We start from the raw sequence: 116,490 nt of genomic DNA, 5'->3' as shown, positions 1-116,490 counted from the left end.
TTTAATTATGTAAAATTTTTAATTATTTAATTTTAAATTTAATATTTATTTATAATCGGATAGTAAATATATTTAAAAATGCATCAAGAACATCACTGGCGCCATCTTTCGTACACAACTTTCTACACTGCGTCTAGAAATGTTACATGCCGTTAAGTATGAAAATAAGTTGCCAGGTAGTTAATATCTTAACATTTTCAATACCAACAAATACAGAGTGTTAACATAAGTCATAAATGTTACTCGATTGCCTAAATATCAAAGTATGTAAATGCGTATTCGTAATTAAGATTTCGCTTATCATGCATTTCAAAAGTATTTCATTTTGTTTTTTAAATTAATTAATGCTATTTGACATGCTGTTAGTGTTAAGCTTAAATCAAAATTCCAATTGAACTGTAATGAATTTTATCAAAGAGAATAATTAAGACAAATAATCCTGCGGGCACTAGAAACTTAAAGCTCCAACGTGGAATGGCCAGTGAAACAAATTAAAACTCAATTCAGGCAAAATGCCAACACACAAAGCAGTGAGCAGTTGAAAATTCATTTAAGGACTGAGTAAAATCAGCGGCATGCCGCTAAAGTGATGAAAGATGAGGTGGATAAATTTGGCTCTCCTTTATATTTTGCAGGTCTCTTCGCAGCAGTAGAAGGAGCATATTTGAACAACAACAACAGCAGCTACGACAACAATAGCTATTCGCTAAGGAAAGCGGAAGACTCCAGTGCTGTTGATGTGACGGCATTGTCATCGTCTGTGGCTGCCACATTGCCACAAACGGATGCCACGAATCACACTTTTAAGAGTTTAGCCTTCGTGGCCTCCTCGGACGGCTTTGCGGTGGCCCCGACGGCAACGGAAACGGAGTTTTCACATTCCTTGCCAATTTTTGACTTTGGCATGCCACGCAACATCACAGGACGCACCGGCCACACGGAGGCCATAATTAAATGCCGCGTAGACAGTCTGCATGATAAATCGGTAGGTCGCCAAATAAAATTATTCACTTCGCTTTACAGTTGCGTCCTCGGAGCTTCGGTGTCAATCGAATTTGCAATTGCGTTGCATCTTCTCGGTATTATAATAATTATATTTGCATGTGCAACTCTGCTCCTCAGGTATCCTGGATACGTAAGCGTGATCTGCACATATTGACTGTCGGCACAGCCACCTACACCACCGATAAGCGATTCAAGGCATGTAGCTTACATATATTTTAATTCACCTGTATATACCAAAAATTTGAATGAGCAGAAATATATAAATAAATATATAAAATACTATGAACATTGATGCATATACAGTAGCTCTCTGTTTTTTTGACCCGCTTTTCTTACATACTGCATTTAAATTAAAACATAAAAATTTAATAAATAAATTAAATTCTTATTGTGTAATATAAATGTAAATATAAGTATTCTAGGGGTATCTAAAATGAAAAGGAAAGCGGTTGGTCCAACAAATGTTGTATGGATTGGGGAAAATACAGAAAAACCCAATCAGACTAAGATAAAATTAGAGATTAGTTAGTTATATATATATATATATATATATATATATACATATATATATATATATATATATATATATATATATATATATATATATATATATATATATATATATATATATATATTAACTAATCTATTAAAACTAAACTTTGTTGAAAATGTTGTGGGTCGAAATAGCTAAGAACCACTGTATAAACACTTGCTGCAACTCTATTAAAATTATATTTAATTCAACTTTAAGACTTTTGCTTGACCTGTATGCAAAATATAACAGCTTAGCGATAATGAGAAAAGAGAGAGAGAGGCTCTAAATGCAAAAATGCACTGCTTGCAGTGTTACACAACAGGGTTACAACTACAGCAAGCAGTTTAAAGCGCTGCTGCATTTCAGTTTTAATAATATTTTTTTCTAAAACTACTTGTTTTTTTTTATAATATTGATTAAATTATAAAAATCATAAATATAAATTAAACTACTCGTTTTTTAATATACCATTGATTAAATTATAAAAATCAAAATTATAAAATATAAATTACTTATCAAATTAAAAATTGTTTTCAATTTTTTTCTGTTTCCAAAATCTACAAAAATGAAAGTTATTTTAAAATTTTATTTATAAATATCAGCATATAGTTGTTGATGTATAGTTTTTCACATTAAAAATTATATTTCACTAAATAGAAGATACTTATGCTTGCAGGTGTCTGAGTCAAAGGATGCACGTGAGTGGACGTTGCATGTGAAGTCGCCACAGGCCAAGGACAGCGGCATTTACGAATGCCAGGTGAACACCGAGCCCAAAATGTCGATGGCCTTTCAGCTGAATATCATTGGTGAGTGCACGAATATTCAACAGAAAAAACAAAAAACAAAACAACAAAAACGAAAGCAAAGGCATAAAAAACAAATTAAATGTGAAATTGTTAGTTTTGCTGCTGACGATTTATGTTTGCACATCTGGCTGACAGCGTCCGTGGAATTGCTTATTAAAAATTGTAATTTAGTTTGTCTTGCCAACACTCAACAGCAACAAAAATCAGCTAACAGCAACAGCTAACAGGGAGCAACAATTATGATTATTTCATTTGCTTGCCCTCCCTGACAAATGCATAATTTTGGCCAAATGTCTGCAGGCATACATTTTTAATTTCCCATTTTTCGTCATAAATAAATGAAAGCGGGCTTTATCCTTGGAGAGTTCACGGATCGAGTGCTGGGTCCTAGGGCATCAGCTCAGAGGATGTCCACAGGTGAGATAGAGAGAGAGAGAGAGAGAGTGATAGTGTTGGGAGTGTGAGAGGAAAGGGGAGTTAATTAACTCATCAACTCGCGGGACTTAGCCAAGTTAAGCTGCCTGATTGGAAATGTTGTAAAGGATTTAGTGATGCATTATGATTTGCATATAATTAGTAGGCACTGTGCCCAGGCTTTGCTCTCAGCTCTCTGTTCGGCTGAACCATAGATAATTTATGCGCCTACCTGTATTATATCTGCTTGTGTGAAATACTCTAAGTAATTTATGTTATATTTTTAGAAACTGATTAGCTTAGTTACCATCAAGACATCATTTTTAGTAACATTGTCATAATTTTTAGAAATCCCAAATGGTTAAAATTTAAATTTCTAATAGAGCTGCAATGAGTTTCAACTATTATTATTATTTATTTTAATATTTATTTTGTCTTAAATTAATTTTATTTATAATATATTTTAATTATTATATTTGAATCATCTTTCCAAATTTACATTTGTAATTCAATTAATATTTTTTCGATTGCTCCTAGTCGATGTTATATAAATAAATAAATGAACTAAACAAAGATCCAAATATTGAAGTTAATCTATAGCATATCATGTAATTTCGTGCGTCAAATTCCCCCTGTCAATCAATCAATCAGTCAATCTAAATTGATTATCAGCTTGTTAATTTTATAATAATAAAAGTCGGATAAAATAATTTAATAAATTTAAAAGATATCTTAATAAAATGTACAGCAATTGAGTCCCTTAATCATTCAATCAGTCAGTCAATCAGCACAAACAATTCTTTACCCTTAACACAACTTTATAACTCAATTAAATCTTAACAATCTAGTGCCATTAAAATGTCATTTAAAGTTAATATAAATTTAATGTTAGTTTGAAGAATTACTTAAAAAAAATGTATTTTCAAAGTTGCAACTCTGAGAGCATAATGAGGAGATGAGGTGGACATCTTTGGCAGTTTCCTGTTGCCTGTCAACAGCTGCTTTTTGCCGCTTATGCAAATCAGTTTGCAATCTGTTTTTAAGTTTTCGATTATGCTGTTGTGTGTAGTGCAGTGTATGTATATAGTACCATAAACTCTTCTTTTCCGCTCTTCACAAATGAATTTCCGATTACATTTTCTTTGCCATCGTATGCATTTTAATTTACGTTAATGAAACAATTGCAGAATCGCCTTAAACCCTTCAACAGCTATTTTCCACTGTCCAGTGTCCACTGTCTCGACTGACACTGTTTTTCTCATTTTAATGAAATTATCGGCATATGCGTCGTATGAGTGACTCAACACTGGCTTCTGTATGTCTCTTTACTTGTTTTATCACATTTTCTTCACAACTTCTGCTGCAGTCTGCGTTGCATTTAATTAATGTCATTATGCAAATTTATGTGACCGACCACCGATTTTTCCATAAGATTTATACTTCATATAAATTCAGCTCAGGGCGTGGTCGGACTATAAATACGTCCGTGCTTGCCCTGAAATGCACATTGCCTTTATATACTTAGGGATAATTTTAAAATAAAAAAACAAAATAAAGAAAACACCATTGAAGACAATTAAATGGCCAACACATTAAATGGTATAATCTCTTAATATTTAATTTTAATTAGCGCTATGTACTTTAAGAATTATTCAAGACTTACACATAAATGTAAATATGTAGAACGAAAGGACTGACGCCATCTAGCGTTTGTAGCTAGCAACATATTTGATAATTGACTTTTTCGATTGCGTCTATATGGCAAGCAGTTTAAGCAGTAAATGCAGTGATCGATGTAATATGCACCCAATCGATAATGTTACATACTGTAAACTATATGTAAACATGCTGTTAAGTAAGCTTATGAGTTGCCAGATAGTTGACACTTTAACGCCTCAATCAATGTGGTATTTCTTAGTAGAGTTTTCGCGCCTGCAGCAATACTAATTGTTAAAGCATATTTGTTTAGAGGTTTTGATCAATATCTAAATTATTTTGAGTCCAACAGTAGATACCCATTATTAATTATTATAGGGAAACCAGCAGAATAATAACAAAAGTTCTTAAAAATGCATGTTGAATATAAAAGTTGAGTCACTGTATAGTGTTTCTTAAACTTACCTGCCTAAATTGTAATTGTTGCATTTCTGAGGATAAATATAAGTTGGGATTTTTTCAGCATAGTTTAGCCTTGACCTCTTCATACATTGCGTTTACAGGGTATTAACAATGCAAGCATTTCATGCATGACCACGCCAAATGCAACCAATTTCGGCGAATTCCAACAAAAAAACTAGTAGGCCGGTGCTACAGTCGAGCATACTCGACTGTCGGAGACCCAGTACTTACTTACTATGGAAAAACTAAGAATGGAAAAAATTAAAAAATATTTAGTTAACTTAATTGATATCTCAAAAAACAAAAAAGTTTTTCGTACTAAGACTTGATTTTCGGCCGATCGGTTCTATGACAGCTATATGATATAGGGGTCCGATTTGAACCTACTTTAGTCAGGATATATAAAACTTAAGTGCATATTCTTTAAGTTTGATTATGATATCTCATAAAACTAAAAAGTTTTTCATACAAAGACTTGATTTTCGCCCAATTGTTCCTATTGGCGCTATATGATATAGTGGTCCGATCGAAAAAAGAAACAACCTTGCTCTGTCTGCAATATAGGGGAATCTACATACAGGGTTTGGGGTCACTAGCTTTTAAGTTGTTCTTATATTTTGGACATGAAGTTTTCTATGTCGATTTTTAGGCGGTAAAGTAGGCGTGGGCAAATTCTGAAACAAACTTGATCTGCTTGCAATATAGAGGGACCTACCAAGTTTACCAAGTTATAACTCTTATAGTCTGAGGTCTAGGCGCTCATACAGACGGACAGACAGACGGACAGACGGACATTGCTATATCGACTCGGCTATTGATGCTGATCAAGAACATATATAATTTATAGGGTCTGCCACCCTCCTTCTGCCTGTTACGCACATATTTTTTAAATCAAACCCAATAGACCCCTGTACTTCTTTTAAGTACGGGGTCTAAAAACACATTTTTTAAATTTTTGTCATTGTGTGTGTATTTGTGTGTATGTGTTTGTGTGCAAAGAGTGTGCCAGTTCGGGGTGTTAATTGCCTTTAACACAGTGACACTCAGGCATACATACAGACATACATACAACGATGTGGAGGAAGGGAGAGACAAATACACACGCACATAATAACACCATGGGAGATTCATGCACTCAGCGATTCCCCATCTCCCTCCCACACACTCAACATATGCCGCAATCCCAACAAACGAACCAAACAAACAAACAGACGGAGAGCGAGACAGTCAGACAACCTGGCGTCGAAATTGCGACAGACATACATACATATATGTATTTATATATATATATATATATATATATATATATGTACTCATGTAATACTCATATGCGGCTGCTCTCTTGTTTTTTCTCTCAATCTGTCTCTTTTCCATTCGCACTGGTTTCTGCTTGCCTTATTTTTCGGGTATATTTTTTAATTATTATTATTTGCACAGTCCGATGCATAATAAATATTATTATTAACCCAGTTATACGCACAGACACACATATGTGCGACAGGAACACACACACACACATACACACAGCCGTGCATATGGGAAATGTCTGCAGCTTTTTTACAACACTGCATTTTATTATTCCTGCTTTTCCGCTGCCAATTGGCGGAATTTAAAACTTATGTCATAAAGTTTTATGATGGAAACTTTGCGGAATCAATTGCACAAATTGTTATACGCAGCATTTGATATCACACATAGTTTAAAACAAGATTTTAAATTAAATTATAGGACCTTTGACAAAAGGGCTTTAAACAAATTTTTATTGATGACATAGTGGAACAAATACTTTACTTTTGTCTAGTATTTTTGTGCTTTTTGATTAAAGAAATATTTACAATTTTTGAATTTTTGTATTTTACAGAGATTTCTCCAGATGCGAAGGCGATCATCAGTGGACCGCACGATCTGCACTTTAAGTCGGGCAGCGCCATTATCCTGAACTGTGTGGTCAAACAGCCCTCGGTTAAGGATATTGGCCCTATTTATTGGTATCGCGGTGAGCACATGATCACACCCTTTGATTCGGATGTCGAGGATGCCGATAATCTCATCACTCAAGGACAAGGACAGGGACAGGAACAGGAAAAGGGACGAGGCAAGGAGCAAACGTCTGATCAACTGGATGCGTCACTGAATGAAGTTCTGAACTTAGAAGTGGCCAAGGACTTTACCACACGCATTGCCATGGAATCACAGCTGGGCGATACCTTAAAGTCAAGGTACAGGTCAAGGACAAGGGTCTGAAAAGGTAGTTAATTTACTCCCTTTACCTATTTATCTTTTCGTTTACAGGCTGCGCATCTCAAATGCCCAGACGACGGACACTGGCAACTACACGTGTCAGCCAACAACTGCGAGCAGCGCCAGTGTTATGGTCCATGTGATTAATGGTAAGTTCCTCGTAAGGGATGCGGAATTTACAATTTAGTAAGAGGTTAAATTCAACTCGATACCATAGAAATATATACTTTGTTATTTAAGACACAATTAAACATACAGTATCAATTATAATTTAGCTTGCACCTCAATATATAAATTGTGCGAGAGTAAATCAGAGAATTGGTCGGCTCGATATTTAGGGAAATATATTTAAGGTTGTCTAAAAAGTTTAAGTTCAAAATATAATTAATTTTCTTATTTGATCTATTAATTTTATGTGCGCTTTAAGGAATTTATTTACAACTTTGGGTCAATTAAATATTTGGGGAATTATAATTATTTAAATCGAAAATTTCAACTTATTTTCCATAGAATATTAATTATTTGTTTAACTTTAACTTCTGATTTTCCAACTATTTTTAGCGTGAATATTCAAATGCCATAAAATTCCATAAGCAAATCTATCCCCACGCAATTTATTTCTTTAAAAAACATTATAATGAAATTTATCCTAGCGGGGATTTAAATTTATTGTTTGAACAAGAAAATAAAGGCACGGCATACTCGACTTTATTCAGATTTACTTTCAAAAATGCTTTCTGCGATATGTTTTGTTCGTCCAGACAACGTGGCGTATGAGTAATGTGCCTAAAACATTCAGGCCAAGTTGGCCTACAAACTCAGCAGCGCTAACGCATAAATTAAAGAGAATTAAGACATTTTAATCTGGCAAAACTACATACTAAAACAGCCTTAGTCAGTGCTCTTTGTTGTTTTTGTTTTTGCTGTTGTCTTTCTGTCATTTTTATGACAAGTACTCGAAAACAAATTGAAATACGTTAAGTTTTGATGTGAGAATGTCAAGTGTTAAATGAAATGGTCGAAATGGCCGAAAAAGCTGTAAACTTGAATGAAATTGTTGTAGGCGAAAAACAATTTAAAGAATTTGCATTTTAAAGCGTTAGGAAAAAACTCAATCAAAGCAGCCCAAAATGATAATAAATATGAAAAAATGTCAAAAGTAACTTGCGAAAGGCAGTTAATCATACGCGTATGTGCCACATGTGGCATGCCCCAGAGATGGAGAGAAACAGAGACTGAGCTCCACATAGAAATGAGTATGACACTGCCAAATGCCAAATGCCTATGCATAAATACAGATAATAAATCAACTGCAATAAAAACTTAACGAAGACGAAAAATGAAAGTGACACTGCTGATAACCGAATGCTGTATGCTCTTATGCTGACTATGATTGCTTCATGACAAAATAGCCATAAACGCTAGAGCAAACTTTTTAGAAATATTAATTTAATTTACTAAGTAATTTTATTAAACGCAAATAAAAAGCAACAAAACTGGGAGAACTTTTAAACGCTATAATTAAACTCTTTACAAATAAATTTTGTTAAAATCTCATGCAAAAAAATTAAAGAACTCATATTTGAGTATTTTTTATTAAATTTAATTGAAAGTCTTGTTCTTTCCGGCTTCCAAGTCACTGCAATAGTCAGCATCGTCATTAGCAGTAGAGTAATCATCAGCTTTTAAGTCTGTAGACTTGGGTCGTCTTACTCTTTTGGGGGGAAAGGGAAGTGAAGTCGGGACTAACAAATGATGCAAACACTGGCAAAGAATACGCCACAAAATATTGCGTATACGCGCCGAGATCCCATTTCAAGCCAACGTCGACACATATGTCATTTATCTAGCCTGGCTAAGACGCGTGACTCTCCTGTCCTGGCCTGGCCTAAACTGAGTCTGCTCTCTCAATAAACAATCTAACAATTAAATTATGTTAATGGGCCAAGTTGTGGTTAATTTTAAGGAATTTACATCATTTTCTAGACTCACATGCTCATCAGTTTTCCTATGTTTTTCACTCTTTGCAGATGAAAATCCCGCTGCGATGCAGAAGAGCGCGACTTTGGCCTTAATTGGCCAACACACACAGCAGCGTCTTGGCCTAATGTGTTGCGCCATGTTGTTGTTGTTGCTGTTGGCAGTACAATGAGCTAAGTATTAGCTGTCAGAGCCAAAACTGGAAATCGCACTCATCATTAGTATTATCTGGGAAAGAGCTGGAAAATTAGGCTAAGGATGAGGATGAAGGAAGAGCAACCAAATTATGAGCAGTTTGGTTGCTTTTTCTTTCTTCCTCTTCTTTCACAGCTGCTCGGAATGTACTTAAAAATTGCTAAAGGACACCAAAGGACAAACAAGCAACCATTAACATTGTCTGCTTTCCCTTTTCCCCCTTTTCCCCTTTATCCCATTTCTTTTTTCAGTCATTCGCTGTATTTACATTTCATTGTGTGAAATGACGAGAGTAAAAGTAAAAGCAAAAGTGAAAGCTTATAAAAAAATGCAGAATCTTCTTTGGCAGCTGTAGAGGACATTTCACATCCTCACCGCAAACTTGTGGCACCTTCTCTCCTCCTACTCCTCCTCCTCCTCCTTCTCCTCCTTTCAGCATCCTATCCACATTTCATTATTGTGTCCACTTTACAGTAAAACAAAAGCCAACAGAAACAGACACTTACAAGGCTTACAAGCATTTCACGAGCTGTCAGTCACTACAGTACGTCACATAAGTTAATGCACACCCAAACATATGTAAAGTACACAAAAGAAAATAAAAAAGGGTATGTAAATGAAAGCAAATTTGGAATGTGAAACTAAATTTGATAATGCATATAAATAAATTATAGTTAATTATATACATATATACTATAAATGTAGACAAGAATTTACTATGCTTAAGAAAGTAAGCAGATTTTAGATATTATATGTGATGATAAGAACAACACAAAAATATAAAAAGGGATTATTTCAAAAATAAATGTAATTATTATAAAATTAAATGGAACTTTTATTGAAAAAGTTGGGTAAGACTTTCAGTTTGCACTGTGAGAAATTGGAAATATATGCAGTTATCTGCATATATATATGTATGTATATCTGGCTGTAATTAAAGGTATCATCTGCAAGTTTACGCAATGAAATCTCCAACTTTTCGCACTGTTAAACTTGCCTGTCTTGGCCATGTGCTGACTGCTCGCTGCCTGGCTTAAATGCCGGCAATTATAATTGATATTTGCTGGCAAAGTACGCGGTAACAACGTGATGCCATAAAAACACCATCAGCATAGAAATTCCGCAACCTTCCCGAGAATTCGAAGCTGAAGTTGATGTTGATGCTGACCCAATTAATGCGGCTATGGCCGCAAGTGTTTTTCATTAGTTTGTGGCTTAAATGACAGGTCGTTAAAGTCGTTATATATTTTAAACAAATCAAAGGAAAAGTTAACTGGACAACTTGTTGCATTTTATTTTATAAATAAAGTGATTTGCTGAACAATTTGTTAGATCTTTTAAATATATTTCAAAAAACAATGACAGCAGCTAGAAGAAGCATATGGCTTAGACGATGGCCAATGCTCGCTTCGCATATCAATCATACGCCGCGTAGGCTTACAGAAATGTCTTCAGCAATGTGATATACGAGCCCGTAGTGCTGAGTATCTGCAAGTGATTCACAAAAAGAGAGAGAGAGAAAAGTGTAAAACAAGAAACATAAACATTTATTCTCATAATCAAGAGACATACCGAACTGAAGGCCGGCAGGGAGGGTGTAAAAAACGGCACCGCAATTGTTTTTGCCCGTTGCGAGCGTCGTAATATCATTAAAATTATTTTTCTAGTCCTCGCATCGCATTTGTACCATTCCATCTCATACAGAGTGTCAGCCACAGCAGCGCTCTAAGCCCACAGATTGACAAAAAAAAAAAAAAACAATGATAATAATAAGGGAAAACGAAAAGATAAAGAAACACTTTGTTTTGCAATTAAAATTTCATCGCAAGTGCAATTTGTGCGTTTGGCATATAATTTTTAATGCCTTTTAATGTTTAGCGCAAAATGGAATTTGAAATGCAAATGGAAATGGAAATAGAATCGAGAATGAAAATGAGGGGAAAATGTAAACTACTAACACTTTCGCTGACATGATTGCCGCCGTAGCAGTACAGAAATAGCTGAGTCATCGCTGCCACACTGTAGCAGATGTAGGTTAAGCAGCTCAGCGACGATGTGTTCTAGCCGAAGATGAAGAAATCAAGTCCGTTTAGCGTCGCGAGCAAAGAGAGTGTGATAAGAGCTATCATTAATTGGAAAGAAAATGCTCGCAGAATGACTACGTATATGTTACATACTATACTTAATATATTCGTACATATAATTGCATTTTTAAATAACTTAACTTATAATAACTGCTTAAATTTACACTAAAGATTCCGCAAATTATAAATATATAAATTATATATTTTTTTAAACTAATATAAATATTTATAACCAAGAAACAAAGCTGAAACAAATATCGATTCCGGTGCGTCCCTAAACAACTATCTCGGTAAAAAGCTCCATATCGGGTTTACCCTTTCGGAACCCAAAAAAATGTTACTAACGAAATTAATTAAATTTGAATGCAGAAAGAATTTCAACGCCAAACCATGATTAAAATGACATTCTTTTTGAAAATCGGCTAATTTTTGACAAAGTTGTAAAAGCTTGAAGTGGGTTCGACCTTTGACCTAGCAACTTTACAAGTCCAAATTTTTGTTCATTTTGACTTGATTATTTACAAAAAAAAGGAAAAGTCGCACAATCAAGTTCAAAGTGTTGTATTATACTTATTACCATACAAGGAGTTGATTAAAAGTAAAACTTGAGATTTAAAATGATTAATTTTCAAATTTTTAAAGTGGGGACTCTTAGCATTAAAATCAAAATCTGGATCTAGAGGAAAACAATTCTTTAACGAAATAAAAAAAATTAAGTTAGAATAAATTTAGATCAAAATTCATAATCCAAATTAATAATAATTTGTTAGCTATTTCTTAATATTCATGATAAATTTAAGAGCTTAAGACATTTATCTATTATAAAAAATAATAACATTACTTCCAGAGCAAACTTCTCATTTAATTTCTTTTAATATCAATTTACAGAAAAAACACTAAAAAACTTAAGCTTATATAATCCATTCAGTAGTTTGAATAAATGTGCACGACTTTAGTCATTTGTTACAGGGTATAAAACACACTTCACCCTGGAGTATGCCAAACAGCCAAAGGCAGTTCAGTTCCTTTTAAGAGAAGCTCTAGGTGTGGAACCGGAGAAACGTGTGAATGGCGCATTAAAAACTTTTGGCACTGTAACAATTCATGTGCTTATAAATGGCCAACCGAAAGCAAACAAGCAAACAGACAGAGAAAACCAAAAAGAAGACAAAAACGCCGAAAAACTTTTGTTTCAGAGTGAAGAGTAGAGTGAGAGAGAGAGAGAAAGGAGGCTTACCAGCATGATATCCAAAATGGTTGAGCAAAGAACGAAGGCTGCGGACAGGAAATGCATTAAAACGATAACCGTGAACTGTCCCGTTAGGTCTGTGCACAAATCGATAATTGCATTGTGCCGCTCGATGATATGGCCAAGTTGCAATCGTATTTCAGCATTCATCAATGGTGTAAAGACCTCAACTTTGAATGGGCAAACTTGAATAGGTAAAATAGTCATCGAAAGCAGGAATCTTACCTTCACGGAGTTCGGCAAAAACATTGCGAATATCCTGTTGCACCACACGAAAGACCCCGCTTATGTAGAGACAACTGCAGAGGAAGAAACCATCCACAATGCTGAAGGTGAACACGGTACAGGCGCCGGAACAGGTCAACAGAAGATATGTGAGTGGAAAGAGCTGAGAATCTGTGGCAAATTTGGGCAAACTAAAAAAGTAAATTCGTTATTTAGAGTATACAGAACATATAGACAAAGATAACTATTCAAATATTTAAAACTAAGCTTTTGTCAAATTGTATTAAAAAAAAAAAAAAGAAAACAGAAAGAGCTCATTTCATCAAGTTAGCCCTGTTTTAAAGTATAATAAATACTATACACATGAAAAATAGATGATTTCTTCTTGATTTCAGCATGTATTTTCCTATTAATTTAAGGAGGTATTCAGATTATTATTTTTAAATGAAGACAATATGCGGATAAACTGGCAACGAGTCAACATTAAAAAAGTCAAAAATGACTAAAATTGTAATCTAACTGAACAAAATCTTACAAATGTCCCGAAAACAAAAACATTGCTGAGAAAAATTATGCTTATATCAAGTGTTGAGTATTAACGTGTTCCTAATATTAAATCTTAAATTAAAAAAAAACAGGCAAGTGTTTTTAAATAAACTTTTTAAAGTTTCTGTCACACCTGTAAAACTCACATTATATTAAAGGGTAGCTTCATGCGACCAGGCAACTCGAACCACCAGCGATAAAAACCCATTATCAGTGGCTGAATATTAAAAGCGGCATTTGTGGCAGAGCCAGAGCAGAGCAAGAGCAGATTGAGGCGATTGGCCAAGGTGGAAATGCCAACCAGCATATTCTGAGCCTCCTCACTTCGACTGGCCCACAACATGCCACGTAAACGTTGCACGATCTCGAACCATTGACGATGATGCAAGAAGAAGATGCTTAGCTTCAGAACGCAGACAGCTTTAGTGCTGCCGGGACAAAAAGCCTCCAGTGCGGACACCAAATTGCTGAGATTCAGAAACCCATAGAGATTCTCGCCCAATGCTCCAATGAGAATGACAATCAAGCTGAAGGCACAGAGTAGATTCATATCCCAACTGCGTTGAAGTTGTGGCCAAATGCCCACAATCAGTCCAGAGAAACGGGCAATACTGTAGAAACTCCTCGCAATTGGCGGTTCCACACTATCCATCATTATTAATAGTATTTATTTATTTAGAAAATGCGATTCTGAAATAAACTGTGTCTTCGCTCCAGGCGAGTGTTAAATGTCTGATTGATTCACATTTTATACTTAGAAGAGTCCTGATTTTATTAAATGGAACTGAGGAAAGTTTCACTTTGACTTTTGGTAAAAGTTTTAATTGTTTTTGTGCTTATGTTTGTATTTTCACTTGTTAGTGAAATTTCTCATCTTATCCAACCAAACACACTACTTTGTTCGAGTCTTATGGCTCCACTTTCATTAATATTTATCATTACTCGAATATCAGGGGATTTTTATTCTCAATTTTATATAAACACATACAAAAATTACTGCAGTTAAAGAGTAAAAATTGTTTGTATAACTACATTTATTCATTTATTGATAATTCCCATAATTTGCCATTTTTTTAAATCAATATTTGGTATAAGTGTTTTCTTCAAGTATTTAATAAAATAAGTTTGTTAGAGTATTAAAACTTCTGTTTGTTATTTCTACAATAGCTTTCATTTTGTTGCTCAACATTGCACAAATATTTGTAGTTGTTTAATAAACGCTTACTCTGCAAAGTTTCATCAACTTTAATATTAGTTTTTAATTGTAGTGCCAACAGTGCTTATTATAAGTAGTTGCTAATGGCTAGTTTTGGAAAGCATAACAGTAATTAAATTTGAATATGCCCAATTATATCGAAATTAGCAGGTGAATTATTGTATAAGTGGTCTCAATTTATTAACAATTAGACTAATTGTTGTTAAGTTTTACTTTATCATCGCTTAAACGGACATGCGTAAAGTGTGGAAAGACTTCACTTCATGAATTGACGTTTATTATTTATTTGATAGAGTGAAAGTTCTAATGCAAATCATTTATATACAGAAATTCCAAGGTGTTAATTTTTAGTAAAATCGATATGATATACTGGATTGATCGTCAAAAAAAATAGCTTAAGCTAGCTCGCTTCCGTGTAAATCGAGTAACCTATTCTTCCATGTATTTTTACGATACTAAGTAGTTATTATTAAAAATAATTGTTATGAATCTCTCGAAATTAAAGCACAATATCTAAGTTGGGTAAGATAAAAAAACGATGCGTTTCTGTATACTTATACTTTCATTTAAATTTTTTAGACTTTGTCCTTTTGTTAGACAAACAAAATTTCTATTTATGAGAAGTTGCATTTCCCATCAACCTGAAACAACTTCATTTCAACACACACACCACTGAAATGAAGACGCCTCTAAATTTCCGGCTGTCGAAGTGAGCTTTTCATAGCAATATGCATATGGAGTTATACTCGCATTTGCTCTTATATTCAACATAATGTGGGGCATTATAATAAAGCTAACGCTCGATAATAGTTTCGAAGCAATCCATCTATCAGAGCATGTTGGGTTGGGGTAAACACTGACTAAGCCAACAGTCCAAGTTGCTTCTTAGCCTCCAATCCTGTTAGAAATGTCACTACCTTCAACATGGCATCCGAAATCAGACCCGAACCCTTGGATAATCCCACCCAGACTCTGCTGCAATGTGACAGGAGAAGTTAAGGGATGAGGGTAAAGGGGGATGAGGGTAAATGGAATTGCACCCGCATATTGGCATCAGCATTTTCAATAAGTAGTGCATCTACCTAAGGAGACACATGTACATTGTACATGTGTGTGTGTGTGTGAATATGTGTGTACAACGGGGCGTATGCGCAACTTGTGCCTTTCAAGCGCACGTCAAGTGTTTGCTGGCATGTCGACCATATTTTTCCTCTCCCTCGCCCTTCTTCTCCCAGTCCCTCACCCTCTCTATCCCACTCTCACTCTCACTGCATTAATTTAATCCCACACACTGCAAATATAAAGTGACCATAAAGCATTGCCATGTGATGATCATGTGGCAGCCCTTAGAGTTGCCATCCTCTGCGTCATTCAGCTGGCCACTCAACCAATTATGTAATATGCAAATGCAGCAGAGCTTTAATCTAACTACAGTCTCTAGTAACAGACTAAAATCTCGCTACCCTTTCCACATATTAGCACTAACTAAATAAGGTTTTAGTGTTCTCTTTTTTTCTGCTTTTACTTCTTAATCTTTAAGCTTATTTTAATTTATTTATTTTTTGCTATTTACATTGGTATTTTTTCTGTTCTTACTTCTCCTCATTTTAATATTACTTTCATTTTTTTTCCTTAACTTTTAATTACTTCTAAGCTTGTTGTTATACATTTCTTGTTGCTGCTTCCATTTTTCTCCTAATTCATATAACTTTCTTTTGTTTGTTAGGCTTTAATTTCTTCTTAGCCTTTATATCTGGGTTCGGACGGAATAAGTTTTTAAATACATTTAAGTAAATCATTTATATATATATATTATATAACTGAAAAATAAAATTTCTGAAATTGAGGTATTAGAATTTAACAATGGAAGGAAATTTGGAGAAAATAGGATGATAAGATATCGTTCAGTTAATTTTACAGATTTGTTGAAAAGATATAAAAATATTTGCCAATCAATTTCATACAATAGAATATATTGAAAATAAAAATATTTTAGTCAAAAAATTTTATAGAATACTACAATTTAGTCAATGTCTTTAATTTGATAACCTTTAATAAGTAAAAACTTTCTTGACAATAATCGTATTTTCTTTCTCCACGAAAAATATAATATTTATTTAGATTTTCTAGCTATAGGGGAAGGTGTTCAAAAAGCAGATATACCTATTGACCTCATTAAGAGTCCTCACTTTATTTTGAAATTGATCAAATTGTCTGAATTTAGAAATTCAAATGGGTTTTAATATATTAAAGTAAAATAATCTTAGCTTTTCTCTCTACATATATATTAGTAAATCAGCTTTATATTTGGGTTTACTAGATTTAGAACTGTGTTCAAAGGAGACTGAATATTTATTGACCATATTAAGATATGGCAAGTGACTGGATTTTGCTACCTTGAGCCTTGAGAATGGGGCAATGGGTCCCTGCGCTTGTCAGTTGGCTGACGTCAAGAGTGGAGGATGCCACTCAAACCCACTGTATGACCGGCCTATTCAGTGTTGCTTCCTTGTCCCTCTTCCCGCCTGGTCACCCTGTGACCCCTTTCGAGGCTACCCCTTTATTAGCTAGGCTCATAGGCTGAAAATGTTACTGTAACTGAAACTGTAACTGTATCTGTGTGCGTGACAATTGCATTTGGGTATTTCCGCTTCCGTTTTATGTTAACGTTGTCGTTGTCCTTATTTCTTTTGGGCTGCTTTTGGCAGTGAGAAGGCCTTGAACCTCCCCCACTCTCCCCGCGGGTCTGTTGCAGTCCTCAGGCTTGCCATAAATTGCAACTTGCATCCATTCATATCTTCGTATTTTCGGTTCAGGGCCGTGGCGCCTCCCATGCATCATCGTCAGCGCCAACATCCCATTGAGTTATGCGCCAATAAATTTGTTGTTTTCACTTGCATTAACATCAATTCTCGTCATGCTCTCGCTCCAAAGATCTAATTTATTTAACTGTTTAACAAAATGTTAGATAACTCAGCGATAACGATAACTGCATCATTGCATTATGCATTGTGTTGGACCATTTAAAACATGGCCAACACTAGTGTATGCAATAGGATACAAGTTTATGCAACAGTGCGTATAATTAACAACAAATGCGTTGGCTGTCTAGAGTCATCATTATAACAACTTGGCCATTTGGGGCTCATTTAGTTTATGGCCCAAATGGCACTCGCTGTATTTATGCACATTTTCGAAATTAGCTGGAAAATTAATGCAACACATGGCAGATCGCTGATCACAGCGTTACCGAGAGGAAATCGACAACTTTTCAACTATGTGTTCCAGATATTATTGACTTATAGGTTTAAGAAGTAATAATTTAAATAAAAATATGCATCTCCAATTCATCACTGTGTGAAAAATAGGCAGTAGCTGAGAAAAGCAAGCAGAAAATATATGAAAATATATTTTTGAAAAGTTCATTACTATGATTTATTAATATTTTTTATTAATCAAAGTTAACTATACTCTTATATGGTAAAAATAATATATGTTTCTTGAGTCGTAATGCCAGCACATCATAACTGAGATAAAAAAGCGTTTATTTAATGTTGACCCCTTTTACCCTTTTTTGACACTTATTGCATATATTATAGGCAAGGATGCTTTGTGCATTTGTTTTTATGGCTCGTGTGATTCAAATGCTGAGCTGAGATGAGCTGAACTGAACTGAGCGTTGGGGCAAGTAAAGCTAGTGGAACTAGTAAAGCAACCCACGCGAAAGTTATCACTTGACAGTAAATGCGTAAAACCAAGCGTGGATCCATGAATCCGCACAGGAACACGCCCACATTTACACATGCACGCACACAGCAACACATCAGTGCGGCCAGAATTTTATGGAATAATGACAAAATACCTTTTTAAATCCAAAAAAAAAGAAGCTAGCATTAGCTCAAAATTATTAAAACTGCATAAGAAAATTATAATTGTTTAAAACAAATTTTGAAAAATTAGGATTATTAAACTTATTTTTCTAGCACTAGAATTCTAGAATTATGAAACTAAATTGTAATATTCTATGCAATTTTTTGACAACAATTTTTTTTTTTAATATTTCTTTTGTATGAAAGTGATAGGCAAAAAAATTTGTATATCTTTTAAAAATCTCTGTTAAATTAACTGTTCGATATTTTAGCATCTTACTTCCTCCAAATTCCCTTCCATTATTATATTCTTATACCTCATTTTCACGAATATTATTTTTCATTTGTATATATTTTTTTCGATATAGAATAAATGATTTGCTCAATTATATATAAAACATCTGGCAATGTAGTCAACATTTTTTTTTAAATTGTTAGATTTCTAGCTAAAAGATTTTCTTGTCGAGCATTTTCATGGCAACACTGACACTCGCACGTACAGCGATAATAAAATGCAGTTGGCAACTCGTGCGAAGAAGCTGCAGACAAATGTCCCGCATTCTGTCCACTGTCCCTCCTTGCCTATCAACCCACGGACAACAACGAAACAAACGCAGTCGCTGGGCATAAACTAACAACGCAAGAACACGAACAACAATAAGTGTGGCAATGTGTTGCACATTTGAAAGCAAAGTTGCGCAAATGTGTGAAAATTGTATGGAGCACATTTGCACAAACAAGGAGCGAAGTGAACGCGGTGAGAGCAGCGCCAATGTCGTCAGCTCCTGCCGAGCGAAGGAAAATGCAATTGAAAAATGCCACAGTTTTGCATAAATCAGCAGGAAAAGCGCCAAAAGTGGCGCACAAACAAAACCAACAAACATGTGAAGAGAAACAGCTGCAACAACAACAACAGAGGGAACAAGAACTGCGTGTCCGCACGGACAAACATGGCCACAAACGTGCCGTAAACATGGCCAACATACGCGGACTGTGTGGCAAACAGACGCGTTAACCTAAGATATAATTTACTGATAAGCCTTTGTTGTTGTTGTTGTTGTTCTTATTGCGGTTCAACAACTTGCTGGTTCACTAAATCTAACCAAATCCTAAAACGAACAAATTTTCAGTGGTAAAAATGCAAGCGGAAAAGATCACAACTATAAAAATACCCGTTACATACTTTTAGAAGCTTTTATTGCTTATAAAAATTAACAGTCATTACTGCCGTTCTATTTCTCCAATATTGTCGCAATTAGTAAAATGATAGACAATCTTAAAAATATATACTATATCTTCAAATAAGACCGGATAAAAAATAAACTTCATCTGCTCCACAGTCATTGAAGTTTATGTGCAAAATTGGGTTTCTCTAAATCTTGTAGTTTCCAGGGTTGCAGATGACCCCTTCTCCCTGTTACATACATTTCAACACTTACAATATACCCTGTTGTATACCCTGTAAAAAAAATTATTTACAATTCATGCACAGCATTAGATCTGAAATTCTGAGAACGACAGTTCCTTAATTAAGGCTATTCGTAGGTCTATTTTTAACATATTATTTAACTAGCTGAAAGATAGAAATTATAAGCAAAATTTAAGAGAACGGTTTTTATTTTACTGGACTATGAAACAAAGGGGCTGAATCTGAATTTCAATTCATAATCTTTTTTCTTCAAGCTGAGTTACTTGCCAGAATTAAATTGGTAAATGTTAGATTTGACTTTGAGCTTATTAGGTTGAATGCCAAGAGCTTTTTGCAGGATTTTGATGTTGATGTAGTTCATTAGCTTCACGAGCCCAAGAAACTTAATGATACTCGTATGCTTATTTCACTTGAGTGCCTTGGCAGAAGCATTGCGAAAGTACTACCTGGGTGACAGTTTGTTTTATGACTCGAAATAATTTACATACGCAGCTCTTGTTATGGCCATAGTTGTTGCCACCTTCCCTGCTGCCTTGATGCCTGCAACATGTGTTCTCCTGCCTTAAGCAAAATATCTTTCAGCCATGCTCAATTAGTTTGCTTAACTTTTGCACGGCACAAGTTCAAAACGTGAACTTGGCAGCTCTATTCGGATGTAAAAACCACACAATGGGAACGTGGAAAACAGACAGTGACTGCTATATGGCAGCTCAATAGAATAATCTTAATAGAATGGTCTTTCCAAATAGATTGAAGTTCCTCACGAAACATTTTCTAATTTAGCATTTCCATTGATTGAGTACGTTGCAAAGGTTTAATTTATTTATTTATTTATTTTCGGGCTATTTAAAATTAAAATAAAAATGATTTTTGGATTATCGCCGGCGAATGTTCCTCAAATTCAGTTAGCAGCTCCCTTAGTCTGTCTTCTTCCTCTCTATTCCATTGGCAGAAGATCTGTCAAAAAGTTGAGCATCTCCAGAACATGTTGCAAGGATGCACAGGGCATCAATAGCCATGATTTTCGTACTTTATGTGGATAATTAAGCTGCTCCATCGCATTAATCGTTTGCACTATATAATTGGATTTATCCAGCGGTTTCGAAAGAGTCCCGGTGTTGGCCAGTAGATGACCAATTATGTTTATAAAGTCTTGCACACCCATTTGCTGTATTTTTCGTTGTGAGATTTCTTGAAAGGCAGTTATTTGTTGGAAATAATTTGCAATGCGTTCCAAAACTGTATTCATAGATTGCTCCCTGAATTGCAGCTTGTGTCCTACTGGACGAACATCTTTATGGCATTTGGAATGCTGCAATTCTGACTTCGAGTTGACACACTGCGATGATTTTTTAAGCAGCCCATCTCTGGGCATTGGAGACAGTAGCAATTCTCTTATTCGTCGTGGCTGTGAATATGTGTTCTTCGATTCACCAGATGGTTTTGAAGAGTCTATGTGTATTAATGACTGCTGCAAATCTTTCTCATGATGTGACTTGGATTTCTCTTGAAGCATTATGGAAGTTGAGCTGCTGGCACTGTGCAAAGGCGACTTAAACAGCTTCTTAACGAGATGCGGCTTTGAGTGGCGATTTATGGATTCTTCTACGGGGTTGAGTCTGTGCAGTGGTGACTTCATCATTTCTTTAGTGCGACGCGGCTCCGAATATATATTGTTCGATACATTTTCGAGACTTATGAAAGATGATCGCATATCGCTATGCATTGGTGACTTTAGCAATTCCTTAATTCGCCGTGGCTCAGAGTAAATGTTCTTGGATTCTTCGAGCCGCATATAAGCTGATCGCATATCTCTATGCAATGGTGACTCTAACAATTCTATAATTCGCCGTGGCTTCGAATAGATGTTTTTGGGTTCTATTCTTTTGGGTAACAGTTCTCTATTCTCCGAATCTTCAGACGGCAAAGAAGGTGATTGCAGATCCCTATGCAATGGCGACTTTTGCAATTCCCTATTTCGACGCGGCTCCGAATAGATGTTCTTGGATTCTTTGAACCGCATAGGAGCTGATCGCATATTTCTGTGCAATGGCGACTGCAACATTTGTTCAGTCCGCCGCGGCATTGAATAGATATTGTTCGACATTGACTCTATTGAATCTTCACAAGTGCAAATCCTTATTTCCGGAACATGATTTGGAGTTCTTATATTTTGTTTTCCGTCTTCAGAAATCAACTGCAGTTCCTTAAGGTGCCGCTCAGGCTCACAGCTGTTGATATTTGCTTATAGATTAACCACAAATCCCAGTTGTAATTTATACATACCACAAACTGCTTGAATCTTTTTTCACCTTTATCATGTTGTTAGGCACTCTTATGTATTATCAATTAAGTCAGCAGATTTTAAATATTTGGTCTTTGATAATCCTTTAAAGATGTTGCCAGCTTGGCAGAAGCAATGCTAGCATTAATTTGAACGGTGGCAGCCTTAAAAAAGGATCTAGATCATTTTTCATTTTAGCCCCTTTTTCCAAAAAAGATCTTTTTTGATCTCATATAAAATTTTTTACAGAATTTTTGTTAGTTTTGTAGAATTTTGAATTTATTTTTAGAATTCAATTTGCCGATTCACCTTTATTTAATCTAATTTGGACTTTGAATGGTTTTGTCATAATTTATCTCATTGCTATTTTAAACAAATCTTTGTAGCTTAAATTTGTGAATTTAAGAGCGCGTGCTGTTCTAAAATGAATCTCAATCAACACAATCGATTTAAATTCGATAGATAGATTCTAAATGATATTGAAACATGTGACAGCCTTTTTTCCCGGAAAAGCTCCATTACCAATTTTAGATCACAGAGTGCATATCGATCGTTGCATCACGATGAATGTATTATCGAAACGTTAACTGCGATTAATTTAAGTCAATATTCATTTGGCATCAAATTAAGAAGCAGTATTATTATTTCTTGCAAAAAAATCAATACTTCCCTTAGTTTTAAATCATATATGAAAATAAAATAAAGCTTTAAACTATGTAAGCGCACGCAGTGATAGCCTCGCCCACTATAGCAAACATCGCACTTAATTGCAAAAAATGCACACGTCAAGCCTTTTCCCGGGAGCCCAGAAACATAAGTTGGGTGTTGGGCGCCCAGCGGTGACGACAGTGTAATGGTGTTAAATGGCTTGGTTTCCTTATTAATGTTGTTATTACCCTTTCTTTTTTGTTGTTTTATTTTTTTCAACTGCTGCGTTTTGTAATTTTGCGGCAATAAATAATAAAGCAGCTTGTTAAATTCGAGCAGCACCTGTAAAATAAAGGTGTATCAGCAATAAATGATTTTTTAACTTAACCACCGCTTTATTGCAAAATAAAATCACCTAGTTACAGTTTATGTTTTAATTGCCATAAATGAAATGTAGCATTGTTCTTCGTCGGCAAATGCTTAAAATGAGTAAATCATAAGCAAATATTTCAATAACTAATCCACATTAGATTAAGAGGGATCCCGATTGGTTTTAATAATATAGTTAGTTAGTTGGAAAATTGTGCGGTAGCCAATTTCGCATATCACTAAATAATTTTGCATTTATTTTATATAATACAGTACACGTTGCATTAAACTAATTAAATATTTATAATGTATATATGTATAATAATAGAATTTAGCAACTTTTGCGCCTTCTTTACACAACGTTCATACCTACATACTCGTATTAATGTACATTTCTATGTAGAACATGAAAATATACTTAGTTCTCAAATTGCCTTTACTCAAATTTACGACTCGTGTTTTTGCTCTACATTTTGTTAACAACAATTATTGCTATTTGATTTATATAGTTATTGTTTTAAGTGTGTTTTTGCAATTGTTTTTTTTTTATTTCCGTTTTTTTATAATATAGTTTTTTTACTTTTTTTTCGCGGTGTTTAAAGTTCTCATGTTATTTGTATATTTTATATATTTCGCTTTTTTGCATTTTGTGTATTGATATTTAAAATTTTTTGATGTGCTAAACAATTGTAAAACAGTTAAAAACTTGTTCCTATGTATCGCATTTAAAGTTGCACTTTACAATGATGGCCAAATAAATGATTATTTGATTGTTAACATAGCATTATGAATTATTTACAAACTACATATATAGTAGAACTCTATAAAGTGAACATAAAATTTGACATAATTTGTTTATTGCTCAGGTTGTTGCGTGTCTTACATGTCTATTATGCTTTTATTTTGTTTTGTATTGTTTGTGGACCGTTTGAGTGACGTAACAAGTTAACATTTTGATAGTTTAAAAACACAACACAAGCCATATAAATGTGGGAATTTCTATGTATTTAATGTATAGAGCATATGGCCGAAACTTAACTTAGAGTGCAAAGATTGAGCCAAAAGACGCCTAGAAATAAGAATAATCGTGTGTGTTTACAGAGCTAGGAGGTGTTAATGCGAACTTAGGAATTGGAATCCCATCGAGGGACACCACGATAAAAATGTACGTGTACATAATAGTGCTACATACGTGTATGTATGTACATAGAGGCATGTAATAATAACAGTAACTATCAACGTAACGGACGACAACGGGACGCTCAATTGGAATTAAACATTAATCAACAAACTGACCACAAATCGACTACCACTCATTCCTGGCAGAAGCCCTCAGTCTCCTCAATGGCAAAGGTCAATTTCTCCACCAGCTGATCGTAGCTCTTGTAAGGCGGCAAATCGAGCCGATTGAAACACGTATGGGATCTCGGCAGCCACGTTTCCTTGCCCACCTTTTCGATGCAGAAACGTTGCGGTCCATTGGAGCCCATTAGCTCGGCAAATCCGCCGACGGGAACACGACATGTGCCAGTCACAAACTGCAGCAGACGCGCACGCTTCTCATTGTCCGTTTCCCGCACAAACTGGAAATGAATTCGGTTAGAGGGATGTTAAAGAAATGATTTAGCTTGAGCTCACCTGCCAGAACCAGACGACTTGCTTGGAATTGCGATTGTAGTGCCTGTAGATGGTGTTTCTTTGCCAATCTTCGACATCCACGTCCTGCATGCCACACAGTATCAGCTCCAGTTCGCGTTCATCAAAGTATTTCAGCCATTCCAAAGGCACAACTTCGTTGAATCCCTCTAGGAACGTCTTGGTCTGCTGCTCAATGCCGCTGAAATAAAAAAAAAAACCTGTTAAAGATGCCCTTCAGCACAAGATTAAGTCAAGTAATTACCGAGTCATGCGCCACTCGGTCATGAGTGTGATATACTCCTCCTTATTCTCCTCGGTAACGCGCTCCTTTTCACCATTCTCTTTCAGCTCGTGATGAATGATCTGTCCAAGGACTTCAAAGTCCACGCTGAACCAGAGTTCGAGCCCACACTCGTCAATGTTATTGTCCTTTACCCAGATGAGGGAATTGTAGAACTCGGGATCAATCGTCTCAATGTCCTTGATGGTCAGCTTCTTGTTCAGCATGCGCTTGTAGAAGGGCATGGTGAAGCCACTGTAGATGAACCTACCATGATACAGGGCCATGGCAATGAATCGTCCAATGAACTTGAAATACTGCAAATGATCCGGATTGACATAGGAAGCGGGATTGATTTGCAGGCTGTAGTTGTTCTTGTTCGCGTACTCGAACAGACAGTACATGGGATTAAGCACCTCGTGCGACAGCAGGAAGAACCACTCCCGCGACACGCCGCCGTAATCGAGACCTTCCTCGCCACGGAAGATGATGTACAGGCGACGGCGTAGCTCGTAGGCGGGCAATCGCATGATTTGATGATACGAGTCCTCGAAGAGCGTCTGCCGGGTGACGGTGATCTTGATATGCGAGGGCAGCGCATTGCTCTGGCACAGGTAACGGAACTGGGACAACTTCCAACGGAAGCTGCGCTCGTAGGCGCGTGGCACACCATAAACTCCCTTGGCGCCCTTTGGCGCGCCCGGACGTGGATCCTCAAAGGTGGTACGTCGCGTATTGTGATCCACAAAGAATCGCTCGCCGGCCGCCGTGTAGCGTATCTCCCAGCCAGGTGGAAGTGGTCCCTCATTAATGAGGCTCACCTCCTGGCCCTGCGTACGTGGATCCTCCCATTGCGTGGTGCGATTCTTGTGATTCACAAAGTACACACGATTGTCGGATTGCACTTTCTTCTCCCAGCCATCGGGCAGCGGGCCAAGCGCATCCTCATCATCCTGTGTCACCGGCGCTGTGACAGCCGTTGGCTGTTGTTGCTGCTGCGAGTAAAGGAACCGTTGATTACCCTGTGCCACCACATGGGCACGTTGGCCCTGCCAGTGCTGGAAGTGCATCAGGCGTTCGCTGTTGGGTCGCTGCCAGGTTGTCTTCCTTGTGTTGTGATCCACGTAGTAAACACGACCTCGGACATCCTTGCGTATCTCCCAGCCCGGTGGCAACGGCGTTGGCTTCTCCCAGTATGTGGAGCGTGTATTGTGATCCACGTAGTACCTTCGCCCATACTGATCCAGCCGTATCTCCCAGCCAGCTGGCAACAGCTCATCCTCTGCCGGCTGCGTTGGCAGCTGGGTATCGGTGCCGTTGCTCACAGGCAGCACATTGGTACAGGAGGCCGGATGCACCAGACCATTGGACATGTACAGTCCATTTACCACGGTGCCATTGCCGAACACCTCTGGACTCTGTTGTTGCACCTGTGCAGGGGCCGGCGGTTGCTGTGGATATGGAGCTGTCTGCGGCACAGCCGCAGCGCTGCCATTTACTAAGCGTGTTGGTGGTGGTGGCTGTGATGCCAACTGCTGCTGTTGTTGTTGTTCCCACACTGGCGGCGCCGTTGAGCGCCTTTGTTCCGCTGGTGGTGCTCCATTGGGCAGCGGGGAACGGGTTGCCGCCTGTGGCTCGGCATTGCTGGAGCGCAAACGCATCCTCGCCCGAACTCCGCCATAGATCATACAACTGCGTCCGGCGGTGGCAGCATCAGTGACCACGGGATTCACCACAGGCTGGACGGCAGCTCCATTCTGTGGCAACTGAATCACTTTGCTCATGTCCAGCTTGAGACCATTGAGAATAGCCACCAATTCGCCGCTCTTCGTCTGTCGATTGTCCGACTTGGAGGTGACAAACAGATCGATGGTCAGTTCAAGGAACTCGCAGCGTCCATTATAATGCTGCAGTATGTGGGCCAGATGAATGACACGCTCTCCAAGCATGGCATCCTTGCGAAAACTCGAATGGTCCAACACTTTGAAGTGCAGCGTCGAATTGGGTGTGATCTATGGATAAATAGACTATCTTTAGTTGGTAATTCTACATATTATTAAGAAATTCACTTGCCAGCACTGTAAACTCCTCGTTCCATTTGGGCAGATAGCTGTTTTTCACCAGATCCGTCTTGCGTTTGCTCTTGCTGTCTATCAGCAGTTCCACGTAGGGATTCGGCTTGAGGAATCCATTGTTTCGCAACGATGCCTCCTCAACTGTGAGTTACAAATTCCAAAATTCCAATCAATTTCAAGTGACAAATAACAGTTCTATCGATACTCACTTGTCACACTTAATTGATAATACCCTTGATTGCCACTTCCACTTCCACTTGCATTCCCATTTCCACTCCCACTCCCGCTTCTACTTACACCACTTGCTCCTTCACTGGCACCGCCCACTTGGGTGGCAGTACTAGATGTTCCCGGTTGATTCGTTATCCCAGCGCCGGTGTTTACTGTCTGCATTGAGGCATCTTGGACACCGTTGTTGGCAGCACGGGAAGCTCCAGCTGCTGCCTGGCCATTACCATCAGCCATTTAATCGCTGCTTCTAACTGCTAGTTTATCTTCACGCCTAGAGTTCCTGCTCAGCTCCTGAGAGAGCTACAAGCAGTAAAAGAGAGAAGCAGCCAAAATAGATTGTTGATTATTTGTTGCCAAATTGAAATCTGATTCAGGTTATCAACACTTAGACTGTGACTACAACTTTGATAAGATTGCCGGCTATGTGTAGAGGAAGTTAATGCATATGACGAAAATCAAGAGTCAGAAGCAAGTTCACAACAACAGCTGTCTCTCTCGGAGAGTCTCCAGAGAAAGGATAAGTCAGACAACAATGTCCCATAACATTTTTTACTCAATTACATATTTTATTTTGTAAAAATTTCTGATTTTTGTTCTCAATTTAATAAGTGAAATATTAAATGTTAAATTTTATAGAAATAAAAAGTTATTAAAGTATGCCATGTAAATAATTTCAAAAGAAAATAATTGCCGATACATTTGGGGAAAAAAATTATTAGTTCCACTATGATACAGTGTCTTATATAATAAAACACATATAATTGGTAATGCGATGTTTTCAATAAATTTTATTTTATATATAGTATTAAATGTATAACGTTTCCTATAGAATGGTTGTCAATATTTTATTTTTAAGTTTTTATAAAGAGCGTTAAGATATTGCGAAAACAAGAACATAATTTTTTTTTTTTAAATAAAATAGGTGAATTGTTTTCTATGTTAAAACCATTACTTGACATAGTGTGTTCAAATTATTTAGTTCCTTAAATAATTACTGGGCATACTTTGTTTATCAAAAGCTATTAGAAATAAAGTGCAAAATACAAAACTGATAAAAGTGAAATCTTAGAATTTAAAAATAAACTGGGGACCAATAACAATTCCCAAAAGTCACATAAATACAAAAGAAAATTAAAAAATCTTAAGCATTTGTTTGCAATAAATTGCGATTGAAGTAAGATAAAAAAAGTACAGTTAGTCAAGTAATTGTTTTGACTAAGTAAAATATTTATAAGTACAACAAACCACATGGACCTACTTTTTTTAAACTTGTTCTAGGAACTACATTTTAAATTTTGTTTTTATCAAATTCAAAAGTGTGAATTTTTAATTTTATCAAAACAATTACTGTACTAACTGTACATGTATAATGTGAGTTATTGTGTATTTCCCAACAATCCCTAAGTACACACACATATCCCACATGTATGCGTGTATTGTTAACTGTAATTTTGATATCACGCACACACACAATAAATTGTATAATCACCAGAATGAGTCACTATCAACAAAAAATACACGTTCAAATACAATTTCTATACAATTTCCATATGCACATACATTTTCACTTGTCTTGAAATTAAAGCTGCACTTTGCCTGCAATTTTAATTGTTTATCTTCAATCGTTTGTTGATTTTGCATATATTTTAATTCATTGTCAAAGTCGCTTGCAAATTATATTTACTTAGATATTTGTTAGTACATTGGCAGGTCCTGCTATTTATATTTGATTAGAATCTTGTGAGAATTTAAACCAAATTATTTGTTGAATTTGGAATGTGAGTAATGACTTAATTAGCTGGCAGGTGTAAGAGATTTCACTTTTACTTGAATTTCGTAAGTAAACGCACTTGCGAATTGCCTGCAAATATTAATAATCGAAGGTGTTGAATGAGAAAATACCCTGTGAATAGCTAAAGCAAAATACAGGGGAATGCCTACTTTATTATCCGTTTTGGTCAACGGATAAACTGGATAAGCTCAGCTGTTGATCAAGCTGCTTCTTCTTCTTCTGTTATTAGCAATTAATGCAGAAACTTTACGCAACATTTCATGACGTACAGGGTATGACAACAACAACAATCGAAGATTTATTAATACTCGGTAAACAAAGAGCGGATGACGAGACTGGAGCAAAATGTTGCTGCTGTTATCATGTACATACAAATGTATATATATACACACACACACACATGCTTACATATCTACATATATAAGTATATATATATGCATGAATGAAGAGGGCAAGCTACGATTATAGGCAAAAGGAAACTAAAATATGTGTGTATGTGTGTATATAATCAGCGAAGCGAGACAACAGCTGCGGCATTACATGCATGTAAGCAAGTATATATGTATGTATGTATGTTTTTGTGTTTTTCTTGATGTCAATAACTGAAGCGAAATAAATGCTTAAGAATACATTGATACACCAATACAGAAACACACGCACATACATTTACCAATGCAGTTGTGGGGTGGGGATCGATTGGGGGCGCGGACATTGGAACACCTGAAGAGTAGAAGAAACAAACATATGTGTATATGTCATTCTGGCTGTCTGTCTGACCGTCTTACTATGTCTGTCTATATATTTAACACCCGCACGCAACACAACACATAAAGTCAGTTAAATTCATAGTCATGTAACGCACACCACCGCTATGCAAAGTGTATATGTGTGTACATATGTACATTTGTAAGTATGTATGTATGTCACTTGCGTTTGTTTGTAATTGAGGCAAAGGTCGCGGCAACGCTGACACAGCCTTCTTGTCACTTGGTAAACTAACAAAAAACTGCGACGCACATTCCAATGCACAAAGGCGTTTTTTTCTTTTTCATTTTTTCGTATGGGAGTTATCTACCTTCTTTACCTGTGTGCTCTGGTAGGTTCTGCTTACCGAGCGATTTGCTTACCTTCTGCACTTGCTACCCTACAATTAGTATACAGTTCACTATGTGTGTGTGTGTGTGTGTCTGTAAGTTAACGAAAAAACAGTAATCACGTTGCTTGTTAATTGGTTTGTGTATTACGCGCACGATGCACTTGACAGTTATTGCTTTGCATTTTGTATTTTAGTTGGCATTGTTTTAATAGGCACAATCAATGCATTGGCAAAAAATAGCAGCTATTGTTCCCTCTAAAAACTTGACAGCACTGGTGTGGGCACACTGATTTGGTTGCCACCCTGCAAATATTTCCGATCTGGCAACATGTATCATTTTAATTAAATTCCAAAAACAGTTGCAACTTACAAAATTTAACGCTTTTTTTTTTAAGTTTTTCTTTATATTAAAGGTAGAATCGTTTCAACATTTTTTTTAGAATTTGGTCGATTATTTAATATTTTTTTTAGAATTATAGTTAATACTGATTTAGTATTTATTAATTACCAGATGTTCTGGTATATTTTAGGTATAAGATTGTACGTTACTCCTCATAAGCAATTTTCTCCTTACCTACACGCGCGCAGCTTAAATATTTTATTCTTTTAGAAATATTTTTGTCGAGAGGCCGGTGATAAGCTGCCCAGCACTTAAACTACTTTGCTTTGCAATTTTTGATATTTTTCACATGCAGCCAGCTATTTATTCCTTTAGTGCAATGTATTGAATTTAATCAAATTTTTTAATTTAGTTAAACAACTTAAAAACTCCAATATGGTTAATCTAACTCCAAATTAAGTAATTATTAAATTGATAATTTTTACTGCAAATTACTGCTTAGAAACTAAAAAATAAATACCAAAAAGTATGCACGATAGTACGATAGTATATCGCTTAGATTATTTTGTATCGATATATTGTTCTGCTCACGATTCATTCGATCACTGAAGAGAATAAATCGTTATGTTTGAATAAATAATAATTTTTATAAAAAGAAAATATATATATTCTTTAATATATATGAAATAAAAATAAAAAGTATATGTAAATTACTGTTAATGTCCATATAAAAGTGAAATTGCTTCTGCTTCTATTCGCGTCGTATGCGAAACAAGTGGTTATTTGTCTAAACAATTAATACCTTTCCTTCCGTCTGTTGAGCGTATGAGAGTAAGTTGAGAGTCCAGTATATTTCACACTTTGCTCGATATTCGAGCGCTGCTTGTTGGCCATGTTTACATTTCTCCGAGCCGCGTTTTTTTTTATACCGAGAACGAACGTGACGCAAAGAGAAAATTATTAAAATTTAATGTTGGTCAAACCTCGGATGTGCATTCATTCGTAACGCGCGCTTTGTCCAGAGCGGAAGTTAAAACTTAGAGTCGGATATTTTGCCAAATTAGTGTAAGAGCGAAAAGGATATATAAATAAAACTCGACATATATTAACGAAATGCGTGGTCTTGTCATATATGCGTGTCTTTTAACGGGACTCTTTTACTTTTCGGAAGGTAAAAACAAATGTGATTGCTGTGAATAAAAAAAAAAATTAAGAAATTGTAATATATATAAATGTGTACATGAATTGTTATTGTGAAAAATTAAATGAATAAATAACTAAAACGAAACTTTCATATTAAAAAAGCAAAAAATATAGAAAATCTAAACCAATGTTTTTATAACTTTCAAGGCACATCAGGATTTTGTCATTTGTCATGTATCCTAAAGATCATTGCTTACAAATTACTTTTATAACTCGGATATTCAGAAACCTACATACATACCCAGCGATATTTTATTTTTATTTTTTCTTTTTGAGAAAAATATTAATTTGAAGACCTTACGCCAAAAAAGAGAAAACATAGTGATCGTACAGTTGTATTCCTTGAGTTTATTTGTTCTCGATTTTAGAAATGTGTTTTTATTTTATCAGTGTAATCTCTAATATCTACGTGTTCAAGAACAAACCTACAAAAGACAAAAACTTTTAGTTAAAAAAAAAAAGTATTTGCTTAAAGACCTTTTGTCAAATAAGAGAAAACATGGTACAATTGTATTTGAGATTTCTTCTTAAAGTTATCTTGTTAAAAAATGATAACAATAGTTTTGGTTTTCGAAAAGGATTATTTTATCAGTGTTATATATTAGATTAGAAATATTAATATCTTACAAATACAGGTTCTTAATAACTGAAATAATAACAAAAAATTAAATCTACAAATCAGTCTTCTTCTCTTTCTTTCTACCTCTTCTTCATGTATGAACTGTGCATGCCCAGGTAAACCATGCCCTGAAAAGTCACGCCCCCATAAGACGCGCTGTGACGCTTACTACAAGTGTCGAGAGCTGCCCTCCAAATCTCATGTCTGGTTGCCCATCAAGTGCAAGGAAGGACTCGTCTATGAGCATAATGTGGGCAGCTGTGTGTTGCCAGGCGAGGATTGGGAGTGCATCACGCCGAGTGAACTGTCGAGCACATCCACAACATCCCCAAATCAAGCGGATATATTGATTGTGAACAACAAGAAGGAGGCACAACTTCTGTTCAGGGATAATGACAACGACAACGATGACAATGTGCAGATCGTGCTGGACGCCACGTTGAGCAGCGAGGAGCAGGAGGAACAGGAGGATGGGGAAACGAACTCTTCTTTAGCTGCACCCGATCTCAGCGAGGATGAAAACTCATCCGTCAGTCAATTCGATTCCAGCGGCGATGGTGAATTGGTCGATCTGGATGGTCAAGTGCCGCTCGAGAATCGTGAAGGTGTCAACAATCTGGGCACAAAATCCACAGCCATCTCGGTGGCGAGTTCCACGTTGCACAGTGTGGAGCAACATGCTGCTGGGAGTTCCCCCATTGATCCTAATCTGACGGCGCATCTACAGCGTCTCTCGCAGCTCATCGATGGATTGCAGCAGACTTATCAGAAGACGGATAAGCCACAGCTGGAGATGCGTCCGGATCAGCTGAATGCGTTCCTCGCTCACTTTGATCTAAAGAATCGCTATGACATGTTGAATCCCTCGGGGAATGACAGGGATTCAACAAGCACAGAGGTGCCTTCAACCACAACAACTCAGGCTATTAGTTCCTCCACGGACTCACCTAATCCCTTGCCGGAACCTTCTCCGAATAAGACGCGTCTGCAGGAGCATCTGACCAGGCAGCGTCTGCAGCCGGAGACCAAGTTGATGCTATCGAATACTCAACCCTTCTCCTCCTATGGACCTGGCTATGCCAACTCACAAATTGTGGTGAATCGTCCCGAGGGTTCCGTAATGTTTACGTTACCCCAATATGGATTAAGCTCGGAGCAGCAGCAACAACAGAGTCCCAGTCCGATTTCGAGTTCTATTCCGAGTCAGAGTCATGAGTATAGCGAGCATGAGCCCAAGATATCGGAGGAGACCTTGAAGACGGTGCTAGAGCTATCGAAGCAAATGATTGCGGCACAGAATCTGCCCAAGGTGTTGCCCAATCCGGCCTACAATAGCGCCTATTATGCACCTCCGATACTGCAACCTGTCATACTCTCCCCGCACAACAATCCCTTCCAGCAATCCTACTATCCCATGCAGAGCTACGACGCCCCATCGCCTCCAAGGAGCACACACTATGTGCATCACAAGAACAAGAAGCAGCAGCAACCGACGACGACAATAATCCACAACAATGTCATTCCCGTGCATTTGTCGAGCACCAGTTCCGGGGAGAAGGAAGTGCTCGACACCTACGGCAACAGCTTAGGACTTTATCCTCAATTGGACAGGAATCACAGGAATCCTAACAAGAATCACAACAATGATAATAATGATAATAATAATAATGATGGCAATAATTATTATAATAAATTTATAGCCACCATGACGACTGCGAGACCGAGTCCCAGCATCTCAGTGACCAAATGAGCAATCAATATACGGGACAATATGCAGCTCCATATGCCAATGAGTTTGTCCAGACAACGCCGAGTCCCTTTGCCGTGCATCCCTCGCCGGCAACAGTTGCCACCTATTATACGCCCAGTCCGCATCTCAATGAGAACAATGTAAACAGCATTTTCCAGGCGGAGAGTTATCCCATTAATAGACTGGGCATGTTTCCAACACAACTTGAGCCAGGTCAGGTGAAAATACGACCCAATTCACAGAAAATCGAAAGCATGGAAGTGGAAGCTGATGCTGAAGCCGAAGCTAATGAATCAATTAACGCCGGGAATCGTCTCGCTCCACAACATGTACTGACCTACAGCAGCGGAGGTTCCATGAGCCATCAATTAGCACCTGGCTCGTATGTAGAGCAGACCTACACCATGTCCCAGAATGCGGCTAACGAGCAACACTCTCAACACTCTCAACAGTCTCAACACTCTCAGCAATCTCCACAATCCCAACACTCTTATCATCAGTTTAAGTCTCCCTATTTGCCTAGTCCCACTCCGAGCATGAGCAGCAGCATTTATAGCGATACGGCGGGTAATGTGGGACTGAGCATGTTCAGCACGGGATTGGGTATGGGCATGGGCATGGGCACAGCACCTGGTAATAGCCTACAAGTGATGCCCGCCAAGACAAAGTATCCATCTACAGTGGGACAACTGGTCAACTTTAATGGCAACTTCATCAGTTTGGATGTCTTCCAAAAGTCCATACTCCCCTTGATGACCCAATCGCCTGGTGCCATGTCGGAGCTGGGCAATGTGGAGGTCATCACCTGCCAGGCGGGAGTGCGCCAGCCCAATCAGACGGACTGCACCCGCTATTTCGTGTGCAGCAAAAAGGATGGCAAAGTCCTCTCCTATTCCTGTCCCCCCTACACGGGTTTCAACAAACAGACGCGGATTTGTGATGCTCAAACATATGCACAGTGTGGAAATATGCCGCAATTCAATGGTTACTCCATCGAGGAGAATAGGCGACAGCAGATGGAGACACTCAAGATGCTGGCGGATGCGAAGCGACGTCAGGAGGCGGCATTGAAGGCTCAGAGCATTGCCAATCTTCTACAGCAATATGGAAGCGCCCAAGAATCGGCTGCATCCGGACCATCTTCCAGCATTGAGCAGAACTTGTTGGATTCCTATATGGTGAGTTATTCCGAGACCAGCACCACGCCACGCCCCTTGCCTCCCGCCCCCACCATGGCGCCCATCATCAGTAACAACAACAACAACAACATCAGTGGGTCGGTGAAGAAGCGCAAATATTACTGCAAGGAGGGAGATAAGATACCAGATCAGACCTCCATTAGCAGCTACTTTGTGTGCTACAAGAATGCCCAAGGTCAGATGAGAGGTCACAAAATGACCTGCTCCAAGACGCTCGTCTTCTGCCCCAGAACTCTCATGTGCACCTTGGCCAGCAAGTGCACGGGTTAAACTCTTTGCCGATTACTATCGGATATATATATGCGATTAGTGTGCTAAGCTATTTATTCTAATTTTAGGTAACGAATTAAATGAAATTTAATTAAATTGAATTGAATAATTACAATATTTGTATTTTTATTTCATCTGTTATGGATTACTTTCATTCAAGTGTGGAAAAGTCATTGAGAAAGTTGTGCTGAATTCTACATGTCTAGAAAAAGTTAAATTATAATAAATAAAATTAAATGAAGTAATGAAATTAAATTAAATAATGACAATATTTGTATTCTTATTTCATTTTTTAATACTTTCCAGTTTATATTTTTATGTGTGGTAAAGTCATCGAGAAAGTTGTGCTGTATTCTACCTGATCGAAGTGTGCTAAACATCTAATATTTATTCGAATTAAAGTGTGACGAAGATTAATTAAAATAAACTAAATATAGACAATATTTATATTTTTATTCAACTGTAATTACTTCCCAGTTAGATTCTTTTTATTCAAGTGTGAAAAGGTCACCGAGAAAGTTGTGCTGCGTTCTACCTGCGTGGAGTATGTTTAAGACCTTGTGCCGCAGTTTCTCTGTCTTAATTACCAGCTCTAAACTGGCGCGAGCAACCTTTAAAGCCTGTTACAGATACATATAGTCGACAAGTACATACCTACATAAATATGTTATTATTATTTAAATGTATGCCAGGGCAGTCCATAAAGAACACAGCACACTCCAGGTACCTGCTATGGCCATAGAGAGTTTCACTTTTTTAATAAGCTCATAAGCTTTTCCATGCTGGTTTTTGTAGGTTGTTTTTACAAACATGTGTATTATTAATTTATGACTGAATTCAAGCAGATTTCCTTTGAAATAGAGCAAATGTACGCGAAAGTGTTATAAGGGAAAACAACGCTTTGAATTTATTTTTATTTAACTTAATAAAAAAATCATACACTTTATATGGCAATATGAGATATGTACCTTCTCTTGGTTCTATTTTTAATTTATTACTTTATTATTTTTATTTTTTACTTATTTTTTACAAAAATTAATAAGAAGATAATATAAGATTAACTAATTTAAACATATATGTGAACATATCATTTTGTCACAGCAATTACTTGACTTATTGTATTTATGTTTATTGCAGTCTAACTTTTAGCAGTCTAACTTATAGCAAACCAAAACACTTTTACTCGTTTTATATAATGTGGTTTTTCTTGCACCAGCCAAAATCCACTTTCTCCTTTAAATTGAACATGGCAATATAATAAGAAGCGGCTTCTTTCGCATTTTTTTGAATTTTTTCATGATTCCCTTACTCTAATTAATAACTAATAATTGTTTAAATTAATATACCACAAAATGTTGGCACACGTATCGTCGACACATCGTCACCTAACATTTTTTATTGACATTTGGATTTGTATTTGTGGACACCGTTAAATGTCTACTATCTAATATGCCACTCACGAATCTGCAAGAGAAATGGAAATACTGTAGATTTACTTTTGACAGTGTCTGAAATGGATGACATTTGATATATATACTTAGTTAAGTATCTACTTAGCCAGTTACCTTTATGTAAGCCAATAAGAAACTGCTTTTCACACACGACCTTTCGCAATAAAGTGCAGTAGCTTAAAAAGGTATTTTTTTATAGTCAACACGTTACCCTATAGCATGACCGAAGAAAGTTGTTTGACACTTATTGCACGGGTTTCGGATGCGTTAATTGTGGGCCGTAAGTTTTAATTTAAGAGTCTGCAACCGGTTACGGTCCCATGCCGGCTTTTAACTTAATTTATGATAGAAAATTTAAAAATGATGTATAGATTATTGTCAAAAAAAATATAGCAAATAAAAAACAAGTATTATTTGAGTTTTGCTCTACTCGTAGTAAAGAATATGTTTTATTTGAGATCATGACCTTAAATTTGATATTCTCAATGCAAAAAGAGATACATTTCAGTTACTATTACTTATTATTTATAATTTATTGATTTTAGCAATGTGCCTTCAACAACAGTTTAATACTACCATTTAATATTTTACTCACATCGCTGTCTTCTAAATAACAATATTGCTCACACAGGTTTAGCTATCAATTCATTCAATTTGCGAAATTTGTAGTTGAAATGCATATTAACATTGTTTTCTTTTCTATTGGGAGTTTATAATAAACTGTAATTATTACAATATATACTATATAGTTTTATGTATATATGTATATAATAGGGGCTTTGGGACTTTGACCCTCTGCCTGGGGAATTCTTTGGGGCAAAATTTGTACACAGCACTGCAAGCATTTAAGTATATCTTGTTTTCATTGTTTAGTTTATTTAGTTGCTACATTTTAGTAAGTTTAAAAGAGTTTCTGTTTTTACTTTTAACTTGCATTACAATATAATACAATTATCACATTCTTTTTGATGATGATATATATTCTTTTTTTTTCATTTTGACTCGTTTAAAAACTACGTTTTTGCTTTGAGAGCTTTTATTAATTTTTTTTTTAATTATTGCTTTTGTTTGTTTGTTTTTTATATATTTGTTATCCTTTCTTTTTTCTTGCAATCAATTTCAACATAGAAAGCAACGAAAGAAACGCAGTTTAGCTTTACAAATTTGATCATCACGCATACTTATTGAATATTTAGGTATGTGGTATTCTTAACAATATGACATAGAAAGCGTAGGAACACAATTGCAGCGGCTACTCAAAATATAACTATATATATTTATAAATATTCAATTAAATTCCATCGAAATGTTGGCTTAAACCATGCCAAAACCTTCGCTACCCTCGCTAATGGCCAGCAGCAGCGATTTCTCGAATTGCTCGTAGCTCTCGTAATCGGGCAGGCAGAGTTGATTGAAACTATAAATTAAAAGAAGAAGAATAATGAATAGGAAATCAGGGAATCGTTATCACTACTAACCAGGTATGCGCTGTGGGCAAATTCCCGAACGTTGGCGCAGCTGTTATTTGAAATTGTGGATTAAGCTCCTGGAATCCACCAGGCGGCAGTTGGGAACATCCTGTGGTGAACTGCAGCAGTCGTGCCATTTCCGTCTGACTGAAGTTACTCACGCCTGCCCAGAACCAGGCGAGGACTCGTCGAAACTCCGCGGAATTCCCATTGGCAATGTGATGGGACTTGAAGTCACTTATCGAGTACTCCCCAGTGCCGCACATGAGCAACTACAAAAAGAATGAGATAATATTAAATAATTATATAGTTCATGGAACCTTACAAATTTAATTTGTAATCTACATTATTTTTAAATAACAAGTATTTACTGAAATTTATCAATAAATAAGTAAAAAAGCATAATTTTATCCATCACCGTCAATTTTTTTCTTTTCTTTACTGCATAATTTTGTTACTGTCTTTAGATTAAATTCTTGTAAGCTCATAACTCTAATTTGCGATCATAAAGTTATTGATACTCACCTCTAATTCGTTCTCATCAAAAATGCTAAGTAAATTGTCCGGAATGATGGCATTGAGTCCTTTTAGAAAACTATCCACCTCATCCTTGACACTATTACAGAGACGCTGCTGGGCTAAGGCATCCAGGTACTGATTTTTACTGGCATTCGTCACACGCGTCTTGGCACCATTGGGAATAAGCTCTATGGTCTTGCTCAGCTGACCGCTGGCGTCGTAGACCTCCTCAACAAAGTACAGCTCCAAAGTGTCTGTGCCATCCAAATCCGTGTCGAGTATGTACTTGATCTTGGAGAGATACAGATCTGGATCATCTTGCTCAAAGTACTGTGTAGAGAGAAAGGAACTTTAATCAATTAATGAGATCGTTAAAAAAACGTTTACATTGCATAATAATGATTATATGATGATTATCAAGATCTATCATCAATGATAATGATTATTTTCAAGGCTGCAAGCCGGTTCTGAACCGAACCTCGTAGAACCGGTTTGTCTGTATGAACACCTAGATCTCAGAGACTATAAGAGCTAGAGACACCAAACTTGGTATGTAGGTTCCTCTTTATTGCAAGCAAATCAAGTTTATTTCAAAATTTGGCCACGCCCCCTTTATCGCCCACAAATCGAAAAAAAAAATTGTTAATACCCAAATTATAAGAACAATTTAAATTTTATCATATAGCGCTCATAGGAACAATCGGTCGAAAATCAAGTTTTAGTATGAAAAACTTTAATGTTTAATGAGATATCGTACTCAAACTGATAAAATAAGCATATAACTTGGTTTTATATATCCTATCCAAAGTTGATTCAAATCGGACCACTATATCATATAGCTGTCATAGGACCGATCGGGCGTAAATCAAGTCTTAGTATGAAAAACTTTTTAGTTTTATGAGATATCGTAACTAAACTAAAAGAATATGCATTAAACTTGGTATTATATATCCTTTCCAAAGTTGATTCAAATCGGACCTCTATACCATATAGCTGTCATAGGACCGATCGGGCGAAAATCAAGTCTTAGTATGAAAAACTTTTTAGTCTTATGAGATTTCATACCCAAATTTATAAAATATGCATTTAAATTAGTCTTACACATCCTTGCCGAAGTTAGCTCAAATTGGTCAACTATATCATATAGCTGTCATAGGACCGATCGGACGAAAATCAAGTCTTAGTAAGAAAAACTTTTTTCCATTATTAGTTTTTGCCATAGTAAGTACGGGGTCTCCGAGTATGCTCGACTGTAGCACCGGCCGACTAGTTTTGTATGAAATTGAACCAAGGTTCGAACCCACACCTTGGATTCAGGGGGTATATAAACCAAGTCGCGAGCCGAACCGATGTCTTGCTCTATGGTTCGAACCGCCGAGCCGAACCTTTAACAAAATTTTGGAGGTTTGCAGCCTTGATTATTTTTAATTGTTTTTTGTCCTGGGTGGTTTTTTTTTATTAGTAATTGTAACAATATTGTATATATTGTACAACAATGTATTACATTTTTTAATGTACTTACCTTGTAATGCACTCTTAGCCCTATGAGCTGGGCCAAAAAGGAGCGACTAAATCTAGCTCGCACCAACTGTCGATAGCTTCCGCCGAGCGCACTTTCAAAGAGACACTTTCCCACCATTTTGCCAGCGAATTCAAAGTACTTGAGCTTGAGATGCGCTGGCCGTGTCGGATTGGGATGCACTAGTGCCTGATGCTTGTCATGGAATGTGCAGAAGAGTCCACTTCGGGAATCGAATAAGGCGCTGCAGACCAACTCGAACCATTCCCGACGCAGACCACCCCAATCGATGCCCTGTTCGCCCTGGAACGTCACCTCAAAGTTGCCGCACCAGTCGGAGACGGAGAATCCCTTGGTGGCCTTCATGCTGCTCTCCAAGATCTTATCCCGATGCACTTTTAGTGCCATCTTCTCATGGTAATAGCTGGCATGAAATTTGCGCACTTCGTGATAGAAAAAGTCCTGTTTGTCCTTAAATGTCTCCGATCCTCCAATGTTCTTTAGCAGAAAGTGTGTAAACGTCGCCGCAATTATGTTGCGATCCTTTGAAGCCAATTCTATTCTTGGCTGAGCTCCATCGTCTATAACAAATACTGGTCCATGCAGCTGGGACACCAGTTGAGGGAGAAAATGGAACTTTGTGGACGGACAGAGACGAAAGGTCGCAATGCGTTTGGGAATAAATTTCAATATCATTTCCTTGATCGTCACCTGAAAGATCAACGAGTTCTGAGCCTCATCATTTCGCACAATTGAATTCTCTACCCTCTCTGATACTCACCTGCTTTGGTCCCACATAGCACATCACCTTGCGGGGCTTCCCCTTTGTCGCTCCATACACACTCAGCAATTTGGCCTCGTAGCAAATATTGTGCTTCCGAGAGGCAATATTCTTGTGCACCAACGTTGTGTCGCTATCTGAAAGCCGAGAAGCAAGAGCATGGATTAGAAATACTTGTAAAGAACAGATTAAATAGAAAGAAACGACAAACACAAATATATTCCTGTGTAGTATAGAAAGTAACAAGTCTGGCTAATAGTAATCTGGAGGAATGGCTGAATTTTTTGCTAGAATAAACAGGGTATTTCAGAGGGTCGACTACTCGTAACTTCACAGCCGTAAAAACTATTCCTTAAATACTCTTTCAAACTTTTTTTTGTAAAATTATATTTATTTGATATTTTGCGAAAATATCAATGATCAAGTAATACCAGCGAATCAAACCAAAACAAATATAGGTTACGGTTTCGGTTCCGGTTCGTCCCGAAATAACTATTTCGGTTAAAGGTTTTATTTCAGTTTTTTCTTTCGGTTCCGGTATTTGTACCGGTATTTAACGGTACAACAAATCAAATTTTGACACATTTTAAAATGTTAAGATGTCGTTTTATAATAAATATGACATCGAATAAATAGCTAGACCCAGAGCAAAAAAAAATTTTTTGAACGTATGGAAAATTGGATAATAAATGGCTTAGAATCGAAAAAATATCAAATTTTCTAGATGACAAAAATTTAAGCGCAGAATAAATTTGGGGTCCAAATCATGATCAAAATGATATTCCGCTTAAAAACCGGTCAAGTTTTGATAAATTTATGAGAGATCAAAGAAAAAATGTCAAGGGGTATGTATGGAAAATTGGATGATAGGTGGCTTAGAATCGAAAAAATATCAAAAAAAAAATATGATAAAAATTTGAATGCAGAATAAATTAAGAGACCAAACAATGATCAAAATGACATTCCGCTTGAAAATCGGTTCTGTTTTTATTAAGTTATGAAAGTTTGAAGTTGGTCAGACTGCGGACTTATTCATTTTACAAGTCAAAATTTTTGTTCAATTTGGCATGATTTTTTACAAAAAAATGAAAGGTCTCAGAATCAAGTTTAAAGTGTTGTTTTATACTAATTGCGATATAAGGAGTTGATTAAAAGTGAAAACTTGAGATTTAAAATTTTGAATTTTCGAAATTTCAAAGGGGGGACCCTTAGCATCGAAATCAATATCTAGCAGAATATAGGGTAAAATATTTTTTTTATAAAAAATTTAATAAAATTTGAATGCGGAACGGAGAAAAATGCCAAATAATTATTGAAATGACATTCCGCTTAAAAATCTGTTCAGTTTTGATCAAGTTATGACAGTTGGAAGTTGGACAACTCTTAGAGCTAGCAACTTTACCACAACCGTACCGGTACAAACGGTATTCGGTTCTTGACAGAGAATTTATTTCGGTTTCGGTTTTAGATCCGGTACTAAAAATGAAACGGTTAGTTTCGGTTAACGGTTCCGGTACTAAAAATAAAACGGTTAGTTTCGTTTAACGGTTCCGGTATCGGTTCCGATGTTATTCCCTGAGTAATACTGATAACTCATTGAACTCATTAAATTGACTGTTTCTTCGATTAAATGTTGGTAATATGTACTTACTGCTCAGTACGATAATATCGAAGTCACCATTGGGCAGTTGCTGATCCCGATAACTGATGACGGCGCGCAGACAGGTCGGTTCCGGAAGAGAGCTGTGACCGAGACGCGAGAGTTGACACGATCGTAGCTGAAGGCGATGGCATGTTGAAGCTTCTCAACGGTTACACCGTGCAGATCATAGATGGCAACGTGATAGCCCTAGAATAATAGATGGGAGACGGAAGAGAAAAGAAGTTAGTAAGATATAAGAAAAAATGAGATCAAAAATACAAATTAAATTTTTTTTTAATAAATATAATTATAATAATAGTATTATAATAAGAAATTATTAGATCTAAAAATACACTTATAAAAATGTAGTAATGCAGTAATGCAGTAATGAAATGAATAAGTTCGAAAATAAATAGTAAAGTTAATAAATAATTACATAAATACTAAAAAAAAAATAATTCAAATTTAAATAAATAATTCAAATCAATAAATAAAACCACCTTCAGGGCATCATCGGACTGCTCAAAGAGACAGGCATTGCCGAATTCATCCCTGGGCTCGATGTGCATCAAAGTGGGAGCACTGGCACAACAGATGACCGTGCTGGCCGGACGAATGAATCTCGATCTTCGAGCATCGATGGCACCGGGAAGAAAGTTGCGGAGAAAGGGAGACCCGGCAATGTGACTGGCCCCGATGAGAACGGAGATTTTATATTGTCCGGCGGTGCGTACGGTGAACTTGACCTTGGCAATGTTGGCATTATTGGGATCCGTGGAGGAGCCCAGTTCGCTGATGGTGACCACTTTGCGAGTGCCCTCGGTGACCTCGACAAAGAACTGGTCCGTATCACAGATGGGATAAGGCTGCCCGTTGCGCTGAAAGAAGCGCACCACAAAGCACATGGTATCGCCGACACGAACCGGATCCTTCCAGTCCCATTGCACCTTGCAGTTGGCCGGAAGTAGATACTTTCCGGTCACGTACTGAAGCAACGAGTGTCGTGCCTCGGGTGCCAACGATGGTTGCGTCATGGCGGCAAGTGTAACGAGTCCGGCAACGGAAACGGATACCACGAGCATGCCACCCCATGTCCAGGCGTCCTGATGCTGACTCGACTTGACCACCGTGGACCACAGCTGTGCCTTCAGTGCGTCCAGCTGTGCCTTCGATGTGGGCAATCCCTGACGCGCCGTCGACCACAATTGCCAATCCTTGCCAAGTATCTTGCTCGCCCGCGAGTCCTCCAGCCAATAGACGTCCTCCAAGGAGGCCACCTCAACCGCTAGCAATCGCTGATAATGATGTTGCATGCGATATTCCCTCAGCCATTCACGCAAAATGAGTTTCTGTTGCAAGTGCAGTGCGGCACGTTGCAAACGCTGCTCGTCCCCCGGCGGCAGCTCCGGCAGACGCTCCGGATCGCCGGAGCTGGACAACGATGATATGCCTGTAACCGGACAAATACAAATTCAAATAAAATTAAGCACAATATAAAAACTGGAATGAAATTAAAAGGTAACTTTTCGCGTTGTGCTAATTGAGTTAAATGATCAAAGTTTTGTGACGAAAATATTAAAAACTTTTACCATGACATCCTCGTTGTCAAGGTGCCCCTTACTCCCTCTCTCTCTCTGAATATAAATAAACTCGACTTTATGGTGTCTAAAATTACAGTACTACGTCAATGCCTCTCTTTTCTCTTCCCTCTCGTCATATTCAGCAAACAACAAACGACAACGCCAATCAATTATATTTCAATTTTTATGACTTTACTGAGTACTTCCCGCTGCCTTTGTCCTTTCCAGGATATGTCGTATACGCTTATCGTTCGCTGCCATCAAAACTAAATATATATTTCCCTTCTTGCCTTTCGCACTGTTTTCTATAACTGCCAGTTTACTATTAGCCTGCAGTAGTTGGTTGGCTCAAACTCTTGGGAGCCTTCTGGGTTGAGTTTTCCGTGAGGTCTACGTAACTACATATTTTCGAGTATTCTTGCGGCTGTTCGCTTTTCATTTTCGTTTTGTTTTGCTTACAGTGCCATCAGCCAAAGGGGCGACTATTCATAAAATAACTACTAAATATAGATGAAGAGTAGCAAGTATGAGAAATGTAAGTTGAAGTATTTACTTATCGTAGTAGAAAATGTATTTATACTAATTAAGTATAAGATATTTAAATTAAGAAACTTGACAAATATAGCTTCACGGTCCTCATTGGTATGATTTTTTTTGCCGTAAACAAAATTTGTTAAGGACAAAAAATGATGATAATCACTTGATGCTAGATTCGAACTATATTATACAGGGGATGCATTAAAACTTCCTCCCTAAGATAAATTTCATTAATTTTAAGAAAGGATTCGGAGATGGAAATTTGATCTATTATGCTTTTTCTAGACAATTCGTGAGGCACCCTTTCAAATCCAGCTTCTTGTAGATGGCTTAAATCTGTTTTGTGGTCAATGCTATAACTAGTGAGATGCCGGTCTGCTTCAGGTGTCTCCACGATCTTATCGGAATTATCTACCGGTGCGAGGTCCATCCTTAACGTAAAAATTTCCAGAATGGAGACCTAGAAACCAAAGACGAATATCAGTCGCCTTGCTTGCATTTTCGCCTTTATCAAAAAAAAATAGTAAAATGTACCGAATTTTTTTTTTTTTGTTGTCTCCATGTTTAACAATATAAATCTCTCAACGAAATCGACCTATTAAAATACGGACTACGGTGTGCTTTAAAGGTGAATACCACCTTTCCATAAAAACCCAATTAGTGTGATAAATAGTTTTTAAACTTAAGCATACCAAAGTCGACACACAAAAAAATAATGGATTACTTTTTCCCCAACCTAATATATGTATTTAATAATTTTTTTTCAATTGACTCGACTTTTTACAATTTCCAAAATATAAATAGCATAAAAGTAGTTGAAGTAGCAAAAGTATTCCCTTTAATTTGGACAACACTGTTTAACAATAAGCTCAACAGTCTAGCTTTTATCCTTATCCTCCCATTTTCTCTCTTCCCACTCCTTCTCTGTCCCCCTTCTCTTCCTCTCTTGGCATCTGCAGTAATGGCAACCAGCTGTGGCAGCCACATGCCATCCTAAAGCCACAAACGAGTAAAATGGATCCATTTCCCTTCCTCCCAATGCACATGGGAAAGAGTCCTTGCCCTAAGCATGTATAAGCAAATACCATATAGTGAGTGTAGACTGTACAATCGTTTTTTAGCGCCGACACAGAAGCAATGCCAGGTTTGCGTGTCCGACATTCGAAAACGAATTCATTTCGTTACCAATTTCTTTCATGTCTAACGCGCTTAGCAGCAACTCCCCCACCCCCCATTTACACTACTCTATCCCTCTCTCGCTTTGCTCTCTCGTTTCCCCATTCTCTCTCTCTCTGTCTTTGCCTTCTGGCGAAACTAACAACTTCCGTTTCGATTTCGTTGATTCTGAAACCGATTTGAAAATGGACTGAAAAATGGAAAGTGAAAACAATGAAAAGGCAACTTTCAATGTCGATTAGAAAATTAAAGGAATACATACATTTGTATGTATGTGTGCTTAGGTGTATATGTAATAGTCTGTGTGTGTGTGTAATTAAAGCATTTTCATTGCATATTTAATGGAGTTGCGAGCGCCCTTTTTGCCAATTGCTTAACGAGAATTGCTAATCGTCTTTAATTAAACAAACAAAAGTCAAAAGCTACAATTTCTAGTGAACAGGAAGAGAAAGAGAAAGGGAATGAACGAAGAGAAAGTGGGGGAGCTGAAGGAAAATGCCAGTTTGCTTAATGAAAATGCCTTTTGAAGGTCAACACGCGGTCTCGCATAACGATGACGTGGAGGAGGAAATGTCAAGAAAGAGACAGACAGATTGCGAGATAGAGAGAGAGGAAAGAACCTCTCTTCGAGTGGAAAAGGAGTCAACGTTAACCCTTCGTGACAATGGAGCGAATTTCACATTAAAAAATGTTTAATCTTTACTTTAAATCAACGAACGAAATCCAAATTAAACATTTTTGGTTGAAATTTTTTGAAAAATGGCATTTAAGTGCGCAAAGGGAGCCTAAAACTTGGCATAATAGGCTGGCCTTATTGCAGCGCCTCTTTGTCATCATGTTAATATTAATTTTTAAAGCGTTTCGTAGTGATGTTTGCCAAAGCTAAGCAGAAAACAGGCAAGGCGAAACGACAAAGAGATACCCTATACCCTATTAAAAATGGCGTCCAAAGGGTAACTGAAAGAGAGAAAGTTAAGCTCAGATTGTATGGGGATTTCATTAAGTTAAATTGAGTACTATCAATGAATTATGCATAGAAAATTCCTTTCTGTACCAACTCCTATCGTTTCCATAAAATTATGCATTTCTATCTTAATCTATATTTGCTTAGTTATATATATTTCCTATTTCGTTTATATTCCTATTCTATTCCTATTCTATTTCTATTCTAATTCTATTCTATTTTTATTCTATTTCTATTCTTCTTCTACTCTATTTCTATTCTATTTTTATTTTTATTCTATTTCTATTCTAATCCTACCCTATTCCTATCCTATTCCTATCATATTCCTATCCTATTCCTATCCTATTCCTATCCTTTTCCTATCTGTTCTTCCTGTTCTATCCTGTTCTGTCCTGTTCTACTGTCATGTTCTGTCTGTTCTGTCCTGTTCTTTGTCCTGTTTTATCTTATTCTGTCTGTTCTGTCTGTTTCTGTCTGTTTAATCCTGTTCTGTCTGTTTTGTCTGTTTCTATCCATGTTTCTGTCCTTTTCCTTGTCATGTTTATTCCTATTTTATCACATTCTATTTCTGATTCTGCCTGTTTACTGTCCTGTTTCTTCATGTTTTGCGTCTGTTCTTATGCTGTTTTCTGTCTATTTTCTGTTTATTTTACTCATTCGTTTTCTGTCATGTTTGTCCTGTTCTGTCATGTTTACTGTTTCTGTCATGTTTATCATGTTTACTTGTCATGTCTGTTTTGCTGTCTGTTTTGTCATGTTTATGTCATGTTTTGCTTGTCATTTTATCTGTCTGTTCTTGTCTGTCTGTCTTCTTATTCTGTTTTGTCAGTTTTACTTGTCTGTTTTATTGTCCTGTTTCTGTTGTTTCTTAGTCTGTTCTTGTCTGTTCTGTCCTTGTTTCTGTTTCTGTTCATATCCTGTTCTATCTGTTCTATCCTGTTCCTGTCTGTTCTGTCTTATTTTGTTCTATCCTGTTCTGTCTATTCCTGTTCTATTATTCTGTCTGTTCTATCTGTTCTATCCTGTTTCTCTGTTATCCTGTTCTATTCCTGTTTCTGTCCTGTTCTGTCTCTATCCTGTTCTGTCTATTCTATCCTGTTCTCCTGTTCTCCTGTTCTGTCTGTTCTATCCTGTTCTATCCTGTTCTATCCTATTCTATCTATTCTTCTTCATTTCTTTTTCATCTTTTTTTTTCCTTTTTTTGCTGTAGTGTTTGTTGTTCGCATTATCCTTTTATCGATTGTTTCGAGTAAATCTCGCTTTTGAATGACTTTCGATCGCCAATTGAAAAGCATGCTGGCAAGGGGGGAGGTGCCGACTAAAGGGGGACACCCTGCGATTAACTCTTGCATAACAAAGCCCGAACGTTGCCTGTCTTTGTCCCCGCTTGCCACCTTGCCACATCCATCATGCCTCTTGGCAACCCTGAGTTTGTTTCGCTTTTGTGTTTGTTTGTCAAAGTGAAAAATGATAAAATTGCCAGCTGCCAAGGTCATTGGGTGGTCTACTCTCTCCCTCTTTCCATCTCGCTCTCGTTACATCTCCCCTTCTTTCTGGGAAGCTGCATGAATTCTCCTTGCAAATATTTTAAAAATTGTTTGCTCCTTTAAACGTTGCACATTCTTTATTGTTCATAATAATTTCATGTTGGCCTCCTGCAACAATCTGCGACAGTTGCAACACAACACAATATATTTGAATGTTTAATTTTGAATAAGTGTGTGTGTGTGTGCTCTTTAACCAGCAGCCAGGCTACCTTGCCACACTTGCTACAAGTGGCGGCATAAATTCAAATGCCACTTTGACAATCGCGTCAACAGCCTTTCACAAATTACGTATACGCAACGTGGGCGCCACACAAGCATTAAGTGCTGTTGGGGCTCTCGAGCGTATTCTCCCAGCAATTCAGCTGCTTCAACTGCCTCGCATCCCCCTCAGCCGCAATTTAGAATAAATCTGTGTCTGAAATACGAGTGTCGACGGATGCATAAGCAGAGGCTGACTGGTTAACTCTTTGATGGAGCTTAGCTTAAGCCAAAGAGGCTACTGAATGCCGCAAAAGAGAAGAAAAAGAAGAACATATGAACAGAACATTCGAATATAATCTAAATAAATTAAACAACAAAGTTCTAAGATTTAAAATGATTTGGAATTAATATCACATTACCCTTTTTTATACTTCGAATTACATAAAACTATTTTAAAATTTTTTTAGACCCCGTACTTTTTATAATAGAAGTTTTCTTTAAAAAAATTTAAAAAAGAAATGTTATAGCTTTGAGCATGCATTTTTAGACCCCGTACTTAAAAAAAGTACAGGGGTCTATTGGGTTTGTTTTACCGAATATGTGCGTAACAGGCAGAAGGAGGCGTGGCAGACCCCATAAAGTATATATATTCTTGATCAGCATCAATAGCCGAGTCGATATAGCAATGTCCGTCTGTCTGTCTGTCTGTCTGTATGAGCACCTAGATCTCGGAGACTATAAGAGCTAGAGACCCCAAACTTGGTATGTGGGTTCCTCTATATTGCAAGCAGATCAAGTTTATTTCAAAATTTGGCCTCGCCCCCTTTATCGCCCACAAATTGAAAAAAAAAATTTCATATCCAAATTATAAGAACAATTTAAAAGTCAGCGACACCAAATTTGGTATGAAGATTCCTCTATCTTGCAGGCAGGTCAAGTTTGTTTATTTTTTGAATCGGACCACTATATCATATAGCGCCCATAGGAACAATTGGTCGAAAATCAAGTTTTAGTATGAAAAACTTTTTTGTTTAATGAGATATTGTAACCAAACTGATACAATAAGCATATGACTTGGTTTTATATATCCTGTCCAAAGTTGGTTCAAATCGGATCACTATATCATATAGCTGTCATAGGACCGATCGAGTGAAAATCAAGTCTTAGTATGAACAACTTTTTTGTTTTTTGAGATATCGTAACCAAACTGATAGAATATATATAAAACTTGGTTTTATATATCCTGTTTAAAGTTCGTTGAAATCGGACCACTATACCATATAGCTGTCATCGGACCGATCGGACGAAAATCAAGTCTTAGTATGATAAACTTTTTAGTTTTATGAGATATCATAACCAAACTTATAGAATATTCATTTAAGTTAGTCTTATACATCCTTACCGAAGTTGGCTTAAATCGGTCCACTATATCATATAGCTGTTATAGGACCGATCGGGCGAAAATTAAGTCTTAGTATGAAAAACTTTTTTGTTTAATGAGTTATCGTAACCAAACTGATTAAATATGCATAACAATTGGTTTTATATATCCTGTCCAAAGTTGGTTCAAATCGGACCACAATATCATATAGCTGTCATTGGACCGATCGGGCGAAAATCACGTCTTAGTATAAAAATCTTTTATGTTTTATGAGACATTTTTACTAATATGATAGAATATGCATTTAAGTTTACTAAATATTTTTTAATTTTTTCCATTATTAGTTTTTGCCATAGTAAGTACGGCGTCTCCGACAGGCGAGTATGCTCGTCTGTAGCACCGGCCGACTAGTTTATTATAACTCTAGAGTCTCACAATTATTATTAATTCTTGACCCAAATGTTTAAGTCCATAAAATCTACTACAGTACGTTTTTATTAATTTACTCATACTAGCGCTAGAAGCATATGCTTAACAATTCATACTTATTTATTTATTTAATGTTAACTAAATATATAAATTTAGCATTTTAACTAAAAAGGCTAAAAAAAAGTATAAAAAAAATATTTAAATGTTCTTTAAGTTTAATTCCTATTTTACTATATCTTATTTATTACATACATTTTTTTGTTCTAATAGTTTAGTTAGCTTAAATAGAATACTATTTCTTTTCCATTTTCCCCAAAGAAAATTTAGTTATCCAATATACTCCACTTAAACATCCACTATTGTAAAGAATTCTAAATGTAGATTGCCAATCAATCAGTCAATCAAGCTGCTCAATCTAAATTTATGCAAAATGGCATGCGATAAAATTTGTAAGCATTTTCACTTGGGATAAATGTTTTAGAGCAGCTGCAACTTAAGATTTGTTCAAATTGTGTCCTGCAATTGCCTGCAAATGATGCTGAGTATTAGACAGATGAGATGCAGATAACGAAGAGGAAGAGAATGATGATGATGTTGTAGTTGGCATTTGCAAAGCATGCAAAGAATTCCCGGCAAGACAAGACGAGCAGCTAGACATGTTGGTGTCATGCCACTTCCTCATTCTTATCCTGTGCAACCTGCAACGTCTTTTTAGCCTATTTGAGCCGTTTAAACGAGCGCAACCAACGACAGCAGCTGTTGCATTTTAGGCAGACTCGTTGCAGGTTTTTTTCTTTTTTGATGGTTTACCTTTTTGCCTTCTCTGCCTTTTACTTTCGCTGCTCACTTTTACGTTTTTGTGGTTGCCCCTGTCCCAATGTGCTGTTAGCCAATGTTTGACTAGTATATATGTACATATGTGTGTGTGGTATGTTTGGCATGTGGGCATTCTTGCCACATCACGTAATTTTTAAAGGCAAACCTCTGCCTGGAATTCGATGTCCCAATCACCGTGCAACGTGCAACTTGGACCCATTAATGTCAACGAGCTTGTCGCCAATTCCCAGTCACATAATAATCCATAATAAGCCAACTTTTCTCTTTTGATGTTAAATAGAAAGGTCAACACAGAAGCTTCCAGTTTGAAGCCTGTTAGTGCATAAATGTATTTAATTTATACAAAGCTTTCTTTAGTTTTGCAACTCTTTAGTTCCTTACTATTATTAACTTGAAAACTCAAGGAATATTTGAAGGAAGATAATTGCCATACATTTTACTAACATGATATTAATGTCTGTCGGTGTACAATAAATTTAATGCACTGCTTTGTGCATTTTCGCACACTTATTTTAATCAGGGAATAACACCGGAATTGGTACCGGAACCGTTAACCGAAACTAACCGTTTCATTTTTAGTACCGGAACTGGAACCGAACACCGAAACGTTTATACAGGTACGGTTGTGGTAAAGTTGCCCAACTTCCAACTGTCATAACTGTCATAGATTTTCAAACGGAATGCCATGTTGATCATGATTTGGCCTCTAAATTCATTCTGTATTCAATTTTTGTTCATTTCGAAAATTTAATTATTTTCGACCTAGATTTGATTTCGATGGTAAGGGTCCCTTCGAAATTTGAAAATTCAAAATTATAAATCTCAAGTTTTCAACTTCTTATATCGTAATTAGTATAAAACAACACTTTAAACTTAATTCTGAGACCTTTCATTTTTTTGTAAAAAATCATGAAGAATTTTATAAACATTTTGACTTGACTTGACGATGCTAAGTAACATATCCCTTTGAAGCTTCGAAAATTCAATATTTTAAATCTCAAGTTTTCACTTTTAATCAACTCCTTATATCGTAATTAGAATAAAAAACACTTTAAACTTGGTTCTGAGACCTTTCATTTTTTTGTAAAAAAATCATGTGAATTTGAACAAAAGTTTGGACTTGTAAAGTGGCAGTCTGACCAACTTCAAACTGTCATAACTTGATCAAAACTGAACCGATTTTTAAGCGGAATGTCATTTTAATCACTATTTGGCATTTTAATTCATTCTGCATTCAAATTTTATTAATAATAAATAAAATTTTATTTATAAAAAAATATTTTACCCTATATTCTGCTAGATATTGATTTCGATGCTAAGGGTCCCCCCTTTTGAAATTTCGAAAATTCAAAATTTTAAATCTCAAGTTTTCATAAACTTTTAATAAACTCCTTAAATCGTAATTAGTATAAAACAACACTTAAAACTTGATTCTGAGACCTATTATTTTTTTGTAAAAGATCATGTCAAATTGGATAAAAATATTGACTTGTAAAGTGGTTAAATCCGAAGACTGATCAACTTCAAACTGTCATAACTTGATCAAAACTGAACCGTTTTTCAAGCGGTAAGTCATTTTTTTTTTAAATTCGTCCAAAAAAATTGATTGCCTTAGGTATGTTTATTTCGATGTCATATTTATTATAAAACAACATCTTAAAATTTTAAAATGTTTCAAAATTGAGTTGCTGTACCGTTACGTCCCGGTAATGATACCGGAACCGAAAGAAAAAAACTGAAATAGAACCTTTTGATCATTTATTTTACATTAATTAATAGCTATAATTTATTTATTAAAATTAACACAAGTTTTATGTTTTCAAAACGGAGTAATCTTATCAAACAACTTAAAATAACAGTAGCTTATACTTACTTACTCTGTTAACAATGTAAACACGAACCAAAGGATTGTAAGACACTCGACGCAATAAATTCTTGTACAAACTCGATTTGTTTAGTGATTTAAATCGATTTTTATAGTCTATTTTTTAAGCTCCTGAAGTTTGAATCTGTGCTACTTATGGCAAAAAAAAAAAAAAACAAAAATAACTTTGTTTAAAAATGTTTATTTGTAATTATTTTCAGAGGTGAGCTTGCATTTTTCTTTATTACTCGAGAATGCCGGAGCCGATGTTAACAAACATTACTTATTCGGAAAGGTTATGAATAAGCTTCCCAGCCTTAAATTAAAAAATTTTATGTATTATTTTTAAAAACAAGTTTAAATTTGTGTGATTGACGAGCGTTAAAGTTGCATATCATAAATTCCAGTTAAATTTCTGCCTTCTGGGCCTTCTGGGCGTTATTGAGCAAAATCTCAATTCTCACTTCATCCTTAACGATTATATAGTTGTTTATGTATTCGTAGGCCACATTTAACATTTTCTTATATGCAGGAAAAAGCATTGCAGCTAAAATGAATATGCATTTCAGAATGCGGTGTTTTAAATTTACGAGTAATGCGACTGCAGCTAGGGTCGGTTATTGGTTCTAGATAGTACTCACTTTTCTCTTTCTCCTTCCCCTTCTCATTCTCGGTTTTCCCCTCCTCTATGTGCTTGTTTTGCCACCCGTTTAGTGGGTAAATGGCAAAGAGAGTAGAAGAATGGGGAGAGAATGAGGGTGAGGCTTAACCTACATCCCGTGGGATGTTTGGGCAACACACACAGAATGCATAAATTCCATTATATATTCATTAATTTAAAGCCTGGTGATGCATGAACATAATCACAGTGCCTGCAATTGTTGTGTGCATGGAATATAATTTGCATTTAACGAGGATTATTTGATTTCTGGCTCGCTATTTAATTGAGCAGATGTTCGTTGAGCCCAAAATCCAATTTGCAACTTAAATGGCGCCCACATAATGCCACACAAAGCACTCGTAACCGTATACGATAAATATAAGAGAAAGAGAGAGACAGAGACAGAGAGAGACAGAAACAGACTGACAGTGAGAGCGAGAGAGAGTAGAAAGTAAGGGAACCGCACATAGATGTAACTTAATTTGGGTTAAAACCATAATGCCAAGGTATTAATGTTGCACTTTTGGCATGGCCAGCAAACATGGCGCTTTTCCTGTTAACTTAAACTGCACACAGATGTGTGTATGCATGTGTTGCAGTGGCAACAACACGTGCAACATACGCTGGTGCCTGCAACATGGTTGTGGTAGCCTGGCCAGGCAATTAATGGCCACAAAATAAACGTGGGCCTTGTCGTTAAATGGCATACATTTGCCCAAACATGCACACACAAACACAATCACACACTTACACACACACAAACACACTCACACACTCGTATGACAAAATGTGAATTCACATAAACAAATTTGCACGAACGAAGCTGCAACATTTTGGCATTTGAAATTGAAGTTGCGTGCACATTTCTGTGTGTGTGTGTGTGTGTGTGTGTTTATACACACACCGATACATTGTACACGTGCAAATACACATACATATACATATCTTTATATGAGCATACGTATATGTATATCGACTGTGCTAACGAATGCGGTGTGAATTGAAGGACATACAGCCACGGGCATTTCAATAGGTATGCAAATTTCAATACCCTGTAAAATATTACCAATGGGAAATAAGCAGATCAGGTTAGTGACAATGTTTGCTGATAACCATATAAATTATATATGTATGAAACCACAATAAATATTATACAAGTAAGTTGTAAATTGCTAGGTCAAAGGTTCGACAATCTTCAAGCATTTGTAACTTTGTCAAAACTGAACCGATTTTCAAGCAAAATCTCATTTTACTCATGCTTTTTACTCTAAATTCAGTATCTATTAGTTATAAATTTGCGAGTTTTTGATTTAATCATGATTTTTTGAATCATGAGATACTTGTAAATTCCACATTTTGAAAGGGAGACAAATCTATCGAAGCATAAGTGTATCTATTTAAATGCCAAGTGCTGTCTCAGTACAAAATTCTTATATGTAGTCGGCATTTTAGAGATTACGTGCATAACGGCACTTTGCTGCCCATCAGCATTCGCAATTTGATCACGTGGTGTATAATGTCACTGGCATTCAGAGTACTCGCACTCAGACTATGTACGAGTATGAATGAGTATTCATTTTTGAGCAGCACTTGACCTAAAGTTGAATTAAAAGTGAACTCGAATACGAGTGCTCGAATTCAGTCTAGGCTTTTTCCGTTGCTCTAATCGTGCGCGAAAAGTTCAAGGCAAAATCGAATCAGCAGCGGAAGCGGAATCACTTGGCAAAGCAAACGAGCAAGAGATGAAATGAGATAAAGAGAGAAAGCGGAAATGCAATATTGCGCATACGTTCCGTGTGCCAGGTTTATTCGCAAGAAGTTTAAAGCGCATCCATAGGAAAATTGTAAATTTACGTTTGAGTTTTGGCATTTGATTGGACAAAGAAATGGCAAGTATTCCTTTAGGTTTTGGCCAACTTAACTCACCTGAGGACGAAGACTGCGAGTGTCGCATTGTAGTTGCCATGGCAATGGAATTTATCTCCGATTCGGGGGACCACATTCTATATATATATTCGTTGTTGAACTAACGCGACTTTTCAATTATTGATTTATTATTTTATTTATACAATTATTCTGCTGCTAAATCATTGCGAATTCGGCACGTGTTTCGTTTAGTTTTGTTTTCAAATTTATTAAAAAAGTTACCGTCGAAAGTTTTGGCATATTTTATGCATATCTATGGCTGCTGTAGATTGGTAACTGTGCGGCCCAAATAAGTGTAGGTTATACAAAAGTTGTGCATTAATAAAAAGAAAATTTGAAAAATGTGAACAAACTGAAAACTAAGTTGAAAATATTATTTTTCAGGCCGTAGACGATGCTTTGCCAAAGGCCTTCGAGAGAGTCTTGTGGGAATTGGTATAAAGCGTGGGAGTATGGCTTGGATTAAAGCTTGTTGCCAACATTTCTAATACTCATCCAATGGAATCGAGCCAAGAAATTGTAATGAAAAGCTATGAGCCAAGAAAATAGCACACAAGTCCAAGTGTCATATACAAGAGACGTTCTTTTCTCTTTTCTCTGTTTTCTGTTTTGTGTTTTCTGTCCTCAGGACATAACAACTTTCTCATTGTTACCGCCACTTTCAATACGCTTACAAAGGCTAAATGACTTTTGTAAGGTCAACTAAGAGCAGCAACAACAATATCATATGGTGATGGAACTAGTAGAGATTTTATAGAAAGAATACATATTGCATATGAACATTTAGTTGACTTATAAAGTAGCTAAATCAAGTCAGAAAACACATTTCTATATTTATTTCTTAAAACAGATGTTATGATGTTTTAAAGTCCAGAACTTATCAAACTAAATAGACACTTATTCATTAATGTATTACATTATTAATAAATAATGTAAAAGAAATTTTGTTATCATTTAAATTCGATTGATTTGTAAAACAAAAAAAAACTTTTCAAAACTAACAGTACTGAATTGAACAAACATTTTTAATGACTTCATCAGAGATATTTTGACGCAAAATGTAAAGAAATGAATGTCAAATTTGAAAATATCGTTTTGATAAATTTTATTGAGACATTTAAAGCCGACTATAATTTTCAAAATTTTTCCAGCTTTATATTTGATTTTAATTTTTCACACTGATTGTCAACATTTACCAGAATTATTCACATATTCCCTCAAGAGAGTCTACGTTCTTCTAGTGTCAACAATTATTTATAGATAAACCTCACACAGAGAGAAGTGTGAGTCAATAATTTCACAATGACAGCGCTTTCTCAATCTGCTTCTTCTTCCTATTCTTCTTCCTCTTCTATGTATATGTATGTATGCATGTCCTGCCCATCTTCTCCACATCCTGCTGCACATCATCATCACCATTGATGGCGCCATTTTTGTTTTTGCCATATTTTTGTTTGCATAGCCAGCCAATCTGTCTGTGTGTAAGTGTGTGTAATACTGTGTCCTCTTACCGACCGTTGTTTCTACGCGTAATGCGAGCTGAGAAACTTTGTCTGCAGTTATAAGCACTAACTTTCTCTCTGTCTGTGTGAAAGTTTATCTGTGTGAGTGTGTGTGTGTGTAAGAGTCTCCCTCTCTCTATGTGTGTGTGTGTGTGTGTGTTTGTGTGTATGTTTGCTGTCGGAATTTGTAATGAAAGTGAGCTGTTCATTTGCTTTAGGGTCGCCAAGTGGCCGATGTCTATTTGGGTTTTCCTTCCTCAATACAAACACAATTGCAAGTACAAATGTGCGTGTGTGCATGTACACTCAAAAAAATATGCCATCCAAAAATCGGGCACGACTGTACTAGAATTTATACCGTTTCGTTCTTAAAATTTTAAGATTGCTGTGTACGAAAAATCTTAAATTAAGTATGAATCGATCTTAATTTATCCAAACTTAGTCAGAATATATAAGACCATAGAAAATATATAATTCGTGAGTCTCGAAAAGATACCTTTAGAAAAAACTGAGTTACTTGTACTAAACTAGTTTAAGATTTTTTTGTGCTTAAAATAGTTTTTTTCAAGATTGAAAAAAAGTTAAAAATAAGATTGTTTCGTACTAAAAACAAGTACGTTTTGGGATATTTCTTTTTCATTGTCGAGCCTTTGAATTCTCAACTGGTTCTAGCGACGCTGGTAAAATCAGCACCTATTCCGAAAGAACCAAGAAAATACTCTATTATTAAATGGTTTATAATATTGGTAATTAGAATAATTTTAGTACACATACTAGTGTATGTTTTAAGATTAAAGTAAACTACTTATGACAATGTTTTGTACTAGAAACAAGTTCATTTTGGGTTTAGTTCAAGATTTTTGTGTACTTGAAGTAGTATGTTTTCGATTTTTTCAGACTTGAATTAAGACCAAAACGTACTTAAAGAATCCCCAAAAAATCGAATTTTCAGATTTTCGTACTTACGAAAACCGAACTTGAAATAAGATATTTGTTCTCAACTTTAGAAATTCCGAACTTTGATAGCTTTTGAGATCGTTTGTACTTGAAAATGGTCTGTTTAAGTACGGAAATCTTGATTTTTTTTTCTGAGTGTATGTGTGTGCTGTGTATAAAAAAAAGTTAAGTAAATGCTAGCCTCTGCCATTTTTTTACGAGCCAAACATACACACAATGGAGAGCTTAGCCATAACTTGCCATAATGCGGGTCTGCAGTTCTCTTTGGCTCTTTAAGGAGTTAAGGCCCATTGGAGCATGGGACATAAACGCTGACACTTTTATGGCTACAGAATTTCCAAATGTTTTCTTTATGTGTAAAAATCCCAAGCAAACTGAAATCCTTTTCTTTTTAATCATAGTTTTAGATAGACCATGTTTTATTTACTAGATGTGATGTTGAGCATAGATAAATTCTAAAAGTCTGTGAAATCAAAACTAAAAAGCTAATTTTATAAGTATTTTTAATCTTTCAAATACATAGTGAGCTTCTAAATTTGTTTATAATTTGTTTTAAAAAATACCTATTTACATTTTTGATTCATTTAAAATCTGCTAAAAATAAATTTATTTTCTTAAATACATTTTTAATGAAACACTCTCTGAATTAAGATGTTGTCCGTAATGTCGTGAATGTCCTCTAATATCTGTAATATCGCTGGTATTATTCTAAAAAAAAATTTTAAATAAAATTTAATAATTTTCTTATCGAGCATTTAAATAACGCCATCGGAATATTTGAAATTTACAGTTTACAGGCTATGTGACAGTCTGGCATACTTGCTGCTTTTCTAACTTTAAACAATGGGGATATTATCATTGCGTTGAAATGCGCAAATGTTTTTCATGTTTTTCAAGGACACCGCAAAAGGCACAATATGATAATTTGCTAGAAAGCAAAGAAATGAATGAGGAGAAGAGGAAAACTGAATGACTGCTGCTGTTTTATAATAATTGCGGGCTGACAAATGTGACAACAACAGCAACAATATAAACAAAATGCTCACAAGGGCCAGGGCAATAATCATACATAACTAACCGCAAAGAGCGACGTCACGTACAGCAACAGCAACAAAAACAACATCAGTGACAGTAATAGCAGAAACATCAGCAACAATGGTGTACACTGTACAATATGACATACATAAGTCTGAGCGAGACATCAACAATAGCAGCGGCAGCGGCAGCGCAGCTTCCGTTTGGCGTCTGACAGCTTGGCCTACATAACAAACAACAGTCAAAAAAAAAAAAACACACAGTTGCAGCTCAGCTGTACATACGACGGTAAATTGCTTGCATGCAGGAGACGGCGCGGCGCTAAGACAAAAGAGAAAACGGCAGGATTAAGAGGCTCTTGCTCAGTGTTGCCCACTTAGCGTTTTTCACGTCAGCTCTGCAGTTTTTTGAATGCTCACACGAGAACGCTAACAAGTGAAAAATTCTAGATACTTTTAAAGCTAAAAAAGCTACTGGCAATATTCCAAATTATTATTATTAGATTACAATGGTTATATTTATTATTATTTTTTTTTATAATATGAAAGGATAATTTAAAAAATGTTGAATTTTTTCTTATTTCTTGTTATTGAGATCTTGCTATTCATACAAACGGGCTGTCAGTGCTAAATCGACTCGATTTTTAATACTTTTCTAGATTACAATATACTTTATAGGTAGCTGCCTTCTTTTGTCTATTCCAAAGATTTGAATATTTTCAATCAATGCATGCTATAAAATCAACTTAAATACCATAAAGCTTTTTATCTGGCTTTCTTGCTAGGTATTTTGTAATGTTGATATAGCTATTTTCGGCCTTTAAGAGTTGCTAACACTGCTCTTGTTATGTAAAAATGTATTTGTATGCTCATGTACATGTTGTTGTTGTTGTTCTCGATGCTGTTGTCGTTTGGCTTTCAGCACTTGAGTCATTTTTAACGGCTTGTCAGAAGCCCCCGCAAACAATTTTAATTTGCTTAACCGCAGATCCCCTTCCCCCCAAGTGCCCTTTTCTTCTGTCTCTGTTGCGGGCGAGATAAAAAAATACAAGCGCAATTTCCTTTTAATTTCCTTGCAAGCAAAAACAAAAACAACAGCAAACAAATTGGAATACATTCTGCGCCTTCGTCGACTATTGGTCAATGTTTACCAAACAATTATTTCCTCTTTTTGTCGCACAAACTAAGTAAATGCTTCCAACCGGACAAGGGCATTAATTCAACCTTTCACAACTCGTTTTGCCGGATCTCCCCCTTATTACCCCCCGCCTACCTTATTGATTGTAAAAGAAATTGCTTGGTTCTAAAAATAAACAAGTCGTTTCTTCCAAATGTTATGTAAATTGTGTTGTCTAAGCAAATTCTTAACCATAAATACAAATTCCCAAATAGATAGAGATTGAAGTCAAAATTTCAGTTTATTGAACGTGGATCATCGCGGTTCCATGGTGTAATGGTTAGCACTCAGGACTCTGAATCCTGCGATCCGAGTTCAAATCTCGGTGGAACCTGAGTTTATATTAAATTTTTAAAATTTTTTATTTTTTCTTAAACTCATGTAAATGTTAAACTAATTTAAACACAATGGTAATTCATTAATTTTAAACCTGCTTTGCATTGTATTCTTTAAAACTATTCAAGAAATCTTTTAGCACGTTCACAATAAAAATTAGGATTCCACTTTCGCATGATTATTAATTTGACAACTGTTTATATTATAGCTTTATAAGATATTTTTATACTCTCCGTTGCTCGATCAAATTAATAATTTAAATTATTTTGGTAAGCTTCAACAGTAATATTCATAAATGATCTAAGAACACATTTGAATCGGTCCCCATATGCTGCTTTGTGCATAATTAACTTTTTGCAGGCTCATAAATGTCCAACCAAGTCAAAGTTAATTGCAAACGTGAGAAAAACGGAAACCGGAAAGGAGCGAAAACAGCGTCAACAACAGGGAAAAAGGGCTTCTGGTAGTCAAAATGAATTGCCAATTAATTCTTTAGGAACGAAGGACATCGCATAATATGTAAGGAATAGAAGTGAAAACACTAATAGTAATACACTATAATGTTAATAACACTCATTTCGATACAGCCACAAAAACAATGTCATACACAATTTTATCCGACCGATAAAACGTGAACGCAACGGAATAATGTGAAAATGCGTGGAAAAACAGAAGACAATTAATGAATAATAGATTTTTTCGGGTAGTTTGGTTTCCTCGCGATTTAGTTTTATTGAATGTTAGCTTGACAATAATGACCCTTTTGCCACGCGCCTGACAAACTGAGTTAAGTCTAAAAGTCTTAGACCCTTTTTATTCGCCACGTTTTACAGAAACAAAAAGAATGTGAAAGTAAACAAAACTCAAATATTTAGCTTAGAACTCGATTCTTTTTGCGTTTCCCGTTTTCACTATTGTATATATTAATATTTAGTTTGTTGTTGTTGCTATTGCTTATGTCCATAATTTCACAATTTTTTCTGCTTTTTTTACTACCAAAAAACGAAATCGCGGCGAGTTGAGGAGTAATCAACCAGCGGGCTCGAAAGTAAAACCAAAACTGAGCATTTAAGGACATTTACGATTGATTTTATACCGAATCCACGACGGCCCACACGCTCCTTGTCGTCTGTTTGCTGTGTTGGCCAATACTGTTGCCACTTTTGACACAGAAAACTTCGTTTTGTGAATGAACCGAACGCAATGCGAGTGCCCGACGTACGATTCGGAGTAAAAGCTTACTCGACCTGGTCGCATTGTAGTGCTTTTAAGGATATTCCAGCAGGTTGTTTTTTGTTTCGCGCCTATTATAATGACATTGTGTTTTTCATTATTTACGTTTACCTGCACAAACACTCAGTCAAACACAACAATTCCTCTTATATTCGACAAATATAGAGAATAATTTTACTAACAATTCATTGAATTTTTTCATGGTAATTTAATCAATGTCAGAAGATCGGCAAAATAATTTTGTTCAACTTTTGCCCCTGTAGTATATGCTACATTTTATAGTTTTTACTTTTTGTAATGATCATCTCATAGCTGCTTTATACAAAATGTCTTTTAAGCGTGACAACTGACAAGAGGTTCCATGGTGTAATGGTTAGCACTCAGGACTCTGAATCCTGCGATCCGAGTTCAAATCTCGGTGGAACCTGAGCTTCAAATTAAATTTTTTAATTTTAATTATTATTTTTAAAAATTAAATTTAAACCTTATTATTACTTGGCTGTTTAATGTATCACCTAAGCTGATTTATTCAATTTTAAGCATATTTATAAACTCAACGAATTTAACTAGACAAATTTTACGACCAAGATCACAGCGGTTCCATGGTGTAATGGTTAGCACTCAGGACTCTGAATCCTGCGATCCGAGTTCAAATCTCGGTGGAACCTGAGCTAAAAAGATTTTTTATTTACATTTTTAAATTTTGTACAGCCCAATTTCAACTGAAATGCAAGAAAATCTCACTAATTACTGATTATAAGCACGTGTTACTGATGCAAGAGCTTTAAAAGCACATGTACACACGAACACTTGCAGAGTGCAACAAAGCGCCAAATACATACAAATTGAACATGCTTGTATGCACAAATTGGTATATAGACATGTAGGCGTATTGCATTGCATACACACAAAAATAAACAATATTATGTGCTGGAATTTCTGACTTACCTTTATCACGGACTAAATGCTGGTATGCAAGCCATTCGTCTGCAGTGAAGCTGGAGGGAGGCTCGTGAGTCGATTGGGGATGCAACCAGTCCGGATATGATGACCAAATCAATAAAACAATCTTTACCAATGAGACGGTAAACATTAAACTCAACACTATTGCAATTAACACTTTCAGCAAGCGTTTCAACATAATCCTCAAATGCACATATACACAGTAGTTTTAAAGAAATGCAGTTTAAAAGCGTCAGTTGTTCTCTCTCAACAAGATTAATATGTAGATTATTATTGGCCTGCTAAAAGCACGCATTGAATTTCAATAAATATTTAATGCGCGCACTTTGACTGCAGCAGCGATAGCGAGACGAGCAGCACAGCGCGAACATTTTGCGTTTTTGTATAATAATTATAATACGAATTCGAATAATATTATCAATGTGTATGCATTTGTTTACCAAAACTTAAATAAAAACTGCAATAAGCAAATAGTAATGTGATGTGCGAATGTGTTTTTTCTCTTTGTTTTTGGCAAACAGCTGGAGGCAGAGTTGCCACATCAGCATTGCCAACAGTCTGGCAGCACAGTGTCATTCTATACACAAACCATCAGCGTACTTAGCAGGTGTACAAACCATGCAAAACTATTGCATTTTGTATTAAAAAGAAAACATTATTATTAATAAATGTTGACTGAATTGACTAAATAACTCTAACATGCATCAACTTAATAGTTATTTACTTCTATGTAATCTGTAAATATTTTTAAAATGTGAAAAAAGTAACTTCAGTTCAGGTTCCACCGAGATTTGAACTCGGATCGCAGGATTCAGAGTCCTGAGTGCTAACCATTACACCATGGAACCGCTTGTAAGTTCGATGGCAAAATTCATTTAGTTAATACGCTCAGCATTTAAACGCTAAATAATAACTTGAAAATTCAATTTCAAGGTGACTTTAAATTACAATTTTATAATAATTTCTTCTCAGTTCTATACTATAAGCGTCAATTGTGTTTGGAGAAAAAAAGATAAATAAAATACATGCAATGACCTTAAAATTTACAACTATTCAAGCTTCGATTGCAGGTTTAACAATTAAAAATTAAGTTTAAAATTAGTGGTTAAAACTTAAATTCTTTTATATATAAAAAAAAAAAACAAAACAACTGACATACCAATAAAAATAATCATCAGGTTCCACCGAGATTTGAACTCGGATCGCAGGATTCAGAGTCCTGAGTGCTAACCATTACACCATGGAACCACATGAATGTCTATCATCCAAAAATGCACAAAATATAACTTGGCCTTGGAACATGATGGCAGCATAGAATATGTTTATATTTGATAAGTATGTTCAAATAAATAAATGTAAAGACATGTTTAATTACTTTTCCAATAATTTCACGATACTGACATTTAAAAACAATTCTAGTTGCTTTTAGATATATTTTATTGTTTTATTTTTTGCATTTTTATAAGCATTTATTATTAAAGACCTAATTAGAATTGCCAGCGCGTGTTTATTTCATGTCCATTATCACGAATCCATTTGCGGGTTACAGTCGCCGTCAGTTATCATTGTTGCCGTAAGCTCTTTGCACTTAGCCATAGTACGAGTAGGGGGAGTAACCGGAGTATGCGCTGTAAGCATAAGGACTGGCACCATAATAGAATTGTGGGGATGGCTCTGGACTGGCAATTGGCACAGGGGCGGGGGCAGCACGGGGAGCAGGAGCTGGCACGGCAAGGGCAACAGCGAAAAGGGCGGCGAAGAAGACAACCAGCTAAACAAGAGAGTTAGTAAGAGGTATCCTAGGGGTTCCTTATCGCATGCTTTCGACTTACCAGCTTGAACATTTTGATAGAATTGTTTGTTGTTTGCTTTGATGTTATTGAGACAATTGCACTTTATGTTTTGATGCTGTTCGATCAAATTCAGTGGCTATTTATACTCGAAACTGATGCTCATGACTTATTTATGATGACCAACAAAAGTAGAATTTGCTCAGATTTATAATACATCTAATTGGTTGTCCCAAAAAGTATACACTTGAGCAGGGTATTAACATTTTGTCATTAAATGTGTAATTGAAACCATAAAGTGTTTTTGAGAGTGTATATAGAAATGATATCTGTTCTTGTTTTGATAGTTTTGTCTCGCATTCTAATGGCTTCTTATCGCCTACTCATGATTCGGGAACTATTAGCATTCACTTCTCCACATTCCCAGTACAGGTGTATTGTGCAAAAACTGACCTTCAAAGTGATTACTGTTTTGTTTGGTTCTTGGGCCAGTCAGCCAGAATTTTCGTTATGCGGATTGCATGTTAATTGGCAAAAGGCTTATTTCACTGTTTTGAAGACATTAAAGTGATAAATGATCGAAATGTACGAATTTTAAATTGCGAATCAGCACAGAAACTAAATATATTCCAATCGGAATATTGTTATTAAAAGTGTACAATAGAAAAATAAATCTTTATATCGAAAATTGATGATATACATATTTATAAATATTACGCTTTTCAGCTTGCATATTTATGTAATTAAATTTTTTATTTACTACAAATGCTGAACATTATAATTTAATGCATCAGTCATAATAATCAGACAAGAAGACAAAAATCTTTGAAGAACTGCAAAGATTTTACATTACTTATTTGATTATGCGCAATAAAAATTTAACATACACATTTAAATTTAAATTAATTTATTCTGAAGTTCTCAATGATTTTTACCGGCATCAGTTGAATATTTACACATCCGGTTTTCCAAGGAATTTTAATTTTAATTTTTTTTTAAACTAATTAATATAAATGACTTAAAGGAACTTTGTAAAATATGTTGGAACTACGAAAAATTTTCGAGCATGATATACTTTTATCATGGAGCTAGTTCGTTAAATAAGTCTTGCGATGAAATCCGTAAAATATTGCCTGGGATACAAGCAGACTCTGAAGACGCTGCGTCAAGGAAAAGCCAAACTTGTGCTCATTGCCAACAACACGCCATCTTTGCGAAAGTCCGAGATTGAATACTACGCCATGTTTGCCAAATCGGAGGTCGAACATAACAGTGGGAGCAACATTGAATTGGGCACCGCCTGCGGAAAATACTTTCGTGTCTGCATTTTGTCCATTACTGATCCTGGAGACTCGGATATCATTCGTTCTTTGACCGACAATTAAATGAGTTAACTTATTTTTTTTTTTTTTAAAAGGATGCAATTTTTAAAAAATATAAAAAGTTACTTTTAACTGTAAAATAACATGCAGTTACTCAAGTAATTGTTTTGTTAAAATAATAAAAAAAAACCTTTTTAAGACCATTTGTGTATAAATTCATAAAGTGCCTAGATTCTTAAAACCTTGATTAACCCTTTCGACCCCAACTTTTCACCTGTGGTGTTAAACATTTTTTTTACTTTGAATCGTTTTATATTAATTAAAGGAGTATTAAGCCAAAATTTGAAGTCGCCACGCCCACTGGTTTGGGCGCTACCACAGAAAAAATTACTTAATTTAAAATGTCTTCGAAAATTGTACAGTATGTTCCACAATATTTTGTTAGAGGCAGGTGCAGACATTTGAAAATAACTTTGTTTAAAAACTTCCAAATGTGAGTTTATTTACTCACCCTTTGAGTAAACATATATACTTTACGATATTATAAAGAATCATATAACGAAAACATAAGGATCGCTCACAGTTAACTGTCAAACAGCCAAGTTTCCCACAGGCAACGTTGGGGTCGAAAGGGTTAAAAGATTGTGTTCTCTGTACGTAATTTTTAAGAAAGAATAAGTGATTGATTAAGTATTCTTCTAGAAAACGACATCTTTTAGCTAGGGACATATGATTTATTTTATAACGCAGCTGTTAAAGTTGTAGGTTCAAATGCGGCTAAAAACAGATCATTTAGTATGCGTTTAGTACGCAAATCTTTTGCTCATTTCGTCATTTATTAAAACAACAAAAACTTTGATTAAAATAAAGCAAAGCACAGTCGAAAAAAGAAATATGAGTACTCGAAGCTAAGTGAGTTGACAAAAAACTGATTGGAAATGACGACGTCGCTCCATATCAATTGTGCAATGCAGCCGGATTAAGAAACAATATACTTTTTTGTACAAAGAACCCGCGGGGCATTATTTTGATTTTATTTTATTTCTTTGTTGCTGTTGTTTTTTGTATATTTAGCTAACGATTCTCATATGGAGATACATGCTGACATTCTGATAGCTATTAGACTGTCGTTAGAGCAAAAATTGAAGCTATAACTCGCCTAACGAATGCAGATTGAATATTAAAAGGCAACAACGCGACACTGCAACGATGATGACAACACACAATGGGCATTTGCCGAGTGGCAGGAAGAGTTTGAAGAGGAGGAGGCTAAGCAGCTTATCGGTTTCACCCGCTACCGTGTGCTAATGACGCCCAATGATGATGTCAAAATATCATTGAATTGGCAATGGGAATGTTGCCATTCTCTTATATAAGCCCGAATTCAATCGAACATCAACTGCAGTTTAGTTCTGTGCGCATTTCAAGTCGATAGCTGAGAAACTTTCCCATCATGTTGAAGCTGGTAAGAGTCTGTTTGAACATTTGATAATTTTAATCATTAACTTCAAATAATTCTATGCTTTTTTTTTTTAGGTATTCCTTTTGCTCGCCGCCCTCCTCGCTCTGGCTATGGCTGTGCCGGCTCCTGTTCCCGGTCCGAATCCCGCTCCCAATCCACAATTCTTTTACTCAGCAGGCTATCCAGCTGTGGGATATGCTTCGCCCTATGTTTACTATGGTTAAACGATCCCATTGATGATAATAAACACTTTTAAATGCAATTGAAAAACTAAAAATATTCTCTTTAATTTTTTTGATTTATATTTATAAGCTAATATAAACAATATTTAAAGTGTAGTCTAAAATGAATATGAACAAGATTTGGTAAAATTCAACCTTGTAGGTAAGAAATGTAGGAAATTAAATTGTACAATATCATATTAATTTATGAGTGCATTTATAGAAATACCACATTTATTTGCGAAATATAAATATAGAGCAAGCTGTATTATTCTATTATTTTAAATATTTTTCAATGTTGTTAGAAAAGTCGGAAAATTAAACCCACTACTCTATTGATAATACAATGTTTAGGTAAGCATCAAAATCAATATTTATTTAATTCAATTCAGTTTAAATATACATTTTTGTTTTATTTGTGTGGTTTTCCAACTGAAACTCAGTCACAAAAAGTCCTCGCAACACAATGGCCAAACATACGACATCTGCAAGATCCTTCGAATACAATCTCAATTTGCTGAGATTCCTTATCGTTAAATTGATACCCTGTAGCCAGAGCCGCACAAGATATCGATATCAATAAAGTCAGCCAAAACAATGCTCCCGTCCACTTAATAAACATTGTGAATAATGATTTAACGTTGTTAACAGCGCGAATCTTTGTATAACTCTGAACAATTGTTTGGCAAATGTTGATGCGACGTGCTCTCAGATGAAATGAAATTGCGATAATGTGATAATGCAATATACGTCGCTATCAGCATTGCTCTCACTGTCACTTTCTGAGTATACAATTAAAAGTGAATTCAATTCGCGCTCTCTTAGCTATCGAAGGTCAAATCTATCGTGCTATCGTGCTAAGGATAAATACATAGAGGGAGTACTATGCAGCCTATTATTTGATTTTGAGCATTTAAGTTTTTAAGACAAGCTTTGTCGGCGCTAGAATTGAGCTAAGTAGCTATAAGTTATCGCACAGGAATTTATCAGGAGGCATATCGACAGACCGCCACAAAATGCTAACGCCATCTAGTGAAATTAGAACGTTACTCTAGTAATCGAACAAAGGATTCGCCTCAACTGTTCTACACTTGTTTTTTATGGAAACTTTAAACTTGGTGTTATACGGCACAGTGTTGAATTGCGTTTATGTTATACTTGCATGAGCGATGGTTTACTATTCTTACTGTAGTACAGCAGAAAAGCTTTGAGCTTCCCCAACTTCCTGTTGCCGAAAGCTCAGTTGGGCAACAATTGAGGTTACCCCTGTCAACATTTCGAAGGAAGCGGAATGTTGTGCAACATTGCCAAAAAAAAGTGTCTCAATGTTTTCATAGGAGCAACGAAGTTGTTGGCTTCTTTTTTAGATGAAATCGTGTGGCCTACGAAGTGTCCGACTGATATAAAGGATGCCATAAGAGGCATAAGTTGTAATGTCCTTCAGTACAATTTCTGATTTCGCTGTGATTTGAACTGAGCGCGCCAAAATAAAAACACACAAGTTAAAATCCAATGTAAATTGGAATGCGAAGTGCGTGTTGCTTCGTCAGGCCGAGAAGGAGCGTATCCTGAACGACAGGACATTGCAGTTTCAGTTCATTTTCGGCACTCGCCTACAATGGATCACGAATCGCGAAACACGCATTGGACATCATTAGAATTAGTATCGCGACCGTTATACGTATTCGTGAATATGAATGTGAAAGTGAGAGCGCTGTGAAGGACGCGAAAGAAGGCACAAAAAAAAAACAGTTGAGTGTGTAAAGGATATGTTGCCGGAAATGTTATCTTTCTAGTTTCTGAGTACGCGTTCTTAGTGTTAGTGTAACAACAAAATCAAAAAAAAAAAAAATAAATAGAAAGAGCATAAAAGGAAGGAACTACCACAAAGTGCCCAAAGGAGCAAAGAAATGATTATGATGATGGTGCCGCTGAGGCAGCCACTGTCTCTGCCCCTTAGCCGCCCCCAGCCCCTGTCACTGTCTCTGTCTCTGTCTCAGTCACAACTTCAATGGTTGCCCGTGGCAATGATGTCATGTTTTTGTGCCCATCAGAGTGAAAGTGTTGTTGCTGCTGCTCCCGCTAGAGTTCCAGCTCTTGGCAACACATGAGCCATAATTTTGGCCAACTGTCAACTCGTTTTTGTGCCATTATCCTGCCAGTGAAAACAGAAGTGTTTGCAAACATAAAACTAGTTAACCAAAAGTCAAGATATACAACTTTATACAAACACAAGCCAGGATTACATCGATTAAGAATAAAATAAATGAATTCAACTCCATTGAAGGATTATAAACAAATAAATAGCTTACACACAATGGATAATTTATGGTTATTATTATGCTGTCTCTTGCAGTTGACCAGAAATGGTAAGAATTAACCTTTAATAAATTGTTTACATTTAACTCAATTATTAACAAAATAATATTTATAATAACATTTCAAAAATATATGCAAATGACATTTTTAATTTAAAATTTAATATCACTTTCAACGTATTTATTAGTTAATGGCAGCTATTTTCTACATAAAAAAGTGTAGTGCATACTCTTAGGCTGCAAAATAAATACTTGGGATTTGCATATTAAAATGATTTATTTGCTCTAGTTTAAATTCAGTTAAAATTGATAAAGAGAACATGATTTTAAGGGAAAACTATTTAATTTATATTGAAATGTAATCTGCAGAGATAATTGTTTTCGTAAGCAGATACAAATGTATGGGTTTATCTTTAAAGTGGATGCTAATTAAATTATCAGAATTATTATAATTTTTTTGATTGTGTTTTAAAAATTTAATAAAAATAGAATAGGTTGAAGAATTAGGATATTTAATTTTCAAAACAATAACTGTAGGTTATTCTTATACAAATAACGTTGTGGTTTGTTATTTGTGTAGTTACTAAAGGTTCTTAAAACAAATAAAAAATATATTGATGTTTGTTGCGATTTTCTATTTATTCAAAGTATTTATTTATTAACGAGCTGTAGGTATTCAGCTGTGTATGTAAACTATATTGTCTATTATGTTTATTTATATACTTGCAATACATTTGTCTAATTTTGTATACATAATGGAATGATTGGTATATTAATAGAGCTCAGAATCGTTGGATATTTATAAGATGAAAATAAAATTTTTGTATTATGTTCCCATGTAATTATGATAAATAATGCAAGGTTTATATACAATTTTAAGAGTTCTATTTATTTTGAAGAAATATAGTATAGACAAAAATTCAAAACTGTGATAAACTGATCAGCAATATATATACTTTATAAATTCTCTGACCCCTTCATTTATAGTACAATTATATTAAAAATTCGCTGTGCAAGGCTATAAAAGTGTTTGTGCTCTAGAGCAGTACACACTTTTATATATTCCCCAAGAAATAAACGACACACACGAGACTTATAAAAACTCTTTTCTACTTGATTAATTTAATGGCCTTGTAGTCGATTAAATGATAAAAGCTACATTGATAACAGAGGGAGACTTTAAATTTAAATTATATAAATTAAACTGTTTAGTTTCTTAAATATGCATAGTAAGATTTATACCAAATGTTCTGAAAATATCTCATCCACTTTTCAGTAAACAACAAAGATTCTTATATTTATTTTTAATTTTGAACTCACCAGCACAAATTTGGTCGAAACAAAACAAATGTGTGTGTTGTGTTGCGGCTTTTGGGAATACCGTTACATGCTGGGAATTCACTATTAATATAAAGGAGATGACCTACAAATTGACAATAAACATTTTACAGCAATAATATAACTATTACTTAAATGAGGCATTGCGTAATGCTCAAATTAATTTAAGTGAATTGAATAAATTTGCAAACTGAAAGCAATGTGGGTTAAAAAAATTGGAATTTCCATTCCAACAATTCTACAACTTGTTTTCCACCATTAACAAAAGACAGCAATATTTATAATAAAAGTGCCAGTTGAAATGTATATGACAAGCGGGAAATTTGCGTTGGATTGGTCAGGTGTGTTGAGAAGACTTCTCCGAGAAATCCTTTATGACATAGATATGCTTGTATACCAGTTGTATGCATTTTATTTTCATACTCAGTTGGGTAAGGGAAGGGAGGGATGGGGAATTGAAGCCAAAGCAGTGAGCTAATTAAATCAAAGGAAATGCAGATGCTTTTCCGTTTTTATGGGTCAGTTAATTTTGTTCCTTTACTTACTCATGTTTTCAACTCTTGTAATTAATTTAATGCACATTTTTACAGCAGCTGCAGCTATCGGAGTCGGAGTCGGAATTGTGCAATTTGAGAATCCCTCTGGAGGGGTTGAACTGAGGGAGGGAATGTCTTCGCCTTTGGCATTGCCATCGGCACTCATCCTGACGCCATCGACGCCATCAATAACGCATTTTGTAAATGACTCCTTTATCATCTTTTGCAAAACAGTACAAAAGGATATCGATACCAAGTGGCGTGATCCCAGGGGCCAAACCCGCGAGAACACCAAAGGACGTGTCCACATCGAAAAGAAGACGGGTAAGCAATGCAAGAGAGAAGGGCAGCAAGACAGCAAGACAGACTGACTGACAGACAGCTCTCATAAATGCTGTAAGTTATGCTAAAATAGCCAGTTCACTGTGCACAAGTCCTGCCACATTTACAGGCTCTTCTTCTTCTCCTCTTTCCCTTCTCCTCACACTCCATCCCTAGGTCTGTTGGCCCTCGTCTTTGAGCATATTTCACTGGACGATAAGGGTAACTGGACCTGTGAAATGGACTCAGCTGCTGCACGGGAAGCAACAAAATCATTTGAGCTTCTCGTAAATCGTAAGTTCAACTATTTATGCAACTGAAATTATGCTCGTAAAATAACGAAAGATTCATTAGAATCAAGACTGCAAGCAACCCAAAATGTTGAAGAATGTTCGGTTCGATTACTCGATCCAACGGGCAAGATTTCATTTGAATTTGAGGAGCTATTTCAAATTTAATCTATCTAAAGGATAATACCTTAATAATTTTTCAATTCAAATGTAAAATCTTAGTTTACTAATGAACATTATAAATTATGCTTTCGAGTCTGATAAACAGTTACAGTATTATGTTAACAAAATTAATAATATTTATTTGGTGGATATACAATGGTTAAACTAAAGATGTAAAGGAGGAATGAATAGACTGATGATTATACCCTATATTATAGTCCAAAAAATTGTAGAAGATGAAATGTACTTTCAGGCCGTAAGACTTCTTACACTTCATCATAAACCATGTTACTATTATTACAATTACTTACTATTATTCACTCTTTAAGACAGGGATAGTTGGAATGTCTACACTTTCTTATGGTGGAACTTTGACTCCGTTTCGAATTCAAATATCTATTTGACTTGCAACAATCCCGATTGTTTGCCCGGGTATAATCGTTTTAATTCCAAGCGTAGTTCTTGAAGAGCTTGAAATAAGAAGTATAAGAAAACCAGTGAATTTTATTTCTAGATTTATTTCGAAGACCTCCTGGTTGAATTGTTTTACATATAAAATGCTGAACTCAAACTGCATTTTGAATGCAAGTATCTTACGAATGTTGGAACTACTCTGATTTTGTTTGCATCGGAAATTCTTGATAAAGTCAACATATTTCTTACTAATATGTTTAGTCAGCTGCTCGAATATTTATTGACAATTGAGCGCTAACAGTTTTGAACAATTTTAAACAATTTCTCCTTTCGCTCAATTGCGCAAGCAGAAAAGATTTCATTCGATAAGACGGAACAAGTGCAATCAGTGCGCGAAGGACGCGATGCGATGGTCAATTGCTTTGTGAAGGGTCAACCCGCACCGGAAGTCTCTTGGATGCACAATGGCGAATATATAAACAGTTAGTAAAACATAGTTGAGAAAACTGCTTGTTAAATCAACTAAAACTCTTACATTCTTCCACATTTTTTTTTTGCTCTGCAGCTGTGAACTCAACGAAACATAAACGATTGTCTGATGGACTGTTCATCAGGAATGTGAGTCAATCGGATGCCGGGGAATATACTTGTCGTGCCATGAGAATCACACCAACATTTTCCGACTCCGATCAAATAACGATACTGCTAAGGATACAACGTAAGTGTGAGAATAATGATAAATTAACTACAACTCGATATAAGTCTTCCCCATTACTCCATACTCCTTCTTATTCCCACTATTTCTATTCAAGTTTTAATTGCAATGATTTCACTCAATAATTTGTTAAATGCATCAAGCTTCAGTTGCGAACAGTGTTACAGTAGACCCTCACAAATTAGAGCAATTACAAATTTTTAACGTTCAGGAATTGGATGTTTCAAATTTAAAGCCATTAACTCAACAATTTGAAATGAGAATTCTTTTATCTAATTTTCCGAAAATTACCTATGCTTATAATATACAACAGCCAAATATGAGGAAAAGTTAAAATAATGGATTTACAAATTTTAAAGGAAAATTTATTTTATTGCCATTTGATTAAAAGTGAATATTTAAGAATATACATCTCAAACGTACATTCTGTATATAATAATTTTTTTTTTGGCAATTCTTATTATGATAATATTTAAAAATTATATTGCATTAAAAAAAAAAACAACCAACTTTGGCAATTTCAAAATATGAAATATATAAGAAATAGCAAATATTTAGTATTTAAAATTTTAGTTTGAGAGTGTACTGAGATGTAATGAAAAACTAACTTGTCCAACGCCTGCTTTATAAGCCAACTAACACCCAGTCAGTCTCTGGCATATGCCAAAATTCATTACACTCTTTACAGGATTTCAAAATCCCCTCTCCCCGCTTCCCCTTCTTCCCTTTTTCCCCTTTTCCCCTTTTCCCCCCCGAACATTTGAGTTGTCGTTGCCGCTCAAAATTTTACTAATGACTGGCGACTATTGACCGTATCGTGCTGAAAGTAAACCAACCCGCAGTGCAATCTGGACTCTGGACAGTCCGTTTGGCTCAAGAGCAAACAGCAGCCAATGGCAAGAGAACCGAAACTAATTTGTAGCTCTGTTGAAATGCTGCAATATATATGTTTGCATTTCCTGAGCAATAAACCTCAATGAGCCCCAGCGACAGCGACAGCGACAACGACGAGGACAACCATGAATTGCTAAAATGTGCCATCAGTTTACGCTTCAATGGAACTCGGTTGGAACCCAGCACAAATAAAAAGATACGAAACGAAAAAGTGTAACTGATGTGCCGTGCGCGGCTTCAGCTGGGGATTTGCCTAAGACAAAGTGCAGTTGGCACAGTGGGCGAAATGATCGATTAACCGATCACTTAATTTAAAAAATATAAAAAAAATAATCATTTTTAATGCATTTAAATTTTTTTTTATTAAATTTTATTGAGCTTAGAGGAGTTATTAACTTTGTTATATATTCTGTATTTAAAGAGCTGTGAGCTTTGCAACATATTAATATTTGGTTCCTTTCGCTCTAAAAACTAATATGTGAAATTACATAGCAAAATTATAGCTTAGATATATTCTTAATTTATTACAATGAAATTTAGAATAATAAAAATTTGTTAATAAATATTTGAGTTTCAGCAAAATCATTATAAATTGGTTCTTAAAATTTGTTGTGGCATTTCATTAAATATTAAAAATTATTTGTAACTTTTAATAACAATTTTATATCAAATTGTATGGAGTAATTGTAGTACTTTTGTAATTAAAATTTTAGAGAATTTGTTATATACCAGTAATATATTGTGACGGATGATAACTTTTGATATGCAGATTAAGTTGCAAAATTCATTCCATTTCATCAATTTCACGCAGATACAAATTTTCTGCCACAAATAAAAACACCATTATAAATTTGGTTTCTATATACAATTTTGTTGTAGAACGCATTTCGATTTAATAATATTAAAATATTATAGTAACTTTTCAGATTTTACGCACAAGTTTGTTTATTTTTAAATGTCTATAGACTTTGAAGATATTTTTAATTATCAAGTCAAAAGAACAAGTATTAAGTGCTCTTAAATTATAAAATTAGTAAATAACAAACTGATCAATATTTTCCTGCATATTCGGCGAATAGACTAAAAAATGGTACCGATGAATCTTTATGATGATGGAACTGGCATCTATCAAATCGTATTGAGCATACTCCTTGCATTTATGCAAGTGTAGTATGTTGTTGAGCGTGTCATTTTACAGCCTTTTTAAAATATAATTAAAATTTAATTTTTTTTAAACAAGCCGACTATATTCGTTCACTATACTTCCTTTGCTCTTCTCTGCGTCCTGCTGCTGTCACGAGCTGCGGCTCAGATCAAACACAGGCAGCTGGACGAGCATGCGGGTCACTCTCGCCATCTCTTACCCATCTTACCCATCATACCCATCTCTCTGTCTATCGTTGCATCGTTGCAGATAAGCCCCACTGGTTCTATAACGAAACGCTCCCGATGCAGTACGCCTATGTGGGCGGGGCCGTTAACCTCAGCTGCGATGCGATGGGAGAACCGCCACCATCGTTCACCTGGCTGCACAACGGCAAGGGCATCGTTGGATTCAATCATCGCATCTTCATGGCCGACTATGGTGCGACTCTCCAGCTGCAGATACGCAATGCCAGCCAATTTGGCGACTACAAATGCAAAGTTGCCAATCCTCTCGGGATGCTGGAACGTGTTATCAAACTGCGTATGGGCGCTAAGCCCATTGGGCCAACACGCTTCCAGCTGAAGCGCCTCTATCCAGATGCCTTCGAACTGGACCTGCGCACACCTCGCATGACCAACGTGTCCGATGAGATGCAAATCTTTGGATATCGTGTGGCCTACATGAGTGAGAACGATTTCAAATACAGCGCCGGCAATTGGAGTCATGCCAAGCAACGCGATTTCTCCTTCCATCGTGGTAAGTTATCTCTAACAATTTATCATTAAGTTGCCATTACTCTTCCAATATCGATGTACCTCGAATCGGGTTACTTTTAATGTAGATTTGTAAATTTGAAATCGTTTGCATATAAACTAAATTTGACCCCTGAAAACTTAAATTCTCCAATTCCCACACAGTTAGCTATTCTGAAATATTTTCATGTTTTGGAATACAAATGAAATAATAATGTGTAAAATTAGATTCGTTGAATAAAGAATAGGTGGAAGACTTAAATCCATTTTCCACTTTATATTTAATTTGATTTGATCAATTTAAACAGAATCTTAGACAACTCTTTCAATCCATTTGTCCCCGTGGTAACTGGAGTTTTTTTTTGGTAAAACAATTAAAAAAGGAAAAAAAAAGTTTTAGTTTTCAAATTACTTCCTCTTTAAAATGAATCATTTGTTTTATTTTATGTAGATATCATTTTGAAAACATGATGTTTGACATTGATTTAAAAAATAAGCTTTAGAGATGTCTATAAAGGGAAAAGTTTAAGGCAATCAGTTTTGAACACAAAAAACAAATTTTAAATATTCAACTTGAAGGTGTTATTTCTCTAAAAGAAACATTTATCACTTTGCTTAATAAAAATAATTTTTGAAGTTGATTAAATAAAAATCAAAAGAAAACTAAACATTTTCCTACTTGGAATATTATTATTATTTAAATTTAATTTTGATCTTGACGCATCTTCTAAACTATTTGTAATTGAAAATTCTTTAACAGGGCATCGTTTCATCATACCCCACCTAGAGGGCAACACGACATATTTGATGCGTGCTGCATCCAGAAATCTGGCTGGACTAAGCGATTGGAGTAACGTGAAAATATTTGCAACTGCAACGGCTGCAAGCTGGAAATGGCAACTGGGAAGCTGCCACATGCTGATTATTGGACTCGCTTTGATTTGGCATTAAAACAATTATCATTGTTTATTTGTGATTGATAGCCTTGGTTAATGTTGCTGTTGTTATTGTTGCTGATTTTGGCACCTTGTGTTTATGTGTATCTTCTGTGATAGAGTTTTGTGTGCAATTCACTTCCAAGTTTCCTCGAATGAAGAGAAACTGCTTTGCTATGTTCATTCATTGCCAATTCTCTTGCCAACATTCTCTAATTTCATTCATCTACGTTTTGGCTTTAGATTTGTATACAAAGGAGAATCAATAGATATATTATTATACACAAAAATCATATGCATTGTCAACTCTACCTTATACGAGTACTAGTTAAATCTAAATTTAGCCTAACTCTACATCAATGTTGTTCATGCGAAACTAAATAAATATTTCTAGCGTTTAAGATTTTCCCACAACAACAAAAACCTAAAGACACTTTGATGAAATTTACAAAAAGTCCAAATTATTGATACAAAATGAAAATGAAATAAAACAAAAGCAAACAAAAGTACTTATATAATGAATATTGTGTAATAAATCAAAAAACTGCAAATCTAATCAATAATAGATGTGGGTTCATATTAGCTTAATTGAAAAAAAAAATAAAATAAAAGCAAATCGAAAACAAAACAAAGAAAATGATAATGAAAATAAACAATTTAGCTATTAAGCTGACGGTGCGTATGAGTAATTTGAGAATAAATTCAATTGAATGTGTAAAATTGTGTGTTTCTGTTCAATTAATTGTTTCTTTTTGTATAATCCAAAAAACATCGAAATTGCTTTTGAACTTACTTAGTCATATTTACACATGATTTAAAAGAAACTCATTCTCTGCTCCACTAGAATAGATGCAGTTATAGTAACATCTAACCATGTTTTAAGGGTTTCACTTATATAGTAACATCTAACCATGTCTTAAGGGTTTTACCTATATTTGCTAATGAAGAGCATTCTCGTCGTATACTTAATAAGTCGCCAGCTTAGATATCACCTGATTGTCAACTAAATTTATGCAACGCTATTAAATCCTTAACAAGCATAATAAACTAGCTCATAAAAGTCAATAAACCAGTCAAATTGCAAAGCATTTACACCAGTTCAGCATAAATCTCAGTTTCGGCAAAGCACATTACGTATACGCCATGTGAAAGCATAAGTTAAGGGAAAGACTTGCTGCCATTTTGGGAGGATAAAGTTAAGTGGCATCCAATGCTATTTGCGTAAGCCCAAAGACATTGTCAGCTATAAATGAACATTAACGCTATCGGCTGTAATAACTTACTGTCTGTGTTTTATTTTATATTACGAGTATATTTTTTAAAGTCCGCAAATATTACAGGTCAATGCAATTCCGTCCGCAAACGTGACAACGAAAAAAACGAACAATATAAAAAAAAAGCAGGAAAAGTAAAATATAAATGTTGGCATTCAATAAATACAAGGTGGGCGTTACTGCCACGCCCAGTTGAGTAAATACAAGCAAAGAGAAACAGAGAGATTTACAAATGAATCGTTGCATATATACTCGTAATGCGCTGATTATTGAAGCACAATTTATTGAAAGTTTCCTGCGTCCTTAACTGACAGATTTCGACTTCACTTTGACTTTTAAATCGGTTTTTTCCATTTTCCGGGCAAATGGACAATCTGAAACGACAAAGAAGGAGTTAAATCAGGTCCTGTACCTGAAATTTCAATATTATTCATATATATAACGTAGAGAATACTGAATATTGGATACCCTGGCAGCTAAAGAAGAGAATGTATAAGATGCTGTCTCTATAATTTAATTTTTAAATAAATTATCAATTATAAGCTATAATACTATGGAACTTTTGTAGTTAAAGTAGATATTTTTTAGATTCATAATTGAAAAGTTATAAAAATTTGGAGGAGGTAGGGAATACTTAAAGTAGTCGATAACATTTTAAGGATTTAATTTAATTGGCTAACCTAAATATATCCTAATATTCAATTTTCCCAATTCAAAATCTAATGATAGCCTGGCAAATTGAGGCAAATAATTGATATTTAAATGGATTTTGTAATTAACCAAAGTAATTGATTTGATTTTGTTGGCAGTGACTGTAACAGTTCGGAGCGGTCCGGATAGGAGCAGTCCGTAATAGCCCGAAGTCAGACATTGCATTTGCATGAAGGATCCATCCCTCATTATTTACGATTATCGTACTTCCTCATGTGCGCAGTTTGTTTGGCAATTAATGGCTTTTTTTTTATTGATAATACATGGGAGTATTTGTGAATACTTGAGGCTACGCTTGTATGGGGAAAATGGGAAAATCAGTAAACCTTATTACCTGCCCATCAGCGACAGATGATAGTCGCCGGGAGTGCATGGTAAGGATGACACGTCGACTGGTTTCATGCCGCAATCGTTACGGTTTCTTTTAATTAAAATTTACAATTAATATTTAATGAGTCGGGTGAGTGACACCCGGAGAAGCAACATCCGGAGCATCCAGCATCCAGGAGCTGCAAACCGCCGCAACCAACACGTTCATATTGATGCACATCAAATTGAATCTTATTGAGAAGGAACAAGGATGGATGCTAAAGATCTCTGCGTCATGGTAATTTTTTGAAAAGTAATTTGTGCCACAACCACAGCAAATTGAATATACTCGTTATTTGTCGCATCATCTGATTGTGAGTGATTTCCAGTTACAGTTCATTTTATTGGTTAGTTTTATGCATGCTTTATATATGCTTGCACTTAATATTGAAAATAAAAATGATAAATAATTCCGTCAGCACATAATTGATCAAAATGATTGGCAAATTGATATTACTGCATTCTGACAAGATATTTAATAATGTTGAATAACTCCCAAAAGCTGATATAACTTGTGGTTAGCTCTGAGATAGCCATGCTTTCTGGGTTTCCCCTTATTTCCTGTAAATGTATCGAAGCTAAGCGGGAAAAAGCTTGCTTCTGCTTTATTTACATTTTAACCATTCAATCTGTAATTAATATGTACTTAAACACCTCCAACAAGACTTCAACGTTAATTAAGCCGCAAGTCATCAACAAATCATTAAGCTGTCAATTTGGCAACTTTGCCGATAGATCAAATAAATGCTTAGTTACTTATTTATGAGCAAAAAACAAATAGATATATTTCTAATGGATTGCGGCCATTTTGCCTTAGCTTGAGATAGTATCTATGTGAAAATAAACGCACACTGTAATAAAATCTGTGCTTCACGAATTGACAATAAAATGCATTGTAAAAGCTAGATTTAATGTACTTTAAAAGGAGAAAAAATTCATTATTGTATGATCGACAGCTTTTTTAATTAGGTAAGGATTTTTTCTTGATTCGGTAAGGATTTTAAAACAATTTTTCCTCAAAAAGTCAATTTCTTAATAAATGTCCCTTTCTATCATTTTGCAAAAAGTGGTCGATATAATAAACAAATTTCAAAAATTACATCGAGTTCCAAATATCGAGCATTCACAAAATGAATACTTTTTTTAATGAAAGTGTGAAAAAAAATGAAGAGTGATGGAAAAAAAATTAAACTTTCAAAATTTGATGCAGAATCAAAGTAGAGGGCAAATAATGATAAAGTTTTCATTTCACCAGAAAATAATCGAGTTAAAGTCGTTGAAAATCGATTCCACGAAAATCGATTTATGGAATTTTTGAATGTATTTTCACATCACTATAATGTACATTCAACAAATTTGAATATTTAGAGTCGTAGTAGGCATTTTAACATTTTGCAGTTATTCAAAGCTTCTTTTCAAGCGGCAATGCATAAATGGGTCAAAGTGCATACATTGAAAAAAAAGACCAAGTTCTAAAATCAAGAACATTCATCTTAAATATTTTGTTCTTAAAATAAGATTATTTTAAGACCAAATACCTAAAACTAAGATTATTAATCTAAAAAATCTTAAAATCTTAATATAAGAATAAAAATCTTAAATTGTTAGGAAAGTATAAATAGGTACTATTTCGTATCAAACAAATGAAGGCACCGTGGCGCTCTGGTTAGAGAGGCCGCTTCAGTTGTAGGCACGGTTCGAATCCGAATAAAATATAAATAAATCAATTTAAAGATCATTTATTTTATTTTTGATTTTAATTTTAAGAACATTTATTCTTAAAATAAGAACTTGGTCTTATTTAAAATGTTCTTACAAGATAAAAATTCAAGAATTTGATGTTCTCGACGCATTAAAATCTTAGTTCTGAGACCAAAATCTTGATTGAACATTTTTTTATCAGTGTACTGAACACACTGTCCGTTATCGATTGACACGAAAAAAAGGAAAGTCATTATTTAACGAATTCCATTTAGATGAGTTTTCACCCTTTTGGGCAACTCATCATCAATTGTCTACCCGGAGCACACAAAACTTTTGCACCTTGTAACGACTTTTTAAGTGCCAAAATGTGGAGCACAATGAATATGTAAATCATGCAACCCATCAGCATCCCCCATCTTCCACTCCTCATCCTTTTTTCCCGGGAAGTAAACGCGTTGTACGCGAAGCAAATAGGATAACGCGTTGAAAATGAAAATAAATGTGAATATTTAAGTGATTTATATGCAAGAACACTTCAACTTCAAATGTGGAATATGCCAAAGTCAGCATATGTGGGACTGCCGAATGGCTGGACAGAGGAAAGGTGGGCGGTACTTTCCATTTGAATATGTCAGTGAGTCTGAGAGTCATTCATTGCGAGGTCTAGACAGATGTATAAACCCAATAAGTGTGTTATATCTACCACACAATCTTACTCCTCGGCAAGATGAAGGCAGGAGCACTTAGAGAGGAGTGGGGAATGGAGGCGGAATAGGAAAAGGAGGAGAGAATTTTATTAATATCCATGAAATGAACATTCCTAATCAGGGACTGTTATCAGTATAAGTCTTATTATAAAACTCAAGAAATAATCATTATTCTATGAGTTTTATTATTTTACTTATGATTACATTTGAGCAAAAGATAAAACTTAGGAATAATCATTATTTTTGATCAAAAAAAAAAAACTCTTGGAATAATGATTACTTCTTGAGTTTTGTTTTCTTTTGAATCAAAAATAAAACTCAAGCTTTTATTTTGACTTTATTAAAAAAAGTTGAAGCAAAATAATTATATTATTGTAAATATTATTTTTTAAATTGTTTTAAAATTTTTTTTTAACTTATAAATGGTTCACTAACTAGTGTATATAAATTTTGTCCATATATTCCTTATAAAAAAGTCAAAATAACACCATGAGTTTTATTTTTGATTCATTATTCTATAATTATTTCATAAGTAAGATAATAAAAATCATAAGTCTTAAGATCATGGTGAAAAGGCATAGATTACCCTTAAGGAAAAATTTTGGTATATTTCACGTTCTTTACAGTTACTAGAAGTGAATGATTTTTTCAATTGAAAAAAACAAAATAATCATTATTTACTTTCCCTGTTCCTAACAAATTTCTATACTTTGAAAAGTATTTTATGACACAAATTCTAATTTTAAAAGTCTTTTCAAAACATGTTAATAATCTAGAAGGAATTGCAAGTTGGTGAAATCAAAAAAAAAAACTAAAAGGTGGAAGGCCTCACAAAGTTTCCTGATGAGTTATTAGTGTCATTGAATTCCAAACTGTTCAAATAATATACAATATTTTGCATATTATTCAGCTCTGAAAGGTAAAAGTTGTCCACTTTTGTAAGTAATTAATTTTTGTAGTTATTAATTTGTTTTTAATCGCATACATTTCGCACACGCTGCAGCAAATAACAATTTGGTGTCATTTGCACATGTGTGTAAACAAATTAAATCATTAAATATGTAAATGTAATAATCATCGTATATACACATGATATTTCCCACATTCCCGACATTATTCTTTGGGTCAGAATCAGTGTTCAGAAAGCAGGCAAGAGCTAGACATTGTAAATAATTTAAGTTATCTCTTTAACCATTTGATTAATTTCAATAAATTTATATTTTTCATGATGATTCTGATGATTATGGCCAACACAGGTGCAATGGTAACATCATCCCTTTGATATCAGTTTTTGCTGCCGGCCAGAAATGTTGTCCGTTGCCATTGTTGTTGTTGTTGTGTGCTGTTGCTGTTGCAGTGGCAGGAGTGAGAAATTGACATCTGTTGTATGGCACGCATGCAACATTTGCAGCGTTTTTGGTCATTTTGGTTATTGTTATGGCTTTTAATGAATTCCATGGGGCCGTTAACATTTACAACAACAATTTACGGGCATCACATGCAAATAATTAAGATACGCGTAACAACAGCGCTAAAAGTGACAATGAATGTGATTTTTCAATGAAAAACAAGAGTTATCAATGAAAAATTTGATAGACTACGATATACCCTTTGCAAATATGAATTTATTTATAAATTATTTTAACAGAACTTTTTATAGTCACATAGCACATTTATAAGTCAGCTTAGCCTGAACAGCCCAAAATCAGTTTAATATACAATAGTACATTGTGTAGTGTTTATTATTGATATTTAATAATGTTATTTTACAATATAATTATAACCAAAAATTAAAGATAATATTATAGCAGTTGGGTATGCGAATTAGCTGATCTTGTAATATACATTTCTGAGCGATAAACATTTATACGACTATTAAAATGCAAGTCGTGCGAAATTACTTCTTGTGTTAATTCGCATTAAAAATTGTTTTTTAAATGCATTGTAAATAAGTGTAATTTAATTCAATCGCTCCTGATGTGAAACAATAAAACTGTAAAGTTAAACAACAACTTCATTTTCTATTTGTAAAACATTCTGATGCTGTCTACGTATTGTTTTGTTCAGGGTATATAAACTTGAATAAAAACTTGATCCACTGTCAACGGGTGCTAAAAAGCACATGTAGACAACGCTTATAAACAACCATAATTTAATACAAAAACCAAGTCATAATTTTTCTTCTTTTTTTTTAAATAACAAAGTGGGCCAAAAAAAACGTATTAAAGCTATTTAAACTTGCACACTGACAGCATTATTTCGCATTTCGATTGTAAATCTAATAAAAACACCAAACATATTTATCTCCTGCTTGTCGAACTTTAAATACGCTTACAGATAGGTCCTATTAAGGCTTCAAATTTCCAATATTTTTGAGAAGGATTTCATCATAATTTTTTCACTGTTTCCTGAAATAAAATAACAGATAGTAAAAAATAGAAATTTTTATAATTATATTATTTCTATAATAAAGAATAAAGTTCCTTAACTTAATTTTCATATAATATAAAAAATGTGTTTTACTGAATTTAGGATACCCTTTTTCTCTATTTTTATATAAAGAATATAAAAATGGTTATGCTGTTTGCTATTTATTCAAAAAAAATCTGTACAGAGACACAGTGACTTACAAGCAGCTTGGAGAAGGATGCAAGAGATGGGAATTGGGGGGGAAGAGAGGCACAGATACATTCTCGTACATCTCGTATATGATATGCAACCAGAATCAGAATCATAGTCAGACTGAGAGTCAGTGCCTGGATATAACCGCCCACATTTTTTGCATTCTGTATGTGTCAAGTATTTTTTTAATGTCAGTTCTGTGGGTATGAAAGGACGTTAAGGGGTGCCGTGAGTGGGCGTGGCAGCTGCCCTCATGCAGCGACTTTGCTTGCTCTACATTTCTTGCTTTTTGCGGACTGTATGCCTTATGCGGATTCATATGTAAATAAAACGATACCGACACAAATAGGAAAGAGTGCGCGACTAGAGGATACCCTGCATAGCTACAGAATCGCATACAACTATACAGGTACATTATATACGGGAAAGTAAATTATGATGGTAAGACTTCAACCTATTTTTGTCATTAATAAGATTCCCAACATTAACATTTACTATCGTTAAGTGATATTTAGCCAACACAATTTTTAATTATTATAATTTTTTCTTGCTCCATTTTTTAATCTTAAGTTAAGTTCTCAGATACCCGACTACAAAATATTTGTAAATAAAATATGTACAAATTAATGTTGATTCTCATGATTCATAATGAAGCTGGCATAGAAACAATCTGTCGGTAAATTATACATATCGTTGTCAGTTGACTAGATTAGAGATTCCATGTTGTGTTCTGCTCTAGCGAACATATAAATGTTGGCATGTAATCTTAATAGTAAATAATCAAATATTTGAAACATCATTTTAAATTATTATTAGGCATAAATTAACTATAATCACAACCTTAATACTACAAATACACCATGCAAAAACTAGTTCTCTTTATCCAGAACACGACTGTTATATTGTTTATGCGGTTTCCGATCGACTTCGTAGACTACCCCAACCAAATTGTTGAATAAAACAGCGAATGAAAAATAAATCGAAGAAAGTAGAATTGATATGATACGCTTTTATCAATAGGTTTGTATTTATTGGCCTCAATGAACCTCTAGAGTGAATTATGAATGACGTCACGAGTATTATTCTCATTTTCAAACAGTCATGGCCAACTGCGTTGACAAAGAAAGTTATCAGGAACCTTTGCACTGACGAAGCAATATTTTCAAAGCGCAATTACAATCGTTTAAATAAATAAATCCAATATCAAATCCCTTCAAATGAACTTGTGCAAGTATTAAATTAACGAAAATCGATCATCAAATGCGGGCATGAACGACCGACGAACGTTAGAGTAGGAACAACAGCTGCTATTGTAACGGTCGTCGGTTTCTTCACCTTTCTTATCACACATTCGCCTGGAACGGAAGAATCAATAAAAAGCAAACAAAGCAAATTACAGCGGGTCTACAAAAATGGCCCGCCCACACAAACACTTACACACACTAACACACAAACACAATGTCAGTTTAATTGTCGTTTTCTTTATTTATTTTTATTAGATTACGATAAGAAAACAGTCATGCAAATTTAACATTGAAATGTTGAGTAATCTTTTACTGTATTTTAGCGGGTATCTCGACGCACACGATATCAACACTATTCTGATCCTGTAGCTCCCATTTGACCAATACCGAGACTTTCGGATAACTCTTCAGTACCGGCAATGTAGCGGTATATCGATAGGTTTCATTCTTTTCCAACGGGCACTTTAAGCCACTGTTAACGCACGCATCGGGATTCGACAGGGGAAACGGCATCTCAATGCCCAGAATTTTGCCGTGAACAACAGTCTTCACCGCAGATGCGACTTCGGCAAGTGCAATATCTATGGATATTGACACATTCGTATTCCTTTTGAGTACACACTCGGCCTTTGTGGTATCACAGCCCTCGATGGTTACTTGAGTAAATTTTCCCGTCTTTGAGCCACAGTCATGGAATTCAAGAGCTTTGCAAAGCTGCAGCGTCAGCAGCAGAGACACGGTGAGCACGTACAACTTGAACATGTTGTTCACTTGGTTTAATTTAATTAAAAGACCAGGCGAAAATCAAAAAAACGTTGTAGAATTATTTTTCTTCAGCAACGGCTTGGAAACAACTGAAATACGGGAAGAAAACGACAAATGCAAAGAACAAAATCAGCTGCGCGCCTCACGCAGCAGCGAGCTTTGTTATCGATAAGTGAGAATACATATCGATACCGACTCACGAACGATATTCCGGCTGAAGAGCTTTTCTGTTAATCACTTTGAACTTAACTTTTGACTGTTAAGTACAATTTTTTTAAATCTGTAATTTCTTGTCTAAAATTGATTTAATAATTATAATTGAAAATTCGAACAAAAATTATGCAAAAATTTTTAAAAATCTAGCTAAAAACAAAATTGGGAAAAAGTTACAAAAATTCAGAATACCTTTTTTCGGAAATAAACCTATTTTTTTAAGTAAAAAAAATCTAACCAGATGGGAAATTTTTGCTGGATGGGCAACCCTTGGTTTAATCCGAACGATTCCAGTTGTCCGCAGTTGGTTAGATTCTCTTTTGCCGTTGTGGACGCAGCATTTTTGGCGGCATTTTAAGCCTTTTGCATTTCTATCAATTATTATTCACCTTTACTTATTATCTTCAGAATATCTTACAAGATGTCGCAAATTTGTAAACGCAGCTTATTGACAGCCAACCGCATGGCAATTAATGCACCAGCGGTTCTACGTTGCAAGTAAGTTTAAATCTTAATCGACGTTGTTGTTATTGTTGTTTTTACTGTCATTTAATTTGCTGCAGTGCAGTGTCATTTCTCAAGGTCATTGCATGTGCCGGCACACTTGCTACAGCCTATGTGTACATGTACACAAATACATACATATTTAGTAAATGTGTTATAATTTGATGTTTATTTTTGTGTATTTTTTTGTCTCATTTCACAATTGTTTTTTATTATGTCAGCACGCTGTGAGACAATAACAGCTGCTAAAAAAAAATCCCACTATGACGGCAAACATCACACACACTCATGTACACAGAATACTTCTCCAATTGGAACAAGTGCTGTTCTATCTGTTTTGCAATAAAATCTCATTTCGCTTACTTTATGGACACACACAGGCATGAGGGAGGTGTAGTCTAGAATTTGCACTCAGATAAGGTGATCCTCATTTTGTTTTTATCGATTATTATCATTTTCTGACGCCAATGAAGCCAATGCAAAAATAGCCTACTTATAATTAAATTAATCAAAAATAAAAAAAATCAGATGAAATAATACTTAGAGCTTATCTCGGACGTCGACTTCTTCGATCGTTAAATGTTAGCTTGTGTCGGCCTTATTGAACCGCATTGACTTGATAACTTGTTTACAACTGCATTTCGATTAGCGATCTGTTAATAGGCAACCCCCAGCTGAGAAAAAGCATCGGTATGCGGGGTTTATAAAAGGTCAGGTAAATAAATCGTTAAACCTCCAATTGACTTTCAAACTTTGCCCATGCTTTCCTCACTGGGTTGATAGCTAATCAAAGTGGCCAAAAAATGATAATTTTATAATTATAACGACCAGTTTTGCAGACGGTCTGATTATAAAAAAAAATAATCACAGGGCAAAGAGCAGACAAATTAAACTTTGAAGTCTTCCTGATAATAAATCATTGATGACATTCTTCACATAATCTCCTGTATTGTCTATAATTTAAAGATCCACTTGGTTCACCGACGTGCAAATGGGTCCTCCGGATGCCATTCTGGGTGTGACAGAGGCCTTCAAGAAGGATACGAACCCAAAGAAGATCAACCTGGGCGCTGGCGCCTATCGTGACGACAACACCAAACCCTTTGTCCTGCCCAGCGTGCGTGAGGTAAGTAAATCATTACGTTAATGATAAGTTTCATTACTAAAATAATACACTCTTAGGCCGAGCAACGTATTGTGAGTCGTGGCATGGACAAGGAGTATGCACCCATCACTGGTATTCCCGAGTTCTACACCAAAGCCATTGAACTGGCGCTCGGCGAGCAATCGCAGCGATTGAAGGCTAAACACAATGCCACGACACAGGCAATCAGTGGCACTGGAGCCCTACGCATTGGTGCCGCTTTTCTGAGCAAGTTCTGGAAGGGCAATCGCGAGATCTACTTGCCGTCGCCATCGTGGGGCAATCATGTTCCCATTTTCGAGCACGCCGGCATGCCTGTCAAGCGCTATCGCTACTACAATCCAAAGAATTGCAACTTGGACTTTAACGGCATGGTTGAGGATCTGAAGGTAAGAGGAAAACAAGAGTGTTGATAAATAATGCTAAGAATAACAAAACGCTAGGAAAATTTAATTTAGAAAAGCATTATTAAGAAAAATTTAACTACTCGTTCTAATCGTTAATAAGAACTTGAGAAATCTTATCCTTTTCTCCTCGATATTCGCTTAAAATTCCTCATGGATTCCATAACGTTTCCTGTACAAAATTCCTTTTCGATTTTAAAATTAGAAGAACTAAATTTGGAATTCAACAATTGGGTAAATCCGAAATCAGATATATTGTTAAAATTCGCGAGATTGACAATGAAAAAAAATCAAAGCTAAGTTTTCCTAATACGAGTATTTTCTAATTTTGAGTTTTGACGTTATTTCTTTTTTGAACTTATTTGTTTTGCTTAGATTTTTTCAATGCTATGCTTGGTTTTGTAGTTATTTGTAATTCTTTCAAAAATATTCAGAACTCGCATTTAATGCTTTTATTTTGTTATAGAAAATCCCAGAAACTTCCGTTGTGCTGCTTCATGCCTGCGCCCACAATCCCACTGGTGTAGATCCCACCATGGAGCAGTGGCGTGAGCTTTCCCAGGTGTTCAAGCAGCGCAAGCTGTATCCCTTCTTTGACATGGCTTATCAGGGCTTTGCCACCGGCAACGTTGATGGTGATGCTCAGGCAGTGCGCATCTTCGAGGCTGACGGTCATGACTTCTGTCTCTCACAAAGTTTTGCCAAGAATATGGGTCTCTATGGTGAGCGCGCCGGCGCCTATTCTGTGATCTGTGCCGATGAGCAGGAGGCGGCCCGTTGTCTCTCTCAGATCAAGATTCTCGTACGTGCCTTGTATTCGAATCCTCCAATTCATGGTGCCCGCATTGTGGCCGAGATTCTCAACACTGCCGAGCTGCACAGCCAATGGCTGAAGGATGTGAAGGGCATGGCCGACCGCATCATCAACGTGCGCACCCAGCTCAAAACTAACCTTGAGAAATTGGGATCGACGCGTAACTGGCAGCACATTGTCGATCAAATTGGCATGTTCTGCTTTACTGGACTGACGCCCGAGCAAGTCGATAGTCTGATCAAGAACCATAGCGTATACCTCACCAAGGACGGTCGCATCTCCATGGCAGGAGTAACCAGCAAAAATGTCGATTACCTGGCTGAGAGCATTCACAAGGTGACCAAGTAGAGAAGTATACAAATGGATGGATCTTTCTGCAGCTACTAATCGGCACCTGTCACGACGTACCTAGCAGAAATTCGAGACACGATATTGCATTTTCTATTATCTCTCACATTTTGTACATAAGATACTAAATTTGTCTTTAAGCATAAAGCATTTTTAAATTTATATACATATACATATTGCAATCTATTAATTTCAATTAACTTAATTATGCATTCTATTATAAAAACGCGTTTTTAAGCAAAATGAGAATTTTTGTATTTTACTGTCTAAATTTGCTAAATATTCCAGATGATTTGAACTTCTTCGGTTGGGATAGACGAATGTTTTTTTTAAGTTTCCTCAGAACAGGATTAAAACAATCTGTTACCTTTGGCAATCATTATTTTAGGTACAGAAAGAAAACTTTTACTTGAAACACAAAATTATGTTTCGTTTGTTTATTTCCTTTAAATACAATTTATTGTAAACAAAGATTAATTTACTGATTGCATAATAAATTAATCTTTATTTACGAAAGCAATACTCTAGTGTCAATACTTGGTATAAGTTTACATATATATTAAATGAATAGCTTGTTAGTATACAAACAAATATATACATTATTCAGATCTTAACAATAAATATTATTGGGTCTACTGCGAAAGCGCTTCCTCAGTATTCATACAAATGTGGTTTTTCAATAAATTTCAACATCTTTTGATTTTAATTTAAATACTATATATTGCACATTTGTGTGAATACAAATGTATATTTGCCTGCTTGCTTGATATTCAAATTTGAAACGGTTTCTTAAAAAATTCGGCATTTGGTTTCAATTTGTTTTACTAGTAGCATCTTCCATCTGTCCAATTTGATTATACACATTTATTTGGTATATATACAACTAGAATCACGGTTTGTTATAGCGATACCTTAGTTTATCGCTCGGTTCGCAGTATTCCTTGATAATAAGCTTACATAGGAATATATGGAATACTATGATTATTGCACACACTGAGACCCAAAAGAGAGCGGGCAATCCTCCCAATTGATGACCATGTTTGTGTAACGCAATCAGATGCTGCTCATGTGCAGGAGCTGTGGATTGAATACGATTAGCATTGAAATGTATCCGGGTATTATAATCTTAATACCTTCAACAACTTCTTTTACGTGTATCGCATGATGAATTTCCTCCATGTGTTGTTTATCCTCGGTTATATACAATATTGCAGTCAAGGGTTCAGTCAATTTGACAGGGAATTCTCGACGGCTTTGTCTATAAAATCAAGATGGTTATATCAAAAACAGATAATTGCAAGTATAAAAAAATAAATATTTACGTGAGCAGCACAGGCTCATCCAGACAGCCGCCATCGCAGGCATAATAGCTGCGATCAGATCGATCCAGAGCCACATTGATGACCGCCTTGTTGTCGTCCTTAACAATAATCGTAACATTTACGTGTGTCTTGTTGCCGTAGTTGAGGCGCCTAAAGTGAAAGTCGCGATGCAGGAATTTAGGATGCATATTGCACTCCAGGTGTTGATTGCTAAAACGAAAGCTACCGAAGCTCAATGTCATGGCCTGAATGACGCCCGAGGCGCCAGCACGTATTAGATTGTGACAGCCTTGTTTCTCCAACGTAAGCATCCAGGATGACACAAGCGAGTTGAGCTGATGGAGAGTGGACATGTCACGCCACAGATTCTCAGCCTGCAGAGTGTGATAGGAATCATAGCAGCCCTCTGCGTATGTCAACGCCTTGGCAATGTCCTCACGTATGCTAGGCGATCCTGAGCCCAACACAGCATTGACTTCCTCAAACTCAAAGCTGCGCACTTGAGAGAGCACTGCATACATGGTGGCATTTATGCGATCGCCATTCAAACTGTTCTCCGCCTTGGAGGTGCTTATCGTAAAGCCCGTTGCCCAGAGATCTGCCCACACATTAATGTGCTCCTGCCGGAACGTATTGATGCTGTTCAGAGAGCCAGTACCAGACGCCTTAGTACTGAGTTTTTGTAGAAGCTTCGTCATCGCCTGAATCGTATGCTGCTCGAGGTTGTCCAAGGTTGATTTCAATTGCGCCTCCGGCACCGGCTTGGAATACTCTACAATTAGTGGGTAAACTATGCGAACTGTCCCGCGTTTGCGCAGCTGCAGAGTCGTCTCCAGCTTTGGCTTCACAATGCTGATTGCAATTAGCTTGCCAGGATCATCCGACGAAGGCTGCACTGTGCCTGCTATCACTTCGAGTTCCGTGTAAGTAAACATGCCAATTTGCACTGGGTCGCTGTAATTGGATCGAAAATGTAGATGAGTGTGATTACGGAATGAATACACTCACCTAAGGGGAATGCTGCGCGTCGAGGACTTTGGCAAGCGATTGCGTGGCAATATCAACTCAATGTTGTCCATCAAATTACGCATGTTCGTTACTTGCAGCTCCTGCATGAGAAGATTAGGTTGCGTGCGATGGGCGTATAATGTGTAGGACACAAAGTAGCCAGCAAAGCATTGAAACCTATGCACCATCCCCGTCAGATACTCCACAACGGTGGCCTCCTTCTCAGCAGCACCTCCATTCTGTAGGACGGACACCACCGGCTGAAAGCGTATAGGAAGCTGCATGGCACGGCCATGTTTAATATTCAACGCTGCATCGTGGGACACCTCCAGGCCGAAGTAACCGTTGCCCACGTAGGGCGTGTAGTCCCGTTCATCGGGCAGCAGAGGAGCCACGTGACGTATGTTCGCGTCATACTCGTAGTTTTGCAATATATAAGGCGTTAGACGGTCATCCATGCACATGCTGTGCACATCTAGGGATTGCAAATATATGCTTTATATATGCTACATTAAGGTTATTGAGTTCATTACCTTTTCCTCATTTGGGCTTAGAAATAAATAACGAAAGATTGGCGGTAGCATATAAAATACTATGCACACACACAATAGAAGCACAAATAAACGCCGGTAGGACGTTAATGTGCCCTCCGCCAGGCGTTTTAGCCTGCGAAGTATATCCACAGTCTCGAACTTGTTTTTGGCTGATCGGAACAACATATTGTTTAGATTTTAAATCGGTTTACATTGGAAATAAATCAACTTTTCAAAATCTATTTTGCTTGGCCACAATTTGTGGCCAAACTCACAAATAGTTCTATAGGGGCTGCTAGTATTATATCGATATATCGCTATCGATGGTTGATAGCTGATACAGTTTCCAGCAAGAAACAGGTTTTTTTTTTCCTCTAAATAGCTGGCAGCATTGACTTTCAGAATTTATATTTTGTGTTGTTTATGTTTAATTTATTTTTATAATGAATAATAAATGGAACGCGGTTTCTGAAATTCTTTGGAGAAAGAAGAAGTGCATTTTACTTTTTTTATTAGTGTTTTTGCTTTTTATATTATTTATAAAATATTCAATTGAAACAGGAAAGTCTATCAATACAGTTTCGCCATCCAATTGTTTGTTTTGTAAAATTGCCAACGGCAGCAGGACACCGCACAAATTGGAATTTGAAAACGATGAATATGTCATATTTATGGACAAAAGACCAGTATCCACTCATCATTATCTGGCGATTCCCAAGACACACTACGACAGCTTAAATGTGCTTAATAAATCCCACGTAGGGCTAGGTAAGTTTCATGTCGTCCCATTTAAATATTTCTATACAATTGAGTCTTTGCTTTGATTTCAGTAAGTCGGATGCAGCATGGTATGATCCGGTTTCTTGAATCAAAAGGTGTTGATACATCGGATGCTATAATTGGTTTTCATATTCCGCCGTTTATATCACAAAAGCATCTTCATTTACATGGAATTTCACCCGTTTCTGAGATGAGCCTTTCGAATCGGATCAGTTTCCTGATGCCATCGTTTTGGGCCAAGGCGGTGAGTTCAAAATTTCTTTAATTTTGCAGGATAATATATAACATATTTCTATGCAGGCAAATGATGCGATTGATGAGTTACGACGCTCGGAACTTTAGTTGTGAGGATCGGTTTTAGTCTTATAATATAAGCAACACCGTCCAGTGGCACTATTTACTTAAAGTTGTCTCTTCGTTTTCGGATTAACATTTTGGTTTTTGATAACATGTTTTTCTCGCCCTTAAATTTTATTAATAAAATTGTTTAATATAATTTAAATTTATCCTTGCCATTGAGATTGGAGCAACTGTTGCCAACTTAGCTATTTTACTCCCAAACGTTGCCACCTGCCCCAAATGATGCCACCCTGTTAAATTTTTCGATCTGGCAATATGTAAATTTTGGGTCAAATGTCAAACTCTGTAACTTTAAAATTTCCACCTGGTTTTTTACAATTTCTTAATTTTGAAGCTAGAATTTTTTAAATTTTTGTTAGTATTTTCTGCATTTTAAATTTGTAAACTCTCTCTTGGGGTGCCGAACATCAACCCTTCATTCAAACGTTATCCTTAATATTATCAAATTTCGAATTATAAATTTTCATTAAATTATTAATATACTGCATATTGCAATTTTTTTTAAATATTTAGAAAGCTGACAACTCTATGAGAAGAAAGCTAACATATCGATAAGAGTTTTTGCATTTTCAATAGTGCAATCGATGATTTTGCAACACAACCAGCAAACGCTGAGTTTTGGTTTGTTTTAGTTACAATAATCGCGAAAACCTTTAAAGAAAACTACTAAATTACGTTGCAACCGAAGGGATTGGCGAGCTGTAAACGTAGTGCGTTTAGGACAACGCGCAGGATGTGGCCACAAACGCTGGAAATGTCCCGCGACGAGTGTCGAGGCATGCTGCGTCGACTTGGTAGGTGAAACGCTGCTGCTGCTGCCGCCGTTGCAATCCGGAGCAGACACTGCGAATCCTGCAGAGAAAACGGCAACTCTGTTCCAGTTCCAACACTAATTGATGTCCATTTGTTTTAATATCGTTTGCGCAGAGCTTGAATCGTATTCGCATATAATTAGCGTTTTTCGCGCCCAAGGCTCGCTTAGCGAACCAAAGGCAAAGCTGCTTGAAGAATTACGCCAACTGTTTCACATTACCCAGGAGCGTCACTGTGCCGAGGTGCGACGTGCTGCTAATGATGAGCAATTGTGCACAATTGCTGAAAAGTAAGTGATTGTGCTGTGCCGTGTACGTGTGTGTATTTGTAAATGTATTTTACATTTTTGCAGCGTCTGCGGTCCGAACACATGGCAGGAATGGTCACGTGAAGGTCGCCGGCCGTATCCGCTGCTGCCACGCATCAGTCCCCAAACGGCACTGAGCATTGTGGCCAACGATCTGGCGGCCAAAGCATATGCGGAAAATGCCAAACTTGCTGCACCGCTCGAAACTGGCGCCAATCTGAGTGACGCGCTGCGGGAACAGGCCAATTATCTGATGCTCAAGCATGGCATCGCCAAGGGCCAGGAACCACATGTCGTCATGGATGAGCCGGTGAGTGATGCTCTAGGATTATATAACTTGCCCTGACCTGGCTATATGTATATGCATATGTATGTACTGTTGTCGCTGCTGCGTACATGTGTGCGCGCATGTATGGCAAGAAAAGTACAGTCTGCGCCTGGATCGTTTGCTCTCTCATTGGGGCTCATTGGTAACAGAGCAGCCAGGTCACAGTAGCGGGGGGAACTTGTTCAATGATCCAAGGATCTGCTAAAATATAGACCAGTATATAGAAGTATGGCTGTATTGTGTGCCTATTTGAGAGTCAAAAATCCAATTGGAATGCATCCGCTTAGCAGTGAGGGGAATTACTATGCGACTAACTTGACTTAAAGGTTTAAACCAATTAAGTTTAAGATTTTTAGTGTTGATTTTATTTTATAGGCAATTTCTGTGCATATTCAGCTTTCATACGGTTTGCAATTTAAATTTGATTGAACTGAATGCTAATAAATATTTTGTTTTGTGTCCTACTATCGATATGGCGACTGTACACTATCGATAGTGTGCCCCACTTTGAACATCGATATACAAAAAACCTAGGTGGAGCATTTTTGTTCGCAAACCCGACAAAAGGTGGCGCACTTTAATGTAAACAAAATAAACACAAATGAATCTGAATTAAGTATTTGTTAATTAGAATTTATAATTCTTTTGTTGTTGCTTATAGTTTAAGGTGCCAGATTTGCCCAACGAAATTAAGAAAGCAACCCTAAAGCGGAAGGAGAACGAAGCCGGCGATGCCAAGCCCAACAAGAAACGGAATACACAGCATGATAAGCAACTGGGACATGGACAGGGACAGCAATCATCTGCACAGGATGAGGATGGCCAAGCGGCGCCGCTGGAGCACCGTCCCAATGCGCGCACTCTACAGCAGCGGTACTTTTACCAACAGCAGCAGAAGCACAAACAGAGATTGACCAGCAAAAAGGGAGCTGGAAATGCGCTGGCTAATCACAGTGGCGTGGCTGGTGCTGGGGTCAATACAAAGCCGGCCAAGAGCGGCCGGAGGCGAGCACAGAAACAACTCCAACAGCAGCTGCAGCAAAAACAACAGCAGCTACAACAACAGCAACATAAAGTATTATTGTCGGAACCGACGGCGCATCCAAATTCCAGTCACTTGGTGCAACCTCACGTGGAATATATACTCGACGAGGCGCTCAAATCGGTGGCAGCGACCAAATTAAAGACGCTGCCCGCAGCACGAGCTGTTTATGCCACGCCGGAGCTGCAATCTTCTACAGCTTCACCATGTTCAATTGTCAACACGCCTGTTGTGCTGAAGGAGAAGATGTCACCAACAGCGCAGCCACAACAACAACAACAGCTCAGCACACCGGTTAAGAAGTACATTGTTGAGGAACGACAACCGACAGTTGCAACTGCAACAGCAACATCAGCTGCTGTAGCTGGAGCGGCAACATCAACGGCAACAGCAACTCCTGCTAATGTTTCCACAGCCAATTTGCCGCTGGCACCACAAATCATAAGCGTGCAACAGATTGCAGCGCCACCGAAGGTGCGCACAACAAGTAGCTCCATATTACCGCCGGGCACTAAGCTGACGCCCAAGAAGATCAATCTGGTAGACAAACAGCAGCTGCCTTCAGTGGCAAGCACTGCGCTGCGTCTGCTGTCCTACGATCAGCAGCCAACGCAGCTTAGTTCCGTGAGCAATCTCAGCAGCAAGGCGCCGGCAACGGCAGCTGTCCAGAAATACATTGTGGAGGAGCGGGTGCCCAGCCAGAGTCCGAATATAGCAACGACGCCACTGAGCAGCGCCTCAGCTGTAAATATTATTAAGAATATACCAGTGAGCAGCTTGAACAACACGCTGATTACGCCGCTCAGCAATTCCGTGACGCCAGTTGTGCCCGTATTCCGCAAGGCAACAACGACCACAACGGCAGCAGGAGCAGCAGCAGGAGCGGTAGGAGGAGCAGGAGTAAACGCTAGTGCTTCACCCTCGACGCCACAAATCGTGGGCAACATTAAGCTGACCAGTGCCAGCGGCATTAAGCATGTGCCCAGCAGCGCATTGCGTAATATTAAGATCTGTTCGCCCAATGGAAAGGTGTTCCTTCAGCCCGCCAAGCTGCACGCCGGCAGCATCATTCACAAGCTCAACACCGCGAATGTGGTCGGCTCCAGTGGAAGCACAGCCATCTCTGCCCTGTCGCCCAGTGGCGTTGGGACGCCGACTTCGCCACAGCCAACGCAGCAGAGGATTACGATACAAAAGATGCAATTGCTGACGCCCACACAGGTAATCTCGAGTGCGGCGAGCGGGACAAGCAGCGTCAGCGTGGTGTCCAGCATTGCAGGAAGTGGGGCCAAGGTCAAATCTACCACATTGACCTTGGGACCAGCGGGTGTGGGCAAGAATAACTTGGTCTTCCTGCCCACGAGTGGAATGCGTGCGGTTACATTGGCCTCCAGCAAACCCAAGTCCGGCACAGAACTGCTGACGGCAAAGCCCAATGTGCTGGTCATTGGTCCATCTTCGTCAGCTAATGCGGCCAGTAATTCACCAACAGTGGTCGCCACCACGTCCATTATGAGCAAGGCCAAGCCAAATCAGCTTATTACGGAGGATACGCCTATTGATATCATTAATATGCCCATCATAGTGGCCGATAATGGAGCAAGCGAGACGAAGACGACAGCCAAGACAGCGCCGATGGTGGTGCTCAATGCCACCGACTGGGAAATGGAATTGGATCAGGCTTCCAAGGCAGCTGCTGCTCCGGCCACAAATGCAGCCACAACCACAACAACAACCGTAACCACAACACTCACGAATGCTGCGAGCTGCAAGAAATTGCTGGAGGAAGTAATTGTGGAAGATGTGAGGGAGGAGGAAGTGGAGGCAACCAATACACAGCTCAACAATCGGAGTGAGTAGTCAATTGTTTAGCGTACCTCTACTAGTCTTTAATCCTTGACCATGTTGCCTATTACAGTAATTGAACTGCAGGAGGAAGACGGCAGCGCAATTGAGTATGTGGATATGGAACTAGAGCAGCCATTAGAAATCGAGAGTACCAGCAACATCTCGCCGGAGACGATGACCAACAGCAGCAGCATCACCACAACTATCATCAGCAGCAGCAGCAGCAGCAGCTCCACACCACACAAGGTCACGTCTACGTTGGAGCAGAAGAAAGCGGAGCAGAAGAAACTGGAACAGGCAACAAAAGTAGAAGTTGTCACGGCGGCATCCACAACCACAACAAGACTCACAGCGACAACAACAACGTTGCCATAGGCGTTGTTTTCATTTTAATCATGTTAATTAGCCACGAGTTTGAATTTGTCATTATGATTCGATCCGAGAGAGAACGCACAAACACCAGCATATGCGACAAACAGCCCGGTTTAATTTTAGCATTAGTTATTAGCTTAGTTTCGAGTTCTTTAAGCAAAGTGCAACATTATCATTATATTTATATGTATATTCAAATATCTACCCCGTGAGAATCAAGTTCATCTAGTTCTAATTCATAAAATGCAGACCTTGTTTCTATTTTTATTTTTTGGCGCCAACAAAAAAATTCAATATGATTTCTCCAAGCTGCCACCATCGAAATACCTTAATATTTGTATACATTGTAAATAGCATTTCTCTTTTATTTAGTTAAGCATTTTAAGTTAATAACGATTGCAGAAAACAAAGAGGAGAACAGAACAGCAAGCAAATCATAAGGAATAAGAATAAAATGTTTTCAATGAGATTATAGTATTTAGTTATCCGCTCCATAAAACGTGGCCGCTATTAAAAACAAAAACAAACAATTAAAAAAAGTTGTAAATATCTAAGTAAAAAACACATTGAAGATTAATTTAACAAAAAAAAAAACACAAAAGCTAACAATCGTATAATTCTTGTATATGTACCATGTAAAGAGTAGTTGGAAATAAATTGCAAAGGACAAAAAGTTGAATATAAAGGTATATCCACTTACTATATATAGTACATATATAATGACTACTACTATTGGGTAGTTTTAGTTAAGAATTTTATGCGTCGATTTTGTAAAAGCCAAATCACATTAATCGAATTGTTGCAATTTTTTTAGACAACACGATAAAAAAAGAATTTTGCAAAGTCGAAGCAAAAACCACCCAGAGTAAACAAAATGGAATAATACAAATATTGTTAAACAATGTGTGCAGCTGTATAATTTTTATCATAGAAGTTTTAAATGAAATAAATCTAAATTTAAATGTAAATAACAACAGCAAGTCCAAAATTTTTTAAAACCGCAACTTTTAATAATACAAAATAAAATTTTCTTGTCGATTCTCTGTAACTTTCAGAAAGATAGTGCAGATGCCCATCTGTCAGTTAAGTCAGGTTAATATCTTTTAATAGATTTGTCTTTTATTAAGTTTTACAGCTCCTTCTGTAGCTCTTCACCCAAGAAAGAGAAGAGATGCTCTCACAAATCCGTTGCAAATAATTAATCCATGTTGTATACATATATATTTGTAGATATATCCATAAAATCACGCCACTTAATGATGTATTAACGTATCAAGGTACAGAATTCCGAGCTAAGATGAATTTCAAAAAAGTTGATCGTGTTTAGTTGAAAATTCAGTACATTTACAGAGTAACCAATAGGTTTAATAAGAGTATGAATTATATAAACTAATATTTATGTTGTATTTTTCATTTGTTTTAATTGCGACCCAAGGCGGTGCCATGACCCCACGGTGAGTTGGCAGCTTGACGTGGAGGCGGCGCTCTGCTCTCGGGCGGCACACCAAATCCGCTAATGCCACCGGATATATCGGGAGCAAAGCGTTTCCTGCAACAAAAGTAACAAATTATTAACAAATCTAATTCAAACACGGTTGCTACTTACAGAAACTGAGGTGTCTCTAGGAAGGCATTGCCGCCCAGCTCTTGTGGATATTGGAATTTCAAGAAGTAGTAAACATGTCCATTGAAAATGCCCACCAGGGAAGCCAGGGAGCCATGGAAAATGAGCTCAATGCCCGCGAGGACCCAAGGTAGATACATAGCCTTAAAGCGACTGCCAAACCAGAAATTAACAATCACCTCTTTGTTTAGCTGGCACCATATGTAGGTTATGGCAACGACCAGCATGTCCATTAGGAAATAAACATTGAATACCATGCCTCCCAGATTCGCCAGGACAGCTGTGATTATCAGCAGATACATGTAATCAGATGGACTTCTCGCATACTGATCCTTCTCCAATCGGGCGCTGTACTGTGTGATGAAATAGCAGTTGATCAGGAAGTGAAAGCCGGTCGCTCCGCTTAGCGGGAACACAAACAACGATGTGATACAGCGCCAAAGTTGCAGCCGGGTGAGCACAAGTTCCCGTGACAAATACATGTATTCCATGGGCAAAAGTCCGAACCGGCAGAGCAGGCTGAGTCCCACGGTTGCCGTTAGCCAGTAGCGGGTGAAGCGGGGCAGCGAGTTGTACCATGTCCCGGCGTCCATAATTTTTAGTAATTAAATATAATGATATTGTAAAATTTATCCTACTCTCCGGACTGTTGATTTACGTGTCTTTATCAAGCAGTGTTGCCAACTTAGCTATTTTATGCACTGTTGCCAACTTAGCTAATTTATAGCTAGACCTGGTTATTTTCAGAAATATTTTGCTAGATAAATTTCAAAATTGCTATTAGCTGGAAATCTGGCAATTATAAATATATATTCAGCTACGTTTTGCTATTAATATTTTTGGTAAAACTGTGCAAAAGTGAAAACAATCTCTAATTAAGATGATTTCTAGATGGTTCCCCCTAAAATCTTGCCAGCACTGGTTTGAAAGACTGCCACCAAGTGCAATGGTTGCTACCCTACAAAATTTTCCGATCTGGCAACTTGTTCTAATTTAATCAAATTGAATATTTGGTTGCACCCAAGAAAGTTCACCTAATTTGAAATTTTTTTTAATACTGAAGATAGAATTTTTAAAATTTGTGCACACTTTTTGGTAAAATTTTTTTCGATCATTTAATATTTTTTTCAGAATTAAATATTTAACTTCTCTCCTCTTGGGATGAAAAGCTTCAAACTTTCATTTAAATTTTTACCTTTATTTTATGTAATTTTGAATTTTAATTTTTCATGAAATTATTAATTTATTGCAAAGTTATTGCATTTTGAAATTTGTATTACACAAAATGTTACTGGCTAGAAACAGCTATTTAATTCTTTGAAAAGTTGGCAGCAGTGGTGTGTTTTCGTCGATGTGGCAGCCTGTGACAGTGCTGTAAAAGGTGTTTCAATGCGCAACGATTATTTAATTTTTGAGCGGGCTAATAATTAAATGATGTTTGAAATTAAAAAATACTTCCAGTTAGAATAATTTAAATTTGAATGCTGATTATTGAAGAAGTTATTGTTAATTATATTTATACAGATATGTCGCTCAGAGGTTGCTATAAAATTCATACAAATGCTGCACAGTTGTAAAAATACCTTACGAAGAAACACTTGATATTGTTAATTTTCCAAAATGTTACACACATAAGTGGGAGAGTACGGGATTTATTGAATTGAAGGAGCGGTGCTTAAGAAAATGGCTAAAATAAAATAATTGGCAAGTCCATAATTTGTCTTATATAAAGCAAATATATGAACAAAATTAAATTGGCTGCCTATAAAAGTAATTTGAATCAGTGAAGAATTAGAATTTAAAAAACAATTTAAAGTTGAAAGTAAAAGTCAAAGTAGTGACTGAGTTTGATTTTAAAGTCTTTAAAGCGCCTGTTAAGAATCGAATGATATGAGATGAATATTTTGCAGTTAGCACACTTCTTATATGGGTGAATTTCATTGCCTGTTGAACTCTATGTTTCTTTTTGGCTTTGTACGCATGTGGCGGAGCGAGAGAGCAAAACAAACACACAGTAAAAGAAGAAAAAAAATCGAGCTAATCAAGTGGTTTCGGACCGGTTCAATGTGCGCTGGCTTCTCTGCGGATAGGACGAGAACGTAAAGTGCATGTGTGCTGGTGTTATAAATGTGTGTATGAGTGTAAGGTTGTGTGCGTGAGCGAAGACACACCCACCGATTAAATACAAAATGGGTGCTACCTACGGCACTCTCACACTTGGAGTGAAAGCGACAACGACAGAGAGAGCGAGAGACGCATGCGCTGCCCCTCTCCCTGCAGCAGCAACACGCCCACATTGCCAATGCTCATCATGAAGTTGTCTTTGCTGTTTTAGTAGCTGTTGACAAAGAGCATAGAGAGCAGCGAGGTTCTATTTACTTACGCGTTGAGCTTTTACTGCTCCTTCCACTCACCTGCTGAGCTGTCATTTTGTTGTTGTTGGCGTTGCCGTTTTTGCTCGTTCATTTCGTTGTAATGTAAGCGTATGCATATAATTTCGAATGTATGTATGTATGTAAGTATAAGCCTTACACAGGTGCGTTTGCATTGTGTCTTTTTAGTTAATATGTACACACGTACATACATATGTATTTGGTATATAAACATTTTAATATGTCTTTTAACTTGACTTTGTTCATTTGTTTTTAATCCTTGAAATAAAAAATAAAAATGGCATTTATATTTTTGGTTGTCGGCTTAATTTCTAGAATCTAGATCTTAAATCAAGATTCCATTGTCTTGAGTTCCCCAAACCGAACCTCTAAAATTATATTTTAACTTCGCAACATTAACAACAATTTCAATATCTTCATACTATATTATATTCTACTATCTATAATTATATTTCAGGTTTTAAAACAGTGGGTGAATAATATATGACAAGTATATATGAAAATTAAGTAAGATTCCTTAAAAGGCAAAGATAGTTTTAGATTTATAATCTTATACGTTTAACAAGTCAAGAAAAAACAAGATGAAACAAAACTATTATAAAATTTATGTATAAGGTTTAAAAATATTTTCCTATGATAACATTCGCGAACAGATTCGAGTTCCTGCTCTATTTTTAGAATCAAAGAAAATAAACTTTTGTATAATTTGAAGTTTTGAAGCCTCGGCTTAAATTGCTACCATTTTAAATAGTCGAGTATGAACTTGTGGAATATAAGTTTGTATTTCAAAATCGCATGGGAACTTTGAATTTCTGACATTGCCATGCATCCTAATTACAGTAATTATTTGATTAAAAAATCTCCCAGGGTGCACAGCAATTTTGCCCTATACACAGAATCTCCTTTACACATACATACATACACACACGCAGGAACTCCAGTGAGTGCACAGTTCATATTTCGCATAGTTGGCATGGAATCTGGATTCGTTTTTCGCATATAAACATACCTTTGATTGTATATACAGTGTGTCAAGAAAGGGTTTTAACAAAACAAATACTTACAGCTTTTTTTTTTTAATAGTTAACTTCAATGGAAATTTCTATTCGATTTTTAACTTGAACTAACTATATATATACATGAATAATAAAATACGAAATTAAATCAAAATCCGTAAAAAAATATACTGGCGTTTTTCGGCTTATATCTATTATTTAACCACATTTAATAACATTTAAATTTTCGCGTTGAGTTTGGGATAGATATTTTAAATTTTCGATATTTTGCTTTATCGGACTTAAAATTGTTAAACCAAATTAAACTTAATCCACAAAATTAAAAATATTAGATTAAAATAGGTTAAAGATATTCACCGAATGTGAAAGCCAAAACATTCATAACATGGATTTTTGGTCAAAAAACTTTCCTGACTAACTATATATACTGTACTGTATGTATGTGTATGTGTATGCATGCACATAACTCAAATGCCTGAAGCGCAACAAACATAAAGCATTTTCTCCCCATAATGGCGCAACTGAAGAGGTCGGTGAAAGTAACAGAGAAAAAAGAGAGAGAGAGAGAGATGGGGAGAGAAAGAAGTTATTGGTAAGAGGGGCACCCAAAACTCACTTGTGTAAATGAGAACGCAAAAAAAGAGGCAAATCATAAGAGGAGCGTGCGCCGCCAAATTGCAGTGCAAATATGTATTCGCCCAGGGGTGTGGGGAGACGTAGGGGTATCAGCTTAGAAAAAGGACAGTCCGCAGATACAGCAGCTGCCTGCTGTACACACACACACACACACACACACACTAGTATATACACACAGACACAAATAGAAGAGACAGAAACAGCCCTCGCAAAACTGTTAGGAAGGGTCGTCGCTGTCCTATTGGTGCAAGCGAGAGGGGGAGAGAGAGAGAGAGAGAGAGCCAGAGAGAGGGAGGGATAGAGAACGCAAACGAGAGTAAAGCGTTATGATGTTGATAAATGATAATGACGTTACTTGCGCCCGCTTCTCTCGCATATGTTTCATTTCATGCCATAACGGTAGTTGGCCGTCGCGTCAGAGCGAGAGAGCATGAGCGCGCATTTTATTCATTTTGATTTTGATTTGGACTGGCGTTTGACGTTGACGTTCACGATGAACCCGACGGCAAATTGAATGCAACAAGAACAAAAACAAGAGCAAGAGCCGTATGCGTGGGTGAGAAAGAGCCGAGAACGTAACGGTACTGTGCATTATTGACATTGCTATTACCGTTAAAAGCAGTTGCCATGCCTGTTGATACAAATATATAGTATATACATATGTACATATACCTTAAGAACATCAACCAAGTCTTGGCCTCCGACTACTTATTTTTGTTTTGCCTTAACTTACTTTGGCTCATAAATCAAATATTTACATTCCGAAATTGACGTCTAGAACGCGCGGTCGCAATTCTCAACGTTTCTCCTGGGGATTCTTCGGTGTAAATTAAACGAACAGCTTTTACCTTGACTCCCTCAAACCAACTGTGTGTGTATGTGTGTGTTCATATTGTATACTTAAGTGCAATTTCTAAAGATTCAACCAAGAAAAATCCAAAAATGAGAATAACCTGCAGCAATTGCGGGCTTCATTAGTCTTGGATTAATTTAAATGGCAACCCACAAAATGCTTTGAAGTTCTATCAACATTCAATTTAAATATTAACTTAAGCTAACGGTAAAGACATCAAAAACGGATTAAATTACTTAACTGCAATTAAACGGAGCAAATATCACAAGAATATTTGAATATTTATCTGGAGGTGAGTAAAATTTTTATATTTTCGGTTTGATTTGTGTCCAATTATAAAATAAGATAAGAAACATTTTTAAAAATATTATTATTTAGTAAAATAAACTAACCTCCCGGAACCACAAAATTTTAGAACAAAACAATGTCAGGAGGGTCTACATTTAGTGAAATATATGAAATTTGTATTCAAAACTTTTTTTTTTTTTTTTCGAAGTTAAGCGTTATTTGATTTTTTACTCATCAGAAAAGTTTGGTGCTCACTATATCACAATTTAAGACTTTCACTATAGTTATTGACCTATTTTTCAAATTTTGTAATTAATATTTAAAAAGTCTTTTTCAAATGAATTTTTGTTCCGTTTGGTGAATCATTCTTATTTAGAATTCCTAATAAACTTATTTAGATATTTTTTCATACGAATTTCAGCACTGAATTCATAGTTGCAATAACAAAATATTGAAGTTGACTGCTAGATGAATTACTTGTGACTTTCCTCAGTGGCCATTTTGGGATGTCAACACCACTTAAGGAGCTGCCTGAGGAATCACACGCGATGTTTGCCAGTGATTTTGAATGTATGTGTGTGTGTGTGTGTGTGTGTGTGTGTGTGTGTGAATTGAAATGGAAAGTGTCTACTAAGCTCCCAGCTGGGTTCGACAATCTGTCAAAGTTCAACCGTGTGGCAGTTGTCGTCCATCAATTGTTAATGCTACAGCTTGGAGGATGAGCACAAGTTGGTCGCCAAGCGCTACTCAGCATGGTAGCCACAACTTGGAGTCGTTTCTTCATCTTCTATTTAACAGTCGTTTTTCGCGCGCTTTTCAATTTTTAATTGGGATCTTTGCTGCTGAGTTGTTGTTTGTGCAACGCCTTCACAGGACTTACTCACAAGCTCTCGTCCTCGTCCTCGCCCTCGCAGTTGCCAGTTGACTTGTCTGGCTGTCTGACAGTCTGGCTGTCTGACAGTCTGGCAGTCTCTCAGTCTGACTGTGTTGACTTGCCCGGTTCGCCTGAGTGCGCACACATTGCAAATGCCCGTGGGGTAAAATGTCTTACGGTTAGTCGCCGTCGCCGTCATCGCCACGTGGTTGTAAAATGCGCTTTTGAATAAATACAATATGCAATGAAAGTGGAAAATGCTTTTTATTCGACACGACTCACAGTGGGCCATTTGAGTGGTTCAGCACAACGAAACTAATAACTAAAAATTAATCAAAAGTCTTTCAAGATTTTACTTTTTGTGGAATAATAACTAAATAAGTATGCTAGATAAATATACATACTCGTATTTTTTTAAAATCATATTCAGAGGTGCTCTTCAAATCTCTAACAGCACTTAAGCAACCCAAAAGCAATTGTTAGGGTTCCTAAAAACAAGCAAGCATTGCTTTCAAATGTCTAAAAAAATGTTGAGAGATTTGACAAAAATAAATTAATTTTTAAATTGAATAAAAATATGCATAAAATACATTTTTTAAAAATGTTGTTGAAACTAGAAGTAACCCGATTTTCTTAACTTCAAAAATATGTTCGAAAAAACTAAATCTCTGACATTTAAGGAACACCGATATTTTGGAACGGTTGTTTTTAAAAGCAATTCTCTTCAAAAACTCTAGAGATTAATTTTGTTTAGTTCTTAAGTTACTATTTTTAACAATTATTTTCCAATGTTTAATATACATATTAAATTATGAAAAAAAAACAACTTCAATGTTTATACAATATTTAAGTTTTACTCCACAAAAGAAAGGGACTAAAGTAAATTCTTCAACTTTACACATTAATTTTTTAATCTTTAGGATAAATAAATTTCTTTTAAAAATATAGTTAAATGTTGAATAACTTATTCAGTATGCTTATTGATCATCATTATATTTATTTATTTTTTTAAAATAAATTTGGACGGATTCTAAATTTGAATAAACCGCTGTTAGCTCAGGTGTTTGGCCCACTGTGCGACTGCGGTTCGCACTCTGCTTTCCTCGGGCAGTGTGTTCCTTTGGGGTTCAACGTATTTACCGATTTTTCGTGGTTTTTTGATTTCCTGACACGGGTACGACGGCAATCATTGTGACATTTTAATTGTTTATTTGCGCAGTTTGCGAAGATTGCGCATGCGGCCACTCTCCTCAACTGCGTTTCGTTGCGTTCCGTTCCGTTTCCGAATCCTGGCACAAATCCCACAACTCCCCATCCTCCAGAACACTCTGTATGCTCAAGTGCTTGCCAGTTGCTGGCCGGGTTGGCTGAGGTAATTGTTTTGAAGTTTCATATTTTGACAAAAGATTTGCGGGTGAGCCTTGTTTGGCTTGGATTCGTTTTGGTCTCGTTTCTGTTCAGTTCTTATCCCGAATGCAAAGGACTCTCTGCTGGCATTGCAGTTGTTTGCATGTTTGGTTAATGTAAATATTTGCTTTCATTGTCATTTGAAGTGAGCTGTAGTGTAGTTCATTATTCACGTTTTTTTTTCTGTACATGTGACATTCAGCATTGCATAAAAAAACACTTAAAATACGAATTGACTTTAAGTAAATATTAATTTATTTTCTTACGACAGTTCCTTACAGTCTAGCGGCAAAATTATTGACCACTTTTGAATGTATCATCCATTTCTGGGAATTCAAGACAAAAGACGAGGACAATTTATGCACATGGTTATTTAATTATCATTGAAATTATGATTATGGATTCTACCTTTATATTAAATGATGGCGATGGAAAATATTGTACAGTGCAAGCAAAATAAAATACACATCTTGAATTTTTATATTTCTTATTTTATGAGTTTTAAAGAAAGTTGATAAAAAAGAAATGAAATATTTAAAATGTAACTATTTTCTCAAAAAACAAATATGTGAATTTTTTGTTCAGTCATAATATTTTTTTGTTAATCTGTACATACAATATTTGAGATCTGTAGATCATATACAAATATTCGTAATATGCATTGGATAGTATGGACTCTCTTTGATACGCGAATCCCCAAAGGTTACTTACCCAAATTATCATGGTAATACGATGTAAATGTGTTAAGTTTTCTATTAAGGGCTTGTCTTTCAGAAGGGCTTTTAATCCGTAATAAATTCAAAATGAAAATACGTCAATATGATTGTGCAGCTTAAAGTATAATATGGTATAATTATAACAGCTTATCAAAGGTATCTCTCTTGTGATATGCCACCATATCGATATTTAATAAACAGTTTTAGAAAAAATGTAATCTGTTGAGCACCACTTGAGTTGTCCCGTCTCTAGCGTCAGCTGAGCGAATTGAAAAAATAACAAATTGAAATTGTAATAATTTAGATACATGTCGAGTAAGAACCACCACCAAGTATGAGTAACGAGTGGAACCAGCAGCTAAATTCGTAACACCAACCATTTATCCACACCCATTCAGTGTTATGGGCACCCTCATCTGAAAGATGAACCCAATCAAATATTTATGCCTAATAAGAGACGGCAGCAGCTAAAAAAAGCCTGCACATATGGAACTTTATTAGATACAAATTCTTTAGATTTGCCTACTCGCTCTCCGCCCTTCTCTCTCAATCATTATTCAGAGCCCTCCCGTTGTTGCTCTTGTAATAATGTAAAAAATGCGAGACGTCAACCATTTTAGTGAAGTTGCTCTGTTTTTTTTTATGATTTTGGGTGCGGCAAAGGGGTTGTAAGGTTAAGTCTGGTACGGCAACGGGATGATGTATCTGAGGACCCTAGACGATTTGTTGCAATTTCCATAGCTCGCCGTATGTAGCCATTTTTTGGAAGCCAAACTGCGCCCTGCTGGTGATCCCGTGGATGATGATGCTAGAGACTACCCTTAAATCTTTTGCGCTGGCCATTCAAGTGCGCAAGAGATTTCAAACTGTTTTTGAGCAACTTTTTGCTGTCGGGGTTTGTTCGTTTGAAAAACCAGCAATTAAGTATGCGCTGCATTCTCATTCCATCATTCCATCATTCCCTGATTCCCCCATTCCCTCTTTCCAACTCACTCCCCTGTTACTGCTGTTGTCGATCCGTGTAACTTTTGTTTATTATGCGTAATTGCAGTAACATTTGTGTGTGCGCCTTTTGTGCGCTTCTTTTGCAGCTGCTGCCATTTCCACGGCTTCTGCTCTTTTCTGCCTTTTTTTAAGCACATTCCACATGGCGTATGCTTGATATACGTAAATAAACTATCAGAGGGTATATGCAATTTATCATTCGCAGATGGTAAACCTTTCTAAAAAAGAGCTAGAAGCAAAAGATCAGCTATCTTTGGGGTGCCGAAGTCACGTATTCGAGTATTGATTCTCGTTTTTTTTTGTTAACCTGTGGCGAAAATTGTTGGTTATGGAATTCAGAGTGCATAGAAGAATGAATAAAAAAGGTTGGTAACAAAGGGGTTAATAGAGTTCATTGACAAAACTTTGCTTTCCATTTGTAAGTTATGTAAAGTGGAGATTCTCTATAGCATAGAGCTCTGCTGGAGAAGAAGATCATTTGATTCGTTTGTGAAAATTTAAATTATACTGATATTTATCATTGAAATGATAGACTAAACATTGAAAAGCTTAGTCTTTCCTTTGTTCTTTTTATAAACAGGGTCGAAAAATGGAATAAGAAAAAAGAATAAAGAAACATCTCTTTGAGTATGAGTTTTTTAATTCAAAAACACCAATTACTAAAGTTTTTCAACAATGTCTGATGTTTCTTACCATTGCGGTAGATTTATTTTAAAAAGCTTGTTAATCATTTATCATTAAATTTGTAATAAGATCTTTGAAAATAAGTTTCAAGCTAATTAAACTTATATTAAACTATTGCTCATACAAACTTAAATTTCGCTCCTAGGGAAAATATGTATTTCATCCTGAAAAAATTGACTGAGGATGTGATTATTTTGAAATAGATTTAAATATATTTAATAATTTGCATAGACATTTTATCGCAAATTAGATCGAATATTATCGAGTATTATCGAGTGAAATAGAAATACGAGTTATTTGACAGTCTTTCCTAAAAATTTCCTTAAAGGATATTAATTTTGTGGAAAATTCATTTTCAATGGTTGTGCATTTGATTGTCAATCAGTGAGACAGTCAGTTCATGTTATCTAGAGTTAGTTATAGCTATGATATAATTGTAATATGAGACTACTTTATTTTTGCCTAGAATTTCTATTATTGATTCAGCTTGCAGACCATTTTAAAAGAGATAACCAACATGCACAGTCTGAAGTCGTAGGAAAACTCGTTGAAATGTAAATTACAATATTTTTTTAGAAGTGGGCGGCGAAGGGGGCAGGTCCCGTCTGTCGGCAAATTACGGTAAAGTTAATGGGAATTTATTTTGAAGCGCAACAACAATAACAATTGCGAGAAGAGGAAAACAGCAAAACATGCTGCAAATTGCGGGTTAAAGGCAAAAGACTTTGAGCCAAGTTGCACATTTGAAGGCACCAGCAACAAAATGGCGTCGCTTCGCTTTGATTTGTGTGGCAAGTTGCGTTTTGTTGCAATTCGCGTGCCGCGCTGATCATTTGACAAGCGACAACAAATTGCTACCTTTAGTTTATCGGCAAGTATCTGCAGACAGACAAACTCGCAGATACTTAGATACGAGTATACTAGAGAGAAGGCGAGACCGAGACAGAGAGAGAGAGAGAGAGAGAGAGAGAGAGAGAGAGAGAGAGAGAACAACCCCTGGTTGGCATGTTGTAAGTAGAGCGCATCTTTTGTCAATATTTGCGCGGGGCATGTAAACAATTTAATAGGCTGTTAGTTGCTGTGTACTTAACAGATATGGATAAAACCGCCATCCCAGCCACTTGACAGCTGTTGCAATTTACGCTTGATCTAAGCCAGAAATATGTTTGAGCCTCAGGGGTTGAGATTTTGTATCTTGTAGATGCTTAATTTATGCTGTTTGCGGCAAGCAAATAGTTTATTTAGCGTTTTGAAAGTGTTTTCTCATTTTATAAATATAAAAATTTCAAAAGATTGTTTGATTCAGGTGTTTGTACAATTTAATGAGCTTTGCAATATATTGGTTTGAGTTGGTATATTTATTGTTTAATTGAAGTACTTTAATTCAGGCAAAAGAGTTCTTTCGAAAATGTATTCAAAAAATTGTAAAACTACAACCCTTGCGGGGATCGAACCCGCGACCTTTGGATTAGAAGTCCAACGCGCTATCCACTGCGCCAAAGGGTCACATAATCTAACGGCGTCTTATCACCAAACAACTTGTTACCATAATAGATTATAAATATATGTTATAGTAGGTATAATTCTTAATCGATCCACAGCGTTTTATGGGAAACTCCCAGCTCGTATAAGAGTCTAAGCTCAATATTTGTTTTGTAAACAAAACATTCAGTTTCGACCTGAGAAACAGCTATTTCAATATGCGTATAGAGGCAGGTCTCTATTTATAGAACGCAACACGACGGCAGCTAGAAGATAGAAATGTATCTGAGTAGCAAAAATGTATCTGCAATAAATATCTGTAAGTACCTAATGCAAAAGATACTGAAAGTTAAATATGTAAGTGCAGTACCTAAATATAAGTATCTTTTGAGGCACTCTTCAATGCTGAAATGTATCCTTAAAGTAGAGGTTTTAATATTTTATGCTGTGCAGTTCATTGCAGTACTTACCAGAAGATAGTGAGACTTATGGAATTAATAGATGCGAATAACAAGAAATATAATTTTATCTGCAAGTAAAAAATAAATTGAATACTTTAAACTTAAATATGTGTTATATGTGTCAATCTAAGCAATTCACTCAATCTGAACAATTCATAAGATAGAAAAATATTAGATTAAAATGGAAAAGATAAGTGTATCTGTACGATAAATATGCAATTATATCTTGCATAGAAGAGAATAGAATAAAATAATAGAAAAATGAATTTATATGCATAACATAATTGTGAGTATCTCGTGCTAAAAATGGTTATAGATACAAATGTATCTGGAAAGCAAATCTATAGTTTTGAAATAAGTTAAAAAAGTATCTCCAGGATATTTTCTGCTGTACACTTCGCTGTAGCAAAGCGAGATCTGTTGACGGAGATTTCACTTAAGGGTTTCAACTTGTACCCTTAGGCTTACCACCTCAGAGGGGGGAAGGGACTTTCAAGTGCCAGTTTCTCATTTACATTTTGCCGTTCTGTTGCGTTTATCGTCACTGCGATCTTCATGCGCTTTTAGCTAATACGATGAAGTTGTGCAGGGTAGGAGCAGGAATGGGGACAGAGGAGGAGGGACACAGGGACAGCGTCAGGGTTGCTCACTCACAAATTTCGGCCAAGGCGCATTCACGTGACTCTCGGCAATTACTCAACGCTTGTTGTTGTGCTGTGTGTGTTGTGTGTATTGTGTTGTGGCTGTTGCTGTTGCTACTTTGAGTTTGTTAACAAATTAATCAAATCGAACACCACACACTCTTCCTCTCTCTCTCTCTCTCTCCCTCTCTCTGTCTCTTTCTCGGGTAGCTAATAGAGTAATCGTTGAAATGTCGAAAAGTGGAAAAGCCCCTGAAGTTCTTATCTCTGTTTATCTCTCTGTCCCCTTTTAGGAAGTTTTCTCACTTTTTTGCTGCGTGATTTATCTGCTTTTTCCGACGTTTTTATATCAGAGTCGACCCCCCTCCCCCCCCATTGTCACTCCTCCACTGTCAGCCGTCGGTGTCCGGGTAGATTATGCAAACATTTTTACGCTTTTTTTTCTGTCTTTTCGTATACGCAAATCGCACACTTGAAACGGATATTAAATTTTATTGCTCATGTTGCCATGACTTTGACTTGGGTTGTGCCATTGTTGTGTTCATTGAGCACTCGAGTAGTCGCTTGGTCAATTAGCCAGGACTATTAGGAATGCCAGGAATGTGCAGGAAGCACCTTCTCCCTCCTCATAATAATCAATTGTCGAGTTGGTAATGAAAAGCGCTGAGCAATGTTCTGTAAAACAGATCTGTATACATCGCCAAATCAAATAGAAGTAAGTAAATGTCGTTTGGAGTACAAAATGTATGTTTGTAAATATATAAATATTCTTTCAAATTAGTTTAATATTCGGTGTTTTGTAAATAAAATGCAAAAAATAAATAAATGGAATATGAAATGTAATTTTGTAAATATTTTTATATACCTACAAATTTGTTTAATCTTTAGTATTTAATAAATAAAATGAATTTGTATGTAAAAATATTTATTTAAATATTTGCAAATAAAAATGCGGTATTTTTATAGAAATATAATCATAAAATAAAAGTTTTTCAAAAATTCCAAACTTATTATTATTAAAAAACTAAATGTTAATAAATCAAATTTTTTTGTCTATAAATGAAACATTTTGTTTGTGGAATAGTTTTTGCAACTTTTGTAATTTTTTTTTTTTAAGATTTTGCAGCTTGAAAAAATTTCTACTTTTGACCTGGTTTTTTGGAAGCACATTCTAATTATAGTTTGCAGTCCAGCAGCTGCTTCATTTCCTAGAAGATCGTATGACTTCAATGACTGCAATGCCTGCTGCAAATGTTTTGCATCCGATGCTGACGCCTCCTACTTCGCCTCCTCCTCGGCTTGAGGACCCTTTGCGTCTTCATCTAAGACTCGGCACGCGCTGACGAAGGACACAATTTGCACATGTTCCATTATCAGGAAGGCATTTAATTGCTACATATGCGACACACACCAAGCTCACGCCTCCAAGAAAAAGACGAAGGAAAATCAAAATAGAGCAAAAGAAGCGAGAAACCCTCGTGCCCCTCAACCGCTTGGCTGCTGATCCTTCCGGTGGCGGGATACACAATACGCCGGCTGAGCGGCAAGACAGGAAGCAATGTGCGGCAATGAACAATTGCTGGCTGAGATTTGGACAGGCGCAGCTGCTCGCCGCAAGTATCAGCTCCTTGAAGTGGGCTAAGGATAATCAAACGGCAACCCCGTGTACTTGTTTACTCCTCGTCTAACGATGATCATCATTATCATTATCATGATCGTCATCATTGAAAACCGGTTGCGTCTTTTGGGCGTTACTTTAGTCCTTGTCGTCTCTCTCTCGACTGACATTTGATTTCTCCGCTTTGATTTTCAATTTCGCTTTCGGCAGCAACGGAAACGCTTTTTCTTTCATTCTCGCATATCTCAACGGTTGTTGACACGCGATCCTTGGATCCGAGGATATATCCTTGTGTATACTCCTGTCTTCGAATTCCGCGGCATCTCCTCCGTCTGGCGCGTGTGCCGGCTTCCGGTTAATTATATTCACGTAAATTGTCAAAAAACAAAAAAATGTGCAAAACAAGTCCTTCGTCCTGCGACCCTTGCTCTGTAATTGAAAGCGAAATTTTATGCTTTCATTTGTTTGCCTCATTCAATATTAAATAAAATGCATATGCTCTGCTTTAGTGCATTGTACTCGTCTCGCATCCTTGATGTCCTGCCATTGGCTCTGGCTTCTGCTTTTGTCCTTTACCGTGTAGGCTGTCAGTTGCTTCTATTCTTTTCCTGTGTCCTCGTCTTTGTTCCATGCTCTCGCCAACTAACCAACTGCTCATTAAATGTTTGTTCCTCTGTGCTTTTTGCTTTTTTTTGTGTTGTTCTTATCCTTGTCGTCCTTATCGCCTACTTGGCATTACAATTTGGCTCGTGCCAGCTTGAGTTTATTGTAATCCGAGCAATCGCATCCTGTTTCAAGGTGTGTGACATTCAAGTTCAAGGTGAAGATAGATCTGATGAGCTGGAAATTGACTTTCTATATATATATCAGTAACTGGAAAGAGAATTAAAACTAAGCACTCGTTAGAAGATCTATATCAAATTCAATAATAACAGGTAAAAAAGTTATGGCAGCTTAAAGTTTAAAAAAAAACGTCAAGGGAAAAGAATTGAAAAAATTGACAGTGTTGGATAAAAATTGAATTTTCCAAATTTAATGCAGAATCAAATAAAAGGTCAAATAATGAAAAAATGTTAATTTGACAAAGTTTTGACAGCTTAAAGTTTTGAAAAAAAAAATGGCAAAATGGACAATGTCGAAAGTATGGAAAAAATGGACAGTAAAGGAGGTAAAATTTAAGTTTCTTATTTAAATGCAGAATTAAATAAGATGTCAAACAACGAAAAATTGATATTCCGCAAGAA

General features: G+C 36.2%; 16 protein-coding genes and 6 non-coding genes across 27 annotated transcripts; 11 read left to right on the top strand and 11 right to left on the bottom strand.

Annotated features, from left to right (window-relative positions):
* Nucleotides 1-886: 886 nt before the first annotated feature.
* On the top strand, nt 887-10,079 carry LOC117780583 (zwei Ig domain protein zig-8). Its single transcript, XM_034617165.1, has 6 exons — nt 887-985; nt 1,123-1,200; nt 2,217-2,349; nt 6,743-7,100; nt 7,174-7,271; nt 9,153-10,079. The coding sequence occupies exons 1-6, from the start codon at nt 905-907 to the stop codon at nt 9,272-9,274; spliced, it is 870 nt and encodes a 289-aa protein (XP_034473056.1). The 5' UTR covers nt 887-904; the 3' UTR covers nt 9,275-10,079.
* A 487-nt stretch (nt 10,080-10,566) lies between these two features.
* LOC117781444 (odorant receptor 22c) lies at nt 10,567-14,056 on the bottom strand. Its single transcript, XM_034618201.1, has 6 exons — nt 13,548-14,056; nt 12,845-13,046; nt 12,619-12,795; nt 11,256-11,357; nt 10,870-11,022; nt 10,567-10,785 (listed from the first exon to the last, which is right to left on the bottom strand). The coding sequence occupies exons 1-6, from the start codon at nt 14,054-14,056 to the stop codon at nt 10,735-10,737; spliced, it is 1,194 nt and encodes a 397-aa protein (XP_034474092.1). The 3' UTR covers nt 10,567-10,734.
* A 6,795-nt stretch (nt 14,057-20,851) lies between these two features.
* LOC117780766 (kinetochore and Eb1-associated basic protein) lies at nt 20,852-22,333 on the bottom strand. The gene is made up of 2 exons (XM_034617412.1): nt 22,202-22,333; nt 20,852-22,146 (listed from the first exon to the last, which is right to left on the bottom strand). The coding sequence occupies exons 1-2, from the start codon at nt 22,234-22,236 to the stop codon at nt 20,853-20,855; spliced, it is 1,329 nt and encodes a 442-aa protein (XP_034473303.1). The 5' UTR covers nt 22,237-22,333; the 3' UTR covers nt 20,852.
* Nucleotides 22,334-23,424: 1,091 nt separating this feature from the next.
* Nucleotides 23,425-30,601, bottom strand: LOC117779851 (E3 ubiquitin-protein ligase Su(dx)). 2 transcript variants are annotated; one of them, XM_034616172.1, is made up of 6 exons: nt 30,308-30,601; nt 27,419-27,740; nt 27,208-27,350; nt 25,117-27,146; nt 24,855-25,053; nt 23,425-24,799 (listed from the first exon to the last, which is right to left on the bottom strand). In XM_034616172.1, exons 2-6 carry the CDS (start codon nt 27,672-27,674, stop codon nt 24,530-24,532), a joined length of 2,898 nt encoding a protein of 965 aa, XP_034472063.1. In that variant the 5' UTR covers nt 27,675-27,740; nt 30,308-30,601; the 3' UTR covers nt 23,425-24,529. The 2 variants fall into 2 exon arrangements, with proteins under 2 accessions (XP_034472063.1, XP_034472062.1); XM_034616171.1 differs by having other exon boundaries at nt 30,360-30,601.
* Nucleotides 30,602-31,781: 1,180 nt separating this feature from the next.
* LOC117781320 lies at nt 31,782-35,746 on the top strand. The gene is given in 3 exon segments (XM_034618063.1): nt 31,782-31,839; nt 32,607-34,237; nt 34,240-35,746. Coding segments are annotated over 3 exon segments (3,159 nt in total). The 3' UTR covers nt 35,710-35,746.
* Nucleotides 35,747-38,237: 2,491 nt separating this feature from the next.
* On the bottom strand, nt 38,238-63,822 carry LOC117781183 (apoptosis-resistant E3 ubiquitin protein ligase 1). Its single transcript, XM_034617929.1, is given in 9 exon segments — nt 38,238-38,577; nt 38,639-38,901; nt 39,155-39,478; nt 40,671-41,378; nt 41,449-41,585; nt 43,100-43,186; nt 43,189-43,297; nt 43,591-44,540; nt 63,381-63,822. Coding segments are annotated over 9 exon segments (2,874 nt in total). The 5' UTR covers nt 63,574-63,822; the 3' UTR covers nt 38,238-38,474.
* On the top strand, nt 61,126-61,197 carry Trnaq-cug. The gene has a single exon. It is a non-coding gene; the product is annotated as a tRNA-Gln (tRNA).
* Trnaq-cug lies at nt 62,788-62,859 on the top strand. The gene has a single exon. It is a non-coding gene; the product is annotated as a tRNA-Gln (tRNA).
* Nucleotides 63,029-63,100, top strand: Trnaq-cug. Its single transcript has one exon. It is a non-coding gene; the product is annotated as a tRNA-Gln (tRNA).
* Nucleotides 63,823-64,171: 349 nt separating the features above from the next.
* Nucleotides 64,172-64,243, bottom strand: Trnaq-cug. Its single transcript has one exon. It is a non-coding gene; the product is annotated as a tRNA-Gln (tRNA).
* Nucleotides 64,244-64,571: 328 nt separating this feature from the next.
* Nucleotides 64,572-64,643, bottom strand: Trnaq-cug. Its single transcript has one exon. It is a non-coding gene; the product is annotated as a tRNA-Gln (tRNA).
* Nucleotides 64,644-64,814: 171 nt separating this feature from the next.
* On the bottom strand, nt 64,815-65,301 carry LOC117781182 (neuropeptide-like 4). Its single transcript, XM_034617928.1, has 2 exons — nt 65,228-65,301; nt 64,815-65,166 (listed from the first exon to the last, which is right to left on the bottom strand). The coding sequence occupies exons 1-2, from the start codon at nt 65,237-65,239 to the stop codon at nt 64,984-64,986; spliced, it is 195 nt and encodes a 64-aa protein (XP_034473819.1). The 5' UTR covers nt 65,240-65,301; the 3' UTR covers nt 64,815-64,983.
* A 458-nt stretch (nt 65,302-65,759) lies between these two features.
* On the top strand, nt 65,760-66,633 carry LOC117779880 (60S ribosomal protein L30-like). Its single transcript, XM_034616218.1, has 2 exons — nt 65,760-65,770; nt 66,291-66,633. The coding sequence occupies exons 1-2, from the start codon at nt 65,760-65,762 to the stop codon at nt 66,568-66,570; spliced, it is 291 nt and encodes a 96-aa protein (XP_034472109.1). The 3' UTR covers nt 66,571-66,633.
* Nucleotides 66,634-67,873: 1,240 nt separating this feature from the next.
* Nucleotides 67,874-68,246, top strand: LOC117780612 (neuropeptide-like 4). The gene is made up of 2 exons (XM_034617209.1): nt 67,874-67,972; nt 68,044-68,246. The coding sequence occupies exons 1-2, from the start codon at nt 67,961-67,963 to the stop codon at nt 68,191-68,193; spliced, it is 162 nt and encodes a 53-aa protein (XP_034473100.1). The 5' UTR covers nt 67,874-67,960; the 3' UTR covers nt 68,194-68,246.
* Nucleotides 68,247-70,499: 2,253 nt separating this feature from the next.
* On the top strand, nt 70,500-78,461 carry LOC117781041 (neural cell adhesion molecule 2). Its single transcript, XM_034617757.1, has 7 exons — nt 70,500-70,559; nt 72,437-72,706; nt 72,881-72,997; nt 73,920-74,051; nt 74,135-74,287; nt 76,593-77,081; nt 77,838-78,461. The coding sequence occupies exons 1-7, from the start codon at nt 70,508-70,510 to the stop codon at nt 78,026-78,028; spliced, it is 1,404 nt and encodes a 467-aa protein (XP_034473648.1). The 5' UTR covers nt 70,500-70,507; the 3' UTR covers nt 78,029-78,461.
* An 8,399-nt stretch (nt 78,462-86,860) lies between these two features.
* Nucleotides 86,861-87,503, bottom strand: LOC117780111 (NPC intracellular cholesterol transporter 2 homolog a). Its single transcript, XM_034616519.1, has one exon. It carries the CDS (start codon nt 87,403-87,405, stop codon nt 86,953-86,955), a length of 453 nt encoding a protein of 150 aa, XP_034472410.1. The 5' UTR covers nt 87,406-87,503; the 3' UTR covers nt 86,861-86,952.
* Nucleotides 87,504-87,921: 418 nt separating this feature from the next.
* LOC117779505 (aspartate aminotransferase, mitochondrial) lies at nt 87,922-91,021 on the top strand. 2 transcript variants are annotated; one of them, XM_034615725.1, is made up of 5 exons: nt 87,922-88,119; nt 89,092-89,251; nt 89,308-89,658; nt 90,140-90,861; nt 90,896-91,021. In XM_034615725.1, exons 1-4 carry the CDS (start codon nt 88,043-88,045, stop codon nt 90,833-90,835), a joined length of 1,284 nt encoding a protein of 427 aa, XP_034471616.1. In that variant the 5' UTR covers nt 87,922-88,042; the 3' UTR covers nt 90,836-90,861; nt 90,896-91,021. The 2 variants fall into 2 exon arrangements, with proteins under 2 accessions (XP_034471616.1, XP_034471615.1); XM_034615724.1 differs by having other exon boundaries at nt 87,923-88,119; nt 90,140-90,988.
* Nucleotides 91,022-91,244: 223 nt separating this feature from the next.
* LOC117779504 (uncharacterized protein KIAA2013 homolog) lies at nt 91,245-94,010 on the bottom strand. The gene is made up of 5 exons (XM_034615723.1): nt 93,699-94,010; nt 93,166-93,640; nt 92,158-93,111; nt 91,969-92,093; nt 91,245-91,912 (listed from the first exon to the last, which is right to left on the bottom strand). Exons 2-5 carry the CDS (start codon nt 93,627-93,629, stop codon nt 91,725-91,727), a joined length of 1,731 nt encoding a protein of 576 aa, XP_034471614.1. The 5' UTR covers nt 93,630-93,640; nt 93,699-94,010; the 3' UTR covers nt 91,245-91,724.
* A 75-nt stretch (nt 94,011-94,085) lies between these two features.
* LOC117779506 (histidine triad nucleotide-binding protein 3) lies at nt 94,086-94,980 on the top strand. The gene is made up of 3 exons (XM_034615726.1): nt 94,086-94,466; nt 94,529-94,722; nt 94,779-94,980. Exons 1-3 carry the CDS (start codon nt 94,142-94,144, stop codon nt 94,818-94,820), a joined length of 561 nt encoding a protein of 186 aa, XP_034471617.1. The 5' UTR covers nt 94,086-94,141; the 3' UTR covers nt 94,821-94,980.
* Nucleotides 94,981-95,380: 400 nt separating this feature from the next.
* On the top strand, nt 95,381-100,232 carry LOC117780351 (mucin-5AC). Of its 4 annotated transcripts, none has more exons than XM_034616843.1 (6): nt 95,381-95,632; nt 95,766-95,940; nt 96,004-96,268; nt 96,948-99,180; nt 99,247-99,355; nt 99,395-100,232. In XM_034616843.1, exons 1-6 carry the CDS (start codon nt 95,572-95,574, stop codon nt 99,549-99,551), a joined length of 3,000 nt encoding a protein of 999 aa, XP_034472734.1. In that variant the 5' UTR covers nt 95,381-95,571; the 3' UTR covers nt 99,552-100,232. The 4 variants fall into 4 exon arrangements, with proteins under 4 accessions (XP_034472734.1, XP_034472733.1, XP_034472732.1 ...); XM_034616842.1 differs by having other exon boundaries at nt 99,392-100,232; XM_034616841.1 differs by having other exon boundaries at nt 99,389-100,232.
* Nucleotides 100,233-100,536: 304 nt separating this feature from the next.
* On the bottom strand, nt 100,537-101,851 carry LOC117780353 (derlin-1). Its single transcript, XM_034616844.1, has 2 exons — nt 101,155-101,851; nt 100,537-101,097 (listed from the first exon to the last, which is right to left on the bottom strand). Exons 1-2 carry the CDS (start codon nt 101,763-101,765, stop codon nt 100,968-100,970), a joined length of 741 nt encoding a protein of 246 aa, XP_034472735.1. The 5' UTR covers nt 101,766-101,851; the 3' UTR covers nt 100,537-100,967.
* A 10,626-nt stretch (nt 101,852-112,477) lies between these two features.
* On the bottom strand, nt 112,478-112,550 carry Trnar-ucu. The gene has a single exon. It is a non-coding gene; the product is annotated as a tRNA-Arg (tRNA).
* Nucleotides 112,551-116,490: the final 3,940 nt, after the last annotated feature.

Source organism: Drosophila innubila (assembly GCF_004354385.1).
Source record: "Drosophila innubila isolate TH190305 chromosome 2L unlocalized genomic scaffold, UK_Dinn_1.0 4_B_2L, whole genome shotgun sequence".
NCBI classification, from domain to species: domain Eukaryota; kingdom Metazoa; phylum Arthropoda; class Insecta; order Diptera; family Drosophilidae; genus Drosophila; species Drosophila innubila.
Note: the sequence above shows the minus strand (reverse complement) of the source record. Positions and strands in the feature narration are given on the sequence as shown.

Coding starts and splice junctions, on each gene's coding strand:
- LOC117779506 (XM_034615726.1), top strand. CDS start 94,142: ATGAATAATAAATGGAACGCGGTTTCTGAAATTCTTTGGAGAAAGAAG. Junction 94,467..94,528: donor TAAATCCCACGTAGGGCTAG/GTAAGTTTCATG, acceptor CTTTGATTTCAG/TAAGTCGGATGCAGCATGGT. Junction 94,723..94,778: donor CATCGTTTTGGGCCAAGGCG/GTGAGTTCAAAA, acceptor ATTTCTATGCAG/GCAAATGATGCGATTGATGA.
- LOC117781041 (XM_034617757.1), top strand. CDS start 70,508: ATGGATAATTTATGGTTATTATTATGCTGTCTCTTGCAGTTGACCAGA. Junction 74,288..76,592: donor GATACTGCTAAGGATACAAC/GTAAGTGTGAGA, acceptor GCATCGTTGCAG/ATAAGCCCCACTGGTTCTAT. Junction 77,082..77,837: donor CGATTTCTCCTTCCATCGTG/GTAAGTTATCTC, acceptor ATTCTTTAACAG/GGCATCGTTTCATCATACCC.
- LOC117780353 (XM_034616844.1), bottom strand. CDS start 101,765: ATGGACGCCGGGACATGGTACAACTCGCTGCCCCGCTTCACCCGCTAC. Junction 101,098..101,154: donor CTAGAGACACCTCAGTTTCT/GTAAGTAGCAAC, acceptor CTTTTGTTGCAG/GAAACGCTTTGCTCCCGATA.
- LOC117780583 (XM_034617165.1), top strand. CDS start 905: ATGCCACGCAACATCACAGGACGCACCGGCCACACGGAGGCCATAATT. Junction 1,201..2,216: donor CCACCGATAAGCGATTCAAG/GCATGTAGCTTA, acceptor TTATGCTTGCAG/GTGTCTGAGTCAAAGGATGC. Junction 7,272..9,152: donor TATGGTCCATGTGATTAATG/GTAAGTTCCTCG, acceptor CACTCTTTGCAG/ATGAAAATCCCGCTGCGATG.
- LOC117780111 (XM_034616519.1), bottom strand. CDS start 87,405: ATGTTCAAGTTGTACGTGCTCACCGTGTCTCTGCTGCTGACGCTGCAG.
- LOC117780766 (XM_034617412.1), bottom strand. CDS start 22,236: ATGATAAAGGTGAAAAAAGATTCAAGCAGTTTGTG. Junction 22,147..22,201: donor AAAGATTCAAGCAGTTTGTG/GTATGTATAAAT, acceptor AAATATCAACAG/CTGTGAGCCTGAGCGGCACC.
- LOC117779851 (XM_034616172.1), bottom strand. CDS start 27,674: ATGGCTGATGGTAATGGCCAGGCAGCAGCTGGAGCTTCCCGTGCTGCC. Junction 27,351..27,418: donor TTATCAATTAAGTGTGACAA/GTGAGTATCGAT, acceptor TGTAACTCACAG/TTGAGGAGGCATCGTTGCGA. Junction 24,800..24,854: donor AAGTCGTCTGGTTCTGGCAG/GTGAGCTCAAGC, acceptor ATTCATTTCCAG/TTTGTGCGGGAAACGGACAA.
- LOC117781444 (XM_034618201.1), bottom strand. CDS start 14,056: ATGATGGATAGTGTGGAACCGCCAATTGCGAGGAGTTTCTACAGTATT. Junction 12,796..12,844: donor TCCGTGAAGGTAAGATTCCT/GCTTTCGATGAC, acceptor TTCAAAGTTGAG/GTCTTTACACCATTGATGAA. Junction 11,358..12,618: donor CCATTTTGGATATCATGCTG/GTAAGCCTCCTT, acceptor ATCTTCGGCTAG/AACACATCGTCGCTGAGCTG.
- LOC117780351 (XM_034616840.1), top strand. CDS start 95,572: ATGTGGCCACAAACGCTGGAAATGTCCCGCGACGAGTGTCGAGGCATG. Junction 95,941..96,003: donor TTGTGCACAATTGCTGAAAA/GTAAGTGATTGT, acceptor ACATTTTTGCAG/CGTCTGCGGTCCGAACACAT. Junction 96,269..96,947: donor ATGTCGTCATGGATGAGCCG/GTGAGTGATGCT, acceptor TGTTGCTTATAG/TTTAAGGTGCCAGATTTGCC.
- LOC117779504 (XM_034615723.1), bottom strand. CDS start 93,629: ATGTGCATGGATGACCGTCTAACGCCTTATATATTGCAAAACTACGAG. Junction 93,112..93,165: donor ACGCGCAGCATTCCCCTTAG/GTGAGTGTATTC, acceptor ATCCAATTACAG/CGACCCAGTGCAAATTGGCA. Junction 91,913..91,968: donor CGTAAAAGAAGTTGTTGAAG/GTATTAAGATTA, acceptor TTCAATCCACAG/CTCCTGCACATGAGCAGCAT.
- LOC117779505 (XM_034615725.1), top strand. CDS start 88,043: ATGTCGCAAATTTGTAAACGCAGCTTATTGACAGCCAACCGCATGGCA. Junction 88,120..89,091: donor CCAGCGGTTCTACGTTGCAA/GTAAGTTTAAAT, acceptor TATAATTTAAAG/ATCCACTTGGTTCACCGACG. Junction 89,659..90,139: donor GCATGGTTGAGGATCTGAAG/GTAAGAGGAAAA, acceptor ATTTTGTTATAG/AAAATCCCAGAAACTTCCGT.